This window comes from Hemicordylus capensis, chromosome 8 (genome assembly GCF_027244095.1).
Source record: "Hemicordylus capensis ecotype Gifberg chromosome 8, rHemCap1.1.pri, whole genome shotgun sequence".
NCBI lineage: Eukaryota > Metazoa > Chordata > Lepidosauria > Squamata > Cordylidae > Hemicordylus > Hemicordylus capensis.
The window spans coordinates 14,516,815-14,660,637 of NC_069664.1; the positions used below are offsets into that span (position 1 = coordinate 14,516,815).

Here is a 143,823-nt window from a genome sequence, read left to right on the forward strand (position 1 = left end):
TTGGATAGGAGGTTACATATGAGTGCCGCAAGACTCATCCTTAGGGGGTGGGACCGTAGCTCAGTGGCAGACCATCTGCTTTGCATGCAGAAAATTCCAAGTTCAATCCCTGGCAACATCTTCAGGTAGGGCTGGGGAAGACTCCGGCCTGAAACTTTAGAGCGCTGCTGCCAACCAGTATAGACAATACACACTTAAATAGATTGGTCTGATTTGGTATGAGACAGTTTCTATGTAAGAAGTGTGCTTAAATCTGAAATGTATTTTCTTTAACAAAATGTCGCTTGAGAGGGGATCTACACTGGTACTGTGGTGCATGTTTAACCCTTTCTCCCCACACCTTCCCCCCGCCAAATATCCCCCCCCAAAAAAACTCACTAGTATTTTCTCTCCAAAGGACAGTTTGCTGTACTTTTGAGGACAAACCCATACAGAAATCTGCAAGTGGGGGGTTGGAGGGCTTTCCCAGGGAAAATGGCACAAAGGGAAAGAGTTAAACCTCCTCTACCCAGCACGGTGGTTTTGATGTGGATCAGGTCTCCTGTGAGTTATTATTGTGAAACAAGGGGCGTTTCTTAAGCATGCCTCTTCATAACTTGTTCCATGCAATATATAGTTAAGTTTAATTTTTGACCACACTGGCGAGGGCAGCCACTCTGTTGCCTTCTGGGATGCGGGAGGACCTCCTGATCCCACTTTGGACACCCAACACCACGCTGATCATATGGGCACACAAGCGGTGGACGCCTCAAGCTCCCCCTACCACACTTGGTCATATGAATGGCCTCTATAAGTATTTCTTCTTGTTGTTGTTTATATTTTTATACTAAGGAAATTGAAAAGCTATTTTATTTATTATTATATCTATGTATATGGCTTTGGGAACTTTGGTTGAAAAGTGGTGTGTAAATATTTGTCGTATTCATATGATATTCTTGATCTACATTTTCTGCTTGTAAGTCCAAATTGGCTTCAAGGTAGCTGCTGTGAAGGAAGAGTAGAACTGGGTGAGGAAGGATTCTGGGATGGAATTGCAGTGCAAGACAGATGCCTGCTTCATACGCTCATTTGAAACTAGGTTTAATGCAGATAATTGACATTTGTGTGATTGTGTGAACCCCCACATAGGTGAGAACCTCAGATTCTTCTTAGACCATGTATTAACCTTGCTGTGGGTTCATACAATCACACCCATGCTGGTAACCCAAATTAAACCTAGATTCAAATCATTGTGTGAACCAGGCCAGAGAGTGCTGGGTGAGGCACATGAACTAAGGAGGCTAGAGGAAAGTGTGGAAAACATCACAAAGGGCTTAGGGGTGGTGTGTGTGTGAGTGATGCACTTCAGAAGGCCTGGAAGTCAGAGAAGTTGGGTGGCAAGTGGATTGTTGGAGTGAAGGGTTAAAGGAATAAGGCCCCAAACAGGGCAACCTCACTCAGCTCCTGGAGACAGGACAGAGGACGAAATGAAGAACAGAGCCAGTGAATACCAAAGGATCTGTTGGGGAAGAGTTATGTTAAGGATTCTGCTAACAGAGAGAGAGAGGATTAGATACGGTGGAAAGGAATGTGGCTTCATTATTAAAAGCTGAAGGAGAAGAAAAGGTTGCTCCTCATAGTGTATGTTTTAAAAAGCCAGTGCAATAAAAGAGGCTGGAAAATTGTACTTGGTGGAATGTTCTCTAAATCAAAAAAGCCGTGCTCACATATAGGAGCCACTAGGTTCACTCTCACTAACAAAATTAGGGCTGGAGGTGTGCCCAGCCAGGGAAGGAGAGCTCTGTGCACTCCTGATCAGTGGTCGGGTGTTTGCAAAATCCAGGGTAGGAGGAGGGCGGAGTGATCGTGTGGGAGCCGGGAGCTGGGTAGGATAGCTTTTCATCTACCCTCAACAAAATGCAGGGGACAGAGTGTAGGTTGCTCATAGGGGTGTGCACAGAACTGGTCTGGGTGGTTTGGTTCACATTCAAATGGAATTCAAACCGAACTGTCAGTCCACGAACCAACTGGCCAGCAGTTCCTAGATGTGTCGGTTCCTAAATGCTGTATTGAGAGGGGAATCAGGTATGATTAGAGATGCCAGAGTTTGGATGGCTGCTATTTTCTCCTGGCTTAGTCTCAGTTTTATCCCTGTAGGATAATTCAATTGATTTGTCAGAAGAAGGGTATAAAGTGCAAATTGCTCTTTTATGGCCTGATTTTCTACCCTCTCTGGGCCATGAAAAGTCTAAAGATATCATCCCACAGAGTATATTGGATACTGAACTGCAGAGTGATTTAAGCTTGCTGCCTAGTTCCTATAGGCAGCTGAGGGGACTTTTTAGAACTGTACCTGCATCGAACTTTTTAGAGCTGTACCAGCATCCTAAGCCACATAATGGCGCAGCGGGAAAATGACTTGATTAGCAACCTAGTGGTTGCTGCTTCAAATCCCTGCTGGAGTGTTTCCCAGACTATGGGAAACACCTATATCGGGCAGCAGTGATATAGGAGGATGCTGAAAGGCATCATCTCATACTGTGCGGGAAATGGCAATGGTAAACCCCTCCTGTATTCTACCAAAGCCAACCACAGGGCTCTGTGTTCACCAGGAGTCGACACGAACTTGACGGCACACTTTTCCTTTCCTTAACCAGCATCCTATCTATCAACTCTTATCTATCCAAAATATCGCTGGGCTTTTTCTAGGGCCCGTTTTAATGCCCTTTCCTCAGAATTATTAGAAGGTAGATTCCAGCATATACCTGTATTGCAACGCCAATGTCCTTGTGACTCTGGTGGGATTGAATCAACAACGCATGTGCTACAACACATGTTGCTTTTCTCGTCATCTGAGGCTAGATTTGGTTTTACCAATACTAGAGAAACTTCCAGGTTACCTGGATGACTTTTATGTTAATTTTCTTTTAGGTGATAGAGACGCATCTGTGACATATAAAGTAGCTAAATTCTGTTTTTTAGCTTCTAGGGCTCATTGTATTCTTATATGTTCTGCTCAGACAATATTGGTCGGAAATATACAAATACCTTGTGTAACTTTATCTTTTTCTTTTCTGTTCTGCTGCTGGTCATTGACCGTAATAAAGATCTACTCCTACTCCTCCACATTTATTCATCCGGGCTTTTAATTCGATTTATAGAATCTATCATTGTTTTAAAATTTCAACTTTGTTTTAATCTGTGTTGTTTTATTGTGAACCATCCAGAGACGTGAGTCTTGGGCAGCATACAAATATGCTGAACAATAAATAAACAAATAAATAAATTTGCCCTTCCTTCCTTCCTTCCTTCCTTCCTTCCTTCCTTCCTTCCTTCCTTCCTTCCTTCCTTCTTTCTTTCTTCTCTTGAGTTTCACCCTCAGTATTGCAGACATTGTGAAAATGGGTGGATGAGTGTACTTCTTGTACTCTGACGCACATGGAAGCTGAAATGTGATGAAACCAAACTCTGCATCACAATCTCAACATTGTTTTGTCCCTTAATGTACATTCTCAGTCTTCCTGGCTGCTGAATAAAGTTTCAGTATGGGTGGACATTCCCTGCTAAAACTCCAGAGGGAGATTTCAGCATGGTTTTAACAGCCAGCAGATAATTAGGATACATTGCCCAAAGTGGGGGGGGGGAATGTAATAGACTGAGCAGATGTGTGCGATTATGGATATTTCTGGCGGCTACTGGAAGTGCTCCCTTCCCAGAGCCAAGCCCGAAGAAGCAATGGAAATCTCACATCCCAGCATGCTGTGCCACGTGCAGGTTTGGCTTGCTCTGGGTGGGAATTGGGACCTCATCTAAGCAGTCACGCCCTGTGCCTTGACATGGGTGCAGAAATGTTTCTTTTCAGACTTTTCCAGTTGAATGTCTTGGATTATACGTGTGCCAAATTTCAGCCATTCCAAGTGACATGAAAATGCCATAACCATTTGGAGGTGCAAATCTGGTCTACTCTTTGAGCGTGAGGCAGCCAGAGTCATATGTAGCACTGAACCTGAGATTGACATAGGTTGCTACAGCCCCGGGAACCCGCATGAGCGCTATTTCTGGCCTCAGTCACATTACGTTGAGATTTGGCATGTCGTATGAACCTCCCAGTCTTGATTTTTCCTTCCAAAGACAACCACAGGGCTCTGTGGTCGCCAGGAGTCGACACCGACACGACGGCACACTTTACTTTACTTGCAATATGGAAATGGACATCTGTCCTTTCCTGCAAATATAAGTGACAGATATCCGGTTCAAGTAGGACAGGAGATGCCAAGATTCAGTCGTGTAGTGATGATGTGGGCAGTGGTCCACAGTTTGGTTTTTTGGTGGTTCCTGTTCCCTGGCCTTGCTGCTACCCCTGCCACTGCTGGCCGCTGTGCTACCCATCCTTTGCTCATCAGGTTGGGATGGGATGCTACCCATGGATGGGATAGGATGCTATCCATCCTTTGCTCATCAGCATGGACAGAGAGCTGGTGAACATGGAGCCAGAGCCAGGGATCTGCCTACTGCTTACCTCTGAAGTTGCCCACCCACCTGCCTCTCTACCTCCACCCTGCACAGGCTAATGATGCCACTGCCCAGAAAGATACATCAGGCAGTGATGTCATCAGCCTTTGTTGGTTTTGCCCAACGAGGGAAGGAGGGAAGGAGAGGGACAGGCAACTGTGGAGTGCTTGGCCCCAGCCCCAGACCTATTGGGTGTCCCCCGTTCTTGCCCCCATTGGGTGACCCTTGTTTGCTGGACATGTTTGCCCAATAGTACTTCTGCCCCTGCGCTGCCCAGAGTCCTCAGGCAGGAGCAAGGGAGTACCCTTGGGTGGCCTCTGGGGTGGCCCAGGCATATCCCCCACCCCCCAATATGGTAGCTATGATACTGGTAAGATGATGTTAGGAGTTTCTGGCACAGAGTGCATTATATCTGTTTTGCTCCATTATTTGTTTGTTTAATTGTTTGTTCATTACATTTTTATCTTGCCCTATCCAAAAGGTTCTGGGCAGTGCACAACCATAAAACCAAACCCACACTGTTTTCCAGTTTTGTTACCATGTGCAATTTATAGCACTGGTCATCAATACCTGCCCTGCGCCTAGGGCATCTAAAGAACCATGTATTCCCATATTCAGATCAGCTGGAGAGGCTTAGCTCTGGGTATCACTGTCTGGAGAAGTCTACCAGGCAAGCAGGCAGGACAAGGTCTTCTCAGTGGTGGCCACTTGGGCCATCCTAGGCTGGGGTGGGAGTTCATACGAGGGAACCATTTACAGCGATGTCAGGACGGCAGCTGAAGGTGCAGTCCATACAGCAAATGGCATCGTTCAGCTCTGATCTTGATGATTCACGGTTACTGTGTATATGCATCCTTTAAAAAGTAGCACTTTGCTGCCCTGAACTGCTTAACTTCTGTGTCTTACCACAGTAAATCTGCCTGTCTGGGAAAACACTCTGTGGTTGTTTTTTTTAAATTGTGATGGATTATTTTGGATTTTAAAAAATGATTTAAGTATTTATACTGTATGCTGCTTTGGGGCTTCTAGTGAAAAGCTACTAAATAGCGCAATAAACCAGGGCTGAACAATTTTGGCCCTCCTGCTGTTCTTAGACTACAACTCCCATCATTCCCACCCACATTGACCACTACCCAGGAATGATGGGAGTTGTAGTCCAACATCTGCAGGAGGAATGATGTTGTGTAGCCCTGCAATAGACCAACAAACCCGGAGCCCTTCCTGCCTCCTAGCCCAACACATGTCCCGTTTTCAGACTGCTCTTATCAGGGTGACTTGAACAATATGGGTGCCAATTTCAGATGTCCCTTCAGTGTTGTGAGAAGGAATTGTTGTGAATGTTGCAGTCCATGAAGGCTGGCATGGACAGCTGTGGTTAGGCATGCATGTAATGAACCTGGGTATTACCATGTGAGAAACTCATTGACTCATGACTTATTGAAATTTGAATACTTTCAATGTGAAGGAGCAAATTTTTTCATGCTTGTCAGATAACAGCAAGAAATATTATCAGTGTCCATGCTCTGGGGAAAACCCATGTTTTCATAAGAAGTGTTATTTTCATTGCCTATGAATCAAATTATCAGTGACAGGCAATTTCCATATTTCTCACACCTCAATTTTTTTTAAGTGAAAGCAGCCGGGTGTGGTGGGGCGCTGATGTCAGGAGGGGAGGGGGGTGGCTGAGGGAGGGAGTGCCCGCTTAACCCTTTCCCTTCCTGTCATGTGTCTACTCAAAATCACACACTTACACACACTGCTGCTATGCCACCCATGGGAATAAGATATGGGCACCCTGAATCTTTTCCCCTGCAGGGAGAAAAGCAGTGTGTGGGGGTGGGGCAGAGGAGTGATTTTGAGCAGACAATAGACAGGAAAGGTTGAGCTCTCCCTTCCCCACTCCCCAGCCCTGCAGTCTGCCATTTATGGATTTGATTTGCCATGGCTGGGAAATCAAAATTTAAATTTTCACATTTAAAAAAAGTGTTCGGAGAACGAAACTGCCCATCCGTCTGGCCCCGCATCACATGACTGGCTGATACATGAGTCATATGACTGCTGTGTGTGGTATTGATGCAATCCTCTCCTTATCACACAAGCATGCAGTTCTGAGTTCCTAAAAATGTCCTTTAGTTTCCCACATTGCCGCTTCTGTTCCTTTTCTCTTTGATGATGCCGAGGCAGGGCCTGTTGGGTCATCTGATCCTGCTCACTGACACGGTGGGAAAATATGCACAGCGTGCCCTGTTTGTCCCTGTTTATAAACAGAGCTCTTGGGGACCCTACAATCCTTGCAGCCTTGCTTGGGAGTAAGCCCTGATGAGTTCAGGAGAGTTGATTTCCAAGTAAACATGGATGGAATTGAGCTCTAGGAAATTGAAGCCACTTTTCTGTTTCTTGGGGCAAAACTTGCATGGCAGTCTCACCTGGCTATTTCGGTCAACTCCTGCTTTTGTGTAGGGGTGAACTCCCTTCTCCCCATAAAGCAGGAGGGGCAGTAAACTTATTTAGTAAGTTTCTTGTGAATCACTACCTGCCTAGCAGGCTGTGTATTGTAATGTTTTAAGGACTTTCTTGGCTTTTCATTCAATGCATGCCTACTTAGAAGTGAGCACTGTTGGTTTCAATCAGATCTTCTCTCAAATAAGTGTGCACAGTATTGCAGCCTTAATTAAAAAGCTGTGCTTTTTTCCCCTTTTCCTTTTTTTTTTGTCTATTGTTGCTGTTAATATGTCAAGGAAAATGGTCAGGCAAAGATATCTTCCCCAACTATTGTTGGTAGATATCCAGAGCAAATGCAAGTCAACTGGAAAGTGCAGCTGCTAATTTGCATATGCAAATTATTTGCAAGACAATTTACATGATATGCAAATTAGGCACCTGGATTTGGAGCTCCAGAATATGGCAACCTTAGGCGGGGAGAACTTTGGCATCAGAACTCAGATGCTTTACTCTCTCAACCACCAGGACAGTTCATAGAGAGAAAGGCAGGCTGGTTTGAGCATTGCACTTCCACAGCGCCATCCCACAGTGGCAGGAAAAGGAACTGCAGCCAGCTAACTCAGGAAGGATCTAGCCCAGCGGTTCCCATGTGGAACTCCAAATGTTTCTGAACTACAACTCCAGTCATTCTCAGCTACAATTTGGCGATGCTGGAAGTCAACATCTGGAGTATTACAGGATGGGAACCTCTGATTTAGCCCAAGCAGTCCAAGAAGAATTAGAGTCCCTGATAGCCCTGCATAAGCACTCCTCTGGTCTTGACTTCTGAATCTGAGCTTCTCATCAAAGGAAAAAGGTGTTGAACAGCTTTCAACACCTGTGCTGAACCCTTGCCTGCTTACTCTGGAAACCTGATCCTCCCCAAGGCTCTCATCATAATGGTTAGTTCAACTTACCCCATGTCCTGATGTCATTACAGTGTAGGTTCTATACTACCTTTCAACATCATCAGTGGGGAAACCCATTCTGTAATTTCAGCACAAGGGGTAAACTGAACTAGATGTTACAAAAGGGGTTGTGCTGGTCTTGTGGTAGCAAGCATGAATTGTCCCCTTTGCTTAGTGGGGTCCACCTTGGTTTGTATTTGGATGGGTGACTGCATGTGGGTGCTGTAAGATATGGGGCCATAGCTCAGTGGAAGAGCATTTGCAGGTGTGCAGAAGGTCCCAAGTTCAATCCCTAGTATCATCTCCAGATAGGGCTGGGAGAGATGCTTGCCTGAAACCTTGGAGAAGCTGCTACCAGTCAGTGTAGACAAGACTGAGCTAGATGGACCAATGGTCTGGCTTGGTATAAGGTAGCTTCCTACGTACTTAAGACTGCTTCATCTACCGCCTCTGGAACCTGGCCATTCATTTATTTGACCACATCATTCACCTCTGCTCTAGTTTAACCCCAACACCTTATCACAGTGCCATCATGAGGTTATGTGGCAACTTCATGAAGATATTGATGTGCCACCCTATAAAACAGTAGGCTTGCTTAGGTGGTCTGCACTGGCTGTGGCTCAGTGCATCATGAGGTAGTCAGATGCATAAAGTGGACTATATTTTGCAGCTAGATACTAGCCATTTTGGGGGCAAATGGCCACTTCAGGTGGGTAACTTTCAGTGGTGAAATGGCACGGGGGAAAGTGTTAACTCTCCCTTTCCCTGAGTGCTGCAGTCCTGAACTGGATCTCTCTCTCTCTCTCTCTCTCTCTCTCTCTCTCTCTCTCTCTCTCTCTCTCTCTCTCTCTCTCTCTCTCTCACACACACACACACACACACACACACACACACACACACACACACACCTGTGGGCACTTGCAGTCCACTCAGGTTTTAAGCCTGGTGTCACCCCTCCCTGAGTGGTGATTCTGAGTCTGACCCCAAGGAGTCAAGACCAGCACTAGATCCAGTCCCAAGCTCCCCCTCAAAAAAGCAGTAAGACCCCCCCCACACACACACACAAAAGCCACCCTCAGAACCTGAGCCCTCTGAGTGCAATACCATTGCACTCCCTGCTATTATGGGAGGAGAGCAGGTCTTGTGGTAGCAAGCATGAATTGTTCCTTTTGCTAAGCAAGTTCTGTCCTGGCTTGCATTTGAATGGGAGACTACATTTGTGAGCACTGGAAGATATTCCCGTCAGGGGAAGAGGATCTGCATGTAGAAGGTTCCAAGTTCCCTCTCTGGCATCTCCGAGAAAGGGCTGAGAGAGACTCCTGCCTGGAGCCATAGAGAAGCTGCTGCCAGTCTTGGTGGACAATACTGAGCTAAAGAGACCAATGGCCTGACACAGTGTGAGTCAGCTTCCTATCTGCATGCCACCATCAGCAACAGGCTAGGCAGGATCAGATAGAGAGGAGGTGCCAGACTCTTCCACTCTCCAGGCAGGGAGGTTTAATCCACAGGTGGGGAGCCTGAGCTCAGAGGTATTTAACAGCTCAGTCTGCCTCTAATGTGCTCTCAGAGCAACTTGTCCCATGGAGCTGTCCGTGGTGCCACGCTGTCCATGGTGCTGCAACCCAATTGCCTTGCCTGCTGCCTCCCTGAACTCATGGGTTCTTGTCTACCGGATGGAACATGACAGCTGCCTGTCAATGAGAGGCATAATGTAATATGTCGTTTGGCTCTCAGACAGAAACTCACACCCATGATTCAGTATGCAAACCAGTATGGACTGTGTTCTTAAATGGAACACAGATGTGTTCTTAAATGGATTCTCTTTCTCCAGCTCTGAGTGGATACTTCCTTGGCCTCTTTCCACTTCATCTCTTCTTCCCAATGATGAATAATGAGCAAATGTCCCTTTGACTGGCTAGCAACTCAACCTGCAAGTGATTGCTACATCTGTGTCCCTTCCATGAATCTACATCTATTAAAGACTTATACGCAGACAATTTTTAGAAGAATACACATTGTCCTATAGCCAAAGCCAAAGGAATTCCTCTGACCTGTAGCTTAAATACACTTCCCCAGAGTTTCCCCACGGGTTTGTACGTGATCTAATGTCCTTTCTATCCCAGATTCTCTTGGATTCACTCTCGGGGTTTACTGCTTGTTTTGATTGTTTTAGGATCAGCAGTGAACAGAAGCATTATACTGGCCAGAGAGGTACTTCAAAAGATATCTAAATAACAACTGACTATGATTTAGTCTCAAATGCAAAAGCAAAGTTGCTTAAACTGATTCATCTGAATGCACCTAAAAAATGCATTGCTCTTTGATATCTAATTTACAGCAGCAGCCAAATTAGCTGGCTTAGTTGTCTTCCTGGTTTGTTACATTTGTTCTGTATGAGACTGGAATTCATGTGTCCCTCCAGGAATTGCCTGAGTCCCTCAGAATGAACATCTGCCTCTGTTTTCATCTCCTGATGTACACTGCACTGAACTTCAAGAGCCATCTTTTCTCTGCTATCTTTAATTTTTTTTCTGCCCAGGTGAACTCACAAAATTGTAAAGTGAGCCGAGGCACTGAAGGCCAATCAGTGCTCACTCTAGGGTTATTGCACATTTGCAAGACAATCTCAATAGGCCATCTTAACTGGCCCCAAGACAGGGCACGCAAATCAAGAATTGCTTCTTTCTTATTCTCTCTCTCTCTCTCTCTCTCTCTCTCTCTCTCTCTCTCTCTCTCTCTCTCTTTCTCTTCCTCCCTCACAGAATAAAAACAGTTAAAACAATTTCACAGAAGAAAAAGTTAAAACAATCTCATGGGAGAAAAACAAATTAAGTAGTTTAAAATTAATTTCCATTAAAAGCCTGGGAAATCAAGTGTGTCTTGAGGGTTTTCCTAAAAGCAATCAGAGATGGAGATGCTCATATTTTAACAGGGAGCATATTCCAAAGCCCTGGGGCAGCCACAGAGAAGGCCCGGTCCCAAGTTGCCACCAAACGAGCCAGCAGCAACTATAACCAGACTACTCAAGATTATCGTGCGGGCCAGCTCCCTTTCGAAACCAAGCTTTACAAGTTTTAAAAGTGGTGTGGAGATGGGAGGAAGGAAGGTTGGTAGCAGCCCCCTCTTCTCATCTTGTGTGAGGAAAGGGACATAGGAAGCTGTCATAGAGCCAGCGTGGTGTAGTGGTTAGAGTGCTGGACTAGGACCGGGGAGACCCGAGTTCAAATCCCCATTCAGCCATGAGACTAGCTGGGTGACTGTGGGCCGATCACTTCTCTCTCAGCCTAATCTACTTCATAGAGTTGTTGTGAGGAGAAAAGTATGTAGTACACTGCTCTGGGCTCCTTGGAGGAAGAGTGGGATATAAATGTAATAAATAAATACATAAATAAATAAAGCAAGTCAGATCATTGGTCTATCTAGCTCAGTACTGTCTACAGAGACTGATACACAGGGACCGATCAGACCCTGGCAAGCTTCTCCAGGGTTCTCCAGGGCTGCAGGTCGAAGTCTCTCTCACCCCTGTCTGGAGATGCCAGAGAAGGAATCTGGGACCCTCTGCATGCAAATGCTCTTCTCAGAATAGCCCCATCCCCTAAGATAGGACTGCTCAACACTGGCCCTCCTGCAGATGTTGCCTACAATTCCCATAATCCCTGGATATTGGCCACTGTTGCTGGGGATTATGGGAGTTGTAGTTCAAAAACAGCTGAGTGGCCTAAGTTGAGCAGGCCTGCCCTAAGGGGAATATCTTACAGTGCTCACACATATAGTCTCCCATTCAAATGCAAACCAGGGTGGACCCTGCTAGGCAAAGGGGACACGTTATGCTTGTTGGCACAAGACCAGCTCTCCTCCCATGGAGAGGGGACACTCCTAGCAAAGCTTGCCAGGGTCAGACAAAAGAGCGGCCCCAATGGCAGCAGCAGGGGGCGTTTTGTCACCCTGCTGGGGAGGCAGTAATCTGCTGCCTGAGGCGACAGCATCACCTGGCCTCATGATGAGCCAGCCATCTGACATTTTGGACTCCAGTGGCATGTGTATATATCAAGCCAGCATACAAGGAATTCGGAGTCCCACCACATGTCTGTCAATGCTGACTCTCACACGCCGACTCGGGGCTTTGATCTCCCAGGGCTAATTATAATTCTTTCCCTGATCCGATGGCAGATTGCTGAGTACAAAAATGCCCATTTTCAAAAATAGCAAAGGGGAATGTGTCCCAAGGCAGTCAGGGTTGACAGTACTGAGCTAGATGGACCAATGGTCTGATTCAGTATTAGCCAGCGTCCTATGCCAAGTATTTATTTACTGTTGTGAACCGCCGTGAGCCGTATCGGAAGGGCGGTATATAAATCTGATAGATAGATAGATAGATAGATTTATGATCTTTCTCAGATAATTCCTGGGGAATGCATGACTGTTTTCTAGGAGTTCTCTCCTGGCTTGTAAGGTCAGTGCATACACCCTGATGATGCTCTGTGCACGTGTAAGAGAGAGAGAGAGTGTGTGTGCATGCACCCCTCTGTTGGATGGGGAGTGAGTTTCATTATTTTTGGCCCTGGTGGGTTGGAGAGAGAGAGTGTCTGAGAGAGAGTGTCTGAGGGGAAACTGTGTGAAGACAAAGAAGATCTTGAGGTAAGAAAATAGACCAGGGGTTCCCAACCTGTGGTACTCCAGATGTTGATGAACTACAACTCTCATCAGTTATTGTTCAGCAACATCCAGAGTGCCACAGTTTGGGAACCCCTGGATTAGAGTAAGAAAAAGAAAGGATTTGAGGACATCTCGTGTGGGTTTCTCCAGTAGGTAGGGCTATGCTATTTAGGAAAAAAGCCCTAATAGCCCGGGAAGGAAAACCCCTCCCAGTTTGTAATAGCCAAGTCCAAGATACAGAGGAAAGCAAGAAAAAAGATAAAGGAAAGTACAGTAGACAAAGATGCCCAAACAGGTGAGTTGAGATGTCTTCAAATCTAGCAGCAAGAAGATGTCTTCAGGGCAAGTGACCAGTGTTCCTTTCTCTGCTGCTAGATGAAGACATCTCGCATGGAACATGCCATAGTTGAAAACCCTGGGTGGGAGCGTCAGCATCTACTGGGGCAGAAGAACCTATTGCAGAATTCGTCTACCAAAGGCTGTTGTGAAGACTAATGGAAGTCAAGTTTATACTGACACGTGAACATGGAAGGAGACGTCTAAGTGTCATCTCTGCAGATTTCATAAAGCGGAGCATTCATCACGAAGGCCGCCAATGAAGCCATTGATCAGAAGGGGCAAAGTGCATTTATGGGTGGTGGGCGAACTGTGTCCCCCACATATTCGATTTCTGAAACCGAAATGGCGCGCAGTTGCGGGGGAAGCCACTGGAGAAGGGCGCTTGGAGCCTCCTCTGGAGCCACACGCGTCCGTCCCCCACCTGTTGCCCAACCTTGGCAGGATTCAAGGGGTGGGGGGAGGCAGGATTTTGCGGGAGAAACTTTGCAAACCTTTTGGGAGGCGAGAAGTCCGAAGGGAATGGTCTTCTCTGCAAAGGGTGATCTTTCTTTGCACAGAGAAGGGGTTTTGGCAAAGGGGAGCTCTGCAGATTGCTGACCCCCCACCCCGCAACTGTCATCAATCCCGTCTCCATCTCCCGAGTCCCGCCGCCAGCCGGGGTGGGGGCAGGACCCAGGAGGAGGGCGAGGCCCACTGCCCAGGGCGTGCCCCGTCTCCATCCTGGCGGCGCCTTTAAGGGCTCCTCCTCCTCCTCCTCCTCTAAGCCATGCACGCCGAAGGGGAAGGAGTTGTTCTCGCCCGCGCCTTCAGTCTTCCCAGGAGCATGGGCCGGGACGCCGAGGCAGAAAGCCCCGAGCGGTGTCCGCCGCGCACGGCGCCCGCGCTGCCGACGCCAGCCTTGCGGGCCCGCTAAAGCCGTCGAGGGAGATCACAGGCCACCCGCGCGCCCCGTCTGCAGGGATGGCGTCCGCTTGGCCCCTTAACGGGACCTGCTGGGAACAGGACTGGCCGTCGGAAGATGGGCGCAATTCCTCCGGGGAGGCGGTCCGACTCAGCCGGCAGGGGGCGCTGGGGGCCGCCCTCAGCTTGGCCGTGCTGGTGACGGTGGGAGGCAACCTGCTGGTCATCCTGGCCATCGCCAAGACGCCTCGCCTGCAGACCATGACCAATGTCTTCATCACTTCCCTGGCCTGCGCCGACCTCATCATGGGCTTGCTGGTGGTGCCTCCGGGGGCCACGCTGGTGATGTGCGGCCGCTGGCCCTTTGGCACCACGGTGTGCGAGCTGTGGACCTCTCTGGACGTGCTGTGCGTGACGGCCAGCATCGAGACCTTGTGCGCCATCTCCGTGGACCGTTACCTGGCCATCACAGCGCCGCTGCAGTACGAAGCCCTGGTGACTAAGGGCCGCGCGCGGGGCGTGGTCTGCCTGGTGTGGGCCATCTCGGCCTTCATCTCCTTCCTCCCCATCATGAACCACTGGTGGCGCAACGAGGCGGACACGGAGGCACTGCGGTGCTACGCGGACCCCGGCTGCTGCGACTTCGTCACCAACATGCCCTACGCCATCCTCTCCTCCATCATCTCCTTCTACGTGCCCTTGCTGGTCATGATCTTTGTCTACGCGCGGGTCTTTGCCGTGGCCTCGCGGCAGCTTCAGCTGATCGAGAAGGACAAAGGGAGGTTCGCCCAAGAGGCCCCCAAGGGCCCTCGCCGCAGGAGGCCCTCCCGGCTGCTCTCGGCCATCAAGGAGCACAAGGCCCTCAAAACCTTGGGCATCATCATGGGCATCTTCACCCTCTGTTGGCTGCCCTTCTTTGTGGCCAACGTCATCAAGGTCTTTGCTAGGCCCCTCATCCCTGACCAGCTCTTCCTCTTCTTCAACTGGCTGGGATATGTCAACTCTGCCTTCAACCCCATCATCTACTGCCGCAGCCCTGACTTCAGGTGTGCCTTCAGGAAGCTCCTGTGTTGCCCTCGAAGTGCCGACCGCCGCCTCCATGCTGTCTCCAAGGACCTACAAAGGTGCCCGTGTGCCTTCAGCCCTCGGGCGCCCTCGGAGAAGGAGAGCAAGCTGATGGCGACAGCGGCCGGGGAGGAGGAAGAGGAAGAGGATGGGAGCTCCAGCAGTGCCAGCAGCCGCTCCAGCAGTAGGACTGGGGAGAGCAAGCTCTCGCCCCAGGCCAGCAATGGACTTGGCTGTGCCCAGAGGCCGCTTGGGGAAGCCCAGCTCCAAGGCACCCAGATCACGCTGTGCTCACAGCTGGACGAGTAGGTGTCAAGGTGGGGGTGTGGTGGAGGGCAGTGTCCCCTCTCTCTGTATATTTTTTTCATTTGTGTGCAAAATGAGTTTTGTTCTGGGTGGCAATACCAAGGCACTGTGCGCTCATGTGCATTCAGAATGGGGCCTTCCTGATTCAACCAGAGCAGGATCTGAAATGAACTGAGGGGGCATCCAAAAAACATGTGAGTGCACAGAAATGCACATGCCTTAAAGGGAACAGGGGTGGGTGGCGGGAGGAAGGGAGAGCAGACAGAAAACTGGTTGATGCTGATTGGATATTGCATAGCTAGGATCGTAAGATGTAAAGGTGGGAAGGGACCCCTGAGGTCTTCTCCAACCCGCTGCTCAAGGCAGGAAACTTCTAGAGCATCCCTAACAGATGGTGGTATACCTGTCTCTGTCTGAAAACCTCTAGTGAAGCAGAGCCCACCATTGGCACGAGGCAGACTAACTAACAGAATTCACCATCAGGAAATTCTTCTTAACATCGAGCCTAAATCTGCTTCCTGGTAATTTCGACCCATTGGTTCTAGACCAGCCCTCGAGCACAGCAGAGAAGAAGTCGGCTCCTTCTCTGTGACAGCTCTTCAAGTACTTGCAGACAGCTATAATATCTCCCCCTTAGTCTCCCTTTTAGTCTTCACTTCTCCAGGCTAAATGTGCCAACCTCCATCAACCGTTCCTCATAGGTATCCAGATCATTCACCATCTTGATGGCCCTCCTCTGAATCCCTTCCAGTTCATCCTTAAAACGCAGAGCCCAGAACTGAGCCCCATCTCTAGCAAACCTGAATATTGTTTCCCCTGAGTGCTCAAATTTCTTGTTGGCAATCAGTGAGCAGCAAGACAGTGAAGGGAGAAAGGAACCTAGGAAGCTGCCATATACTGAGTCAGACCGCTGGTCCATCTAGCGTCCCATTGCCAACACTGATCGGCAGCAGCCTTCAGACAGGAGTCATTCCCTGCCCTCCCTAGAGATGCTAGGAATTGTCGCTGGGACCTTACCACTGAGCTACAGTCCCAAGAAGGTTGCAGTGGAAGGGATACACTCCATCTGGGGTATGACAGTATCACAGTACACGGTCTGATGGCTGATCAGGTGTTATGGTAGCTCCATCATCCAGCACCATCACTCTACTCCAAAACCTAGAAAGCTACAAACTTGTTTTGTTTCTCAATCATTGATTCCTGCCCCGCCTGTCTTTTGGACTTGTGGGTTTTATGCATATTTGTTCCTTCCTTGACTATCTTGCTGATAGTTTCTTCATGTGTGTCTCTTTCTCTCTATGGAGATAAACTGCAGGAAGTACCCTGTTTTCAGAAACTGCAGGCTTTTTCTGCGACTTCTGAAAACAGTTTCCAAAAGTCTGTATTATGTATATTTATGTGCTGCTTTTCAACAAAAAGTTCACTAAGTGATTGATGCAGAAGAAGAAACAAAGATGATTTCTTGTTCCAAAAGGGCTCACAATGTTACACACAAACACACACATACTCCAGCCACTGGAAAAACACCATGTTCGGGTTGTATAGGGATGATTGCTCTTCCCCCAGCAAAATATAAGAGAGAAAGTCACTATTTAGGAACATAGGAAGCGGCTGTATACCGAGTCATTGGTCCATCTAGCTCAGTATTGTCTACACAGACTGGCAGCGGCTTCTCCAAGGTTGCAGGGAAGAGAAGCTAGGGAGGGAATTTGGAACTTTCTGCCTGCAAGCATGCCGATGCTCTTCCCAGAGTGGCCCCATCCCCTAAGGGGAATATCTTACAGTGCTCACACATGTAGTCTCCCATTGCAACCAGGGTGGACGCTGCTTAGCAAAGGGGAAATTCATGCTTGCTGCCAAAAGACCCACTCTTCTCCCCATAGCTGAGTTAGCAGGGAAATGTTCAGGACTCAAATGTTCCCAGCCAAAGAAGGCTGGAGCTCCATATTTCTCTCAGTAACTGTGGGAACTCTGCTGCCCAGTCGACTTGTTTTCTATGTTTGTGATGAAGGGACGTGAAGCCAGGATGGCCAGCGAAAATCGAACTTGGGGCATCTGTCCTGCTCTAGGGGTTCCTAACTGAGCAAAGAGGCACCTTTTAAAGTGGCGATTCTCTTATGTTTAGCAGGAGGAGAGCAACCTTTACCTTTACCTTTTTTACCTTTACCTTTAAAGCCCTATCTGTCCCCAGCACAGCATCCCTCCAGTGGCTACTGCTGGTATCTGCCTTCTGTTTCTTTTTAGACTGGAAGCCCTTTGGGAACAGAGGACCATCTTATTTATGCATTAATTATTTTTCTATGTAAACCACTTTGGGAACTTTGGTTGAGGAGCGGTGTATAAACATTCATAGTAGTAATCGTCGTCATTTGAGTGAATAACTGGGAGGGGTGTGTGTGTGCGCGAGTGATGTGCTAGGTGCTGTATACAGTATTTATTTATTTATTTGTTACATTTCTATACCGCCTCATACCAGCCTCTTGTGGCTGTTGACAAAACAGTCTATAGCAGAGACACAGTCCCTATTTCAAGGGTTTGTGATCGGCAGGAAAAGGGAATAGGACAGAAGTAAAGATGAACTTAATGGCACAGCTGGGAAATGGCTTGACTACTAAGCTAGAGGTTGCCGGTTCAAATCCCTGCTGGTATGTTTCCCAGACTAATGGGAAACACCTATATCGGGCAGCAGCGATATAGGAAGATTCTGAAAGGCATCATCTCACACTGCGCAGGAGATGGCAATGGTAAACCCCTCCTGTATTCTACCAAAGACAACCACAGGGCTCTGTGGTCACCAGGAGTTGACACCGACTCAATGGGACACTTTACCTTTACCTTTAAGGATTAACCACTTTTTTCTTGGGAGAGGGAAAAGAGTGAAGTGCTGGAAGCTGCCCAGCCAAAAGGAGTCCCCTCCCTTAGGGGTCCAGGGACCCCACCCCCACCCCAACGTGTTCAATTATAGCTACACCCCCGGGAGAAGATACACGGAGGCTAGGTGGGTTGCATGGATGGATTTCTCCTTGTTTTGACCTTGATTTTGCTGATTGGTTCTTCCTCTTCTCTAACAATCACTGTCTCTCAAATTCTTGTTTTCTTATAGACAAATGTGTCCATGAAATGAGTTTAGTGCATCTGAAATGTGGAATGCAAACAAAAAATGGTTACGTCTCCCAAGCAACAAAGCAAATGCATGCATCAGAGTTCCAGATGACGTTTTAAAAAAAGAAGCATAGTTTAAGGAGGGGACAGTTCAGACCAGAAGCCTGTGTGTGTGTGTGTGTGTGTGTGTGTGTGTGTGTGTGTGTGTGTGTGTGCATTTAACCCTTTCCCTGCCTGCCATTGCTCCATTCCAGATGCCTGCCCAGCAGGATTCCACAAGCATATTTGCAAATGTTCAGATGGGTTCTTGCTCTTGAAAGTCAAATATTCTGAGTTTAAGGAACTAGCTCCGTATTGCAGCTTTTCGCAATAGCAATAGCAATAGCACTTACATTTATATACCGCTCTATAGCCAGAGCTCTCTAAGCGGTTTACAATGATTTAGCATATTGCCCCCAACATTCTGGGTACTCATTTTACCGACCTCGGAAGGCTGGAAGGCTGAGTCAACCTTGAGCCCCTGGTCAGGATCGAACTTGCAACCTTCTGGTTACAGGGCGGCAGTTTTACCACTGCGCCACCAAGAGGATCAGCAACCCAGTGTGCAGGATTTGTGCCCAGCTTTGGGCAAAAAAGTGTCATTCTGAGTGATCCTGTTTCTTGACCATGTGATCCTATTTCTTCTGTGACGGCTGTGATATATAGACTTGCACCATCCAAAATAGAGCATGCCCCCCCGCCTTTCCCAGAATGATTGTTTTAGTAATATGCACATTTAATCAGTTGATTAGAACTCATTTGATTATCTACCAAGAAGTCCGTAATTGAATGACAGTCCTAGAAAATTGCGCACGGAAGGCTAACACTGAACTTGAGAATACAAATACGACAAATATCTATATACCACTTTTCAACAAAAGTTCCAAAGCGTTCAACAAAGTTCCATAGATATAAATAAATGAATAGGTTCCCTGTCCCCAAAGGGCTCACAATCTAAAAAAGAAACAGAAGATAGGCACCGGAAAGAATGGGCCAGTTCATATGATTTGGGGAAGGGACATGGCTCATTGGAAGAGCATCTGCTTTGTATGAAAAGGTCCCAGGTTCAATCCTGGTTTCTCCAAGTAAGGCTGGGAGAGACTCCTGCCTGTAACCAAGGTGAGCTGCTACCAGTCAGTGTGGACAATACTGAGCTAGATGGACCAGTGGTCTGACTCAGTATTTGGCAGCTTCCGATGATCAACAAACTATGGTTGGTTTGGATGAGGAATGTGGCTTAAAGCCTGTCGTGACTTTGCACTCCTCCCTTCCCTTACTTTCTCTGCTTGTGTGCTGTCGACATCCTGGGTTATTTCAAACTGAATTCATGCAAGTGTGAGAATTGTGTTTTAAGTCTGGTTCACAAAGCAGGATGTGAAACCAGCATTTAATCTTGGGTTTTGCATTTATTTGTGAACCAGAGTTAAAGTACAGTTTGCACAAGCAGAGAGGGCAGATTGTGGGAAGGGAACGTCTTGTCTCAGCAGTTCCTAATCAAAGCTAACCATGCTTTTTCAACTGGGTCTGCATCTGAGAGAAGATGGCCGTAGGCCCATCCACACATTCTGTTCAACACTGGTACAATGAGTGTACAGTGTACACAAGTACAGATCTATACACAGGTACAGTCACTCACATATTATGTTAAACGCAGGTCCAGATTCCAGAACTACACTTCCTATGTGTACAATGCATTTGAAGGGCCTGTATCCAGCTTCAATTTTAAAATGAACACAGGTACAGTCATTCACCCAAACACGAGTACGAGTGTGCAGCCATCTGTACACTTGTACAGCACAATGTCTGAATCAGGCTCATCTCTTCCTCTCCTACAGTCTGGTAGTATCATCTCTTACTGGCCTTCCCTTCTGACATCTCTGGATTCATCATCCAATTTAGAACACCCACCCCACTGAAAGCAGGTGCTGGGTGAACTCCAAGTCAGATTAACCCTTATCAATTCTTGAATTTTGCTTTTGGGGCTGTGGAATGCACTCCCGGCAGAAATCCACAATCTGAATTCTTTATTGGCCTTCAGGAGAACCCCCAGAAGCTATCTGTTTGGCCTGGCCTTCCAGGGTTTTTCAATTGTTGTAAATGGTTTTAAAGTTGTAACCTGGTTTTCCAGGGTTTTTAAACTGTTTTGAAAGTTTTAACTGTTATTGTTTCGTGGTGTTTTACAACCTCTGTTTTTAGCTGCTAACTGATTTTAAGTGTTCTGTTTTAATGCAAATCGCCCTGAGCCATTTTGGAAGGGTGGTATAGAAATCGAATAAATCATAAATAAATAATAATAATGTATATACTGCCCCAAACTCACATTTCTGGTGTACAGTAAAACACAGATTAAAACAAAAATTAAAACATTAAACCAATTTAAAACCATAACAAATTCTAGAAGTCTAATTAAAAGCCTGAATGAATAAATGCACCTGAATGAATAAATCAGCCTTTTCAAAAGCTGTCAGAGATGGGGAGGCTCTTATTTCGGCTGCTGGGAGCACATTCCAGAGTCTCAGGGTGGCAATGGAGAAGACCTGTCCCTGAGTAGCCACCAGATGAGCCGGTGGCAACTGCAGATGGAACTACCCGGATGAGCTCAATAGGCGGGGTTCATAATGTTCTCTTAAATACCGTTTTCTTGCACATTTTAGCACCAGGTGGAAAGCACCCTTTCCACGAGCAGAACACACCTTCCACATGCAGAAAGGTGCCAATCCTGTGCACATTTCCTCCCTGTGGAAGTGTGGGTTCAAGGGTTCATGGGTGGTTTTTTTAGTGGGGTTTTTTTTTAAGCACTGCTCTCATACTCTCTCCTGCTACCATCCTAAGTTGATCCATGACCCAACAAGCTTAGCTCCTGCAAAAAGGAATTAGCAGCTCAAATTAGAAGGGGGCCGATAATGCACGCAAAGTGCCAATACATGGGGCTTGTTCTCACAGTCAAGTAGGAGGAGCATCAAGCCACGGCCGGGGGAGGGAGGAGATGCCGATCCATGGTCGGTCGTGTGTTTGCAAAGATCAAGGTAAGAGGAGGGTATAGTGATTGTGTGGGAGCCGGGAGCTGGTTAGGGCGGCTTTTCATCCAACCTCAGTACAATACAATACAACGTTGGGAACAGAATGTGGATTGGAACATAGGAAGCTGCCATATACTGAGTCAGACCACTGGTCTATCTAGCTCAGTACTGTCTTCCCAGACTGGCAGCGGCTTCTCCAAGGTTGCAGGCAGGAATCCCTCTCAGCCCTATCTTGGAGATGCTGCCAGGGAGGGAACTTGGAACCTTCTGCTCTTCCCAGAGCAGTTCCATCCCCTAAGGGGAATACCTTACAGTGCTCACACATGTAGTCTCCCATTCATATGCAACCAGTGCGGACCCTGCTTAGCCAAGGAGACAAGTGGTACTTGCTACCACAAGACCAGCTTTCTTCTCTGGGCTGCTGTTACCTACCCAGATCCCCACATCCACTCTCCCCTCCCACCACCTTGATCTGGTCCCTTTGCTAAGCAACTCTGCCTTGGTTTGCTTCTGGATGGGTGACAATGTATGGACACTGCTGTAAATGTGCCCCTGCTAACTGCATCATTTTAAGCGGTGATTCTCATATTTAGCAGGGGGAGAGCAACTGGCCCTATCCATCCCCAGCACAGCATCCCTCCAGTGGCTGTTGCTGATGTCTTTCTCATGTTTCTTTTTCGATTGTGACCCATTTGGGGACAGGGAGCCATCTTTAGTTATTACTGTTTCAAAATGCTTTGAGAACTTTTGTCGAAATGTGGTATATAAATATTTGTAGTATCAGTGTAGCAGTAAGATATTCCTCTTGCCATCGTTCAGTGGTAGAGCATCTGCTTGGTTCCACTCCCTTGCACCCAGTCCAGGTAGGGCTGGGAAAGACTTCTCTCTGAAATCTTGGAGAGCTGCTGCCAGTCATTAGACAATACTGAGCTCGATGGACCAATGGTTGGACTCAGCACAGGGCAGCATCCTATGTGCCCATCTTTGCAAACACACAAAAGCCAATCGGGAGCATGTACGGCTCTCCTGCTCTGGTTTGGATCGTGAAGGAGCCCTCTTTTAAAAACAGATTAACGGAGGATGAAAGCAGGGACAGTCGTCCAACAGAAGAAAAGCATGGAATTGATTGCTCAAAAACCTAAGTTATCTCTTAACTTCATACAGCTTTTGTGTGGTGTGTGTGTAGGGGGAAATCCCTAAGAACTGCAGGGATTAGTAGTGACAGAACCCCGGAAATGTTACAGATTGTTTGGGTCTGGATTTATTTCAAAAGGCTTTTTTGCCTGGAGCAGAGGAAATGTGTCAATGGCAGATTAAACAACAGAGGATGAGAAAGAAAGACCTTTTCGGAGTTTACTACATAGAGTGATCTGTTCTGGCCAGCTTTAGCTCAGTTGCTTTGAAAACACACACCACCACCACCACCCCACACACACCAGGACACAGTTCTGGATGCTAAAAAAAACCAAAAAGACCCCCAGTTAAATGGTAAAACCTGACTGGGAATTTATGGCAACTTTTTTTCTGTCTAAAGATTTCCCTCCAAAGAAATAAGAGAAGGGCATGGAAAGTAATTAAAGAAGCATGGAAAGAGAAGCCTGTGAGTATCCTTTTTGAACTCTCTCTCTCTCTCTCTCTCTCTCTCTCTCTCTCTCTCTCTCTCTTATATTTATATAAAGGTAAAGGTAAAGTGGTCACCGTAAGTGGCACAGCAGGGAAATGCTTGACTAACAAGCAGAAGGTTGACAGTTTGAATCCCCACTAGTACTATTTCGGGCAGGGGTGATATAGGAAGATGCTGAAAGGCATCATCATCTCACACTGCGTGGGAGGAGGCAATGGTAAACCACTCCTGTATTCTACCAAAGAAAACCACAGGGCTCTGTGGCCGCCAGGAGTCGAAATCGACTTTACCTTTAAAGTAAAGTATGCTGTCAAGTCGATTTCAACGCCTGATGCCCCCACAGAGCCCTGTGGTTTTCTTTTGTAAAACACAGGAGGGGTTTATCATTGCCTCCTCCTGTGCAGTAGGAGGTGATGCCTTTTGCTGCTGCCCGATATAGTACCAGCGGGGATTCAAACCGGCAACCTTCTGCTTGTTAGTCAAGCGTTTCCCCACTGCGCCACTTAAGGTGGCCAGTATCATATTTATATACCGCCTGACATATCTAAGTAAATATAATCCTCGTTACAATATAAAATAAAACAATCAATTCACTTTCACGGAATAAAAACAATTTAAAACAATTCACAAAATAAAACAATTAAAACAATTTCACTCAGTGCTAAACCCAGGTAATCTTGGCACCCAGACCGACTCTGCTGCAAGGCCCACCCTCGTTAAATAAATAAAGAGACCTGCATTTCGGGGGGGGGGGGTGACCTCCAGAAGCCTTCCATGACGTCACAGGCTTGCGACAATCTATTCCAACTGCACAGGTGTGCTGGAGCACCTCGCAGTTCTCAAGGGCCGCTGGGCCAGACGGACAGGCCCAGAGGCCACTCTGCCTGCCGTCTCCATGGAGGCCTGCTCAGCTCACCCACCCCCACCCCCGGCCATGCACATGGTGGCTAAAATTATGGAAAAGATTGGAGGTTTGGCGGGGTGGCAGCAGGAGGTCCCCCGGACATTTGGAGCCCCCCCCCCACCAGACCTTGGAGGCTACAGACCAGGGCCCCAAGGTCTGGGGATAAGAGCGCTTCTGATTTCACTGCTTTCAGCCATGGCTGGCAGACGATTCTAAAAAGACGAGATTAAGGGCGCTCTCGTTTAACCTCGTTTTAAAGGGAGGCTTCATAGGCAGGTTTGGCACTGTGGTGCCACCAGGATCGGGCCCGATCCCGGCGGTTCTCACACACACGTGCAAAACCAGACTGGACTCCCTTATCCCGGCTTTGCACCTGTGTGTGAATAGCCTCAAGATCAGCTTTAACTAAAAGCCTGAGAAAACAGGTGTGTCTTAAGACCAAAAAAGCAATCAGAGATGGAGGAGCTCTTATTTTGACAGGGAGTGCATCACACAGCCCTGGGGCAGCCACAGAGAAGGCCCAGTCCTGAGTCGCCACCAGACAAGCTGGCAAGCAACTGTAACCGGATCTCCCCAGATTATCTTAATAGGCTGCAGGGTTCGTGATAAAGGAATCTTTAGCCAAGGATGCGAACTGTGGCTAACAAATGGCTAAGAATTCAGGTTTCGGGACTGGTTTGCACTTTAGGACTTAGCCCTGGAATTTGTTCTGAGTGCCAATTTGGACAGGTCTATTGATGGATCTTAGTTATGGGAACTAAATGGATAATGATACATAATAATACCCAGCATTTGATTAGTGCTGTTCTCTCTAACAGGAATTCCCAGATGTTGTTGACTACAACTCCCAAAATCCCTAGCCAAAGTCCATTGCAGCTGGGAATGCTAGGTGTTGTAGTCAACAACATCTGGGGATCCCTGTTAGAGGGAACACTGGGCCCCAGATGTTGTTGGACTACAACTCTCAACATCTCCAGCTCCCATCCCAACCCCATCTCAGTGCTGCTGTGAGACTGTGTTCTTCATCTGATGCAGCCCACAATGCAGGGAAAACACCGGAAGGGTTGTCTGTAGCTGAGTTTCTGCAGATAATTTTGTCTGGAATGCTTATCAATCTTGCTCATGCTCCCAGAATCCAGATGCCATATTGGGAGTTTGGAAGGAACAGAGGACTCTTGGTCACTCTTCTCTGCTTGCAGCCCACTGTTTTTAAAAATGTTTTGCATGATGCTTTTGCTACCGTATTTGGGATTGGGACGGAATCTCCCCACCCTCATGTTGCTGTTTGATGAGGCTACGGCAGCATGGAATGGAAGGAGTGGATATGTGGAATGCCCCTATATGGAGAGAGGGTTTGGTCAGGGTGAATACCTAGTCTTTGTAAGCCACATGAATGGAGAAATTAGTCTTCAGAATTGTCTTGGGGAGGGGTGGTAGCCAGTGGCAGAACATATTTATTTTATTTTATTTAATTTATTTAACATATTTTTATACCACCCAAAACTTACATCTCTGGGCAGTTTACAACAAATGTAAACCGCCAGTTAGTTAATATGCCAGTTAGTTTCCGGGCATAATACAAAGTGCTGGTTATTTATATATATATTTCTCTAAGGTGTACCCATCACTAATCCCATGTGTGGCAGCTCTTGTGAGAGTTCTTGCGAGAGTTCGCCGGCAGTGGGGGCGGGAAGCGGCAGCACCGACGGACAGGCTTGTGAGTGAGGGGGGGGGAGAAAATGGTGGCGGGGGGAAGAAAACAGTGGTGGATGAGGGGAGAAGGCGGCAGGCGGGGGGGAGGAAATAGTGGGTGGTGGGTGGGAGGAAATAAAATGGCAGCGGGTGGCTGGGGGAGATGCTGCCGGTGGGTGGGTGGGCAGGCGGGTGAGGAAAGAAAGTAGCAGCAGAGGATGGGCCAGGAATGAAAACGGCAGCCGGGGGGGGGGGGGTGCTGAGAAGAGAGGAAAAACCTAGAGAGAGTGGGGAAGAACTAGAGGTACAGATGTTCTGCGCCCAGCCCAGCTAGTTACCTATAAAGCCCTGAACAGCTTGGGCCCAGTGTTCCCTCCAACATGGATTCCCATATGTTGCTGACTACAACTCCCATAATCCCCAAGCAAGAGCCATTGCAAGAGGGGGTTCTAGGAGTTGTAGTCAACATCTGGGAATCCCTGTTAGAGGGAACTCTGCTTGGGCCCAGAGTATTTAAGAGAGTGCCTTCTTCTTCATGAACCCCCACTGGGTTCATTGGGGGAGTTCCAGTTGCAGTTGCCACCGGCTCGTTCTGTGGCAACCCCAAACTGGGGCTTCTCTAGGGTTGCCCCAGAGCTCTGGAATGCCCTCCCAAATGATATCAGAACCTCCCCCATGTCTGGCTGTTTTTAAGCAACCCCTGAAAATGCATCTATTATATCAGACATTTAGTTTATAATGTTTTAAGAGCCGGTTAGGGCTTTAAAGTTTTGTTGATGATTATCTTATCAATCATCATTGATATGATTTTAGGTTTAATAGTTGTTGGAGTTTAATAGTAAACCACCCAAATATTTTATATGTGGTGGTACAGGAGAACCTCGTTATACGCAGGTTCTACATCTGTGGTTTTGCGTATTCATGGGTGTCTGACACCTGGTTTCATTATCCGTATATACAAAAGGGTTAAAACCCACATATCTGTGCTTCCTAGAGGGCCGGAAGTGACTGCGGAGGGTTTTTCCGGGCACCATTTTGTCAGCGGGAGCCATTTTGTGGCTCACCCCCCCCATTTTAAAAAAGAATCCACTCTTTTGGGGGCCATTTGAGCTATTTGGGGGGCTCTTTGGGACACCAGGAGACCCATGGCGCACAGTAGGTCACTTTATTTAGTCCATTTGGGGTTTTTAAAAATGTTTTGGGGTGAGTCATTTTTGAGTCTGGGAACCTAAGCCCCATGTTCCCATAGACTCAATGACTCATTATCCGCAATTTCATTATCCACAGTAATATGTGGGAACCGAACCCTCATGGATAATGAGGTCCACCTGCATATAAATATGATAAATAAATACATAATATATGAGTGATAGATAGATAGATAGATAGATAGATAGATAGATAGATAGATAGATAGATAGATATGCTCTGCATGCATATTTTAGGTTTAATTGTTGGTTTTAATTGTAAACTGCTCAGAGATTTTATATGGGGTGGTATATAAATATGACAAATCAAGAAATAAAATACGATAAATAGATAAATATGTTTTGCATGCATGAAGCCTCAGGGTCCATCCCTGACATTTCCTGCCAAAGTAAGAGCTGCATCATTTCTGATGACCTTCAGAAGAGCACTGAAGGACACACTAGTCAGCCTTTTAGCTGACTGCTAAAAACTTGCTTTTAATTTTTGATTTTTTTTATCTTCTTGAACTGTTGATTTTAAAAATCTGTATCTGTTATAGTTGTGAATCATCATGAGCCCTGGTTATAGGTATAAAACTGTTAAATAAATGATAGATAGATAGATCAGATTGCAAAGCCCTGGACGTCTGATCTCCTTCAGGCTGAGACTCTGTTTACCCCTTATGGTGACTGCAGCAGCTTCCAAATCTCCAAGTAAGGAACCTAGGAACATAGGAAGCTGCCATGTACAGAGTCAGACCACTGGTCCATCTAGCTCAGTATTGTCTACACCAGGGCTGCTCAACTTTGACCCTCCTGCAGATATTGGCCTACAACTCCCATAATCCTTGTCTATTGGCCACTGCAGCTGAGGATTATGGGAATTGTAGTCCAAAAACAGCTGCGGAGCCTAAGTCGAGCAGGCCTGGTCTATACAGAGGGGCAGCAGCTTCTCCAAGGCTCTCCAGGCAGGACTCTCTTTCAGCCCTATCTTGGAGTTGCTGCCAGGGAGGGAACTTGGAACCTTCTGCTCTTCCCAGAGAGGCCCCATCCCCTAAGGGGAATATCTTACAGTGCTCACATGTCTCCCATTCAAATGCAAACCACAGCAGACTCTGCTTAGCAAAGGGGACAATTCATTCTTGCTACCACAAAGACCTGATCTCCTCCTAAAATTCTGGCCCCACACCACGAGGACCATTATCGACTTCTCTATCTACCAGAAGCACGTGAGAGGCTTTCTGTCTGAAGCAGACCTCGCCTCAGTTTCAGGATCTGCTTGCTACTTGTGCATTGGTTCTTGGGGGGCTAACACCTCCTGGATGCATGCTATTTAGCAACCTGGGACAGGTGGCCCCATATGTTGGCTAGAGGACAGAGCTATGCTTCACCCAGGCAGCTGAGCAGTCTGTAGGATCCACATTTCATACCGTCCACAAATCTTGGCCATCAGTAGCATCTCAGGGGGGAAATGCTCATAGTGATTTCTGGCAACGTTTATTATTTATTCATTCATTCATTCATTCATTCATTCGATTTCTATACCACCCTTCCAAAAATGGCTCAGGACGGTTCACACAGAGAAATAACAAATAAATCAGAAGGGAGGTTTACCCTCCCCCAGAGTTGGAAAATAGGTGATATTGCACTTACAGCTTTCTCTGTGTCATCACCCCTCCTTTATCCCTATCCCCAAATGACCACTGTAACATTGCGGTCATTTTGCACCAAAGAAAAGGAACAATGAACAAATTGTTCTACTCTCCCCACGGAGCAGTCTTTGGAGGGCATTCCTGCCAATTGTCATTTCCATTCCTCTGGCAACATCAGTAACATGTCATATAGTAGCTGTGTGTGTGTGTGTGTTAAAAACTTTATAAAGCTTTTAAAATACCACTGCAAAAACATGGTCACAGCAGGCATGGTCAGGACAATAAAAGCACAAGAACACAATGGAAGCTAAATGTCTTGCTATGCTGTCACCTCTTTTCCACCTCTAGGGGGGGAAAGTAAAGTTGAAGTAAAGTTGTGCCCTCGAGTCAGTGTCCTTGAGTCAGTGTCGATTCCTGGTGACCACAGAGCCCTGTGGTTGTCTTTGCTAGAATACAGGAGGGGTTTGCCATTGCCTCCTCCCACGCAGTATGAAATGATGCCTTTCAACATCTTCCTATATCACTGCTGCCTGGTATAGTAGCAGCAGGTATTTGAATTGGCAACCTTCTTCTTGTCTCTAGAGGTGTAGAACTTGTCAAAAATCGCAATGTGTATTCGTACCCCTCAGGTGGTACCCAACCACCCCAGCTGTCTTGTTTACTAATATTTTTAAGTGGTACTATAAACCAGTTGTTCCCATCCTGGGGGCCTCCAGATGTTGCAGAACTATAACTCCCATCAGCACCAGCTACCATGTATTGTAGCTGGGGATGATGGGAGTTGTAGTTCAGCAACGACTGGAGGCCCCCAGGTTGGGAACCACTGTTGTAGGCCATTGTGGTTAGGGTAGGGCTGCTGAACTCTGGCCCTCCTGCAGATGTTGGCCTACAACTCCCATAACCACTGGCTATGGGCCACTGTGGCTGGGGATTATGAGAGTTGCAGTCCAAAAACGGTTGTGGGGCCAAAGTGGAGCCGCCCTTGGCTAGGGTGGATCTGAGCTATAGTTCCAACAACATCTGGGAGCTCATCATTGGGAAACACACCTGCTATAGGTAGACCCTGGACCAGCTTTTTCCTGAAGCAAAGTGTGTATGAACTCTCAGAGTGCTTTTGTTAGCTCAGTATCTTGGATTGTAGGGTCAGGAAACCGGTTTAGTTCCCCCATGAGAGAAATCCACCCAGGAGCTCTGCAGAACCTGTTATGCCATCAGGTCACACACTTGCTTATTGATTCACGCTCAATGTGTTTATTTGCCTTTTCATGAAACTTAAGCTTGTGCAGATTAGTCAGTGACGGGCTAAATTGCGTTATTGGATTAAGGCCTGCTGGCTTTGATGAGAACTGTCGCTCCAAACCAAACTGTGATTTCCCTTTCAATTCATTTCTTTCTTCTTTCCTTTCAGGTCTCCAGTGACAACCCAGCTGTGAGGAAGCTGTTCCATCCGCTACTGTCTTCCCTCCCAAATAATTACCCCCAGTTCTATTTCAGTGTTAACAACTTGGACTCCAGCAGGGGAAATACAATTCCCCCTTTTATTCCAGTTTCTCCTCTTTCCCCCCAAATTGGGAATAGCTATTGTGTGCTTCCCATCAAGAGTAAAGGTGCTGCAATTTATCCAGATCTTCTAGAGATGGTTATTTTAGTTCAGGAGGGACAGAATCCCAGAATAACCCGCACTTATTTGTCATTTACTGTATTTACCTGGATCCAATACTAGGTTTCCCCCAAGTTCCTTAATGTTAGTAATGGGGGCGGGGGGGTCATCTTAAATTTAGTGTCTTCCTTCTTTTTTAGTAAATAGTATAAACCTTATATTTAACCCATATTTTAAAGGAGATTGTCTTAAATTCAAGGTGGTCTTCTATTCGGGTAAATACGGAATGTACAGCCAACTGTGTGCCAGGTACTGTACATAATGAGTACTTAAGAAGAACCTTGCTGGATCAGACCCAAGGCCTATTGAGTCCAGCAGGACATGGAGGCATGTCCCCTCTCACTCCTGCAAATGGTATTCAGAGGTATACTGCCTCTGGATCAAGTAGCCTATAGCCATCCTGACTAGTAGTGCTGTCTTCCTAGAATTTGCCTAAGCCCCTTTTAGAGCCATCCAAGCTGACGGCCATTACCACATCCTATAGCAAAGAGTTCCACAGATCTGGACACTGTGTAACACTGTGTAAAAAAAAGCCTACTTCCTTTTGTCTGTCCTAAATTTCCTGGCAGTCACATGGGAAATGACTTGCAGCAGGGAAATGACTTGACTCGCAAGCCAGAGGTTGCTGGTTCAAATCCCCACTGGTATGTTTCCCAGACTATGGGAAACTCCCATATCGGGCAGCAGTGATATAGGAAGATGCTAAAAGGCATCATCTCATACTGTGCGGGAGGAGGCAATGGTAAAGCCCTCCTGTATTCTACCAAGACAATCACAAGGCTCTGTGGTCGCCAGGAGTCGGCTCGACACCGACTCGACGGCACACTTTACTTTACTTAAATTTCCTGGCAATCAGTTTCATGAGATGACCCTTAATTCTAGTGTTGTGAGAGAGGGAGAAAAACTTCTTTCTGCCCACTCCCTCTGTACAAATCCTAGAAGTGAAGCTGTCCCTTTAAGTAAGTGTGTGTGTGTGTGTGTGTGTGTGTGTGTGTGTGTGTGTGTGTGTGTTTCAGAACTACTGCTGGGTCTGTGTTGGGACAGAACTAACTGTAGGTATTGGAGTCTGGTGGTAAAGCACAGGTGTGAATGCATGACGTTCATGGATGTGGACCTTTTTTGATGCTGACTCAGGTATTTTGGAGTGCACACACCTTCATTTCCTCTTCCTCCAGGGGTGATGCATTGTGAAGATGGACTGGCAACATTAAGGCAGCTGAAATGGTTACAGCTAGATCCAGCTGTACCTTGATGCGGTTGCGTCTGTCTATCAAGGGTCCAGCAAGACTGAATCTGAAAGCTTAATATTGTCCCATCCTGCTCACAATGAAGACCCACAGACTACTTCCTGTGGTCCATCTGTTTATAGAGATACTTCCCGTCCGTGCTTTTAGCACTGTCAGCAAAATGGGAGGTGCTCTATTGTGAGGAGAGCAGGGCTCCTGGGTCTTTCACAGCTGGGTGGCTGGCAGAAATTCAATGGGTGCCGTGCGGCTGGCAGAATTTTGACTGGCGCAAGTTTTCCTATTATTGCTACTCCATGTTTGGAAGAACTGCATCTGTTAGATGTCAGTTATTCATTGTTTGAAAATTGGCAGCCGTAGCTACAATGAGATTTTCTATCACAAACCTTCATGTCTGCCAGATCAATAAATATGATAACTCAATAATTTCCCAATAAATAAATAATTTCAGTAATTTTAATAAATCAGTAATTTCCTGCAACAAATCCCATAATTTCCCTGGTGCACAGTGGGCAGGTTTGGACCATACTTTCTGAACAGCTCCAGTCCTGTGCAAGACACACATCTTCACCACCACCACCACCACCACCACCACCACCACCACCACCACATATATGCCATTCCTTAATCGTCTGGAGATGTAGCTCATCCAAACCAAATACCCCCTTGGAGTGCATGTAGAGAGGTGTTTCAGATTAGCTCTGTCCCCACATCATTAAGGCACCGTATTCCTGAGGAGACATCTGCACTCATAGTTCACTCACATCTTCATCATGTGGGAGCAGGGTCAGTTGGAAAGTGTCCATCAAACCAGCACCATGAGGACTAGTAGTACTATTTCCCTGGTCCACTATGAGGACCAACAGTGTACAACCCCCGAACTGGCCTAGCTGCAGAAGGTCTGTTTGGGGGGCAAAACCGAACATGCCCGTTTCAGTTCGAGCCCAGTTTGGACTCACACCAAACTGGGCAAACTGGTTTTGTGCACACCCCTACCCAAATAGAAGAATGCTGCTGAGCATGTGCAAAGTGCTCTGCTCTACTTACAGCCAATTGCCTTATTTCCATGTGTAAGTGGGAGGGCTACCCGAATTCAGTAGCCCTGCCACCTACACGTGATGGACACTGGGAAAGATAATGGGGTTTCTACACATGGAAGATAATATAGACCAGGGGTTCCTAATCTCAGGTTTCCAGCTGTTTGGCCACTGGGGCTGGGAATTATGGGAGCTGTAGTTCAACATCTGGTGAGCCATGTTTGGGAACTTCCGTGTGAACTCACAGAGTCTGCCTGTCCCTTTAAATGAAATACAAAGTGCTGGTTATTACCTATAAAGCCCTTAATGGCTATTTGAGAGAGTGCCTTCTTTGTCATGAACCCTGCGCAGAGGTGTATCTAGGGAAAATAGCGCCTAGGGCAAGCATTGAAATTGCGCCCCCTGTCCAAACATCTGACACCCATCTTTCAGATAACTTTAGCATAATATCAGCTGAAAAATACAAGTCTGAAGGTCACATACAAGTCACATATCTGAATATGTGTACAGTGATTTATATTATATATAGTTTAAAAAAATTACCTGTAGCCCCTTCAGGGAGCTTCCTAAAGGCCATGGCTGGGGGTCTGCAAAAGTCCCCCCTCCCCCCTGCTGGCCTCTAGGGCCTCACAGGGACCATTTGAGCATGTGCAATGGCCATTTTTAAAAATTATTATTTTTTTAAAAAATGGCAGCTGAAAACAAAATGGCCACCATGCATGCTCAAGTGGCCTCTGTGAGGCCTGGTATGGCCTAGGGCCTCACAGAGGCCATTTGAGCATGTGCGGTGGCCATTTTGTTTTTGGCAGGCTTTTTTTTTTTTTAAATTAATTTTAAGAAATGGCGCCCCCTTCAAGTGGCGCCTGGGGCATGTGCCCTGCCTGCCCCACCCTAGATACGCCCCTGCCCCTGTGGCCTGTTACTATCTTCTGGAGAGGTCTGGTTACAGTTGCCACCAGCTCATTTGATGGCAACCTAGGACCAGGCTTTCTCTGTGGCTTCGGAATAAGCTTCTTGCTGAAGTAAGAGCATCTCCTTCTCTGTTTGTTTTCAGGAAGAACCTCAAGACCCTCCTGTTCTCTCAGGCTTTTAATTAGAATTAATTTTAATATATATATTTTAAAAAACTTGTTTTCATAATTTTAGTCTATTGTTTTTATTGTCATGTATTTTAATGTGTGACTTTTAAATATTTTCAATTTTGTACACCGCCGAGAGAGATACATATCAGGCAGTATAAAAATATGATAAATAAATACAATGTTTGTGGGACGTACGTAGCTGCTGAGCCTCCCTCCTGATCAATCCCTTAGCACACTGTTCTCTCATTCTTGCTAAAGCATGCAAGGGGATAAACGGGGAAAGGGAAATGGCATGGAAAGGAGTGTGAGGAAGATTCTCTGCCTCTGAAGACGTACCAAACTTGAACCTGGGAAACATTGCTGTTAAAACATGGAGAATCGTGGACCTGTATTTGGAAGAGTGTTAAGAGTTGGTCTTGTGGTAAGGTAAAGTATCCACAGAGCCCTGTGGTTATCTTTACAGGAGGAGTTTACCACTGCCATCTCCCACGCAGTGTGAGATGATGCCTTTTGACATCTTCCTATATCGCTGCTGCCCGATAGAGGTGTGTGTGAACACTCTATAGGGGAATGGAGCTGCTTTAGGAAGAGCATCTGCATGCTATCATGCAGAAGGCTCCAAGTTCCCTCCCTGGCGGCATCTCCAAGATAGGGCTGAGAGAGATTCCTGCCTGCAACCTTGGAGAAGCCGCTGCCAGCCTGTGTAGACAATATTGAGCTAGATGGACCAATGGTCTGACTCCGTATATGGCAGCTACCTATGTTCCTATGCTCATCCATTCCTTAAAGACTCCAGATTCAGGGGAGCCAAGCTCCCCCACCCACCCATCCAGTAATAAGGTTCCTGTACTTTTGTCAGATTCCAGAGTAGCTGTGATAGTGTGTCACAGCAAATGCAAAAAAGAGCCTTGTGGCTCCTTAAATGGATATCTATGGGGCACTGTGGTTTTGTAGATTGGAGCCTAATTGGCCAGATGCCCAAACTCCCTTTATTCACTGTGCCGCCTTTGTTTATGTGTGTGTTTTTATTCATGTTGTGGGTCCTTTGGGGACAAGGGATCATTTTCTGATAGCATTTGTGATGTAAACATCTCTGAGAACACTGTTTTTGAAAAGCAATATATAAATACTTTTAATGATAATAGCCTGTTGACACATGTGTATGGAGGGAGAAATGGGAAACTAAGGAAAATCTGATGCAAGTCACATTCACAGCACATGAGGGGCACTCCAATGATGATGCTGACGATGGTGATGATGATGATAGCAGGGATAATACACTGGAACATCTGCAAAAAATACAAGCTACCTGTAGCCAAAAATTGGTGGGACGATACAATTGAAAAAGTTGTAGAAAATGCAAAAAATCTCTGTAAAAATATTATGGGACTTCCGACTACAGACAGACAAACATCTGCCACACAATACATCTGATATCACTGTAGTCAAGAAGAAAGAAAAACAAGTTAAAATAATCGACATAGCAATACCAGGGGATAGCAGAAGAGAAGAAAAAGATATAAAAAAAATAACAAAATACAAAGATCTACAAATTGATATTGGAAGGCTGTGGCAGAAGACCAAAATCATCCCAGTGGTAACTGGCATCCTAGGTGCAATTCCAAAACAACTTGAAGAGCACCTCAGCACCATAGGGGCCACAGAAATCACCATCAGCCAATTACAAAAAGCAACTTTACTGGGAACAGCCTATATTCTGCGACGATATCTATAACAACAGCAACAACATTGACAATAAAATTCAGCCATCCCAGGTCCACTCGATGTCTGTATAAAACAAACCAGTCAATAACACCTGTCTGACTGTGTAAACAAGAAATAATAATAACTACTACTACAATAACAACAACAACAACAATAAATAAATAATGATGGTAATCATAAATAAACTTTGTTAGCTGCTTCATAACAAATTGTTCTCTGAGTGGCTCACAACACAGGATTAAAACATACAATAAAAATACATTAAATCATAACAGACAAAAAGAGAGAGAAGAAAACACAAAATACAGCACAAAGCTGTTTAAAGAACTCATTTTAAACATGAGTTAAAAATGAAATCAGATCTGAAAATCAGAATTTAAATGACCTGGGTGAACAAAAAGATCTTCACCTGTCATCTCAAAGAACAAAGCAATGAAGCCAGGAGAACCTCATTGGGGAGGCTATTCCATAAATGGGGTGATACCACCGAAGAGGTCCATTCCCTAGTAGCCACCATTCTCACCTTGTTTGGCAGGGGCACCCAGAGAAGGAGGGAAGCCTCCTAAGAAGAGCTTAAGGTCTGGGTTGGCATATATGGGGCAAGGCACTCTCCCTAAGCCATTTAGGGCTTGAATGGTTAAAACCAGCACTTTGAATCCAGCACTCTAGGAGTGCCCAATAGGGGTTTGTTTTTAATGCCCTGCCAGGTTGGTGCAAGATGGCAGTCACTCAAGGTAAACTCCACACCCCTTAGCCCATGTGCTGACAATCGGATGCAAAATAAATTCACAATACGTGAGAAAAGGTCGTATATAAGATTTACCATAGTTAAAGCAGTACACAAACAGGCTCCGTTAGTTCTGATGAAAACCACTTGTTTTTCTACACCCGTGTGTGTATTTGCCAATCGAGGCTAAACTTTCCCTGCATGTGATGAAATGTGTGCACTAGTCCACCAATGTGTATGCCATGATACATCGGTAGGTCTTTAAGGTGAGAATGAAGCTGTAGCTCAGTGGTGGAGCGTCTGCTTTGCATGCAGAAGATCTCAGGTTCAAGCCCTGGCAGCATGTCCAGGTAGGGCTGGGAAAGACTCCTGCCTGAAACCTTGAAGAAGACTCTGCGAGTCAGAGCAGACCACACTGAACTAGATGGGCCGTGGACTGATTTTGTATAAACTGGAAATGCCAAGGATTCAACCTGGGACCTTCTGCATGCAAGCAGATGCTCTACCATTGAGCTATGGACCCAGCCTCTAAGCGGAATATCTTACTATTGGAGAGCCTAGCCCAATTTTTGTTAATCGTCAGAACCACCAGGCTCGGCTGCGAGCCCGGTGGTTCTAGAGCAGGTAACCCGGTCTGGAACCCCTGGAAAAAAGCAGTTTTGCGAAGTGAGCGCTCCACAAACCTGCTTTTTACAATCGTGAGTAGCTGCGGTGTGCCTTCGTGCTGTGCCTACTCATGAGTAGATTCTCCCCATCTGGGAGGCGAAAAGCCACCTCCCGGCTCGGGGGTCTCCCCAGTATGTCCTGCGCACTCACACAGGGCATACTGGAGCTTGCAGGGGGCGTGCAGCCCCCGAGCTCCCCAGCCCCCACCGGCTCCATCTTGGAGCTGGCAATCATGTGGGCGGCCAGTCTGGCCGCCCAGGGCTCCCTCTCTGCTCGTGAGTGGGGAGAGCGGGCTTAGCCCGCTCTCCCCGTTCACCTGAAGAAACTGGGTCTCACGGATCGTGAGACCCGGCTCATTGTCTGTCCAGGTTTCCCTCCTACCTCGCGTCCACGCAACCGAGAATTGAGAGCACACACAGCTCCCAAACCTGGGTAGAACACAGGTTTTGATTGTGTGAATGACCTCACTGTGATCCTTTTTGGTGCCTCAGAGAGGGATTAAAGAATGATTTGGAGGGGGAAGGCATGTCAATTTGACCAGAGTTTGATCTGGTTTATGGTGAAACAATATTGAGCGGGAAATGGTCAATTTCACTGACCCTGCCCCCTTCCCCCCCCCCTTTCCTTTTCTTAAACGAATGCCCCTTCAAAGCTCTGAGCGAGATACTAGTGAAACTGGCACAGCTTTCCCTTCACTTTTCCAGTTTTAGCCAGGGGCGTAACTACTATTAGGCAAGGTGAGGCGGCTGCCTGGGGGCCCCCACGCCTCAAGGGGCTCCCCAGAGGCAAGTCACATGACTATATATTGTGAAATGTGTGTGTGTATCAGCAAGGGGCCCATTTTAAAATTTTGTCTCTGGGCCCACTCCAGCCTTGTTACGCCCCTGGATTTCAGCAAAGCTCAGGGTGGTGGTGAAATAAATGTCTATACCATAATCACAAGCCAGACACAGGGTCCCCACCACACCTGTTAAGAGGGTCTAAGCAAAGACTTCTATACAAGGCAGAGAAGCTTAAATGTGAAGCTTCATTCCCCCAACCTATGCAATTTTTTTGGGGGGTAAGCATAAGACTACAAGCCAGCTTCCGAAAGAGCACATCTGTTCACAGGTGATACAAAAGGAAGTTAAAGTAAGATTGCACATCCAGCTTACTTCAAAAGCACTCTAAACTCCACATTTGAAATTGATTGGTTGCAGAGTCAGCATAGCATAGTGGTTAGAGTGTTGGACTAGGACCAGGAAGACCCGAGTTTGAATTCCCATTCAACCATGAAACTCACTGGGTGACTCTGGGCCAGCCATGTATCTCTCAGCCCAACCTACCTCACAGGGTTGTTATGAGGATAAACATAACCATGTATGCCACTCTGAGCTCCTCGGAGGAAAAGCAAGGAGTTCAGAGTACATTTTGTAAATGTATAGAGTACATTTACATTTTAAATGTAAAAAAAATTAAAAAGAAAAAAGAATCTCCCTGCTCTTTGAAAAAGCTGCTCACCCTGTTACAAATGATCTCTTGCTGCCATCTAGTGGATACAAATATCTCTCCATGCAAACCAGTAGAACTGGCTGGGTTATGTTATATGGTGTTCAGTCATTTTTTTCCTCTTTTAAGTACTTTCCCATGTCACAAAATAGGCTGTAGTCTAAACGCCAGGGGATTCAAATTATGTATATAGCAGCAGATTTGAGACAAAATGGGATCTACATTTTCTCTCCCTAAAAGTCAGTTCACAGATGCAAAGGAGCGGCAAGGAAACACTGATAATCACAGACCTATTCTTACTCAAGAACAGCTCTCCTCCCAAGGCTTTGACCGTGAGTATTTATATACTGCTTTTCAACAAAAATTCTCAAAGCAGTTTACATAGAAAAACAAACAAACAAAATGTTTCCTGTCCCAAAAGGGCCCATGAGCAAAAGTGAAATATAAGGTAGACCCCATCCACAACTCCCAGAGGGATATCGTGCTGAAGATGGATAGGGCCAGTTGCTCTCCCTCTGCTAAACACAAAAAAATAACCGCTTTAAAAGGTGCTTCTTTGCTCGGTTCACAGGGGATCTGTATGAAGATCATGAGAATAGAGCAGGGATTCTCAATGCTGGGTCCCCAGATGTCATTGGACTTCAACTCCCATAATCCCCAGTCAAAGCCCACTGCAGCTGGGGATTATAGGAGTTGGAGTCCAATAACATCTGGGGACCCACAATTGAGAATCCCTGGTCCAGGCCTGCTCAACTCTGGCCCTCCTGCAGATGTTGGCCTACACCTCCCATAATCCCTGGCTATTGGCCATTGTGTCTGGGGATTATGGGAGTTGTAGTCCAAAAACAGCTGGGGGGCCAAAGTTGAGCAGGTCTGGTTCATACGGTAGAAGGCAGTCCTTCAGGTAGCCAGGTCTCAAGCCATTTAGGCTAGGTAACATGAAACCATACCTCAGGGGTAGAACATCTTCTGTGTGGGCAGAAGGTCCCAGTTTCAGCTCCCAGCATCTCCAGTGAGGGCTAGGAAAGAATCCTGCTTGGAATCAGTCTGTTAGAGTGTTCCCTCTAACAGGGATTCCCAGATGTTCTCAACTACAACTCCCAGAATCCCCAGCTGCAATGGCTTTTGCTTGGGGATTCTGGGAGTTGTAGTCGGGAACATCTGGGAATCCCTGTTAGAGGGAACGCTGCTCTCGAAGAGCTGCTGCCAGTCAGTTAATCCAGACCAGGGATTCTCAACATTGGGTCCCCAGGTGTTATTGGACTCCAACTCCCATAATCCCTAGCTCCAGTGACCTTTGGTTGGGGACTATGGGAGTTGAAGTCCAAAAACATCTGGGGACCCAACATTGAGAATCCTTGATCCAGACAACAATGAGCAAGATGGACCAATGGTCTGATGCAGTATAAGGTATGTGTTTGAGTTGTATCTGGAAATACAGGAGTAGAGTCACCATGCCACTAGACTGGTATGGTCTGCAGTTATTACGTTAGCTTCAAAGAGGCTTTAACACTCCAGTCCTAAGCATACTCACTAAAGAGGAAGTTCTCTTGGGCTTACTATGTTTTACTTATTTTTAAATCATTAATTATTATTATTATTTCTTGTTTATACAGTCAGACAGGTGTTATTGACTGGTTTGTTTTATCCAGACATCGAGTCCTTCCCAAGGACCTAGGATGGCTGAATTTTATTGTCAATGTTGTTGTTGTTGTTGTTATATTTACACACAGTCTACCAGATGTTATTGACTGGATTTGGTACTTTAATTATCGGGCCCTTTCCAAGGATCTAGGATAACTAAAGGGAAATTAAAGATAGCGTTGTAGTATCCGTGCTGTCCAAAGCAGTGTGGCCTTTTGTAGTTTATGTGTTGTAATTTTATCAATGCCCAAGGTGTCAAGATGGTGTTCAAGTCCATTATCATCATCATCATCATCATCATCCAGGGGCATTGCAAGGTTGTGGTGGGCCCAGAGACAAGATTTTAAAATTGGCCTCCCACCCACCCCCACTGAAGATACACACACACACACACACAAGAACATCATCCTAAATTATTTTTTAAAAGGTTGTACATTGTGGATGATACAAGTCATTTAATGGTACTAGAGAGAGACATGCTGTTCTGGTAGCTCCAAGTCTTAACACTCACATCAGTTTCGGAGGATGAATACAACTGAAGGAAGCCCGGGCGGGTGCGCGGCTGGGGGGGGTCAGTCATGTGACTTGCCTCTGGGGGGCCCCCCAAGGCAGTGGGCCCGCAGACAACTGTCTCTCTCCCCTTGCCCTATTATAGTTACGCCCCTGTCATCATCATCATCATCTATACCAGGACAGCCCTTCTGCAGATGTTGGCCTACAATTCCCATAATCCCTGGCTATTGGCCACTGTGGCTGGGGACTATGGGAGTTGTACTTCAAAAACAGTTGGTGGAGGCTAAGTTAAGCAGTGCTTTTCAAGAAAAAAAAGTTCTCAAAGCAGTTACATTTAAAAAGGGAATAAGAGGATATGATGTCCCAAATGGGCTCATAATCTCAAAAGTACGCCAAGTAAGTCAACAGCCCTGCTAACTGAGCAAAGAGGCACCTAATACTTTATTGGGCAGAGGGAGAGCAACTGGCCCTATCCATCCCCAGCACAGCATCCCTCCAGTGGCTGTTGCTGGAGTCTTATGTTTCTTTTTCAGATTGTGAGCCCTTTGGGGACCGGGACCCACCTTGATTGATAGATATCTATGTAAACCACTTTGGGAACTTTGATTGAAAAGCAGTATATAAATATCCTTCATATTTATTTGTATATAAGTTAGACACCAGCATCAGCCACTGGAGGGATGCTGTGCTGGGGTTGGATAGGGCCAGTTGCTCTCCCCCCTGCTAAAAATAAGGCAGCCACCACTTTTAAAGGTGCCCCTTTGCCCAATGAGCAAGGGTCAATTTACTTCTAGGTAAAGGTGCTTAGGCTCACACTACAAATCAGCTTCATTTCAATGTAAAGAAATGCCCTTACATTGTACCCTGCTAACTGAGCAAAGAGGCCCCCTTTTAAAGTGGCGATTCTCTTATATTTAGCAGGGGGAGAGCAACTGGCCCTATCCATCCCCAGCACAGTATTCCTCCAGTGGCTGTTGCTGGTGTCTATATTTCTTGTCTTTTCTTTTTAGATTTCGAGCCCATTGGGACAGGGATCCATCTTTATTTATTGCTTGCTATCTATGTCTCCCGCTTTGGGAACTTTAGTTGAAAAGCGGTTTCTAAATATTCATCATATTCGTAATTTCTCATGTGAACGTTAAGCCTGCTCAACTTACAATAAGCACGTGATTTTTCTCCAGGCCAGAGACAGATTAAGGCCTTTGCCTTCCACTATCAAATAGGCTTTTGCCACCCTTTAACCTTAAACAAAAGAGGTTTGCCCCCCCCCCTTTAATAAGGTAAAAGGGGAGGGGACTTTCTCCTCACCCACTCCACCCTTGCTGCAGCCACCGTTGCTCACAGAGAGTGGTGGCAAAATTTGAGGAGGGGCAAAATTTGCTGCTCCTCAAATTTTGCCGCCCTAGGCAAATGTCTACTCTGCCTTTCCATTAATCCTCCACTGCTCTCATTAACCCAAATCAGTCACACGTGGCAGCACAGATAGCAGGAAGGAGTTCAAAATGAGCTTTTTAGCTCCACAGGTGAAAAGGGGCTAGGGCCATCATGCCATGCATGCTTACTCAGGAGTAAGTCCAATTGAACCCAGTAGGACAGCCTCCCAAGTAAATTTGCATAGGATCACCTATAAGAATGATAGGCTGGCTTCAAAGCTTATGCTGTTGGTGTTGTGTTTGATGTGTCAGGAAGAAGGTTGTTCTTGATTCTGGGTATGTTTTTGCTAAGGTTATTTTTTCTGTTCATGTTGTATAGCCTAAGTAAAAATGGTTTTAAGCCACACCTATGAAAAAACACTTTCCTGGTGGGGAATGGGAAGCTGCATCTAGGAGCTGAAAAAGATGTAAGCGTAGAGTCTTGATTGAGTCTCAGGGGATTTGAACTTGGGTCTTCCTGGTCCTAGTCCCACAAGCTAACCACTATGCTATCCTGGCTCATAGCTCGAAGAAGGGTGGTCAAATACTTTCCCAGTCAAATGCTTGCAGTCATTCACAAGGGATTTGTGACTCTTTGTTGTACACAGGCTTAAATGTGCACAGTCCTGAGTGATGATACAAAAATCCACAAATTGACTTCATTGCTGGGGTTGGATAACTCCTGGGATTAAAAAGCAGTTTCTTTTTGAAGTTAAAAATGTGCAAAGTAACATGTTGAAACTAGTGTATCTTATTTTTAAAATGCATTGAAGTCATTTTGGTTCAAAGCCTTTACTATTCTCTTTGCCTCTTGTTCTTTTCCTCGTTCTACTCTCAGGTTGTTGCTAACCAGAATGAACTCCTCTCTCTCTTATTCAAGCATGTCTTCTGTTTCAAGCTTGTCTTCCTCAGAAAACCAGCGGACGGCTATCCTTTGGGGTAAGGAAGTGCTGCTTGCCATATTCCTTAAATGTCACCCAGGACCTTGTAAAGAAAGCCAATTCCCTATAGTGGCCACACCAATGGCCAAGATGTTCAGTAGAGATTAAATTAATGAGATCTAGTAATGAAGCCAAGTCACATCTGGTGTGTGGGGTCTGTAAGTTCTGTGGGCATCAGAAACATTGATTTCATTCATTCATTCATTCATTCATTTAGTATGTCTGAACCAGGGAGCCATGCATGAATTGGGCTAGTGTCTAGCTAGCCCAAATAGCATATGGGAGGCTAGTGAGTTAAGCTCAGGTGACACAGCCCTAATAATGCTATATGAGTTGTAGGCCCAATTCACAATCATCTTTCCTGAGTGGACAGCTTTTGGCTTGGCAATGCAAATGAATTGCAGGGATATTCCTGCCCATCAAAACCTTAGAGATTGCCAGTGAAGCCGTAATGAGTGTGTGAAAGAGCGAGCGAGCTCTGGAACTTCAGATCATAGGTCAAAGCATCTGTAGCGATTGGACTGGAAATGTACATGTTCTGAAGGTGGACTTCTCCCTTTGGGATGGTGATCAAATATTGGTGGACAAATCTGATGCTTCTGGAGATACGAGTCCCATGTCCCTGATTTTTTTTTTCTAAAACACTTTCAGAAAGAAAGTTTGCATAACATTTCAGTTTCTTTCTGATAATGAGTAGAGCAGCACTCGCCTTATGGGATGGGGATGGCCACAATAATAATCTCGTTTGGATTTGAAGGGGAGATTTTCATTTTGGTGTGGCTTTGGGCTATTTACATGTAGCTGGGATGCTTGCTCTAACATAAGAACTCTGCTGGAGGTCCCCCCTAGGCATTTGAGCCCCACTCATTTTATTCCATGCCCCAGCCAGACCTAACAACCCATATCTTCAGTTCCCCAAACAGATATCTCTCCTACCACAAAGTATTTCCTCTCCCTTGCAAAAAAATTAAATGAGGGTTGCTCTTCAACCTTTTTCTCGGTCTACCCCTTTCAGGCCAAGGCCTATCTAGCGTAGCATCCTGTTTCTCACAGTAGCCCACCAGATGCCTCTGGGAATCCCACAGGCAAGAGGTGAGGGCAGTTGCTCACTGCCCATGGATTGAGCCAGTATTGATTTCGACTTTGTATGTATCTATTTTGCTGCCAGCCCCCATGGAAAATATCCTGTGGACTCTCATTATGGCACCTCTCCTGCTATTGCACCACTGCATTAAAAAAAAATTCTAGGCTAACAGCAATTGCCATATCATGTGGCAGTGAATTCCACAGGTTAGTCATGTACTGTGTGAAGTACATCCTCCAGTTCAAACTTAAATCTCCTGCAGTCAGGTTCATGGGATGATCCCTGGTTCTAGTGTTGGGGTGTGTTTGTGTGGGAGAACTGCTCCTTATGTTCTCTGCACCATGCATACTTTTATAAGCCACAGCCATGTTCCTCCTTGGTTGCCTTTTTAAAACTAAAATGCCCCCAAACTGTAGGCTTTCCTCGTAGGAAAGGTGCTCCAGCCCTTTGGTTCTGTTCTAGATGGGAAATAGTCTACATCTTCTTGCTCACAAGGCAATCCAAAGGCTAAACTGAGACTGATGTAGGCACATCCACAGAACCTCACTGGGATATCTGATGAAATGGCAGAGAAGGTCATTCACACAAGCATTTGGAAGAGGGAGGAGATCCTACAGAGCTTCCACTTGTCTGTTAACTCACTCTGCAGACAACCAAGGAGCTGGGTGCTCCTGTATAGGAAAACAAAGCTGGGTTCTCCAAAGATATCCCAGCATGCATTGCACATAGAGGCAGCCCTCAGTATAGCAGCAGGTCTCACGTGACTGGCACCTCTAGCCATAGAACTGTGAGAAAGATTTTTCTACAGCAATCTCCACCCACAAGTGGCAATTAGAGATGCAAGGGCTTTTCTTTCCTGCAAACCTCAGTAAAGACCTGGGTAGAGAAATGAGACTACCCAGATCAGGATGGGCTGGTTTGGAGGCAGTCCTGTGGGTTCTTGTGTCCTGAAACAGTTGGATTTACTGCCTCTGCCCTCCCTTTTGCCGATCAAGTTTTGATCATGATGACCTTATTAAGTGTCAATATTTCTAGCATGCTGATTCGCATAACTCCTTATACCAAGTGGAGAGCAATCTTTCTTCAGGCTTCGTCAACACAGTTAAAAACTTCTACCACTGAAGAACTGTCATTTGGGGGTCAGAGGTGGCATCTCTAACATAGAGGAGTCCATGAGCTCTTGGACCTCCATAAGAATATCTTCTGCAGCTCAGGTTTGTCTTTGCAATTGGTGAAACTTTTGGGCCACACAGACATGAGTCCTCTTACCTAATAGTGTCCAGTGCGAGTGTGTCTGAAGTGGAAATTGCAACCCTACCGTCTTGGTGTCCCCACAGGTTGTGAATTGAACAGCAGGGTCAAGAGTCTAGTGAAGGCCAAAGATGGCATCTGGGAACAAATTGTGTGTTTGAGAACGGTAAGAGTGTTTGGGAACTTGTAGTTCAGCATCTGCGGGAGGGCCAAAGGTGGGCCCTTTAATCCAAATGTGAGGACACAAAAACCTGAGCTTGCATGGGAAGAGAGCTGGTCTTGGGGCAGCAAGCATGCATTGTCCCCCTTTGCTAAGCAGGGTCCACCCTGGTTTGCATTTGAATGGGAGACTATGAGGCTATTCTCACGATCAGCCAAAAGCAGGCTAAGGGAGTCTAGCCCGCTTTGGGGCAAGCATGAGAACCACCGAGCTTGCAGGCGAGCCCAGTCTCCTCAAAGCGGGGAACCCGCTTAGGTAGCCCTCCCCTTAGACAAGGTTAGCGGAGCGAGTGCTCTGCTAATCCCATCTATTTGATTGTGCATGCTGCAGCGCAGCTCTGCGGTGCGGCAACACATGAGGAGACCCCCGCCGGGAGGCTGAAACAAGCCTCCCGGCCCTGGGGTCTCTCCAGGATGCCCCACATGCTCACGCAGGGCATTTTGGAACTTCCGGGGGCCACGAGGCCCCCGATCCCCACAGCCCCTGCCGGCTCCGTGATGGAGCCAGCAGTCATGTGGGCGGCTGATCCGGCCACCCAGGGCTGCTGGCATGCTCGTCTGTGGGGAGAGAGGGCTAAACCCGCTCTCTAGGGATGTGCAGAACCGGTCCGCAGGTTCGTGATTGAACCGAAACCGCCCCCCACCCCGCCTCCCGCTTCCGTCTGGAACCGGACCACCGGGTCTGGTCTGGCAAGTCCGCAAACTTTATTTTTAAAATGTAAAAAGGAACTACCTGTAGCCCCTTCGGGGGGGCTTGCTGTAGCTGCGGGGCGGGGGGTTCTGCATGGGTTCCCTCTCCCCCCGCAGGCCTCCCTCATCACCGCCATGACCGGGTAAACTTAGTCTTTTTGGCCCTTTCGGGCCTCCGTAAAAACGAGGAGGCCCGAAAGGGCCAAAAAGACAACATTTACCCGGTCATGGCGGTGATGAGGGAGGCCAGCGGGGGGAGAGGGAACCCATGCAGAACCCCCCGCCCCGCAGCTACAGCAAGCCCCCCCGAAGGGGCTACAGGTAGTTCCTTTTTGCATTTTAATTTTTTTTTAAGTTCATGAACCGGACTGGAGGCGGGGTTCGATGGGGGCCGGACCGAACTGGCCCGGTTCCATTTGAGGCCGATCCGGCCTCAAACCAGGCCAGACGGTTCCGTGCACACCCCTACCACTCTCCCCACTAACCCCATTCAGGCAAGTTTCACTGGTTGTGAGACTCCCCTCTACATGTGAGGACTGCAAGATGTTCCCCTTAGGGCAGCGGTTCCCAGACTGGGAGCCTCCAGATGTTGCTGAACTACAACTCCCATCAGCCCCAGCTACAACTTATTGTGGCTGGGGATAATGGGAAGTGTAGTTCAGCAACATCTGGAAGCTTCCCAGTTTGGGAACCGCTGCCCTAAGGGGATGGAGCCGCTCAGGGGAGAGCAGAAGGTTCCAAGTTCCCTCCCCGGCAGCATCTCCAAGATAGGGCTGAGAGAGACTCCTGCCTGCAACATGAAGAAGCCGCTGCCAGCCTGGGTAGACAATACCGAGCTAGATGGACCAGAGGTCTGACTCTGTATATAGCAGCTTCCTTTGCTCTTTGCGTCTCTGCAGGTGTCTTTGGGAGAAGAGGCTTCGGATGAGCTGCATGTGGTGGCCATAGAGTCCCAAAACATGGCTGCAGCCCTGAAGCCAATGCCAATCGTGTCGCTGAGACATTCTGTCCTACCAATGGTAAATCGCGGGGAAATCGGAAGGCAAGGGGATGGGGCTGTAGCTAAACCACACCCATACAGCTTAAAGGACAGTCCTGAAAGCAGGATTGGGTAACAGGCTCATGTAAATGTAAACACTGCCCAGAGATGTGCAAATCGGGCAGTATACTGAGATTATCAATGAGCCACCAGGTATGGAGGCTAAACAGAAAAGCTCGGCTGGAGGTTATTCACACATGGCTTTATGCCTCAGGGTATCTGAAGAGTGAATGTGCTTTGCAGCAGATTTGCAAGATGTTTTATTTGGGGCATTAAACGGACAGTTCACATAGTGCCGGCTCCTCTCCGCAATCCCTGGCAGATCTTCTTCCTTTGCATTCCCACCAGCTGGTTCTGGGCTTTTCCTCCAACCAATCCTCGCAGAGCAGGAGATGAGAGAAGGGTGTAGTTATTTTGGTTGGTTGGTTTGACAGCGTTGCAGAAAAACAGCATTAAGTTGCCCAGGGATCAAACAGCAGAACACTTAACCCGAACTTGCCGAATCTGACCCAGATCTTTCCTGATTTTTAGAATGAACTTGCCTTCATGAGTGAATGCCTTCATCACACCATGTGTGTACACACACACACACACACACACACACACACACACACACACCCCAACCAGAAGCAGGGAAGTTTAAAGTAGAAACCATTGCTTTCTCTGTCATTAAGAAAAATGCAGGCGAATCAGCTAAAAAAAAATAAGGGCTCGGGTTACATCAGGCTGTGGTCTCCATTCTGCATATCTAAAGCCTATGTTTGTTTGCATTTCTGTACTGCCTAGTATAGAAATCTCTAGGTGGTGTACAGATTAAAACAAAACATTAAAAATTCATAAAAACGGGGGGGGGATCACAATAGATAAAAACACATTAGAATTTAAATTTCAGTTAAAAGTCTGGGAAAACAGGTATGTCTTCAAGGTCTTCCTGAAAACAAACTGAGAAGGCGATGCTCTTATTTCAGCAGGGAGCACATTCCAAAGCCCTGGGGCAGCCACAGAGAAGGCCTGGTCCCACGTTGCCACCAAACAGGTTGGCAGCAACCATAACGGGACAGGGTTCACGACAGAGAAGGCGCTCTCTTACGTACCCTGGACCTAAACCGTTAAGGGCCTTATAGGTAATAACCAGCACTTTGTATAAACGTATCAGCAGCCAGTGCCGTTCTTTTAGAACTGGGGTCATATGGTCCCTTCGTGTTGTCCCAGAGACCAACCTGGCTGCCGCATTCTATACCAATTGTAGTTTCCAAACTACGTACAAAGGCAGCCCCACATAGAGTGCACTATAGTAGTCAAGCCTAGAGTTTACCAGCATATGAACCACCGTTTTAAGGACATTTGTCTCCAGAACTGGATGTATCTGGCGTATCAGCTGAAGCTGATAAAGAGCACTCCTGGCCACGGCCTCAACCTGAGAAACCAGGGAGAGTTTGTGATCTGGGAGCACTCCCAGACTACAGACCTGATATTTTAGGAGGAGTGTAACCCCATCCAAAACAGGCAGATCTAAACCATCTCTCAGATCTCAACCCCCTACAGACAGTACCTCCTCCATCTTGTTAGGATTCAACTTCATCTTGTTAAGACCCACATTTTGCAGTTTGTGCTTGCATTTAACTCAGGAATTTCTCCCCCCCCCACCCCCTGGCAACCATTTGCTCCTTAGGCAAGCTACTTCCCTGCTGTGCAATCAGGTGGCTGTTTCAATAATAGATGGAAAGAATTAAACAGGAATGCAAGCCGTTCCTGCATTGAACTGTAGCCTGTGTTGTGCTTTCCTTTTCTACAAGGGGTGGAAAGTTCTCGGCAGGTGTGGTGTTGAAGGAATGAATACTAGAGATTTATGGTGTGTTGGTAACAAGTTTGTTCACAGCTGCACCAGTTGAACAAATATTTCGGGTGTAGCAGCAAGCACACAGGTTGGCACGCAGTACTAAATTCAAATTAACCTATAACTGGCTAGGCTCCCACCAATTGATTCTATCCCCAGGTTTCTCTGATTGGCTCTTGAAGCCAAAAATCCAACTGTTCCTTCCAGCTTTTCCCATTCCCATAAGATGGAACATCGATTGCTTTTTACTTCTACCTTGTAGAAGTGTGTCTTTAGTGTCAAGCCTCCAGATGTACCTCAAGTGTCCTATTAAGGACCCACCTACAGGAGCAGGACTCTGAACAGTCTGCTGAATCCATCCAATGGTTTGGGCTTCCTTCCCTGAAGAAAGATGAGCCACATGGTTATCTGAGCCAAAATCCTAGTTCGGAGTGGCTCTCTATCTACTTCTAGGGAGACGTATGATGGGAGAGTAGTAGTAAGTTTATTATGGTCCTTAGACCAGCTTAACAACATTAAAATACATTTATATAATCTACAAAATTAAGTTGCTAATACAAGCTCTACAAAGTTTGGATGCTACAAAACAAAACTTGGCCACATTAATAAAGGTAACAGATTTAAAATCTGACAGCAAAAAATCCAAGTAAAATTGATCTGTATGGCCAGGATGATTCTTTGAGAGGAGCAATGAACTTAATACGAGCATCCCTATAAAACTGACAATACAGAATAACATGAACAACTGACTCTATATATCCCCTGAGCCACAAGGGCAACGACGCAATGCATACGGAACTCATTATATTTCCCATCTAAGAGTGCAGAAGGAAGGGCATTCAAGCGTGCAAGAGTCACTGCTCTCCTAAACTTAGGTAAAAACATTTGATCTAAATATTCAGCTGGTTTGTGACTGAAATTTTGGGAGCCTATATCCATTCCCCTTAATAGTCGTGCATGCACACTCCTCCTGCAGATCTGTATCCAATAGTCGTTGCCTGACAAAACATATCGCCTGATCTAAACCCCTCTTGGGACGTGCCCAGATGATGCAATTTTGTTTTCAGAGCTATTTCCCATTTAGATATAAAGCTGTCAATTAACACTAAAGCCACTAGACCGACTGATGGTGGGAGATGTATTCCAGCGACTCTGAAAGCTGACCACCCCTGTCCTCGTTGATCTATGGGGAAATGACTTTCCACCTCCCATTCCAGCCGTTTAACAGATCTATGTTGGAAAGCCTTCAGCCAGGCAATAGACCAAATTCTTTGGGCAAACTTTAGCCTTTACCCTTTGCAGAATATATCTGATAAACATTTTCAAACCTGACGGAGGTGTGTATGTGTGTCTTTAACAGGTCAATATGGAGAGCTTTGAGTTCATCCCTCCTGTTGCCTTTATCCTGAAGTCTGGTACTGGGCCTGTCTACCTCAGTGGGAAAAACCTGACCCCTTTCGGTAAGTGAACAGAAACTTGAATTGGAGGCGCAGAGAAAGCCATGTAGTCTCTTAGCCAGTTCGAAAGCCTCAGGGCAGGGAGAGGAGCACGGACTCTTGATCTCTGAGCAGATCTGCGTATTTGGATACATGTGTCTATTGATGGGGACATCTCTTAAATATGTGGGAGATGATGCCCACATTTTCAGGAAACACACTTGGTAACTTTAGGTGATGCTAATTGTTCCTGCTTTTTAGTGACATGGTAGTACTGATCGGGGTGGTCTTTTCATGAGATGAGGTGAAGCAGTTTTCGAGTTGCAGATTATAGGTTCAGCAGAATTCCTGCAACAAAGTGTTTTCTGCTGTCTCTGGTACTGATAAATGACTTGCCAGCAAGTAGCTGCAAATGACCTCTACAGACCTGCTCCTGTATATGTATCAGAGAGCAATGTGCAGAACAACTACAATAAATATTTATATATCGCTTTTCAACAAATGTTTCCAAAGCAGTTTACGTAGAGAAACAACAAATAAATTGTTGGCAATTCTCTCTGGTAAGAGATACCCTTCTAATATAGCAGAGTGCACAGAGGCACAACACAGCGCAGTCTGCCCAGGCATGCGTGTATGCTGAGGGTAAAATAACTTGGAGCCAGTTAATAGTTTCAAATCAATAAGAGTCTTTATTGGTGAACTCCATTCTAGATAGTAAAGTGGAGAGATAGGATCTCTAATCTAGCTAGCTACCTGGATGTGTGGTGAGGCATTCCTGAAACATTTGGAAGGAAATCTTATTTGGTAGTTGGTGAGATTGAGAATATTGGGAAATGTCTCCCCATCTTAACCTGAACTTCATAGGGTACCCTGATGACAAGAACTCTTGTGCATTTATTACACATGGGCCACAATCCCAACTGTTGTCCTGGTGGTTGCACTACAACCATTGGTTTGCATAGAGAGAAAGAACAAGGTTCTTATCCTCGCCTTCCCTCCCTTTCTTTGTGTCTGTCCTTTCTTCCATTTGTCTTTCCTTTTTTCTCCTTTCTTTCTCCTAACACATTGAGTCCAGACCCTGGAATAACCCTGCTGCACTACTGAATTTAGTGCAAACTCTGAGCGCACTGCATTTGGTAAACAAGCTTGGGATCATGCAGTTCAGTCTTGCAGCATCTAAAGAACAAATAATCTTTGTACAAGGCTTAATCAGAGCTTGACTTAAGGAAAAATTAGATGCCAGGTTGCGGGGTCTCTTCAGCTACAGGAGGACTGGACTGAAGAGGTTTGTGGCTCTTCTCCATCACAGGCTGGCTGTCTTATTAAAAGCAGCCAGCTGGTTTTCTCCCCCTGGGTGTTTTTCACACAGCAGGTTTTACTGTTCAAAGTTGCCCCCCAAAAACCAATGCAAAAAATCGATTTATTTTTTTTTTTACCCTGGATATAAATTGGGCTACACTCTAACTCGCAGTGGGAAAATCCCGAATTGTGTGTGAACTGCTCCCCGATAACTTGCAGAGACTTTGGGATAAATCTGCCCTATATGTAAATGCACACCCTCCGTTCCCATACATTTTTGTGTATATTTTAACTTGTTTTATGTTGTTAACTGCCCAGAGACAAAATTTTGGGGTGGTGTACAAATTTGACATTTTTTTAAAAAAATAATAAAAAGCCCTGTGTGAAAAGTTATGAGGAGGCGAAAAGCTATGTATAAGAATCCTTAAACCTTTCCCAGGAGTGGAAAAGCAGCTTGGGCGAGGATTTTGATCAGATCGGGAAGGGTTCGGGACAGGGCTGTACCTCAGCAGCAGAACGTCTGTTTTATAGGGTTGCCATGTTCTGGCTTTCCAATCCAGGTGCCTAATTTGCATATTATGTAAATTGGCTTGAAAACATTTGAGTAGAATAGTGGCTGCACATCTTGCTCCATAACTCGGCTTCTACAAGGGCTAGAGCTTTCCATTTTTATTTTTTATTTTTTTAATGATAGCTAAAATCTGAGTGAGCTGCTCAAAATCGGGTTGAAAGAAACCCAAAATTCTGGGGGGGGGATGGCAATTCTGCAGAAGGCCCCAGGTTCACACCTTGGCATCCAATCCAGGTAGGGCTGGGAAAGACTCCTGCCTGAAACCTAGAAGAATTCACTGCCAATCTGTCTAGACAATCCTGAGCTAGATGGACCAATGGTCTGACTCGGTATAAGGCAGCTTCCTATAAGAGTGAGCATTAAGCATGCATGACCCTTCCAGGTGCATTTCAGTTAACAAAAAACTAATAGATGGTTCATGGCTCTCTCACATCTTGTCCCAGTTTGATCTTCAGGCATCGGGCTGCTTGACTGTCACTTCTCGTATCTGGCTGCTACTCTTTCCGCCGAGGACAGTGTATGTGAGCACTGATCTCCTCCAGCAAAGACTAATTTCCTTTAGAAATCATTAAACACAGTTCCACACCTGAAATTATTTCATCAGGCACTTTCAGTCTTCCAGCAAGGTCCTCGGTGTACCTCCAGGTTGCCATGAACTGAACTGTGTCAACTCTATCTTGACTACCCAAAGCCTAGAGGCACCTGACAATGTGTATCAAAGGCCCACTACTGAGATGTTGGTTCTCAGCATCATGTGTCTAAAAACGCTTGAGCCTTTGTTTTCATTGTGACATCAGATCCTCCCATCCCTTCCGTTCTGCTGCCATCCACCTGACTGGCACAGAACTCTCTGTGCAGCTGGGTGCCTTGGCTGGGCTCGCCTGGCAACGGAAGCCAAGCGTGGCCTTATCTGTGTGATCAGGGGCTGCTTTCTGCTCCAGTGAAGGATCAGGGGAGGTGATGCTCTTCAAAAAAGTACCGTGGTGGTGGTGGGCTGTCTATTTAGTACTGCCATGCAATCCTCTCTTGCAAGGGGAAAACTATCCCAGTTATGATACATCAGACGAGGATGCAGTTGAGGCTGGAGAAGAGGAGCCCGATGAAGTTCTGGATGATCCCGACTATGAAAATGAGAATAATATTGCACCAGAAATGGAAGCAGTAAGTGGATTAAAAATAAATAAATAGTGAGTGTGACCCAGGATCCTTCCTTTCAGTAGAGAAAGAAAGCATCTGGATACAGAGCCCCCCTGATCTCCAGGATTCCAACCCCAGCCTGTGCTTATGACATACAAGAGAGAGCTTGAAAATGCAAATAGGGGTGTGTGTGTGTGTGTGTGTGTTGTGGCAAAAGTATCTTGGAGCCATTGAGGGTTGTGCTTGGCCATTCTCTGAAATGGGGCTGGACAATTTTAATCCTCCTGCAGATATCGAACTACAACTCCCATTGGCCCTGTCTATTGGCTGTTGTGGCTGTGGATGTTGTAGTCCAAGGGCAGCTGGGGGTTGGAAGTTGTGTAGCCCTGCTCTAGAATGTCTGGTGTTGACCACTTCCTCTGGGTCATCGTTCCCACTGGGCTCTGGCTGACCTGGTTATGGTGGCTGGCAGATCCTCCTCCCCAGCATTGGTGCCATGCTAAATTGTTTGTTGATCTTCTGGGAAATGTAAAATGGAGCCACTGCTAAGAGTGTTGAGGACTGAGGAGAGACTAGTGCGAAGCTTAATAGATTGCTTGGTTGGTTGGATGTTGGATCAATAATCAGTTGGCACACTTGGAGTTGTGTCGGATATTTGCTCTTGGAATCCTGAGGGAAAATTGGTAAGAGTTCACTTCGGTTTCAGGCATGGAGTGTAGAGTAGAGCCAGCTCTTAAGCAAATCTTCAAAATAGTACAATAGCTGGAGTGGTCGGTACCATCTGTGGGAGGAGAATGTAAAATTATCATCATCACCGACATTTTATATCCCGCTCTTCCTCCAAGGAGCCCAGAGTGGTGTACTACATACTTAGGTTTCTCCTCACAACAACCCTGTGAAGTAGGTTAGGCTGAGAGAGAAGTGACTGGCCCAGAGTCACCCAGCAAGTATCATGGCTGGATGGGGATTTGAACTCATTCCCGGTCTCCGGTCCTCGTCCAGCACTCTAACCACTACACCACCCCTAGAGATGGATAATAGGTGATAGCATTGCGATGCTTCCAGCTTTTGGTGAATTGTGTTCTTATTGTCCTGACCATCAGGCCTATAGCAACCAAATTTGCAATGGTGTGGTGTAAGCTTTTTAAGTTAAGCACAATCTGCTATCATATTTCATTGTCAGAGGAATGAAAACTGGCAGGGAGATTCTCCAAAGATTACTCCATGGAGAGAGTATAGCAATTTGTTGGTTGTTAGCCTGACCCTTTCCTCTGTGCAGAAATGATTGTCATTTTTTGTTGGGGGTTGTTAATTTTTACCCCCAGTAGGTAAAACAGCAGAGCCCTAAGGAATAAGCACACACTCCAGTTACAAAGTAGGTAGCAGAGGATGGTTTAGTTGTTACAGCTATTTAAAGAAAACACATGGAGACTTTTATAGAACTAAATACTAAGTATTTATCGGTTAAGTACACTTGGATAGGAAAGACTTAATCCTAATCGAAAGGACTACATTGTTATGCTATTTACACAGTCTACCAGATGTTGTTGACTGGATTTTGTACTTTAATTATCGGGCCCTTTCCAAGGGTCTAGGATAACTAAAGAAAAAATAAAGATAGCGTCGTAGTATTCGTGCTGTCCTGAGTAGTGCGGCCTTCTAATAGCTGATGTGTTGTAATTTTATCGATGCTCAAGGTGTCAAGATGGTGTTCAAGTTCTTTTGGTACTTCACCAAGGGCACCAACAACTATTGGCACCACTACTGTTTTCTTTTTCCAGAGCCGCTCAGTTTCAATCTGAAGGTCCTTGTATGTAGTAGTAGTTGTTGGTGGTTACATTTCTAAACCTCCCCATCCAGAGGCTCTGGGTGGTGTACAATGAATAGGTAAGGAGGGAGGCCGATGTTTCCATCTTCTCTCTCTAGGAGGAAAGGAAGGATTGTGACTCAGCACAGAAAGTGCGGAAGTGTCAGATCAGGGGTCATAGAGTAGAGACAGGTAGAACAGTTAGGGAGACCCTTACTCACTATCTCTACTCCCAATGCCCCTAGTGGTCATTATGATCGTTGATGCAAAAGGTTTGATGCACTGGAACTCCATCTCCAATGACTTTACCCTAATCATTTGCAGGTGGGGATAAAGGAATGATAATGCACAGAGGAGAGGAGAGCTGGTCTTGTGGTAGCAAGCATAACCTGTCCCCTTAGCTAAGCAGGGTCTGCCCTGGTTGCATGTGAATGGGAGACTAGAAGTGTGAGCACTGTAAGATATTCCCCTCAGGGGATGGAGCTGCTCTGGGAAGAGCATCTAGGCTCCAAGTTCCCTCCCTGGCTTCTCCAAGATAGGACAAGATTTTTTTTATTGAACCAACAAACTACCAAAGCATACAGTAGGGCTGAGAGAGATTCCTGCCTGCAACCTTGAAGCTGCTGCCAGTCTGTGAAGACAATACTGAGCTAGATAGACCAATGGTCTGACTCAGTATATGGCAGCTTCCTATGTTCCTAACTGTTAATAGCAGCAATGCTATTGCTAACTTTCCCTCATCTCCAGTGGGGTAGACGTTGCCAACAATCACTGTGGGCATTCAGCCCCTGAACTCGTGGGTGTGGCTCAAAGACTAAAGCTGCTCCTATAAATCCATCGCGGAATATTCTGTGCCACATGTTCTGCTGTACTCCAAGACACCACCCAGGATTCATGTGCTAAGCAGGCATAGCAACCTCTCAGTCCAACACTTGAGTATCTGAACACTTGGTTTATGTTGGCTGCTTGAGTTTGCATTGGCTTTCATCCTTGTGTGTCTCCCCAGGTAGGGCCTTCTAAAGCAACATGATTTGCAGATTCCGACCTGCCTGTGAGGATCAAATGGAGATCTGCCAGAGGGACAACTTCAGATGGAACCATGTGCTGCTGATGGACTGATGATTAAAAACTTGTGTTGGAAAAGTCTGTTTTTGTTGCTTACATGGCAGAGTTTTTTTTTCATTTTATATGGAAACCTACTTATGTGACAGGGAGGAGAACTGGCCTTGCGGTAGAAGGTAAAGTGTGCCAACAAGTTGATTTCGACTCCTGGTGCCCACAGAGCCCTGTGGTTGTCTTTGGTAGAATACAGGAGGGGTTTACCATTGCCGCCTCCTGTGCAGTATGAGATTATGCCTTTCAGCATAAATAAAGCTCCTTTTTTTGGTCGTGCACATGCAACGTTATAGCATTATAATGCAAAGATAAAACCTGAAAGAAGGCATCGGAAATGTGAATGGCACCCTTCTATCAGCTCAGGGACTGCAGTGTCACAACACAGGAAGTACAGAAGTACACTTAGCAGATCCATAGTGACACTGTTGTAGGGTTTAATCTGGAAAACGCCAAGGATGGGAGGGAGAGAGATTTCTGCCTGCATCCTTGGAGAACCCGCTGTCAGTCAGTGTAGACAGGGCTGCACAAGTTCCGACCTTGTTGGGATGATGGGAGTTGTAGTCCAACAGCTGGAGCCTTGCAGTAGTGTGGACAACATTGAGCTAGATGGACCAATGTTCTGATTGAGGGGAAGGCACTACCTTATTCCACAATGCCAAATAGGACAGAAAGGTAAAGCATCTAGGCAAGACGGATTGCTTATTTGCTTTTACCACTCTAGTAATCTTTAATACCCTATCTTTACAGCAGGGGAATATGGGCTGTACTGGACCTATGGGATGGGTCTGGGACTGAAGGCACCAATTTGTACTCCTGCAATATGTAGCTAGCCCATCCTGAGGAGTGGTATCCAGGCTGGATTCTAAGCAAAAAGACAGCTGACATGCTTTCTTCCAGTGGTGGAAGGCCATTTCAGCTGGGGAGCTGTAGTCAAACACCACTTCAGCACCCAAATTCAAGAACCCCTGCCCTTGTAGATACAATATTCCAAATCTTTCTGCATCTTTTCTCTGGAAATGACAATCTTTGTTCACTTGCTTTAATAATGCATCCATATGCTCTTTGCAAAATACAGTCCAAGTGCAGTATTTTCTATATGCCACTCATGTCCTTTTCAGGCTTACTTTGCGGTGACATTTTTGTAATGAAACACATTTGCAGCTCCAATATTGACAAAGCACTATTGAGGCTCTTGGGGCCTCTTGTAACTTTTAAAATAGTACACTTCCCATTTCAGCTGGTTGTATCCTGTATCCCTATCTTAGGTGGGGAAAGTGGTGCAGAATAACCTCTTACTAAAGGGAAGAGAGCTGGTCTTGTGGTAGTGAGCATAATTGTCCTCTTTGCTAAGCAGGGTACACCCTGGTTTGCATTTGAATGGGAGACTATATGTGAGCACTGTAAGATATTCCCTTTAGGGGATGGGGCCACTCTGGGAAAAGCATCTGCCCACTCTCAATTTCCTTCCCTGGCGTCTCCAAGATAGGGCTGAGAGAGACTTCTGTCTGCAACCTTGGAGAAGCCACTGCCAGTCTGTCGACAGTACTGAGCAAGATGGACCAATGGTCTGACTTGGTAGAGGACAGCTTCTGATGTTCCTCCTTAAGAACATAGGAACAGCCCTGCTGGATCAGGCCCAAGAATGCCCATCTAGTCCAGCATCCTGTTTCACAAAGTAGCCCATCTGATGCTGCTGGAAGCCTAAAAACAGGAGTTGAATAACCAAACATCACCCTGATGTCGGGGTTTCCTAGGGGGAAACCTCTGGCCCTTACATCAGGGCTGTACAACTTTGGCCATCCTGCAGGTGTTGGACTACAACTCCCATAACTCCTGCCTATTAGCCTTGGTGACTGGGAATGATGGGAGCTGTAGGCCATGAACAGCTGGGGGGCTGAGGTGATGCAGCTGTGTATCAGAGTAACTTTTTTAAAAAAACAGACACAAGAGTGGTGGGAGAGGGCAAGTAAGTGCCCTCTCTGAGAAATGGTCCCCCACTCCATTTCTTTTTCAGAAATCGAACAGATGGGGCTGAGCTTGCTCATCCACCCAGAAATACACATTGCCCTTTTTATCCCCCCACTCAATTTTTTTTAGTGCTGCTGCACAATAGATTTTTATTCAAGAGGAAAGCTAGAGGGTATTCAGAATGGGCCCTTCTGTGAATTGCCAGGAGACTATTGTTTTTGTTGGTATAGAAATGTAATAGAATAAGCCCTCTAGCCACACTCAGCAAAGAAGCCATCAAACCCGAGCTGCAGACAGGAGCTTTTCAATTAATATTGGGACAGAATCTTGCTGAAAGGGACATTTCTGAGTAAGCAGGATCATGGTGAGAAGAGAAAGGCATTGCTGGATAAGATTTTGCTTCTTTGAGTTCTAAAGTGTGCCGTCAAGTCGATTTCAACTCCTGGCACCCACAGAGCCCTGTGGTTTTCTTTTGGTAGAATACAGGAAGGGTTTGCCATTGCCTCCTCCCTCAAAGTGTGAGATGATGCCTTTCAGTATCTTCCTATATCGCTGCTGCCCGATATAGCTGTTTCCCATAATCCGGGAAACATACCAGTGGGATATCGAACCGGCAACCTTCTGCTTGTTAGTCAAGCATTTCCCCGCTGCACCACTTAAGGTGCCCTTTGCTTCTTTAATTTGTGGGAAAGTAATACCTCAATAATCCTAAAGGCCTCTAGTGTGGAAAAACCCTTAATAGCATAGATCAAGCAGTTGGCTAATTTTTAGCTTTACCAAGGGGGTGCTGGTCTCCTTCCTGCCTTGTACAACTCTAATTCACATCTTCTTGAGCAAATGGGCCACCTTTTGCAATCCTGCAAACATGTTGGGGGGTTGTTAATTTTACCCCCAGTAGGCAAACAGCAGAGCACTAAGGAAGAGAGCACACACTCCAGTTACAGAGGGAGACCCCTTTACTCACTATCTCTACTTCCAATGCCCCTAGTGGTCATTAGGATCATTGGTGCAAAAGGTCAATGCACTGGAACTCCATCTCCAACAAAAACAGTGTGTGAGCTGCACTATAAAATGAAGACCTAAAGCAGCAATAGTTTTGCAGAATATTCTATCCCCCTCCACACACAGAGATGCTGGTCCCATTTCTTTTCTGGTAGCACTGGCAGCAAGAATTAATAACAAACAAATGTGGATTGTAGGTTCCTGTTTGCAAATTGCTTATTTCAGAGAGTTCAGGGAGATTAACACTATTTCAGAACAGATGCATGTCTACTCTGCAGTAAATCCTGCTAAATTCAATGGGGCTTGCTTCCAGGAAAGGATGCATAAGATTTCAACCAAGACTTTAAAGGGAATGGTGTGTGAATTTATTTATTTATTTATTTATTTATTTGATTTTTAGCTTCCAAGCTGGCTCAGGGCGGTTTACAATTTACAATGGAAACTATTTCAGGAAGTTAGTAATTAAGAAGCAACAAGAGGCCCATTCATTTGTTAGGTTCAACACTTGTTCAATGAGTGTATATTGTACACAGGTACAGTCATTCACATGTTATGTTGAACACAGGTATAGAAGTATATTTCATGTCTGTAACAATATGCAGACAATATGCATTTGAAGGGCCTGTATTGAAGTTCACTTCTAAAATGAACACAGACAGTCATTCACACAAATGTGTATGAGTGTGTGGACATATCTGTACACTTGGATACACTTCAAGGATTAGTTGTTTTTGCTTTGAGAGACTTAGGAAAAAAGGAGGAGGGGGATCCACAGTGGGATCCCCCCACCCGGCATACAAGATTAAGAATACTATCAATAGGCACTGGCATATTGTGGCGGAGTTACCGGGGTGTGAGGTTGCACCCTTGGTTGCCTTTCGGAAGACCTCTAGTATTTGGGACATGCTAATTAGGACTGATCTTTTATCTATGGATAAGCCTGATCCTGAGCTGGTTGTTTTTTTCCCTTGTAGCCACTGTTCTGTGTGCAAGTTAGCCATGCCATCTAAGGTTATATAGCATCCTTTTACTAATAAACCATTTTTTTCTTAAGTTTTTTTGCCAATTGTAGCTCTAAGGCTATAGTTTAGGTCATCTAGTGCCCTTGCAACCTTTGGTATATTGGAAAAGCAACATTCTGCGGATGATATATGGGTGTTTCCCCCCCCTGTACAAATATAGGGGGCCTTCTTTTGCTTTAGAAGATGTCCATCGCATTCTCCTTCAAAAAGAGACTTCTTCATACACTTGTTTTCCACGGAGACACCTCGAGGTCTCAACTCTTATAATGATCCATTGTGCTTCCTGTAACTCTTTGGAGCACATGGATATTGTTCTGATATGTTTTTGTGCCCTGTGTATGAATTCTAGTCTCTCCCTTGTGGACCTTTTTAGTTCCTGGGTTTGGTTGAGTTTGTGCGGGTTGGCTGTCCTTTTTCTCCTCTCATGGGTTTTGCCAGCTTGTGGGTTATGCGGCTCCCTGGCTGGGGACTGGAGGACCCTCCTGGATATATGGTCTCCTCTTGGGGTGATACGGCTTCTTGAGTTTTGATGTTGCTTTACAGTGGTCACTTTCTGAGTTATTAAAGTATTGTTTATTATGATTGTGGCTATTACCACCATGTGTGTGTTTTTTCTGTGTTCCTCCGGAGCAGTTTACAGGCTTCACGGCATTTGAGTAATGCCTCTGATTAGCTTTTTGAACTAGTGATTGGTTATCTGGTTTGGCCAAACAATTACTGTTATTTTGGGATACAGCTGCAGAGGCCTTTCTGCTAACTAGCGTTCTGTTATAAGTTGTGGAGTCTTGTGGAGAGTTAACATGCTTTTAGGCTTTTATCTGCCTGGAGGAACTTTATTGAGTGTTACTATGTTCTGAGCCTGCATATGTGAGTATATTTACAAATTAATTTTGATATTGACCAGCTTTTCTCTTCCTGTATAGTAATTATTTTTATGTGATACTTTTGATTGCAGTATTGTTAATATAGCAATGGAGACTGATGAAATATGCTCCTGAAGAAGCATTTAGCAAAACAGCTATTTATCCTGGGGCAGCTGTAATGCCTTTTCCAGTCTCTTCAGTCAGCACTGAGCAGACTACACAGCATGTACTGTTTTCCTGTTATCAACTTTTGAAACCTTGAGTACAACTGATTACATCCCTATCATCGCTCCCTACTATCAGACTACAGGATAACTACAAGAGCTGTTATTGTGAATGTGAGCGAATTTGGAGCCACATATTGAGGCCAACTTCTGTATGTTAGGTTCTTTTGCTTCCACCAGACTTGAGGCTCCTAGTGGGAGTTTGCTATTTACTATCTGTTTATGTGTATTGTATTCATTCATTTATATATGCTGTTTGTAGATGTTAACCTGGCTGGTTTTGTGTATAGTATATTTCAGTCATATGCTGTTTGCATATATACTGGTTTTGGGCATATCCTATATCATGTTTAGTATGTTTATTGATTAAATCTTATTTCTGTTTAATTGCCTATTAGATCTTTCAGTTCACGGTTTGTTTTTGTTTTTCTCGGTTTGGGAGACTTGGCAGTCAAGGTGAAATTGACCAACTCAATACAAATTGACAGGTTTGCAGGGGATTTCCAAACACAGGTGAAATTGACCAGCAGTTATCTCCTTTTTATTTTAGTATTTCAGTGTTTGCTCTAGTGAAAAAATGTGGTTCCTCTAGTTTAGCAGACTTTCAAAGCACAACATTAGTTTTCTTGCAGAGATTGATGGGGGGGGGGGATGAAATCAATCAGCTTGGTTGAAACGAGTAAGCTCATTTAGCTTTTTTTAAAATTGTGAACCACCCTGAGCTGTGTTAGGATGGACACTATACTAATGAACTAAACAAACAAATACCTTGAAACAGGGGTTCTCAAACATGGGTCCCCAGATGCTGTTGGACAATAACTCCCATCATCCCCAGCCACAATGGCCTTTGGTCATTGTCACTGGGGATGATGGGGGTTGTAGTCTAACATCATCTGGAGACCCATGTTTGAGAAACCTGGCCTTAGAATGTTTGAGTGCAAGCATGTATGGTATCCCAGGAAACCGTTGTCTTAGAGCTAGAGCATGAACAGAAGAAGATCCATGCAAAAGCTTCCTTGGTGATAGCCAAGCTGGGCAATGGGGACCCTTTCAGTCTTCCTCGATGTCCCATTAATCAAAGGAACAGGCATTCCCCTGGATGTCTACCGAGTGGACCCATCTCCCCAAAAGGTGTGCCTTGGCCATGCAGGTAAATCTTCCAGACAGGTGTAGTTGACCCTGCTAGGAGGAGGTAGGATTGCCAACTATGTTTTCAAAAGCATTTCCACTATTCCCCACCCCCATAATATCAAATCATCACATCTCCAGGATTGCTTTCATTAGTCAAAACCAGGTCTCCTCTAGAGTTGCCCCGAGGCTCTGGATCATACTCCCAAATGAAATTAGAGTCTCCCCATCTCTGCCTGTTCTAAAAGGACTTTTGAAAGCACATTAGCTGTTTGTCTGGATTGTAAACTGCCCTGAGATTTTATATAGGAAAGTATATAAGTGCATAAAATAACATAAAAAGATAAAATGAAATAAATTGTGAATTTGTTTTTAAACTGGGTTTGGGGTTTTTTTTGGCCTTTATAGCCAGCGTGGTGTAGTGGTTAGAATAATTTGTTGTAAACTGCCAAGAAGAGTGAGTTTGAGGCAGTAGAACATCTTATTTGTTGGTTATTTATTATTTTTCTGTTTAAACTGCTTTGAGAACTGAAGAGTGGTATATAGGTAGGAGTAGTAGAAGAAATAAACAAATAAACAGATAAACAAATAAATCAGTAAATATTCTGTTAGGTGTAGCAGCAGGGAAAGATGTATGCCAATGCTCTTTGGAAGACCCCACCACATGGGGCAAGTGGTGCCCCCTACAGAGCCTAAATGCAGCTCCCTGACTAAATGTGAAGTAGAATACTCAGTACAGCCCACTGCATGGAGTTGACTATTCCCACTGCAGGGCTGTGCTTTTCACAGCCTGGCTCTGGTGGGCTTCTTTAAGAGAAACAGAGCCCTTTTGAGCTCTAGCATCATCTTGGACGATATGCATGGAACACTGGGTCCCCAGATGTTATTGGACTTCAGCTCCCTTAATCCCCAACCCCAGTGGCCTTTGGTTGGGGATTATTGGAGTTGAAGCGTGGTGTAGTGGTTAGAGTGCTGGACTAGGACCGGGGAGACCAGAGTTCAAATCCCCATTCAGCCATGATACTAGCTGGGTGACTCTGGGCCAGTCACTTCTCTCTCAGCCTGACCTACTTCACAGGGTTGTTGTGAAAGAGAAACTCAAGTATGTAGTACATCGCTCTGGGCTCCTTGGAGGAAGAGAGGGATATAAATGTAATTAATAAATAAATTAAAGTCTAGTAACATCTGGGGACCCAATGCTGAGAATCCCTGCTCTAGATTATTAAGCCCCTAAGGGCAGGAACCTGCCCTCTGTGATATGCCATGCATATATATGGTATAATAACAATGATAATGGCTGTTAAACATGTCTTAGGTTGCAGTTAAGTTCACGAGCAGATTTAATTTGAGACTTAACTTCCTATGCAACAGCCTCATGTTTTCAAAAGACAATTGTGTTATGGCCCATTTTCTCCCAAACCCTGTTTCAGAAAGCAATAAATGGATGGAGTAAATGAAGCGTCACAAGTTGTAGGCTCTAGCAGCCATCTTTGGTCTGCGAATAGAGAGAGTGTCCCTGATTTCATCATCATCTCCTGCTCTGATCTTGGGATTGCACTAGAACAGAGATTCTCAACGTTGGGTCCCCGGATGTTACTGGACTTCATCTCCCGTCATCCCCAGCCCCAATGGCCTTTGGTTGGGGATTATGGGAGTTGAAGTCCAGTAACATCTGGGGACCCCCAATGTTGGAGAATCCTTGCACTAGAAGCCCTCTAAGCCCCCTTCCAGTTCTTAAACTCTATCACGCCATCTGCCGGATGATAGAGGGCATGTTTGAGATCCACCTTGCTCCTCTTCCCAGGCTGCCAGACTGAATCAGATGAAGCTTGGATCCCACCAGTTGTGAGGCGGACTCTGCTTCAAATCCCCCAAGACCCAACCCTGACCCACGAATACCTCCCAGAACTTGGGGTTCCCGAGTTCAACAGAGCAGCCACGGAACTAGTGCTGGGCAAGTACAGTCGTGCTCTCCTAGATAACAGGGTATGCCTTCTCTGCGCTGGTGTTGCCACTTTCAAAGCAGTATTGCCTTAATAAGATATAGTCATTCAGTACTGCACACAGGACATAATGATGTCTTTTAAATTCTCTTACTGTGACCCTCATTCTCCCTTATATATTCCTTGTATGTCTACCTTGTTTACCTGAATCCAAGAGTAGGTTCCTCCCCCAGATTCTTTGGTGTTAGAAATTGGGGAGACATCTTAAATTCAGAGTTCTCTTCCTTTGGGGACAATACAGGTATAACTTGGGTTTACTGTATTTTTAAAGAGGGTCATCGTAAATCCAGAGTCATCTGTTCAGGTAAATATGGTATTGCCTGAATATATTGTCTTTGCCTGAATATATTGCCTTTATGGGCCTTCCTCTCTGCAAACATTCTGGTCCACTATCTCAGGGGCTCACAACTGTTGGTCCCAGATGCTGGACTACATCTCCCATCATCCCCAGGGACAGTGGCATCCCCGAATGTTCAGTTCTCATTTTGGAAAACTATCCCTTTTTCTTGTGGAGATATGAGGAATTGCATGCAGGCAGTTTTCTACCCAGTTGCTCAATAACAAATAAGTATGAACCTGCCACAAAATGTTGCGGTATATCTCTGGTGTGTGTGTCCGTGTCCACACATGCATGCATTCATTCAGCAGATTAACAGATTCAGTGTAGAACTTTCCCCTCTATTCCTCAAGAGAGTTTATAAACATTGCTTTTATGTTATTTGGTCACCACATCATAGTATGTCAAAATGTGTCAAAACCCTCCCCGTCTGAAACACAGAAGTGTGGAAGTGGCTGGTGAGAAAATTTCCCCTTCAGAAGCAGAAGGGTTTACGACTGTCTTGAGGGACTATTCTTCAAACTGTGAAACTTCCTGCTCCTTTAGTTCAAGCCCTCCTTCCCGCACTCCTCACCACCATGGTGTTCCATTAGCTCTGCTCACTTTGTTGTCTGTTAAGCACCCTCTGAGTTAGTGAACATTCTGCTCCTTTGAGTTACATTGGGGCAGTTGGAGTCCCCCCTGCCCAACACTTAGATTTTTCCCCCTCCCAGATTTTTGTGAAACCAATATATTTGCAATGTACCCCAAATCTGCCAGAACCTCCCTCTCACCTGGGTGACACCTGCAGGTGCTTTGCTTATGTATCCATAAGGTTCATTACATTTCCAACTCTTTCAGAAATAGATATGCTTAAAGTTAGTTAATCATATCTTATATCAGATTTCCTGTATTTCTGTTCTGACTGTTCTGCAATGATTCATTTCCCCGGAGATCCCCTTAGCACAAGGTTTCTGCCTATGCCTCCTTCATAGGGTTGCCATTTAACAAAAATGCTTTTCTTCTAAATCAGACAATTGGTTAAAGTTAATATCAGGCCATTTGGGGGCTGCTGCTGGACTCTGCCCCTTTACCACTGGACCCTAATATGGTCTTTTTGCCCCCTGTATTTAGGAGCACTACAGGTCTGAAATGCTGATCTGTCATTCTTAAACAAGCGATTGAAACATGACCATAGCCTCTTTGTTCTTTGTTAACAGGCTGGGGGTGTTCAGACCATTGGTGGGACAGGCGCTGTGTTTATTGGTGCTGAATTTTTGCGCCGCTGGTACAAGCCCAACTCCTCAACATCAACTGCCGTCTACATTGCCATCCCGCAATTGGGTAAAATGCTCAAAGGGGAAAAGAGCTGGGGGGAAGAGAGCTGGTCTTGTGGTAGCAAACATGACTTGTCGCCTGTGCTAAGCCAGGTCCACCCTGGTTGCTTGCTTGCTTGCTTGCTTATTTATTTATTTATTTATTTAATATACTGCCTGACTCCAAAGGCTCTAGGCATTTAACAAAAATAAACACAACAGAATAAAACCAACTATTAAACAATTAAGATTTAAAACACTCAGAGATGGGAGATGAAAGGAAGCATTGTAAGATATTCACGTCAGAGGATGGAGCTGCTCTGGGAAGAGCAGAAGGTTCCAAGTTCCCTCCCTGGCAGCATCTCCAAGAGAGGGATGAGAGAGAGATTCCTGCCTGCAGCCTTGGAGAAGTCAGTGCAGGTAGTACTGAGCGAGATTGACCCAAGAGAAGGCTATGTTCCTTTCTTTCCATCCCAGGTCTTAGACTAATCTTACAGGAGCATTTCCAGACTGCCAGCTTTACTGCAGGAGGAACTGGCTTAAGCTAGGATGAGAGTATATAGAGCGTGTATACCCGCATATGAATGTAAATAAGCATAGACTGGAGTAAACTGGACCATGCCCCTGCTAACTTCGCAAAGAGGGACTTTTGTGGTGATTCGCTTTATTTAACAGGGGGAGAGTAACTGGCCCTATCTACCCCCAACATAGTACCTCCTGTGACTGCTGCTGGTGTCTATCTTTATGTTTCTTTTAGATTGTGAGCCCTTTGGGGACAGGGAGCCAGCTAATTTATTTATTATTAAATAAATCAGAGTGTAAACCACCCTGAGCCATTTTTGGGAGCACAGTATAGAAATCGAATAAATAATAATAATTTTAGAAAATTGCAAAAGAAGAAAAGTAAAGCTAAGTGTTGCATGGATTGACTTCGACTCATTGCCTCACACATGGATACTAACATGTTTAGAAACAACTGGTGTCAGCAAAAACATTCAGATATTTTTTTAAAAAGCAATGAGCATGTGGAGTACACAGTTAACAATCAATGGTGAGACACTTGGACAGGTTAGCATTAGAAGAGGTATTTTCCAAGGGGACTTAAAATCCCCTCTGTTGTTCGTAATCGCCATGACCCCACTTTCACAAATACTAAACAAAACAGGCCTCGGATACCAAACATCTAAAACATCAAGTAAAATAAACCATCTGCTCTACACGGACAATTTGAAGTTGTATGGAAAGTCCCAGTCAAAAATCGAATCACTGCTAAATACTGTCCGTATATTCAGTAGCGATATAGCAATGGAGTCTGGACTAGACAAGAGTGCTGCATTAATAATGAACAGAGGGGAAAAAAAAAAAACAGAAGGAATAGAACTGCCCAATGGAAGCAAGATCAAGAACCTGGAAGAGGAAGAACCTTACAAATACTTGGGCATTCTCCAGGCTAATAACATTGCACACACTGAAGTTAAAAGAAAAATAGGAAGTGAATACATCAGGAGAGTTCGAAAAATCCTCAAGTCCAAACTCAATGGCAGGAACACCATACACGCCATAAACACCTGGGCTATACCTATTATCAGATACACTGTAGAATGGACCCAGGCAGAGCTTGAGGCAACAAGACAAGGAAAATCATGACCATCAATCATGCTCTGCACCCCCGCAGTGATGTAGATAGGCTATACCTCTCTCGCAGCTCAGGCGGAAGAGGATTGCTGCAAGTCCATCAAACAGTAGAGGAGGAGAAAAGAGGCCTTGAAGAATATATCAAGGACAGTGAAGAAGATGCACTTAATGTATGTAGTATACCACTCTGGGCTCCTTGGAGGAAGAGCGGGATATAAAATGTAAAAAATCTATATATATAATTCTCCTGGGTGTGCCAGGGAAAATGCGTCCTGGCAGCCCAGCTGATTGGCTGGGCTGCGGAGGTGCCTAATTGGCTGGCACACCCAGGAGAAGGAGAATTGGCCGGCTGTGAGCCATGGCTGCTGGCGGGCCTGGCCTGGCAACAGGTAGTGGCTGCGGGCCAGGCCCGGCCGTGGCGGGCCCAGCCGAGGTCCGAGGTGGTGAGGCGCCGGCCAGCCTGCCCCAATACCAGGGCAGAAGGTGGGGGTAGAGGTGGCTGGCCTGCCGCTGGCTGCAAAGACTGGCAAGTGGCGGCAGCAGGCACGGCAGGCCGCGGAGGTGGCACTTGGTATGGCGGGCCCGCCAGCAGGACAGGCCGCGGAGGCAGCTCTTGGCCAGGCCAGGAGGAGCCCGTGGGGGACTGGGGTGGGAGGGAACCGGGCGGCGGGACTTTCCTGTTCGCCACCCGGAAGGAGGAGCGGTGGCAGCGGCCCAGTAAGTAGAACTTTTTAAAATGCAGGGAGAGGGGCAGGTCAAGAGGGAGGGGGGCAGGGGGAGGAGGGCAAGAGGGAGTGGGGGAGAGCAGGGAGGGCAGGAGAGATGGGCAGGAGGATGAGAGAGAGGGGTGGGATGGGGAGGTAGGGCGAGAGAGTGGGATGGGAGGGGAGGAGGACAAGAGACAGTGGGGCGGAAGGGAGGGGGAGGGAGGGCAAGAGAGAGTGGGGTGGGAGGGAGGGGAAGAGAGGCAAGAGTGTGAGGCAGGAGGGAGAAGGGAACAGCCAGCCCCAAAGAGCGCACAGATGCTCTGTGCGGGTTGGCTAGTAAAATAATAATGCCACTGGCTGTATGAATGGCCCCTTGCCGTGACTGTATTGACGGCACTGTTAATCCTTCTTTTGTATAAACACCACCACAGCAACCTAAGGATAGCACAGGAGTAAAATGCCCTTTGGGAAACCTCCAGCAATCTTAGACACACTTACCTGGGAGTAAGGCTCATTCAACACAGTGGGACTTGCTTCCAAGGAAACATGTGCAGAATTGTGTGGGTAGGTGGGTGGGGGGAGGTCTTGGCTAACACAAATGTTGATGTGGCTGCTAAGACTGACCCCAATCTGTTGATGCCTGGTTGCAGCAGAATCTTTAATAATATCTCCGTCTTTGGCAGTGCAGGCGGCATGGATAATGTGCAGAACTGTGAGTTGCAGAACTAGAAGGCACCCAGCCAGCGTTCCCTCTAACAGGGATTCCCAGATGTTGTTGATTACAACTCCCAGGATCCTCAGCAGCAACGGCTCTTTTGCTTGGGGTTATAGTCAACATCTGGGACTCCCTCTTAGAGGGAACACTGCACCCAACTGCAGTGTTCCAAGCCTCACATGCTGTTCCACATTAAGGACGATTCACTCCTGAACTGGACCACATTCTAACATTACCACCACCCTTCTCATGAAGCTGCTTAAACTGAGTCAGACCATTGATCCATTTAGGCCCACATGCTCTGCTCTGGCTGGCAGCTGCTCTCCTCCAGCGTCTCAAGTAGGGGAGTTGCCCAGCTATTTGAGATCCTTTATCTGGAGGTTGAAACTAGTACCTTCGGCATGCAAAACTGGACTCTGCCCCCCACACCCTTCTCTTATGTATAAATGTGCCCCTCAGTCCCATCACAAACAGTGGCGATTGGCATTTTCTATCTTTTTAGGTAGTCTTGGCTGTATTTTCCAAACTGCTGGTTTTAACGACATTCGTCCATACCAATACTGGGACCCCGTCAAGCTGACTGTCAACATACAACAGTTCCTGCTGGACTTGCAGGTATGTTCTTAAAACTGTAATGATTGGCATCCGTGTTCCCTCTAACAAGGATTCCCCAATGTTGTTCACTACAACTCCTAGCATCCCTAGATGCAGTGGCCTTTGGGTGGGGATTCTAGGAGTTGTTGACTACAACATCTGGGCCATCCCTGTTAGATGGAACACTGATTGGCATACTAGGGCAAAGGTGCCTCTAGCCCAGTGTCCCCTCTAACAGGGATGCCCAGATGTTGTTGACTACAACTCCCAGAAATCCCAGCTGCAATGGCTTTTAGAGGGGACACTGCTCTAGCCAACCCTGGTGCAGTGGTTGTCATGTTGGGTTTGGATGCAGGAGATACACATCAAATCCTTACTCAGCTATGAAGCTTATTGGGTGCTCATGGGTAAGATGGGGCTGTAGCTCAATGGAAGAGCTACAGCCTGGTATGCTTGGTATGTGGAGAGTCACCCCTTCAAACCTGGGCATCGCCAAGTAGGGCTGGGGAAGGCCTGGGTCTGAAACTCTGGAGAGCCATTGCCAATCAGTGTAGGCCCGCTGTTGTGGCACTACACCTTCCCATCATCCCCATCCACACTGGCCAATAGAGTTGTGGCCCAATGTCTGCAGAAGGGTCAAAGTTGTGCAGCCCTGGTGTAGACAATGCTGAGCGAGATGGGCCAGTGGTTGAACCTGGTAGCGGTCGGCTTCTGGTAGCGGTCAGCTTCTTATGTTCCAAAGAGCCCTGGAAAATCAGACCAAAGGTCCATCTAGTCCTTTACCGTGGGTTCTGCAGAATGCCTCAAGGAGGCCCACAAGCAGAAAGCAACATCCTGTTGTATGCAGGACCATCTAAGGCACACAGAGACATTGCTTCTGAACCTGACATTTCTGCCACAATTTCTGCTACCTCACAGGGTTGTTCTCACAACATGCCACTTTAAATTCTGTGGAGTTGGTCCAAAAATAATATATTAAATCAGGGGTTCCCAACTATAGTGGTGCTCCAGAAATCGCTGAACTACAACTCCCATCATCCCCAGCTACAATTTAGTGTGGCTGGGGATGATGGGATTTGTAATCAGCAACATCTGGAGTACCACTGGTTGGGAATCCCTCCATCTTAAATACATACAAGCTTATTTTTCCAGCATTATCCAGTCACCTGTTACCAGGATCAAAGTTCCTTCTCACAGGGATTCTCAGAAGTTGTTGACTATGACTCCCAGAATCCCCAAGCAAAAGCCATTGCAGCTGGGGATTCTGGGAATTGTAGTCAACAACATCTGGGAATCCCTGTTAGAAGGAACACTGACCAGGATGTGCACACATAGGGTTTGATGGAGACAAGCACCCGAGGTTTTTGTCCCTGGCATCTTGTCATCAAAGATATACTGCCTCTTAATAGGAAGGCTTTGTCCTCAGCAATCATGTCAAAGGGCTATCAATAAGCCATGAATACACTTGAGGCGTCCGCAGTTTTCTTCCAGGCTCTCACACCAACTACGCCCAATATTGCTAATCCACATAACACAGGAGCTGTCAAACTTGGTCCCCAGAGCAGCAGTGGCTTTTCATGGGGGGAGCTGAGGAACAAATTCTTGGGCACCAGCTGGGTGGGAAGATGCCCCCCACTGCTGCCATCTAGGGGGGGTCTCTTCATGAGTGTACCCAGGTATTGTTGACCACAACTCACAGCATCCTCTGCTGGAATGGCCTTTGGCTGGGGTTTATGGGAGTTGTAGTCAACACCATCTGGTAATCAGGGAACCTGGTGCTTCTCCTCGCACTCCTTTCAACGCTTGCAAGAAGCTCGCCTGCTGGCAAGTTTCCCTCTGCACTGCGTGGAAGGGACAGTTCTGAAAGGAAGCTCACCTTCATCAGGGATGTGGGGCTAGGTGGGGTTAGACAGCATTTGGCATCTCACCTCAGGTGCTGCAATGCCTTCTGCTTCTGCGGTCCCCAATATTGTTGGATTAAAGGTGCCGTCGAGTCAGTGTCAATTCCTGGTGACCACAGAGCCCTATGGCTGTCTTTGGTAGAATCGGGAGGAGTTTACCATTGCCTCCTCCCGCACAGTAAGATATGATGCCTTTCAGCATCTTCCTATATTGCTGCTGCCCAATATAGAAGTTTCCCATAATCTGGGAAACATACCAGCAGGGATTCGAACCAGCAACCTCTGGGCATTATGGGAAATGTAGTCCAACGACATCTGAGGACCCATGTTTGAGAACCCCTGACATAAGCGGATGTCACATGTGGATGTCTCCAGGACTTTTCCAGGGGGTGGAGAAGGCTGGAATCCTATACTCGCTCACCTGGAAGTAAGCCCCATTGGAAATGCTTCCTGCCCCATGCTCTGGACACCCATGGTCTGAGGCATTGCTTTGCTTTCAGAGTGCACCAGAAAGATCCATTGTTTTCCTTCATGCTCCTGAAGAAACTGGCCTGTCGCCCAAGCAGTGGGGGAAAGTGGCAACCGTGATGGAGGTAAAGCTAGGGAAAAGTTGGCGAATTCAGTTACCCAATGACTGGAGCTCGTCTCCTAGTGCAAACTGAGCGTGCATTCAGAGGCGGAGCTATAATGGGGGGAATGGGTTTGAAGAACCTGAGTCACCCAGCTCCTGGGGGCTGTCTGTGTCACCCCTCCCCGCTCCCCCAAACTCCAGCCAGTTCTCATTTCCCAGCTGTGTTCATTGTTGGGTGTGCATCATGTTAGGTGAACAAAATGTTCAGCAGTGACCATGGCTGGGAAATGAGCTCTAGAGACATCCTGTGGCTCTCCAGGCTCTGGCCAGTTCCCCTTTTGTGTGACATTACATAAACCCGAGGGTTCAGATTGGAGTTTAAAAATTCAAACCTCAGGTCAGTTGCCTTGTGAAACTGGAATTGCACAAATCTGGATGTCACAGTGAGAAAACCTCTGTCCCCTTAAACCCCAGTTCTGCATTATGTATGAATGTGGCCTTCATCTGTTTGTTCTCTCTCAGCTTTGTTTTAGCTAACAATAAATATCAAACTCTTGTTTCTCCATCCAAGGTGCTTCCTGTACAATTACTTATAGAGGATATGTAATTTCTCTGAACAGATTCCAACCTTGTGTTACATAATTGAATATTGGACTATAGATTATTTTATTGCCACTCCTCCTGTTCTGTCTCCCTTTGTGGCTGTCAGGAAGTTCAAGCTCTTTAAGATTAGGAAGCTGTCCTTGATTTCTTCTAACAGAACCTACCCAATTATTGCATCGATTGCAATAAGACAAAAGATCCTGCAGATCTGAAGGTATGCAGCCCTGCATCCAAATTTGAAACTAACTTTCAGCTAGACCCAGGGGAGGGGTGTAGCAAGGGGAGTCAGAGATGCTCTACTGTTCTTATCCCTGGACTTCTGGGCAGAGGTCCAGGGCCTCCACACCTTCTGGGGCCCCCAAACCCTCTTTTGTCTGTCCAAGGTGGTGCAGTCACCGTGCAGCTCACCTCCTCCACACCGGATGGCCAAGAGTGATTGTGACCTGCGCTGGGCGGGCGAGAGAGGCCCCACTCCCCACTCTGCTTTACAAACTCAGGCAGGAGTGGGGAAAGAACTGTGTGGAATGGGACCATGTTAAGTTGTGTGCTGAAATGTTTCTGTGAATGTATATTGGCACCAATACACCTGTTTTTTATTCTTATGTTCTTGTGAGTTCAGTTGCTGTTTGTTTGTGCCCTCAAGAACCCACGTATTAAAAATACACTCTGTGTGTGTGTGTGTGTGTGTGTGTGTGTGTGTGTGTGTGTAGGGAGATGATGCTTAACTTGCAGAAGGGGGTGGCAGCACTCTAAATGCCTTTAGATCCAGACTCCAAAAGTACCTAGATGCACCTCTGTCCCCACTCATTAGTTTTGTTTATTTAACATATTTTGTATACCACCCGAAACTCAAGTCTCTGGGCGCTTTATAACGGAACAATAACAACAACAACAACTAAAGGCTAAAACATTACAACAATTTAAAACTGAAAACATTATTAAAACTATTAAAAAATCATCAAACGATTAAAACAGTAAAGGTAAAGTGACACCGTCAAGTCAGTGTCGACTCCTGGCGACCACAGAGCCCTGTGGTTGTCTTTGGTAGAATACAGGAGGGGTTGACCATTGCCATATCTTGTGCAGTCTGAGATGATGCCTTTTGGCACTTTCCTATATCGCTGCTGCCCGATATAGGTATACCAGCATATTAGAACCAGCAACCCCTGGCTTGCTAATCAAGTAATTTCCCTGCTGCGCCATTATCTAATTATAAGCCTGGGTGAACAAATGTGCCTTGACTGCCTTTTTAAAAGTTGTATGAGATGGGGAGGTTCTTATTTCAGCAGGGACCATGTTCCAAAGCCTCGGGGTAGCAATGGAGAAGGCCCGTGCCCAAGTAGCCACCAGAAGAGCCGATGGCAACTGCCGATGAACCTCCCCTGATGATCTCAATGGGCGGTATGGTTCATAGCAAAGAAGACAGTCTCTTAAATACCCAGGGCCCAAGTTGTGATAGTCCCCCACATAGGGAAGATGGCCCCACTCAGGACATCACATCTGATTTTCTCCCCTATTATTGCTTCCTCAGAAAAAGCACCTCTTCCCCTTTTTCGACGTGGCAGCTCAGGGGCTGGCTTCTGGGAATCTGGACCGAGATGCCTGGGCACTGCGGCATTTTGTGGCAAGAGGCTTTGAACTTCTGTGTGCCCAATCCTTTTCCAAAACATTTGGCTTATATGGTGAGTCTCTGCATGCTCATTTGGCCCCCACCCTTTATGAGAGCTGGAGGAGGCGCCACGTGTCAGTGAGAGCGAGCTGATGGCATCGAGGTGGGCTCAGGGTTGAGCACATGTCTTACACACACAAGGTCCCAGGTTCAGTTCCGGGCAGCATCTCCAGGTAGGGAGATGTACAAAACCAGCTGGCCTGGCCATGCAGAGCCAATGTGCACAGGCACCCAGCCCCCAACATGGCCACCTGGCCGCCTGGTGAAGACCAAAAACCGGCCAAAGAGTACCCAAATGGGGCAAAGGGGTGATTTAGAAGGCCAGCGGTGGGAGGGGGAACCTCCGTGTCCCCTCTGCCACCATCTCCAGGAACCTCCCCCCCAGGGGAGTACAAGGTTACTTGGAACCGGGGGGGGAGGGTTCGGTTCGGCCCTCAAACCATCGAACCCCCAAACCAAAAGCATGAACCACAAACCCCCGAACTTGTTTGCATATCCCTATCTCCAGGTAGGGTTGGGAGATACTGTCAGTCAGTGTAGACAATAAAGGTAAAGTTGCGCCGTCGAGTTGGTGTTGACTCCTGGTGACCACAGAGCCCTGTGGTTGTCTTTGGTAGAATACAGGAGGGGTTTCCCATTGCCGCCTCCTCCCACGCAATATGAGATGATGCCTTTCAGCATCTTCCTATATCACTACTGCCCAATATAGGTGTTTCCCATAGTCTGAGAAACATTTGAAAAACTCATACCAGCGGGGATTCGAACAGGCAACATCTGGTTCACTAAGCCAGTTACTTCCCCACTGCGCCATTAGGTGGCACAGTGTAGACAAAACTGCCAGTCAATGTAGACAATACTGAGTAGATGGACCAAGAGTCTGACTCTGTAAAAGACAGCTTCCTGTGTTGCTAGATTTTGAGGATGGGCCCTTAGCTCTGTGGTAGAACATCTGCCTTGCACGCAGAAGAGCCCAGCTTCAGTCCCTGCCATCTCCAAGTAGGGCTGGGAGAGACTCATTAGTCTCTCCCAGCCCTACCTGGGTTTCCCCCCCGGAAGTGAAAATGAAAATAGTTGGCCCACCACAAGGGCCAACTATTTCACCCCCGGAAGTGAAAATGAATGCTAGTGGTCAAGGAAAACAAGGAAGCATGTGTGATTCTCCTTATTCTCAAAGTAGTCCTGTGAGGTAGCTTAGGCCAAGAGAAAATGACCAGCCCAAAGTCACACCCAGTGAGATTCATAATCGCCCGAATCTCCCAATCCCAGAAGCACCCGAGATCACACTTACAGCCTTCACCATTTCAGATGAAGACTGTATGAGCACTAGATGCAAATGGGATGCAGAACTGGGTTCAAATTGAACCACGTTTGATTTGCACTGACCTGTTTTGACCGGTTCGAACTTGCACTGAACTGGCCTAAAAAAAAATAAAATGGCGGCCGGTTCGAGTTTGAACTGAACTAGGCCCAGTCTGTCACTGACCGGTTCAACCTGTTTTCATCTTGCCTTTTAAAATTTTCTGTTGCTGTGCTCACGCAAATGGCTTCCACGCATCTGTGAAGGCCAGAACTGTGCCGTCTTCACGAGGGCCATGCATCTGGGAGTGCCAGTTTATAGGAGCCTCTGGTGCTCCCTTCTCAACCCCCACCCCGGTCGCCCTTAGAAACCTTTTAAAGGCAGGATTCCCCTTTACAAGCATTTCCCTTCGAACCAGATCAAACCAGTTTGACCCAGTTTGATTGAATGGGCCAGACTCGACCAAACTGGTTTCTGGATTGGCAGTTTGGTTTGAATTCGGTTCAAATTCAAACAAAACCATCAAAACCAGCACACTGCTAGTGAGCACTTCAGGAGGAGGAGTAAGCACATTTATGGAGGCAGGGTGGGACTCCTGTTCCCGCTTTGGACGGTGTACCTGAGTACACCACCCTTTATCAATAATATCTGAATGAGGCTTTAGATAATTAACCCCTTTTCATGTAGATGTAAATTCTTTCACCAATCCTGAAGTTTGAGGAACAGAGAGCAATGAAGATAGCAAAGTACTTCAGAAAAACACCCTTTGATTGTACATTGTATTATTTTGGATGCTAAATTATGGAGATGTATGTTTAATAAATTGTTAGTAACAGAAAGAAAAAGAAAAGAAAAATATCCTGAAAAAACACAGACGGGTTCCTTTTGCTACTTCACGCAGAGGAGCGGGTGGGGAACCTGATTGTGGTGACAAAAGACAACGAGACGCTGATCCGAATCCAGTCTCAACTTGCCAAGCAGGTCACCATGATATGGTATGGCCCCACCAGTTTGGGAGCACGACTCATCACAATGGTGCTGAACAGCCCTGCCCTGCTGTACGAATGGTAAGGAGGAAGACAGGTGACTCCATGGCCTGACCTTGTATTAGCCAAGAGAGTTGCTCACGCATGTGCTAGCATCTTTCCAACACTGCAGTACATCTTTAATAGTGAAGTATCCAAAGCAGTGTTCCCTGTAAGAAGGAATATCCCAGATGTTGTTGACTACAACTCCCAGCCAAATGCCATTGCAGCTGAGGATCCTGAGAGTAGTAGACAACAATAGCTGGGATTTCCCGTTACAGGGAACAATGATCCCAAGGAACTTTGCCAAACCACACCCATCGGTCCTGGGTGGAATAAGGTAGGAGAAAAAGGAAGGGACGACCGTCGATGAAGTGCTCTGCAATGAAGCTCCCTCTGCTAGGGAGGCGAGCTGGTCCTGTGGTAGTGAGCATGAATTGTCCTCTTTGCTAGACAGGGTCCATTTGGATATGAGGACTGTAAGATATTCCCTTTATGGCTATCATAAAGGGGCCATAACTCCCTTTATGGCCCAACAGAGGGAAGCATCTGTTTTGCATGCGGGAGGTCCCAGATGCAATCCCTGGTCCAGGGGCATTGCTATAATTGAGCAGAAGGGTTCAGAGAACCCAGGTCCCCTAGCTCCAGAGGGCCCCCCAGCTCAACACCTGAAAAGTGTCCTATTCCAGTCCATTTTAATTTACTGATGCCCAAGATGTCAAGCTGATGTCAGTTCGCTGATGCCCAAGATGTCAAGCTAAGTAGTCTGAGTAGTGGGCTATTGAAGGGTAATTTTTTCTGGATATCAACCAATCAGCCCAAAGGGTCATGAAATACAAGGGATATTAGCCCAACTCTGACGTTATGCTGTATGAGTGTGCAGATGTCTGTACACTTGTATACGTGTTTGTGTGAATGTCTGTACCTTGATTCATTTAAAAGTGAACCTGGATACAGGCTCTTCAAATGCATGGCACAGATAGGAAGTGTACTTCTGTACCACGTAACATGTGAATGACTATACCTTTTTACAGATCTGGACTTGTGTGCACTGTACACTCGTTGGATGAGTGCTGAATGTAAAATGTGAATGGGCCTACTGTCTGGGACTTTTCTATGCAATGCTGAAATATATACGAGTGAACCACAGTTACTATTTGCAACAGCAATAATTGGTGATGACAGCTTTCCAATTACAATTTAAACACCTGTAGTGCGGGAGAAAACCCTGGTCTTGACTGAGTAATCAAGCAAATGAACAGAATCAGATAAAGAGAGCCAAAGAAACCTTGTCCCATGTATTTTCTCCTTCTGTTCTCAGGAAAGAGAATCTCCTGACACTGGTAAAGAGGATTATGCTGATGAGGGAGAAACTGAAAGAGAAGCTACGGATTCTAGGGACTCCAGGCTCATGGGAGCACCTTACAGCTCAAGCAGGAACAAACAGCTTCATTGGTCTCCTCCGTACGTATCCATTTTTCTGCTGCTAAGCCTGGGACAGATCTGCATCCAGACGGCTAAAATATTTTTGAAGGGAGAGGTTTAGTTCACCCCAATTAAGTGGGTTTGGGTTTGGGAGCTGAGCTCCTTCAGAAGTGTGTGTGTTCACACACTAGCCAAACTTACCCCAAAGAGATCCTTGGACCCACTCCACACACAAATCAGGCATTGTCTTGTGAATTCTAGCTTATCTCAGTGTAGTTCCAGATTTTTAAAATACTGGTTTTAAAGCTCTTTTTACTGAAAAAGAAAATAGGGAGAGGCATTATGATGTAGAATCATAAGAGCATAGGAAACTGCCATGTACTGAGTCAGACCATTGGTCTATCTAGCGAGGGAGGCTGTCCTATTACTCGTGGAGAGCGGGGGTGGGGAGTCATCTTCCAACAGAAGCATTCTAAATTATCCATCAAATTTGAAAACATGCAGTTTAAGTAAATATAGATATGATTTGCATATAAGCTCCCTTTTGCATCATAGGTTGTATAGGGTTAAAAAAAACAAATAACCCACCCATTTTAAATGCCTTCTATTCTTACTGATTGCATGCCGTGATGCATAAGATTATTTGTTTCTTGCCAGCTTCCCAGGTGGAATTCCTAGAAAAGCAGAAGCACATCTACCTCCTTCCAAACAACCAGATTAACATCTGCAGTATTAACTCCAAAAACCTGGACTACATAGCACAGAGCATCCATGAGGCAGTGATGTCAGGGTGAGGATCAGATTGTGACTGTGCCTAGCTAAAAGCCAAATGGATCTAGGCAGTGTCTTTGATTATTTTGGAAAGCCTTTATCAGATCCGACAGAATTTTTTTTGTTTGGACTGTAGGTTATAGCAAGAAATCATAATCTGAGGTGCAGAATATCAAATGCAAAAATCATAATCTGCATTAAAAATAATAATCTGATTCGCTGAATATCAAATTTCAAAATTTATTTATTGTTTATTAAAATAAACCATCACATGAGTAGATAAAAATCCTTACTGAAAATGTTCCACTGCAGAGAACTATGAAAACTTCACTCTTTCAGTTATTTATCAATTGCTGTCAGCTAATTGTAAAAAAACCACAATTATCCGTTGAGACAACTATCAAAGAATGCATATTTTGGAACCATAAGAGACTCGAGGCTGTCCTGAAATCATAAAGTCTATTAAGCAGCTCTTGGCTAAAATGATCAAATTTTATCATGTTCCAAAAAAGATTTGCCTTTTGAGAGCATAGATAGGTCCATTTAGTCTGCTTATGAACATCTTTTTTAGCCGCTGCTGGTTTGACTTAAAATTTTTTTTAAAGGCTAATTATAAGTCATACAACTGCACTAACTATTCAGTCTTAAACTATCATAGCGGAACATAGGAAGCTGCCATATTCTGAGTCACACCCTTGGTCCATCTAGTTCAGTATTGTCTGTACAGACTGGCAATGACTTCTCCAAGATTGCGGGCTCAGGTTCTCTCAGCCCAATCTTGGAGAAACCAGGGAGGGAACTTGGAACAGATGGTGAACTGGCTCGAGGTTCACACATCCCTACTGAGTGTGTCTGTGTCCCCCTATCAACTTCGCAATGCCTGGAATAATATGAAACAAATCAGGTACAATTTTAGGGATACATAGGGACACCTCATTGGTGTAGTAATTGATGTTATCCACCCTGATTTAAGATAGCAGACACATGGACGTATAAGTCCCGTTGTAGGTTGAGTTAAAGGAAAGAAAGCCAATTAGTTCTTACTCGAACAACTTGTTCTTACTGAAATTATTCTCCCAAAGCTGTTATGATTTAGATCCCTGTTTTCCAATTCCTAGATTTTATGGTCTAGGGTTTCTTTGTGGTTGTTCTTTTTCTCTCTTTTTTTCTGCCAGTGTCTGATAACCTCACAAAACCTTCTTCTCTTACTGGAAGTTAAATTTCAAGCAGGCCTGTACAGGCCAAAGCACTTCAGCTCTGCTCTGCATGACTACCAGACGTCACTGTGTGAAATGTTCTTTCTTCTTTCCAAGCCCCTCTGCTGAAGTGCTTGGGCAGTCTAATTGGTTTTTCAGCCAAAGCACCAGGAGTCAAGACTGGTTTTTGTTCCACAGGATTAGATGCACACAAGGAAGAGATCTTAGCAGTAATGAATGGGAAATCACACCCAGGGATTGAGTTTCGAATGGAAATTAATTAAGATGACATAGCATGACATTTTCACCATGGTGTTTTCCTGATTACGTGTTGTAACAGTTTCGTTACGTGTTCATGAAGTGACCGTCCATTTTGCCTGTGTTACGACATCGGTGCCTACATTGTTAGCAGGGTACCATTCATATTTCCCTGTTTCAGATTTAATGGTTCTGTTATTGCCCTATAACGTGGCAAGTGTTGCTGGGAAGTAGCTGTATTTTTCCCTTGTAGGGAGGCTTGTCACGTTATTTTTGCTTGCATAAATAACGTGATTATGCTTGACAGTTATTTTCTTATTCTCATTGTCATAGGGAGAGAGAGGGAAGAAGCTTCAGAACAGTCCGTGAGGCTTGGGAGAACTGGAGCTAGACACCGGCAGCCAAGTAGCAAATTATGGAGAGGGCAGTCTAGGCCCTTTTCATGGGCATTGCTGCAAGAATCTGGGGATAGCTGTAAGAGCTGTTACACCACTCATAGGAACATAGCATGCGTCCATATACTGAGACAGACCATTGGTCTACCTAGCTCAGTATTGTCTTCACAGACTGGCAGTGGCTTCTCCAAGGTTGCAGGCAAGAATCTCTCTCAGCCCTGTCTTGGAGATGCTGCCAGGGAGGGAACTTGAAACCTTCTGCTCTTCTCCATCCCCTGATGGGAATACCTTACAGGGCTCACACTGCTAGTCTCCCATTCATATGCAACCAGGTTAGCTAAGGGGACAAGTCATGCTTGCTGTCACAAGACCAGCTCTTGGCTTCACAGTCCTGTACAAGCCATAGATCTTGGCAACACTGATGAACTAGCCATGTTGGTGGCAGGGATGTGTTTGGGTTAATTAGTTATACAGCAGAGTATTTCAGGAGCTAACTCACTCCCATCACAGCAGAAATTAACAAGGTCTCAGGACCTTGTAAATGAGGAGTAGGTTGTAAATGAGAAGCAGGGAGAATCATGCACGGTTAAACTAATTTACTTTATTCCGAAATACATGATGATAGAAAAGAACGATATCTAACAGCTGGCTACATGGTGGCCAGAGAGAGAAAGATCTATAGAAGCATGGTGCTCAGAGAGAAAGAGCTAGAAGCATTCTGGCATTTGGAGAAGAAGAAAGAAGTCATCTCGCTCAGGAATTTCCTATCAACTAAAGGGTCATAGTGGCAGAGATAAACAGGAAAGAGGAGGAGACCCAAATTGTTTAATGTTTACTGTTTAATTGTGTGTTACTCTCACCCTGCTAAATAAAGAGAATCGCCACGTTAAAAGGTGCCTCTTTGCCAAGTTAACAGGGGTATTTGGGTGGGGATTTTTTGGTAAATGCTTTTGATGAGGAGATGTCTGTGCCTGCTAAGAACGTATATCTTATTTCGAGTTAGGCTTTTCCTCTCCCAGCAGAATGAATGCCTGTGGTATTAAATTTTACGTTCTAGAACCTCTGCTTCCAGCTTCCTGTGGGAAAACAATGCTATATTTTATAATACTTAAGGCTAAATTCAGACAACAATCAAAACTTATTGGTAGGCTTACTAGGGATGTGCAGAAAACCGGTTTGTCCTGTTCAGTTCAAATCCGAACTGATTCCAACCGAACCAGGCATATTATGTTTTGGAACCCTCTAATTGGGGGCCTCTAATTGGGGCCATAGGAGGCCTCAAATGTGAACTGGTTCAGGCCCGCTTCAGGGGTGTTGGGTGCCAATAAATTGGGTTGTGTAGCTGTGGCCATGTGGCGGGGGGGGGGGGGGGCAGAGGCTTGCCTCCTCTGTTTCCTCATGGGCCATTTTGGCACAAAGAAAGCCCCAAAGGCCCTGAAATTGGCCGATACTGCCCATGGTGGGCGGGGGGAGGCCAGTGGGCAGGAGGAGTGGGAGCCTCCATTGACCCCCTGTGGCCACAACCCCCAAGGCCACAGAAGCCCTCTGTGGCAGTAACCCAAGTTTTAAAAAATAATTTATTGGCACCCGGCAGCCCCAAACCAGCCCCGAACCAGCCGGCAGTGCGGGGGCAGGGGGGGATTGGCTAAACTTTTTGAGCCAGACCAGGTATATTTCAGTTTGTAATTGAGCCTTCAAATTGTACCAGCTCAAGCTTAAATCGGCTCAAGATCGAGCCAGTTCACACATCCCTAAGGCTTCCCAGAGGTTAATCTTGGAAACCAAGAAACATGCCTCAGATGATCCAGGAGCTCCAGTTTCATTGCCTCATCAAGCAATCTTACACTCTCTTCCTCTTCCACTGAGCACATCATTTGACCACCAACCACTGGTTGTGAAATGAGGGAGTGGAAGGTGCTTGTGACAGAAGCTTCAGCACAAACCCCTGGCGGTTGCATATGGACAGCACAATGGGGTCAGCGGAGCTCTGGTTCTAGCAACCTACCCAACACCAAGCTGAAGGTTCAGCCTGTGGCTTGGAGGCAGCAGTGGAACCGTGGTTATGGGATTTTCCTGCGACCCCAGGTAAGTGTAACTGAGATTTGGTGTGCCATGGAATTAGGCCTAAGAGTTGCTGCTGGGCACATTTGCTTCTTTCCCAAGGATCTGCTTTGTTAGTTCTCAGCCTTCTGTCTCTGTCTTCTCTGTTCCTTTCATCATACCACTTATTTCCCCTTCCCTATAGCGCTTTTTTTTTGGGGGGGGGTATGCATTTCATTCCTTGTAATCTCTCTTTTTGGTATTTCGCTTCACTTGAAAAACAAATGCTATCATATTAGAATAGCAGCAAATTAGATAACATAGCTAATTTGCATCTGTTATTCACAATGCTCTCACTTTAAATTATGTATAATTTGTTATGATGCACAGAATTAAATTCGTATCAAGCATGGAATAAAAGATGAGAAGTAGCAAAGGTATGAAGAGATTTACATCCAAATCCCTTAGCAGTGCTAGAGAGAGGAGCAACGATTCAGATGTTCATCGGAACACTGACTGAAGAGAGAGCAGGGTCGTGCCTGCACACGCTCCTTGGACCCGCTTCCATCCCTACTCATTGTCAGCATTCCAGCGTTTTTAGTGCATGTGTTTACAAGACCATATGTGCAGAAGCTGTTGGCGTCATGGGAGTAATTGTCCCCAAGCCCCAAGTGTCTGTGGGCCCCACAAGGCTCCACCTCACCTTCAGCCAGCGCACACTCCTTGCCTCTTCCTGGCAAAGCGGTCATCAGTTGGGATTGAGGCATGCTCCTCTCCTCTCCTTTCCAGCCAGCATTGAAATGCTGGCTGGGGAGGGATGGACACCCCACCCCCGGGCATTGACCATCTAACATCAAGTGGGGGTGGGGGCAGTGCCGAGAATGGAGCTGTGACCAAGGATGTGCTCAAAATGCCAATCGGCTTCCGAAACATGGCACCATCCTTTAAAATCAAGAACTTAGCAAGCCACTTTAACATGGAGGAGAGCAGGTCCATCCCTGTTCCCCATCCACTCCACCGCCACTTCCATAGTGGTGACCCCTCCCCGCTATCAACGCACGCTGGTGGTGCTCTCCCCCAGTAGCCTACATATGCTGGCGATGTCACACACACGGCCGCCATGCATGTGGCAAGCAGAGGAGGAGCGGGGAGTGACCTGCTCTCCTATGCATTAAAGGGGCTGGCTAAGTTGTGCCACGATTTGGTTGTGCCACGATTTGGAATCTGAATCGCATTTCAAGCACAACTCTAGCTGTGACAGATGGGCTGCTGCATCCTGGACCAACTGAAGCTTCCAGGTCATCTTCAAAGGCAATTCCCAGGTAGAGCGCATTACAGTAATCCAGACAAGGGCATGAGTTACCATTGCCAGGGCCTGCCTGCCGAGATAGGGCCGCAACTGGTAGACCAGCTGAAGCTGGGCAAAGGTACCTCCGGCCATGGCCACCACCTGCTGCTTGAGATGGTCCCCTGTCCCCAAAGGGCTCGTAATCTAAAAAGAAACATGATGGATACCGGTAAAAGCTACCAAGCCAGGGTTGGATAGGGCCAGTTGCTCTCCCCTGTTAAATACATTAAGAGAGGAAATATACCAGGAAATTAATTTATGGTTAAGAAGCAAGGGCCTTGAGAACTCAGCACCTAGACAGAGGGGTATTTATGACTGAGCAGAAATATAGCTCACCGGCTCATCAGCTTCACAATGGCGAGTTGCATTTATTCTCAAATTATCCAATTTTTATCAAATACGCATTTATAATACCAATAAAGCTATGCAGATTTTATGCAAAGTGGAGACCTTTTTGGTGAAAAGGTCCTCTATTTCCACTTCTTTGACCAAAAAAAGAGAGGCTGTTTTCACCATCTGAACCTGGCAACCCTTTTCCCCAAGGGAGAAGCAGAAGCTTGTTTGTTGTTCTCATCATGCATTTAGCAGAGACCATCATAATCCATTAACAGCGGATGTCATTGTAAGAAGAAGGGAGCGAAGCTTTGGACATTCGGAAAAAGAGGTTTGTTAATGCAACACAAATTGGTTGTATAACATCCATTATGTTCACAATGGGATTAATTAATCAGCTGCGGCTGCATTTTGCATATCTGGGGAGTTTCCGTCTCTTTCTCACACAGTTTATAGTACAGTATTATGCACAGCCTCTCTAGAATCATGTTTCAGGAGACGGACTCAACTCAAGAGGCAATATGGTGCAGTGGCTGGCTGGCATGCAGAATGGGACGTTCTGTGCTCAAATCCCCATTCAGCCAAGAAGATCACGGAGTGACATTGGGCGTGTCACTCTTGCACATTGGCCTGAGCTGTTTCAAGGAAAGGTGGGAAAAACATCACGTAAATAATACATCCAAAGCCCTCAGGGTGTTTTGCTGGGTTGATAAACGGGGGCAGGAAAACATTTTCCATACAAGTCGCTTGACCCATGTGCCACCAGCCTCCTGCACTAACTCGAAGGAAAGGGATTTCTCAGATAAAGTACTTTATCTATGGCTGGCATCCATTTAAAATGTATTTATTTTAAAAAGAGCCTCTTGCATCATGAACCCTGCCACCTGCTGAGATCAGGAGCCTACAAACTCTCTTTTATCTTACAACTTATTGCTTCTCGACTGGACCAATAATCTAATGTTGTAGAGAAACTATTATTTATTTACACATATCCCGCTCTTTCTCCAAGGAGCACAGAACGGTGTACAACATACTTAAATTTCTCCTTACAACCACCCTGTGAAGTAGGTTAGGCTGAGAATCACCCAGCAAGTATCATGGCTGAATGAATATTTGAACTCGGGTTTCCCCGGTCCTAGTCCAGCACTCTGACCACTACACCATGCTGGCTGTCCCTACTTATCCTTTATTAAACAGGAGGCCAACTAACTGAGAAACAAGAGTTTAATATTTATTCCTTAAACATAGGCTAAAAAACAAAAACAAAACCAGGCTGAAAGTCTCTTATTCAGCGAGAGGGAAAACGTCAACATTTAAATTAAGTCAGCAAGGAGGAGACAAGTGACTCCACCCATAAGCCAGACACATTCAAACATAGGCAAGCATGCCCCACACAAATAACTGTGACAATGTCCATGGCAAAACTTTCTGCATGTGCTCTTCCCAGAGCGGCCCCATCCACAAAGGGGAATTTTTACAGTGTTCACATGTAGTCTCCCATTCAAATGCAAACCAGCATGAGCTCTGCTTTGCAAAGGGTACAATTCATGATTGCTACCACAAGACCAGCTCAATCAAGGCATAATGTGACTAAGGCATGGGTAACTGTAGTCACATCTGCCCGCTTGAGAAAGTGGTGCATCTGGCACACTAGCTGGAGCTGTCCACTTGTGCTTCCAGAAGTACAGCTGGGTAACCCCAAACTTCACACCTGCTCATTCAGGGAAAGTGCAAGCCCATTCATTGCTGTCTGAATCCCTTCATCTTTTGTCTGGATTCAATCTCAGCTGCTTAGCCCACATCCAGCCCATCACTGCCTCCAGTCCCTGGTTCAGAGTATCTATCACCTCCCCAAGCTCACACTTTGACGAGAGAGAGAAAGAGAGTGAGAGAGAGAGAAGTGAATGCTCTCTGCTTCTTGATCCTATCTTATTTTGAGCTATGCATAAGTGTCAGCATTTTCTCGGTGGGTTACATTTCAGGGGAGGGGTGTTTCCGAACTTCCCTGATTGTTTGATTGGACACTTTCAGGTCTTTTTGTTTGTGGAATGTACACTGGATACATTTATTTATACATCTGAATATATAGCCAGCATGTTAAATCCCTCTCCCTCCTTTTCTAATTCAGAAAAGTGAATTGCAGAGGAGATCTGGTCTTACGGTAGCAAGCATGAATTTTCATATTTGCTAAGCATGAATTATCCCATTTGCTAAGCACAGTTCTGGTTTATCTTCGAATGGGCGACTACATGTAGGCACTCTAAGAAGGTATTCCCCTTAGGGGATGGGGCCACTCTGGGAAGAGCACCTGACAGCTTGCATGCAGAAGGTTCCAAGTTCCTCCAGAGAGGGCTGAGAGAGACTCCTGCCTGTACCTTTGGAGAAGCCGCTGCCATTCTGTGTGGATGATACTGAACTATAAGGTCCAGTGGTCTGACTTGTTGGCAACTTGTTGCTATGGGATAAATATTCCAAACTTTGTATTAAAGCTATGAGATTGGCAATTTATGCAAGGCCTCTAGGTGAACAGTGGAGTACAAAGAAATTTTGACACACATCTATAAATTGTATCCTATTTTGATATACCTATAAGTGTCACCATTTTCTTAGGTGTGTTGCATTTCAGGGCCAGGGGAGGGCTCTTTCAGAATTTAGCTGAACCCTTTCAAGTCTTTTTTTGTTGCGGATCTGCCTATTTATTTATTTGTTTATCATATTGCTATACTGCCTGATAGTATAGATACTATACTAGTATCTATATAGTATCTAGTGATACTATACTGCCTGATCTCTAGGCGGTGTACAAAACTTAAAAGATACTGATTAAAACACATGACAATAAAATCAATAGATTTTAAAACAAGATTTTAAAATATTCATTCATTCATTCACTCCTTATTTACTGGCTGTCTTGTTACTGCAAATAAAGAACTAAGGAAATGCAGGAAATAGACTAGCATTTGTTCTCTCCTTGATGAAAAGCTCAGCATGTTAATAGCCCTTCTGACTGAAAGATGAACTATTTTGCCAGTACATGTTGCCGATGGAGCTAAGCTTTGTGAAAGAGCACATGCTGGGTTCAGTCCCTGCAGGGGTGGAGCTATAATAATAGGATGGACAGGTTCACAGAACCCATGTCACCCTATGTCTAGGAGCTGCTCAGCATCTGGGAGCAACTGAGCTCCCCTTCCCCTTCCATCTGGCCAAGGCTCCCACCACAGCCACCATTAGCCACCTGCTGCATCAATCACCTCCTTCGGATGCTCGCCCAGCTCCTAAGCTGGGGCTGCTCAACTTTGGCACTTCTGCAGCTGTCGGCCTGCAACTCCCATAATCCCTGGGTATAGGCCACTGTGACTGGGGATTATGGGAGTTGTCGTCCAAAAACAGCTGGAGGGGCCAAAGTTGAGCAGCCCATTGGCTGAGCTCCTGATGAGCCAGTGAAAGGATGGTACACACACACACTCCCATCAAGTTAGAGCATGAAATGGAAGGAGGCCATGCATGCCCTCCCAATGGTCATCTGTTTTATTTGTTTATTTGTTTGTTTGTTTATTACATTTTATATCCCATTCCTCCAAGGAGCCCAGAGAGATTTCTCTTCACAACAACCCTGTGAAGTAGGTTAGGCTGAGAGAGAGAAGTGACTGGGCAGTGCCAAGCTTCCAAACTTTAAAGCAGGTCACTCCCCAGCCCCATAAACCTGTGTTCAAATTTCACAATACTTGGCAGCTTCTCAGTAATGCCAACCCCTAACACCAGCCCTGCTGTGAGGATTTAACTGGGTGCCGATTCAGTTCCTGCTGCTCCTCGGCCCCTCAATTGAGAAGAAAAGCACTATGTATACTTCATAGGAGTGCTGTGTGTACTTCACAGGAAATTTGGAAAATTTCTGAAAATACCATATGAAGAAAACACTTGTCCCCATATGTCACATGAAATTGAGACAACTGAGCCCATGTTATTAAACTGCAAATTATATCAAAGAAATAAGTGTAGATTTATAACTGCTCTGTTGTCACCTTTGCGATGGCATTCAAAACATGTTTCTGTTTGTAAAACAAGATGTAATCTATCTAACAAGGAGTAGAGTGTAAGGTAGTTTGTCATATTGTATTTGTGGATTATGGTTTGAACATATGTATATTATAATTGTTTATAGATTGAATAGAATTCATTCACCTCATGGGAGTAAGAGGGTATAAAGTTTGCCAACTCTGGAAAGGCCTATTTCTGCCTATGATGGCCTCAGTAGTTACAAACAACAAAACACAAGTAAACCTGAGGTAAAATATTGAGCAGGCAAATATCCAAAAACAAAAAGCCAAAGCCACATAGAACACAAGAAAAGACCTGCTAGTCAAATCGAACATCTGCTGTTCATGTTGTTATGTTTTTCTTCTTTTGTACATGGTCTTATAAAAACAGTGGTATATACATATATTACACAAATGGAAAATATTTTTTTTCTAGTCCTGTGTTTGATTTCCAACAATGCAAGGCCTCTGAACATGGAGGTTCCATCTAGTCAATGTGTATAATAGAGATTGATAGACCTTTCCTCCGTTAATTTGCCTAATCCCCTTGTCTGACTCAGTAGGCAACTTTATACAGCCTCTGCCACATCTTGTGGCAATGAATCCCACAAGTTAAATAAGTATTAGGTACTTCCTTTAGTCAGTCAAGGTTGTTTAGTCATAAAATGACTGAATTGTGCTTTTGGGGCCAGTCAGCTAATCTGTCCTTTTTATTACTGTGATGTTATTGAGGTGTTTTCCCTCCCTTTTAAAAATTCAGTTGTAATTTGCTTTGAGAATAGTTGTGAAAGACGGCTATATAGTACTAACTAAGGCAATTCTCCAGAATTTGTTTAATGCTTTTTTAATTCTCTCATAAGCATTTCAGGTGATTCTTAGTATTTGATTGAAACAGCTGACAAGAAAGTATGGATGACTTTCAAGCCTTCTCTGGAAGAAGGAAAAGATGAACTTTTTGCCTGCTCACTGGCAAAGGGGTGCCTTTTAAAAGTGGTAACTCTCCTGTTTAGCAGGGGGGAAGCAACTGTTTTTCTCAGGGGTGCAGGTCCCCCTCTCAGTTTATTGAACTTCCCTCATGGAACTTTAAAAAAACCCATATTCCCCACCCCCAGAGTCTTTCCTCTCCTCCTAAAAATTTAAGTGAAGAGTTGCTCCTAAAGCTTTCCCTTTAGAGGGGAAAGCATGTCTGTTTAGCCCAGCACAATGTGTCTCCAGTCCAGTGGCTGCTGTGGATGTTGTGTGTGTGTGTGTGTGTGTGTGTGTGTGTGTGTGTGTGTGTGTGTAAGATTGTGAGCTATTTTGAGGCAGGGAACCATTTTTTATATTCTTTCTGCTATATAAACTGCTTTGAGTACGTGTGTGTGGAAGAATGGTATATAAGTATAAAACCAGTAATGTCCTAAACTTTCCAGAAATGGAAACTGCAACTTGGACATCTCCTCATGAGAGAGACTCGTGCGTTCCCTTTGTGTGGTATGACCCTAATGGGCAAAAGAGTCCTTCTGTATATGTGGCAGCTCCTTATCTCTTCAGCTGCACAAATATCCTGGCAATGTGTGCTTTAAAGCTGTGAACTCTTCAGGGCGGGTAAGCCTGCCTGGAGTCTGTGAGATCTAGAAACCAAAAGGTCTGTTCTACTAAATCTCTCAACCTCTTGGTTTCAAAGTGCTGGACGAGGAATGAAATGCAGATGTTAAACATGAGAAGCTGGTCCATTGCCTCCCTCTGACAAGCAAAAAAGGGAGAAGCCATTATTGGGGCTACCCCTCCCCCCTCTTTCTCTCCCTCCCTCAGCCCGAGCTTTGGTCTTGTCAGTTGATTGGCTGGTTGATGGCCCCCTCCTCCCCGACTTGACAGTTGAATCTTGCCGCCTCGCCGCAGATTGGCTGGCTGCTGGCCACTGGCCACGCCCAACCATGCCTGACAGCTGTGTCTTGCCTTCTGGCTTTTCAAATGTTAGGCGCCTGAGGGAAGAGGAGGGTGGCGTGAGGGTAGCTCCACTTCGCCTCAGAAAAAGCAGGGGCGCTAGGGAAGAAAAACCAGCCGGGGCTGCTAGTTTAAGGCTCAATTTCAATGCATTATCGCGTCCTTTCCTTCCTCAAAGGAACTTAACGCAGCATTATTTCATTTTCTCTCTCACACACGCTTATTTTAACCTCACAACAGCCCTGTAAGGATAAGAGATAGGAATGAGCCGAAGTGGCCCAGTGAACGTCATTCTGGCTGATTGGGGATTCTGAGACATATAGCAGCCCTATCAGCAGCCCCGTGAGGCAGCGTGAGCTGGAAGAAATTGGCTGTCTCAAAAGGGCTGGCATCTTTGGTGGCAACATTGTGGCATTTAAATATCTCTACAACTCTGTGAGGCAGGTTAGACTGGAAGACAGTGGCTGTCTGAAAAGGGCTTAAATCTTTAGTGGCAGTTTTGTGGCATTTAAATATCTCTACACACCCTGTGAAGCAGATTAGGCTGGAAGATGGTGGCTTTCTCAAAAAAAAAAAAAAAAAAAAAGCAACCCACCAAAAAAACCCAGTCCTTTCCTTCTTCAAAGGAACTCAAAGCAGCGTATTGTATTTTCTCTTTCACATAACGCTTATTTTATCCTCACAACAGCCCTGTAAGGTTGAGAAATACGACGGAGCCAAAGTGGCCCAGTGAACTTCATGCTTGAATGGGGATTATGAGACATATAGCAGCCCTCTGAGGCAGCTTGAGCTGGAAGAAAGCGGCTGTCTCAAAAGGGCTGAAATCTTTGGTGTGGTAACATTGTGGCATTTAAATATCTCTGCACTCCCTGTGAAGCAGATTAGGCAGGAAGATGCTGGCTTTCTCAAAAAAAAAAAGCTTCGTTCTTATTAAGTGGCTTTCCAGTGGGGAAAGTCATTATTTTAAGTGGAGAAGTCATTATTGGGGCTACCCCCTCCCCTCCCCCCCACCTCTCGCTCGCTTCTCTTTCTCTCCCGCCCTTTTGTCTTGTTAGTTGATGGGCTGGTTGATGCCCCCCCCCCTCTTCCCCGACTTGACAGCTGAATCTTGCCGCCGCGCCGCAGATTGGCTGGCTGCTGGCCACGCCCACCCATGCATGACAGCTTCGCCTGGTTTTTCAAATGTTAGGCGCCTGAGGGAAGAGGAGGGTGGCGTGAGGGTAGCTCCTCCACTTCGCCTCAGAAAAAGCAGGGGCGCTTTTTGGAAGGAAAGCCAGCAGGGGCGGGCTGCTACTTTAAGGCTCAATTTCAATGCATTATCGCGTCCTTTCCTTCCTCAAAGGAACTCAAAGCAGCGTATTTTATTTTCTCTTTCTCACAATGCTTGTTTTATCCTCACAACAGCCCTGTAAGGTTGAGAAATACGACGGAGCCAAAGTGAACTTAATGCTTGGATGGGGATTATGAGACATAGCAGCCCCCTGAGGCAGTTTGAGCTGGAAGAAAGTGGTTGTCTCAAAAGGGCTGAAATCTTTGGTGGTAACATTGTGGCATTTAAATATCTCTACACAACCTGTGAAGTAGATTAGGCTGGAAGATGGTGGTTTTCTCAAACAAGCATAATTCTTAAGTGGCTTATCCCTGACACTTCAATCTTTCCATAGCCCTGTGAGGCATTAGACTAGAAGATCTTGGCTATCTCAAAATGCCCGATTTGGCTTTCTTCATGCCTGAATCTGTGTTTCTCCCATTTTATACTCAGAGTAGCCTCAAGAAGACAGTTGGTCTCTGCCAGTGAATGCTCTGAGTAGCCACTGAGGGAGCTGAAGAATAAATAGCTTTGTGTGTTTTCAGACCTGTATTACTATTGACATATTTGTTTTCAGAATTTCTATATTCTTTTTTTTAATATTTCTTAGTACAAAAACTGGTTCATTTAGGTTTTAAATAATATAAAATATAAAATAATATTTAAAATAACATATAGACCAGTATAAAACAAAATAGTATAGAATATAAAATAGGAACACAATATTAAATATTAATATAAAATATAATGTATATAGTATAATATAATATAATATAGGGCCATTAATCTACTAGATAATGTAAAAAGAAAACTGTACAAAGCATTGTTAGATATATTAGATATTAGCTAGATTAGATATTTTAGGAAGGCCAATTTTTGTATTAAAATAATATTCAAAGAAATATATAGAAATAATGAAAAAACATATCAACAATAATACAAACCTGAAAACACTAAAGTCCATAAATTTTTTTCTCTGATCAGTCCAAATGCTCTGAGAGCATTTATTTTTTAGAGCAGATGTTGGGACATTGCAACATATTGCCATATGTTGTAGTAGTATACCCTAAGATAGTTGTACTGTGACTTTCTTCATGCATGACTGTATGTCTCCATCATTTATTGCTCCGAGTGGTGAATAAGTGGCATTCCTCATGCTTCACTTTTTTGTCTTTGCCAATTATTGCTTTAACTGAGTAGCCTCTAAGATTTCAGTAGCATGAATGTGTTCATGGCAGAAATATTGCTCTGAATAGCCCATACGATATAGGATTGTGGCTTTCTTCATTCTTAACTTTATGTTTTTGCCAATTATTACTCTGAATAGCCCTTAAGAAAGTTGGAGTGCCTTTGCCACTTATTGTTCTGAGCGGTGGAGAAGCGACAATCTTATCCTGCTTAGCCTCCAGCCTTCATCTATATCTAAGTGACGTGTAGAGGAATGGAGAAGCAGTGGTAGTGTGCTATCTAGATATACACATGGCATACGGAGGAGTACTTGCTGTCTGACGATATATGAGATGACTCTGTTCAGGCAAGGAAACATGTTATATAACCTATAAAGTATTATTCATGCATATAAAGTGTTGGGTGAAAACTAATGTCCCCCCCAAAAGCCAATGTGCCCTGTCCATGTAGATGAGTGGATGAGGGGCTGAAAGAGAAGGAGTAAACATTACTCCTGTGACATTATTATTATTATTTAAAAGGAAATACATGAAAGAGAGAAGAAAAACTACAGAAGAAAGTGATGAAACAAAGAAATGAACATCAGGAGATCTGAAAACCAAAAAAAGGGGAGAGGAAGGTAAGGTCCCCCAAAATAGGGCAAAAGAATGGGACATGCTGACCAACCAGGAGTTTGCTAGATTGATCTTATGCCTAGTGATGCGTAATCCAGTATTAGCCATGGCATGACTTTCTACATGGCTGACTTGATTTGTCAGTCATTTGATGAACTGATTAGACATTAAATGTCTGGGGTGCAACTTTCTTGGTGGCAGAAAACATGTCTCCACCATGTATTACTGTGATCAACAAGTAAGATAATTCGAGTGGCTTTTGAACTTAATGTTCTGAGGGTTGATGAAGCAAAAGGCGGGAAGAGTCTGGTGTGGCACCTCTGACATCTGCCAAAGAACTGCAATGGGAGAGATCAGATGAAGTAAGCAAAGATGCTTTTGAATGAAGAAACATGTTGCTTTTAGGCCGTTTAGAGAACTTCTCAGACTCTTCATCTGGCATTTGGCACTGTGCACTAAAGAAGGGATGTGAGGTAGGGAGAGAAAAAGTAACAAAAGGGGGTAAGCTAAAGATACTGAAACTTATTATTTCTTCTGTATTTTTTGAAAACAGATCAAAAAGAAACCTAAAACAGAAGATGTGTGAAAAACATAAAGAAAGCAATGGATCGTCACGGAACCAGAGAACCAGAGAGGTCGGAGGGGAAGATCTGCCCCCAAAAAGTAGGAAAGAGGATTAGTGATGTGTTGAACAGATTGGGAACTAAATTTGAAGGACTGCCCATTTGTTGGGGACTGACCATATCTCTGACATGAACTGAACGGATAGGACACTAAATTTCCTGGAGGGCTTCTCCCTTGGTGGCAGACTTCATGTCTCTGCCATGAATTGAACTAACGGGACACTAAATTTCCTGGAGGACTCCTCCCTAGGTGGCTGACCTCATGATTCTGCCATGAACGGAATTATTGGATAGCAAATTTCGGGGGGGGGGGGTACCCTTCTTTGTGACTGACTTAATGTCTCTGCCATAAATTGAACTGAGGGAAAAGTAAATTTCCAGGAGGGCTTCACAGGACAGAATATTTCCTCGAGGCCACCTTGTTTGGTGGCTGACATCATGTCTCTGCCATGAACTGAACTGATAGGACACCAAATTTCAAGGAGGGCTCCTCCCTTGGTGACTGATCATGTTGCTGCCATGTATTATTGTAATAAACATGTTAGATAATTTGAGTGTGTTTGGCAGTTAATGTTATGAGCCTTGAAGAAGCAAAAGATGGGAAGACTCAGGTGTGACATGTCTGACATCGGCCAGTGTTGAAGTCTGATAGCGAATGACTGCTGACCGATAACTACAATGGGAGAGCTCTGTTGAGGTAAGGAATGATGATTTAAATGTAGAAGCATGTAGGTCCCCTTGATAATTGCCTTTAGGCGGTTTAGTCAACAAACACCCCCTGGGGCATTCTGCCCTGTGCGCTAAATTGGGCATGTGAGGTGGGGAGAGAAAAGCACCCAAAGGGGAAAAGCTAAAGATGCTGAAATTTATTGTTTTTTCATTATTTTTATACCAAAACACAGAGATCAGGAAGAAACCTAAAATCGAACTTGTGTGAAAGACAGAAAGGAAGAAAAAGGAACATAAAGGGACCACAAAATGGGATAAGAGGGAGAAGAAGATCTGCTCCAAAGAAGAGGGACAAAAGGACACTGATATAATCAATTGATTGGCGACTAAATTTCCTGGAGAGCTTCTGTCTTGGTGGCTGACTTCATGTCTCTGCCGTGTATTACTGTGAAATACATGTTAGATAATTTGAGTGTGTTTAGCATTTAATGTTCTGAGCCTTGAAGAAGCAAGGCTAAAGATGCTGAAATTTATTATTTTTAATTAATTTTAGACTAAAGCAAAGAGATCAGGAAGAAACCTAAAACCAAAATTGTGTGAAAAACAGAAAGGAAGGAAGAGGACCATCAGGGGACCAGAAAACAGGGGAAGATGGAGAAGAAGATCTGCTCCAAAGAAAAGGGACAAAAGGAGAGTGACATAGAGAATTGATTGGGTAACAAATTTCCTGGAGTGCTCAGTTCTTGGTGACTGACTTCATGTCTCTTCAATGACTTAAACTGATAGGACAGAATATTTCCTGGAGTGCTTCTCTCTTGGTGGCAGACTTCATGTCTCTGCCAAGAATTGTAGTGATAGGAAAGTATATTTCCAGGAGGGCATATCTTTTGGTGGATGACTACATGTCTCTGCCAGGATGTGAACTCATAGGAGAGAGTATTGCCTGGAGTGATTTTCTCTTGGTGGCAGACTTCATATCTCTGCCACGAATTGAACTGATAGGACAGAATAATTCCTGGAGGGCTTCTCTCTTTGTGGCTGACTTCATGTCTTTGCCATGAATTGCACTGTTAGGACAGAATATTTCCTGGACTATTTTTCTCTTGGTGGCTGACTTCATGTCTCTGCCATGACTTGTACTGATAGGAAAGAATATTTCCTGGATTGCTTCTCTCTTGATGGCTGACTTCATGTCTCTGCCATGAATTGTACTGATAGGACAGAGTATTGCCTGGAGGGATCGTCTCCTGGCGGCTGACTTCATGTCTCTGCCACGATCTGTACTGATAGGAAAGAATATTTCCTGGATTGCTTCTCTCTTGGTGGCTGACTTCATGTCTCTGCCATGAATTCTACTGATAGGACAGAGTATTGCCTGGAGGGATTGTCTCTTGGCGGCTGACTTCATGTCTCTGCCACGATCTGTACTGATAGGAAAGAATATTTCCTGGATTGCTTCTCTCTTGGTGGCTGACTTCATGTCTCTGCCATGAATTGTACTGATAGGACAGAGTATTGCCTGGAGGGCTTGACTCTTGGTGGCTGACTTCATGTCTCTCCCACGAATTGTACTGATAGCTGAGAATATTTCCTGGATTGCTTCTCTCTTGGTGGCTGACTTCATGTCTCTGCCACGATCTGTACTGATAGGAAAGAATATTTTCTGGATTGCTTCTCTCTTGGTGGCTGACTTCATGTCTCTGCCATGAATTGTATTGATAGGAAAGAATATTTCCTGGATTGTTTCTCTCTTGGTGGCTGACTTCATGTCTCTGCCACGATTTGTACTGATAGGATAGAATATTTCCTGGAATGCTTCTCCCTTGGCGGTTGACTTCATGTCTCTGCCATGAATTGTACTGATAGGACAGAGTATTGCCTGGAGGGCTTGACTCTTGGTGGCTGACTTCATGTCTCTGCCACGAATTGTACGGATAGGACAGATTATTGCCTGGAGGGATTATATCTTGGTGGCTGACTTCATGTCTCTGCCATGAATTGAACTGATAAGACACAATATTTCCTGGAGGGCTTATCTCTTGGTGGCTGACTTCATGTCTCTGCCACGATTTTTACTGATAGGAAAGAATATTTCCTGGATTGCTTCTCTCTTGATTACTGACTTCATGTCTCTACCATGAACTGTACTGATAGGACAGAGTATTGCCTGGAGGGCTTCTCTCTTGGTGGCTGACTTCATGTCTCTGCCACGATCTGTACTGATAGGAAAGAATATTTCCTGGATTGATTCGCTCTTGACGGCTGACTTCATGTCTCTGCCATGAATTGTACTGATAGGACAGAGTTTTGCCTTGAGTGCTTCTCTCTTGGTGGCTGACTTCATGTCTCTGCCATGTATTTCTGTGAAATACATGTTAGAAAATCGACTGTGTTTAGTACATACTTCTCCGAGACCTGACGAAGAAAAGACGGCAAGACACGGCTGTTACATCTCTGACATCTGCCAGCGTTGCAACCCGATTGCGAAGGCCTGCTGACCAAGAACTACAATGGGAGAGCTCTGTTCAGGTAAGGAAAGATGATTTAAATGTAGAAGCATATATTTCCTCTAGATATTGCCTTTAGGTAGTTCAGGTAAGTGACACCCCATGGGGCATTTTGCCCGGTGTGCTGAACTGGGGATGTGAGTGGGGGCGGGGAGGAGTAGCCAAAAGGGAAAAACTAAAGATACTGAAATTTCTTATTTTTTCAATATTTTTAGATTGAAGAAAAGAGATCAGGAAGAAACCTAATACTGGACACCTGTGGAAGACAGAGAGGAAAAAAAGGATCATCACGGGAGAAGAAAATGGAAGAAGATGAAGAAGAAGATCTGCTCCAAAGAGAAGGGGAAAAAGGAGAGTGACGTAAAGAAGTGATTGGGGACTAAGTTTTCTTGAAGTGCTCAGTTTCTGGTGGCTGACTTCATGTCTCTGCCATGAATAATACTGATAGGACAGAATATATCCTGGAGTATTTTTCTCTTGGTGGCTGACTTCATGTCTCTGCCATGAATTGTACTGATAGGTCAGAATATTTCCTGGGGACTAAGTTTTCTTGAAGTGCTCAGTTTATGGTGGCTGACTTCATGTCTCTGCCATGAATAATACTGATAGGACAGAATATATTCTGGATTGATTCTCTCTTGGTGGCTGACTTCATGTCTCTGCCATGAATTGTATTGATAGGAAAGAATATTTCCTGGATTGTTTCTCTCTTGGTGGCTGACTTCATGTCTCTGCCACGATCTGTACTGATAGGAAAGAATATTTTCTGGATTGCTTCTCTCTTGGTGGCTGACTTCATGTCTCTGCCATGAATTGTATTGAAAGGAAAGAATATTTCCTGGACTATTTTTCTCTTGGTGGCTGACTTCATGTCTCTGCCATGAATTGTACTGATAGGACAGAGTATTGCCTGGAGGGCTTGACTCTTGGTAGCTGACTTCATGTCTCTGCCACGAATTGTACGGATAGGACAGATTATTGCCTGGAGGGATTATATCTTGGTGGCTGACTTCATGTCTCTGCCATGAATTGAACTGATAAGACAGAATATTTCCTGGAGGGCTTATCTCTTGGTGGCTGACTTCATGTCTCTTCCACGATTTTTACTGATAGGAAAGAATATTTCCTGGATTGCTTCTCTCTTGATTACTGACTTCATGTCTCTACCATGAACTGTACTGATAGGACAGAGTATTGCCTGGAGGGCTTCTCTCTTGGTGGCTGACTTCATGTCTCTGCCACGATCTGTACTGATAGGAAAGAATATTTCCTGGATTGATTCGCTCTTGGCGGCTGACTTCATGTCTCTGCCATGAATTGTACTGATAGGACAGAGTTTTGCCTTGAGTGCTTCTCTCTTGGTGGCTGACTTCATGTCTCTGCCATGTGTTTCTGTGAAATACATGTTAGAAAATCGACTGTGTTTAGTACATACTTCTCCGAGACCTGACGAAGAAAAGACGGCAAGACACGGCTGTGACATCTCTGACATCTGCCAGCGTTGCAACCCGATTGCGAAGTCCTGCTGACCAAGAACTACAATGGGAGAGCTCCGTTCAGGTAAGGAAAGATGATTTAAATGTAGAAGCATATATTTCCTCTAGATATTGCCTTTAGGTAGTTCAGGTAACTGACACCCCATGGGGCATTTTGCCCGGTGTGCTGAACTAGGGATGTGAGTGGGGGCGGGGAGGAGTAGCCAAAAGGTGAAAAACTAAAGATACTGAAATTTCTTATTTTTTCAATATTTTTAGATTGAAGAAAAGAGATCAGGAAGAAACCTAATACTGGACACCTGTGGAAGACAGAGAGGGGAAAAAGGATCATCACGGGAGAAGAAAATGGAAGAAGATGAAGAAGAAGATCTGCTCCAAAGAGAAGGGGAAAAAGGAGAGTGACGTAAAGAAGTGATTGGGGACTAAGTTTTCTTGAAGTGCTCAGTTTCTGGTGGCTGACTTCATGTCTCTGCCATGAATAATACTGATAGGACAGAATATATCCTGGAGTATTTTTCTCTTGGTGGCTGACTTCATGTCTCTGCCATGAATTGTACTGATAGGTCAGAATATTTCCTGGGGACTAGGTTTTCTTGAAGTGCTCAGTTTATGGTGGCTGACTTCATGTCTATTCCATGAATAATACTGATAGGACAGTATATATTCTGGATTGTTTCTCTCTTGGTGGCTGACTTCATGTCTCTGCCACGATCTGTACTGATAGGAAAGAATATTTCCTGGATTGCTTCTCTCTTGGTGGCTGACTTCATGTCTCTGCCATGAATACTATGGATAGGACAGAATATTTCCTGGATTGTTTCTCTCTTGATGGCTGAATTCATGTCGCTGCCACGATTTGTACTGATAGGATAGAATATTTCCTGGATTGCTTCTCCCTTGGCGGCTGACGTTATGTCTCTGCCATGAATTGTATTGAAAGGAAAGAATATTTCCTGGTCTATTTTTCTCTTGGTGGCTGACTTCATGTCTCTGCCATGAATTGTACTGATAGCTCAGAATATTTCCTGAAGGTCTTGTCTCTTGGTGGCTGACTTCATGTCTCTGCCATGAATACTATGGATAGGAAAGAATATTTCCTGGATTGCTTCTCTCTTAGAGGCTGACTTCATGTCTATGCCATGAATAATAGTCATAGGACAGAATATATCCTGGAATATTTTTCTCTTGGTGGCTGACTTCATGTCACTGCCATGAATTGTACTGATAGGAAAGAATATTGCCTGGAGGGCTTATCTCTTGGTGGCTGACTTCATGTCTCTGCCACGATTTGTACTGATAAGACAGAATATTTCCTGGATTGCTTCTCTCTTGATGGCTGACTTCATGTCTCTGCCACGAATTGTACGGATAGGACAGAATATTTCCTGGAGGGCTTCTCTCTTGCTGGCTGACTTCATGTCTCTGCCATGAATTGTACTGATAGCTCAGATATTTTGCGGAGGTCTTGTCTCTTGGTGGCTGACTTCATGTTTCTGCCATGAATACTATGGATAGGACAGAATATTTCCTGGATGTCTTTTCTCTTGGTTGCTGACTTCATGTCTCTGCCATGAATTGTAGGGATAGGACAGAATATTTCCTGGAGGGCTTGTCTCTTGGTGGCTGACTTCATGTCTCTGCCACGATTTGTTGTGATAGGAAAGAATATTTCCTGGACTATTTTTCTCTTGGTGGCTGACTTCATGTCTCTGCCACGATTTGTACTGATAGGAAAGAATATTTCCTGGACTATTTTTCTCTTGGTGGCTGACTTCATGTCTCTGCCACGATCTGTACTGATAGGAAAGAATATTTCCTGGATTGATTCGCTCTTGGCGGCTGACTTCATGTCTCTGCCATGAATTGTACTGATAGGACAGAGTTTTGCCTTGAGTGCTTCTCTCTTGGTGGCTGACTTCATGTCTCTGCCATGTATTTCTGTGAAATACATGTTAGAAAATCGACTGTGTTTAGTACATACTTCTCCAAGACCTGACGAAGAAAAGACGGCAAGACACAGCTATGACATCTCTGACATCTGCCAGCGTTGTAACCCGATTGCGAAGTCCTGCTGACCAAGAACTACAATGGGAGAGCTCCGTTCAGGTAAGGAAAGATGATTTAAATGTAGAAGCATATATTTCCTCTAGATATTGCCTTTAGGTAGTTCAGGTAACTGACACCCCATGGGGCATTTTGCCCGGTGTGCTGAACTAGGGATGTGAGTGGGGGCGGGGAGGAGTAGCCAAAAGGTGAAAAACTAAAGATACTGAAATTTCTTATTTTTTCAATATTTTTAGATTGAAGAAAAGAGATCAGGAAGAAACCTAATACTGGACACCTGTGGAAGACAGAGAGGGGAAAAAGGATCATCACGGGAGAAGAAAATGGAAGAAGATGAATAAGAAGATGTGCTGCAAAGAGAAGGGGAAAAAGGAGAGTGACGTAAAGAAGTGATTGGGGACTAAGTTTTCTTGAAGTGCTCAGTTTCTGGTGGCTGACTTCATGTCTCTGCCATGAATAATACTGATAGGACAGAATATATCCTGGAGTATTTTTCTCTTGGTGGCTGACTTCATGTCTCTGCCATGAATTGTACTGATAGGTCAGAATATTTCCTGGGGACTAGGTTTTCTTGAAGTGCTCAGTTTATGGTGGCTGACTTCATGTCTATTCCATGAATAATACTGATAGGACAGTATATATTCTGGATTGTTTCTCTCTTGGTGGCTGACTTCATGTCTCTGCCACGATCTGTACTGATAGGAAAGAATATTTCCTGGATTGCTTCTCTCTTGGTGGCTGACTTCATGTCTCTGCCATGAATACTATGGATAGGACAGAATATTTCCTGGATTGTTTCTCTCTTGGTGGCTGACTTCATGTCTCTGCCACGATTTGTACTGATAGGATAGAATATTTCCTGGATTGCTTCTCCCTTGGCGGCTGACTTCATGTCTCTGCCATGAATTGTATTGAAAGGAAAGAATATTTCTTGGACTATTTTTCTCTTGGTGGCTGACTACAGGTCTCTGCCATGAATACTATGCATAGGACAGAATATTTCCTGGATGTCTTGTCTCTTGGTGGCTGACTTCATGTCTCTGCCATGTATTTCTGTGAAATACATGTTAGAAAATCGACTGTGTTTAGTACATACTGCTCCGAGACCTGACGAAGAAAAGACGGCAAGACACGGGTGTGACATCTCTGACATCTGCCAGTGTTGCAATCCGATTGCGAAGGCCTGCTGACCAAGAACTACAATGCGAGAGCCCTGTTCAGGTAAGGAAAGATGATTTAAATGTAGAAGCATATAGGTCCTCTAGATATTGCCTTTAGGCAGTTCAGGTAACTGACACCCCATGGAACATTTTGCCCGGTGTGCTGAACTGGGGATGTGAGTGGGGGGGGGGGGAGTAGTAGCCAAAAGGGGAAAAACTAAAGATACTGAAATTTATTCTTTTTTCAATATTTTTAGATCGAAGAAAAGAGATCAGGAAGAAACCTAATACAGGACATCTGTGGAAGACAGAGAGGGGAAAAAGGATCACCACGGGAGAAGAAAATGGAAGAAGATGAATAAGAAGATGTGCTCCAAAGAGAAGGGGAAAAAGGAGAGTGACGTAAAGAAGTGATTGGGGACTAAGTTTTCTTGAAGTGCTCATTTTCTGGTGGCTGACTTAATGTCTATGCCATGAATTGTATTGATAGGAAAGAATATTTCCTGGATTGTTTCTCTCTTGATGGCTGAATTCATGTCGCTGCCACGATTTGTACTGATAGGATAGAATATTTCCTGGATTGCTTCTCCCTTGGCGGCTGACGTTATGTCTCTGCCATGAATTGTATTGAAAGGAAAGAATATTTCCTGGTCTATTTTTCTCTTGGTGGCTGACTTCATGTCTCTGCCATGAATTGTACTGATAGCTCAGAATATTTCCTGAAGGTCTTGTCTCTTGGTGGCTGACTTCATGTCTCTGCCATGAATACTATGGATAGGAAAGAATATTTCCTGGATTGCTTCTCTCTTAGAGGCTGACTTCATGTCTATGCCATGAATAATAGTCATAGGACAGAATATATCCTGGAATATTTTTCTCTTGGTGGCTGACTTCATGTCACTGCCATGAATTGTACTGATAGGAAAGAATATTGCCTGGAGGGCTTATCTCTTGGTGGCTGACTTCATGTCTCTGCCACGATTTGTACTGATAAGACAGAATATTTCCTGGATTGCTTCTCTCTTGATGGCTGACTTCATGTCTCTGCCACGAATTGTACGGATAGGACAGAATATTTCCTGGAGGGCTTCTCTCTTGCTGGATGACTTCATGTCTCTGCCATGAATTGTACTGATAGCTCAGATATTTTGCGGAGGTCTTGTCTCTTGGTGGCTGACTTCATGTTTCTGCCATGAATACTATGGATAGGACAGAATATTTCCTGGATGTCTTTTCTCTTGGTTGCTGACTTCATGTCTCTGCCATGAATTGTAGGGATAGGACAGAATATTTCCTGGAGGGCTTGTCTCTTGGTGGCTGACTTCATGTCTCTGCCACGATTTGTTGTGATAGGAAAGAATATTTCCTGGACTATTTTTCTCTTGGTGGCTGACTTCATGTCTCTGCCACGATTTGTACTGATAGGAAAGAATATTTCCTGGACTATTTTTCTCTTGGTGGCTGACTTCATGTCTCTGCCACGATCTGTACTGATAGGAAAGAATATTTCCTGGATTGATTCGCTCTTGGCGGCTGACTTCATGTCTCTGCCATGAATTGTACTGATAGGACAGAGTTTTGCCTTGAGTGCTTCTCTCTTGGTGGCTGACTTCATGTCTCTGCCATGTATTTCTGTGAAATACATGTTAGAAAATCGACTGTGTTTAGTACATACTTCTCCAAGACCTGACGAAGAAAAGACGGCAAGACACAGCTATGACATCTCTGACATCTGCCAGCGTTGTAACCCGATTGCGAAGGCCTGCTGACCAAGAACTACAATGGGAGAGCTCTGTTCAGGTAAGGAAAGATGATTTAAATGTAGAAGCATATATTTCCTCTAGATATTGCCTTTAGGTAGTTCAGGTAAGTGACACCCCATGGGGCATTTTGCCCGGTGTGCTGAACTGGGGATGTGAGTGGGGGGGGGGGGAGTAGCCAAAAGGGGAAAAACTAAAGATACTGAAATTTCTTATTTTTTCAATATTTTTAGATTGAAGAAAAGAGATCAGGAAGAAACCTAATACAGGACATCTGTGGAAGACAGAGAGGAAAAAAAGGATGATCACGGGAGAAGAAAATGGAAGAAGATGAATAAGAAGATGTGCTGCAAAGAGAAGGGGGAAAAGGACAGTGACGTAAAGAAGTGATTGGGGACTAAGTTTTCTTGAAGTGCTCAGTTTCTGGTGGCTGACTTCATGTCTATGACATGAATAATAGTGATAGGACAGAATATATCCTGGAATATTTTTCTCTTGGTGGCTGACTTCATGTCTCTGCCATGAATTGTACTGATTGGAAAGAATATTTCGTGGATTGCTTCTCTCTTGGTGGCTGACTTCATGTCTCTGCCATGACTTGTACTGATAGGAAAGAATATTTCCTGGACTATTTTTCTCTTGGTGTCTGACTTCATGTCTCTGCCACGATTTGTACTGATTGGATAGAAGATTTCCTGAATTACTTCTCCCTTGGCGGCTGACTTCATGTCTCTGCCATGAATTGTATTGAAAGGAAAGAATATTTCCTGGACTATTTTTCTCTTGGTGGCTGACTTCATGTCTCTGCCATGAATTGTACTGATAGGAAAGAATATTGCCTGGAGGGATTATATCTTGGTGGCTGACTTCATGTCTCTGCCAAGAATTGAACTGATAAGACAGAATATTTCTTGGAGGGCTTATCTCTTGGTGGCTGACTTCATGTCTCTTCCACGATTTGTACTGATAGGAAAGAATATTTCCTGGATTGCTTCTCACTTGATGGCTGACTTCATGTCTCTGCCATGAATAGTAGGGATAGGACAGAATATTTCCTGGAGGGCTTGTCTCTTGGTGGCTGACTTCATGTCTCTGCCACGATTTGTACTGATAGGAAAGAATATTTCCTGGATTGCTTCTCTCTTGGTGGCTGACTTCATGTCTCTGCCCTGAATTGTACGGATAGGACAGAGTATTGAATGGAGGGCTTGACTCGTGGTGGCTGACTTCATGTCTCTGCCACGATTTGTACTGATAGGAAAGAATATTTCCTGGATTGCTTCTCACTTGATGGCTGACTTTATGTCTCTGCCATGAATTGTAGGGATAGGACAGAATATGTCCTGAATTGCTTCTCTCTAGGTGGTTGACTTCATGTCTCTGCCATGAATTGTACGGATAGGAAAGATTATTGCCTGGAGGGATTTTCTCTTGGTGGCTGACTTCATGTCTCTGCCACGATTTGTACTGATAGGAAAGAATAATTCCTGGATTGCTTCTCACTTGATGGCTGACTTCATGTCTCTGCCATGAATTGTACTGATAGGACAGGGTATTGCCTGGAGGGCTTGACTCTTGGTGGCTGACTTCATGTCTCTGCCACGATTTGTAATGATAGGAAAGAATATTTCCTGGATTGCTTCTCACTTGATGGCTGACTTTATGTCTCTGCCATGAATTGTAGGGATAGGACAGAATATTTCCTGGAGGGCTTGTCTCTTGGTGGCTGACTTCATGTCTCTGCCACGATTTGTACTGATAGGAAAGAATATTTCCTGGACTATTTTTCTCTTGGTGGCTGACTTCATGTCTCTGCCATGAATACTATGGATAGGACAGAATATTTCCTGGATGTCTTGTCTCTTGGTGGCTGACTTCATGTCTCTGCCACGATTTGTAGTGATAGGAAAGAATCTGTCCTGAATTGCTTCTCTCTTGGTGGCTGACTTCATGTCTCTGCCACGATTTGTAGTGATAGGAAAGAATATTGCCTGGATTGCTTCTCTCTTGATGGCTGACTTCATGTCTCTGCCATGAATTGTACTGAAAGGACAGAGTATTGCCTGGAGGGCTTGACTCTTTGTGGCTGACTTCATGTCTCTCCCACGAATTGTACTGATAGCTGAGAATATTTCCTGGATTGATTCTCTCTTGGTGGCTGACTTCATTTCTCTGCCATGAATTGTACGGATAGGACAGAATATTGCCTTGAGGGATTGTCTCTTGGCGGCTGACTTCATGTCTCTGCCACGATCTGTACTGATAGGAAAGAATATTTCCTGGATTGATTCGCTCTTGGCGGCTGACTTCATGTCTCTGCCACGTATTTCTGTGAAATAAATGTTAGAAAAATCGAGTGTGTTTAGTATATTCTTCTCCAAGACCTGACGAAGAAAAGATGGCAAGACACAGCTGTGAGATCTCTGACATCTGCCAGCGTTGCAACCCGATTGTGAAGGCCTGCTGACCAAGAACTACAATGGGAGAGCTTTGTTCAGGTAAGGAAAGATGATTTAAATGTAGAAGCATATATTTCCTCTAGATATTGCCTTTAGGTAGTTCAGGTAACTGACACCCCATGGGGCATTTTGCCCGGTGTGCTGAACTGGGGATGTTAGTGAGGGGGGGGGGAGGAGTAGCCAAAAGGGGAAAAACTAAAGATACTGAAATTTATTATTTTTTCAATATTTTTAGATTGAAGAAAAGAGATCAGGAAGAAACCTAATACAGAACATCTGTGGAAGACAGAGAGAAAAAATAGGATCATCACGGGAGAAGAAAATGGAAGAAGATGAATAAGAAGATGTGCTGCAAAGAGAAGGGGAAAAAGGACAGTGACGTAAAGAAGTGATTGGGGACTAAGTTTTCTTGATGTGCTCAGTTTCTGGTGGCTGACTTCATGTCTATGACATGAATAATAGTGATAGGACAGAATATATCCTGGAATATTTTTCTCTTGGTGGCTGACTTCATGTCTCTGCCATGAATTGTACTGATTGGAAAGAATATTTCGTGGATTGCTTCTCTCTTGGTGGCTGACTTCATGTCTCTGCCATGACTTGTACTGATAGGAAAGAATATTTCCTGGACTATTTTTCTCTTGGTGGCTGACTTCATGTCTCTGCCACGATTTGTACTGATTGGATAGAAGATTTCCTGAATTACTTCTCCCTTGGCGGCTGACTTCATGTCTCTGCCATGAATTGTATTGAAAGGAAAGAATATTTCCTGGACTATTTTTCTCTTGGTGGCTGACTTCATGTCTCTGCCATGAATTGTACTGATAGGAAAGAATATTGCCTGGAGGGATTATATCTTGGTGGCTGACTTCATGTCTCTGCCAAGAATTGAACTGATAAGACAGAATATTTCTTGGAGGGCTTATCTCTTGGTGGCTGACTTCATGTCTCTTCCACGATTTGTACTGATAGGAAAGAATATTTCCTGGATTGCTTCTCACTTGATGGCTGACTTCATGTCTCTGCCATGAATAGTAGGGATAGGACAGAATATTTCCTGGAGGGCTTGTCTCTTGGTGGCTGACTTCATGTCTCTGCCACGATTTGTACTGATAGGAAAGAATATTTCCTGGATTGCTTCTCTCTTGGTGGCTGACTTCATGTCTCTGCCCTGAATTGTACGGATAGGACAGAGTATTGAATGGAGGGCTTGACTCGTGGTGGCTGACTTCATGTCTCTGCCACGATTTGTACTGATAGGAAAGAATATTTCCTGGATTGCTTCTCACTTGATGGCTGACTTTATGTCTCTGCCATGAATTGTAGGGATAGGACAGAATATGTCCTGAATTGCTTCTCTCTAGGTGGTTGACTTCATGTCTCTGCCATGAATTGTACGGATAGGAAAGATTATTGCCTGGAGGGATTTTCTCTTGGTGGCTGACTTCATGTCTCTGCCACGATTTGTACTGATAGGAAAGAATAATTCCTGGATTGCTTCTCACTTGATGGCTGACTTCATGTCTCTGCCATGAATTGTACTGATAGGACAGGGTATTGCCTGGAGGGCTTGACTCTTGGTGGCTGACTTCATGTCTCTGCCACGATTTGTAATGATAGGAAAGAATATTTCCTGGATTGCTTCTCACTTGATGGCTGACTTTATGTCTCTGCCATGAATTGTAGGGATAGGACAGAATATTTCCTGGAGGGCTTGTCTCTTGGTGGCTGACTTCATGTCTCTGCCACGATTTGTACTGATAGGAAAGAATATTTCCTGGACTATTTTTCTCTTGGTGGCTGACTTCATGTCTCTGCCATGAATACTATGGATAGGACAGAATATTTCCTGGATGTCTTGTCTCTTGGTGGCTGACTTCATGTCTCTGCCACGATTTGTAGTGATAGGAAAGAATCTGTCCTGAATTGCTTCTCTCTTGGTGGCTGACTTCATGTCTCTGCCACGATTTGTAGTGATAGGAAAGAATATTGCCTGGATTGCTTCTCTCTTGATGGCTGACTTCATGTCTCTGCCATGAATTGTACTGAAAGGACAGAGTATTGCCTGGAGGGCTTGACTCTTTGTGGCTGACTTCATGTCTCTCCCACGAATTGTACTGATAGCTGAGAATATTTCCTGGATTGATTCTCTCTTGGTGGCTGACTTCATTTCTCTGCCATGAATTGTACGGATAGGACAGAATATTGCCTTGAGGGATTGTCTCTTGGCGGCTGACTTCATGTCTCTGCCACGATCTGTACTGATAGGAAAGAATATTTCCTGGATTGATTCGCTCTTGGCGGCTGACTTCATGTCTCTGCCACGTATTTCTGTGAAATAAATGTTAGAAAAATCGAGTGTGTTTAGTATATTCTTCTCCAAGACCTGACGAAGAAAAGATGGCAAGACACAGCTGTGAGATCTCTGACATCTGCCAGCGTTGCAACCCGATTGTGAAGGCCTGCTGACCAAGAACTACAATGGGAGAGCTTTGTTCAGGTAAGGAAAGATGATTTAAATGTAGAAGCATATATTTCCTCTAGATATTGCCTTTAGGTAGTTCAGGTAACTGACACCCCATGGGGCATTTTGCCCGGTGTGCTGAACTGGGGATGTTAGTGAGGGGGGGGGGAGGAGTAGCCAAAAGGGGAAAAACTAAAGATACTGAAATTTATTATTTTTTCAATATTTTTAGATTGAAGAAAAGAGATCAGGAAGAAACCTAATACAGAACATCTGTGGAAGACAGAGAGAAAAAATAGGATCATCACGGGAGAAGAAAATGGAAGAAGATGAATAAGAAGATGTGCTGCAAAGAGAAGGGGAAAAAGGACAGTGACGTAAAGAAGTGATTGGGGACTAAGTTTTCTTGATGTGCTCAGTTTCTGGTGGCTGACTTCATGTCTCTGCCATGAATTGTACTGATAGGAAAGAATATTTCCTGGACTATTTTTCTCTTGGTGGCTGACTTCATGTCTCTGCCACGATTTGTACTGATAGGATAGAATATTTCCTGGATTGCTTCTCCCTTGGCGGCTGACTTCATGTCTCTGCCATGAATTATATTGAAAGGAATGAATATTTCCTGTTCTATTTTTCTCTTGGTGGCTGACTTCATGTCTCTGCCATGAATTGTACTGATAGGAAAGAATATTTTCTGGATTGCTTCTCTCTTGGTGGTTGACTTCATGTCTCTGCCACGAATTGTATGTATTGGACAGAATATTTCCTGGAGGGCTTCTCTCTTGGTGGCTGACTTCATGTCTCTGCCATGAATTGTACTGATAGCTCAGATATTTTCTGGAGGTCTTGTCTCTTGGTGGCTGACTTCATGTCTCTGCCATGAATACTATGGATAGGACAGAATATTTCCTGGATGTCTTGTCTCTTGGTGGCTGACTTCATGTCTCTGCCACGATTTGTAGTGATAGGACAGAATATTTCCTGGAGGGCTTGTCTCTTGGTGGTTGACTTCATGTCTCTGCCACGATTTGTACTGATAGGAAAGAATATTTCCTGGACTATTTTTCTCTTGGTGGCTGACTTCATGTCTCTGCCACGATTTGTACTGATAGGAAAGAATATTTCCTGGACTATTTTTCTCTTGGTGGCAGACTTCATGTCTCTGCCATGAATACTATGGATAGGAAAGAATATTTCCTGGATGTCTTGTCTCTTGGTGGCTGACTTCATGTCTCTGCCACGATTTGTAGTGATAGGAAAGAATATTTCCTGGATTGCTTCTCTCTTGGTGGCTGGCTTCATGTCTCTGCCATGAATTGTAGGGATAGGACAGAATATTTCCTGGAGGGCTTGTCTCTTGGTGGCTGACTTCATGTCTCTGCCACGATTTGTACTGATAGGAAAGAATATTTCCTGGATTGCTTCTCTCTTTGTGGTTGACTTCATGTCTCTGTCCTGAATTGTGCGGATAGGACAGATTATTGCCTGGAGGGCTTGACTCTTGGTGGCTGACTTCATGTCTCTGCCACGATCTGTACTGATAGGAAAGAATATTTCCTGGATTGATTCGCTCTTGGCGGCTGACTTCATGTCTCTGCCATGAATTGTACTGATAGGACAGATTTTTGCCTTGAGTTCTTCTCTCTTGGTGGCTGACTTCATGTCTCTGCCATGTATTTCTGTGAAATACATGTTAGAAAATCGACTGTGTTTAGTACATACTGCTCCGAGACCTGACGAAGAAAAGATTGCAAGACACAGCTGTGACATCTCTGACATCTGCCAGCGTTGCAACCCGATTGCGAAGGCCTGCTGACCAAGAACTAAAATGGGAGAGCTCTGTTCAGGTAAGGAAAGATGATTTAAATGTAGAAGCATATATTTCCTCTAGATATTTCCTTTAGGTAGTTCAGGTAACTGACACCCCATGGGGCATTTTGCCCGGTGTTCTGAACTGGGGATGTGAGTGGGGGGGGGAGGAGTAGCCAAAAGGGGAAAAACTAAAGATACTGAAATTTCTTATTTTTTCAATATTTTTAGATTGAAGAAAAGAGATCAGGAAGAAACCTAATACAGGACATCTGTGGAAGACAGAGAGGAAAAAAAGGATGATCACGGGAGAAGAAAATGGAAGAAGATGAATAAGAAGATGTGCTGCAAAGAGAAGGGGAAAAAGGACAGTGATGTAAAAACGTGATTGGGGACTAAGTTTTCTTGAAGTGCTCAGTTTCTGGTGGCTGACTTCATGTCTATGCCATGAATAATACTGATAGGACAGAATATATCCTTGAGTATTTTTCTCTTGGTGGCTGACTTCATGTCTCTGCCACGATTTGTACTGATAGGAAAGAATATTTCCTGGATTGCTTCTCTCTTGGTGGTTGACTTCATGTCTCTGCCCTGAATTGTACGGATAGGAAAGAATATGTCCTGAATTGCTTCTCTCTTGGTGGTTGACTTCATGTCTCTGCCATGAATTGTACGGATAGGACAGATTATTGCCTGGAGGGATTATCTCTTGGTGGCTGACTTCATGTCTCTGCCATGAATTGAACTGATAAGACAGAATATTTCCTGGAGGGCTTATCTCTTGGTGGCTGACTTCATGTCTCTGCCACGATTTGTACTGATAGGAAAGAATATTTCCTGGATTGCTTCTCTCTTGATGGCTGACTTCATGTCTCTGCCATGAATTGTAATGATAGGAGAGAATATTTCCTGGAGGGCTTCTCTCTTGGTGGCTGACTTCATGTCACTGCCACGATTTGTACTGATAGGAAAGAATATTTCCTGGATTGCTTCTCTCTTGATGGCTGACTTCATGTCTCTGCCATGAATTGTACTGATAGGAAAGAATATTTCCTGGAGGGCTTATCTCTTGGTGGCTGACTTCATGTCACTGCCACGATTTGTACTGATAGGAAAGAATATTTCCTGGATTGCTTCTCTCTTGATGGCTGACTTCATGTCTCTGCCACGAATTGTACGGATTGGACAGAATATTTCCTGGAGGGCTTCTCTCTTGGTGGCTGACTTCATGTCTCTGCCATGAATTGTACTGATAGCTCAGAATATTTTCTGGAGGTCTTGTCTCTTGGTTGCTGACTTCATGTCTCTGCCACGATTTGTACTGATAGGAAAGAATATTTCCTGGAGGGCTTATCTCTTGGTGGCTGACGTCATGTCACTGCCACGATTTGTACTGATAGGAAAGAATATTTCCTGGATTGCTTCTCTCTTGATGGCTGACTTCATGTCTCTGCCATGAATTGTACTGATAGGAAAGAATATTTCCTGCACTATTTTTCTCTTGGTGGCTGACTTCATGTCTCTGCCATGAATTGTACTGATAGGACAGGGTATTCCCTGGAGGGCTTGACTCTTGGTGGCTGACTTCATGTCTCTGCCACGATTTGTACTGATAGGAAAGAATATTTCCTGGATTGCTTCTCACTTGATGGCTGACTTCATGTCTCTGCCATGAATTGTAGGGATAGGACACAATATTTCCTGGTGGGCTTGTCTCTTGGTGGCTGACTTCATGTCTCTGCCATGATTTGTACTGATAGGAAAGAATATTTCCTGGACTATTTTTCTCTTGGTGGCTGACTTCATGTCTCTGCCACGATTTGTACTGATAGGAAAGAATATTTCCTGGACTATTTTTCTCTTGGTGGCTGACTTCATGTCTCTGCCACGATTTGTACTGATAGGAAAGAATATTTCCTGGATTGCTTCTCTCTTGATGGCTGACTTCATGTCTCTGCCATGAATTGTACTGATAGGACAGAGTATTGCCTGGAGGGCTTGACTCTTGGTGGCTGACTTCATGTCTCTCCCACGAATTGTACTGATAGCTGAGAATATTTCCTGGATTGATTCTCTCTTGGTGGCTGACTTCATGTCTCTGCCATGAATTGTACGGATAGGACAGAATATTGCCTTGAGGGATTGTCTCTTGGCGGCTGACTTCATGTCTCTGCCAAGTATTTCTGTGAAATAAATGTTAGAAAAATCGAGTGTGTTTAGTACATTCTTCTCCGAGACCTGACGAAGAAAAGACGGCAAGACACGGCTGTGACATCTCTGACATCTGCCAGCGTTGCAACCCGATTGTGAAGGCCTGCTGACCAAGAACTACAATGGGAGAGCTTTGTTCAGGTAAGGAAAGATGATTTAAATGTAGAAGCATATATTTCCTCTAGATATTGCCTTTAGGTAGTTCAGGTAACTGACACCCCATGGGGCATTTTGCCCGGTTTGCTGAACTGGGGATGTGAGTGGGGGGGGGAGGAGTAGCCAAAAGGGGAAAAACTAAAGATACTGAAATTTATTATTTTTTCAATATTTTTAGATTGAAGAAAAGAGATCAGGAAGAAACCTAATACAGGACATCTGTGGAAGACAGAGAGGAAAAAAAGGATCATCACGGGAGAAGAAAATGGAAGAAGATGAATAAGAAGATGTGCTGCAAAGAGAAGGGGAAAAAGGACAGTGACGTAAAAACTTGATTGGGGACTAAGTTTTCTTGAAGTGCTCAGTTTCTGGTGGCGGACTTCATGTCTATGCCATGAATAATACTGATAGGGCAGAATATATCCTTGAGTATTTTTCTCTTGGTGGCTGACTTCATGTCTCTGCCATGAATTGTACTGATAGGACAGAATATTTCCTGGATTGCTTCTCTCTTGGTGGCTGGCTTCATGTCTCTGCCATGAATTGTAGGGATAGGACAGAATATTTCCTGGAGGGCTTGTCTCTTGGTGGCTGACTTCATGTCTCTGCCATGAATTGTACGGATAGGACAGATTATTGCCTGGAGGGATTATATCTTGGTGGCTGACTTCATGTCTCTGCCATGAATTGTACGGATAGGACAGATTATTGCCTGGAGGTATTATATCTTGGTGGCTGACTTCATGTCTCTGTCATGAATTGTACTGATAGCTCAGAATATTTTCTGGAGGTCTTGTCTCTTGGTTGCTGACTTCATGTCTCTGCCACGATTTGTACTGATAGGAAAGAATATTTCCTGGAGGGCTTATCTCTTGGTGGCTGACGTCATGTCACTGCCACGATTTGTACTGATAGGAAGGAATATTTCCTGGATTGCTTCTCTCTTGATGGCTGACTTCATGTCTCTGCCATGAAATGTACTGATAGCTCAGAATATTTTCTGGAGGTCTTGTCTCTTGGTTGCTGACTTCATGTCTCTGCCACGATTTGTACTGATAGGAAAGAATATTTCCTGGACTATTTTTCTCTTGGTGGCTGACTTCATGTCTCTGCCACGATTTGTATTGATAGGAAAGAATATTTCCTGCACTATTTTTCTCTTGGTGGTTGACTTCATGTCTCTGCCATGAATTGTACTGATAGGACAGGGTATTCCCTGGAGGGCTTGACTCTTGGTGGCTGACTTCATGTCTCTGCCACGATTTGTACTGATAGGAAAGAATATTTCCTGGATTGCTTCTCACTTGATGGCTGACTTCATGTCTCTGCCATGAATTGTAGGGATAGGACAGAATATTTCCTGGAGGGCTTCTCTCTTGGTGGCTGACTTCATGTCTCTGCCATGATTTGTACTGATAGGAAAGAATATTTCCTGGATTGCTTCTCTCTTGATGGCTGACTTCATGTCTCTGTCATGAATTGTACTGATAGGAAAGAATATTTCCTGGAGGGCTTATCTCTTGGTGGCTGACTTCATGTCACTGCCACGATTTGTACTGATAGGAAAGAATATTTCCTGGATTGCTTCTCTCTTGATGGCTGACTTCATGTCTCTGCCACGAATTGTACGGATTGGACAGAATATTTCCTGGAGGGCTTCTCTCTTGGTGGCTGACTTCATGTCTCTGCCATGAATTGTACTGATAGCTCAGAATATTTTCTGGAGGTCTTGTCTCTTGGTTGCTGACTTCATGTCTCTGCCACGATTTGTACTGATAGGAAAGAATATTTCCTGGAGGGCTTATCTCTTGGTGGCTGACGTCATGTCACTGCCACGATTTGTACTGATAGGAAAGAATATTTCCTGGATTGCTTCTCTCTTGATGGCTGACTTCATGTCTCTGCCATGAATTGTACTGATAGGAAAGAATATTTCCTGCACTATTTTTCTCTTGGTGGCTGACTTCATGTCTCTGCCATGAATTGTACTGATAGGACAGGGTATTCCCTGGAGGGCTTGACTCTTGGTGGCTGACTTCATGTCTCTGCCACGATTTGTACTGATAGGAAAGAATATTTCCTGGATTGCTTCTCACTTGATGGCTGACTTCATGTCTCTGCCATGAATTGTAGGGATAGGACAGAATATTTCCTGGAGGGCTTGTCTCTTGGTGGCTGACTTCATGTCTCTGCCATGATTTGTACTGATAGGAAAGAATATTTCCTGGACTATTTTTCTCTTGGTGGCTGACTTCATGTCTCTGCCACGATTTGTACTGATAGGAAAGAATATTTCCTGGACTATTTTTCTTTTGGTGGCTGACTTCATGTCTCTGCCACGATTTGTACTGATAGGAAAGAATATTTCCTGGACTATTTTTCTCTTGGTGGCTGACTTCATGTCTCTGCCACGATTTGTACTGATAGGAAAGAATATTTCCTGGATTGCTTCTCTCTTGATGGCTGACTTCATGTCTCTGCCATGAATTGTACTGATAGGACAGAGTATTGCCTGGAGGGCTTGACTCTTGGTGGCTGACTTCATGTCTCTCCCACGAATTGTACTGATAGCTGAGAATATTTCCTGGATTGATTCTCTCTTGGTGGCTGACTTCATGTCTCTGCCATGAATTGTACGGATAGGACAGAATATTGCCTTGAGGGATTGTCTCTTGGCGGCTGACTTCATGTCTCTGCCACGTATTTCTGTGAAATAAATGTTAGAAAAATCGAGTGTGTTTAGTACATTCTTCTCCGAGACCTGACGAAGAAAAGACGGCAAGACACGGCTGTGACATCTCTGACATCTGCCAGCGTTGCAACCCGATTGTGAAGGCCTGCTGACCAAGAACTACAATGGGAGAGCTTTGTTCAGGTAAGGAAAGATGATTTAAATGTAGAAGCATATATTTCCTCTAGATATTGCCTTTAGGTAGTTCAGGTAACTGACACCCCATGGGGCATTTTGCCCGGTTTGCTGAACTGGGGATGTGAGTGGGGGGGGGGGAGGAGTAGCCAAAAGGGGAAAAACTAAAGATACTGAAATTTATTATTTTTTCAATATTTTTAGATTGAAGAAAAGAGATCAGGAAGAAACCTAATACAGGACATCTGTGGAAGACAGAGAGGAAAAAAAGGATCATCACGGGAGAAGAAAATGGAAGAAGATGAATAAGAAGATGTGCTGCAAAGAGAAGGGGAAAAAGGACAGTGACGTAAAAACTTGATTGGGGACTAAGTTTTCTTGAAGTGCTCAGTTTCTGGTGGCGGACTTCATGTCTATGCCATGAATAATACTGATAGGACAGAATATATCCTTGAGTATTTTTCTCTTGGTGGCTGACTTCATGTCTCTGCCATGAATTGTACTGATAGGACAGAATATTTCCTGGATTGCTTCTCTCTTGGTGGCTGGCTTCATGTCTCTGCCATGAATTGTAGGGATAGGACAGAATATTTCCTGGAGGGCTTGTCTCTTGGTGGCTGACTTCATGTCTCTGCCATGAATTGTACGGATAGGACAGATTATTGCCTGGAGGGATTATCTCTTGGTGGCTGACTTCATGTCTCTGCCATGAATTGTACGGATAGGACAGATTATTGCCTGGAGGTATTATATCTTGGTGGCTGACTTCATGTCTCTGTCATGAATTGTACTGATAGCTCAGAATATTTTCTGGAGGTCTTGTCTCTTGGTTGCTGACTTCATGTCTCTGCCACGATTTGTACTGATAGGAAAGAATATTTCCTGGAGGGCTTATCTCTTGGTGGCTGACGTCATGTCACTGCCACGATTTGTACTGATAGGAAGGAATATTTCCTGGATTGCTTCTCTCTTGATGGCTGACTTCATGTCTCTGCCATGAATTGTACTGATAGCTCAGAATATTTTCTGGAGGTCTTGTCTCTTGGTTGCTGACTTCATGTCTCTGCCACGATTTGTACTGATAGGAAAGAATATTTCCTGGACTATTTTTCTCTTGGTGGCTGACTTCATGTCTCTGCCACGATTTGTATTGATAGGAAAGAATATTTCCTGCACTATTTTTCTCTTGGTGGTTGACTTCATGTCTCTGCCATGAATTGTACTGATAGGACAGGGTATTCCCTGGAGGGCTTGACTCTTGGTGGCTGACTTCATGTCTCTGCCACGATTTGTACTGATAGGAAAGAATATTTCCTGGATTGCTTCTCACTTGATGGCTGACTTCATGTCTCTGCCATGAATTGTAGGGATAGGACAGAATATTTCCTGGAGGGCTTGTCTCTTGGTGGCTGACTTCATGTCTCTGCCATGATTTGTACTGATAGGAAAGAATATTTCCTGGACTATTTTTCTCTTGGTGGCTGACTTCATGTCTCTGCCACGATTTGTACTGATAGGAAAGAATATTTCCTGGACTATTTTTCTTTTGGTGGCTGACTTCATGTCTCTGCCACGATTTGTACTGATAGGAAAGAATATTTCCTGGACTATTTTTCTCTTGGTGGCTGACTTCATGTCTCTGCCACGATTTGTACTGATAGGAAAGAATATTTCCTGGATTGCTTCTCTCTTGATGGCTGACTTCATGTCTCTGCCATGAATTGTACTGATAGGACAAAGTATTGCCTGGAGGGCTTGACTCTTGGTGGCTGACTTCATGTCTCTCCCACGAATTGTACTGATAGCTGAGAATATTTCCTGGATTGATTCTCTCTTGGTGGCTGACTTCATGTCTCTGCCATGAATTGTACGGATAGGACAGAATATTACCTTGAGGGATTGTCTCTTGGCGGCTGACTTCATGTCTCTGCCAAGTATTTCTGTGAAATAAATGTTAGAAAAATCGAGTGTGTTTAGTACATTCTTCTCCGAGACCTGACGAAGAAAAGACGGCAAGACACGGCTGTGACATCTCTGACATCTGCCAGCGTTGCAACCCGATTGTGAAGGCCTGCTGACCAAGAACTACAATGGGAGAGCTTTGTTCAGGTAAGGAAAGATGATTTAAATGTAGAAGCATATATTTCCTCTAGATATTGCCTTTAGGTAGTTCAGGTAACTGACACCCCATGGGGCATTTTGCCCGGTTTGCTGAACTGGGGATGTGAGTGGGGGGGGGGAGGAGTAGCCAAAAGGGGAAAAACTAAAGATACTGAAATTTATTATTTTTTCAATATTTTTAGATTGAAGAAAAGAGATCAGGAAGAAACCTAATACAGGACATCTGTGGAAGACAGAGAGGAAAAAAAGGATCATCACGGGAGAAGAAAATGGAAGAAGATGAATAAGAAGATGTGCTGCAAAGAGAAGGGGAAAAAGGACAGTGACGTAAAAACTTGATTGGGGACTAAGTTTTCTTGAAGTGCTCAGTTTCTGGTGGCGGACTTCATGTCTATGCCATGAATAATACTGATAGGACAGAATATATCCTTGAGTATTTTTCTCTTGGTGGCTGACTTCATGTCTCTGCCATGAATTGTACTGATAGGACAGAATATTTCCTGGATTGCTTCTCTCTTGGTGGCTGGCTTCATGTCTCTGCCATGAATTGTAGGGATAGGACAGAATATTTCCTGGAGGGCTTGTCTCTTGGTGGCTGACTTCATGTCTCTGCCATGAATTGTACGGATAGGACAGATTATTGCCTGGAGGGATTATCTCTTGGTGGCTGACTTCATGTCTCTGCCATGAATTGTACGGATAGGACAGATTATTGCCTGGAGGTATTATATCTTGGTGGCTGACTTCATGTCTCTGTCATGAATTGTACTGATAGCTCAGAATATTTTCTGGAGGTCTTGTCTCTTGGTTGCTGACTTCATGTCTCTGCCACGATTTGTACTGATAGGAAAGAATATTTCCTGGAGGGCTTATCTCTTGGTGGCTGACGTCATGTCACTGCCACGATTTGTACTGATAGGAAGGAAAATTTCCTGGATTGCTTCTCTCTTGATGGCTGACTTCATGTCTCTGCCATGAATTGTACTGATAGCTCAGAATATTTTCTGGAGGTCTTGTCTCTTGGTTGCTGACTTCATGTCTCTGCCACGATTTGTACTGATAGGAAAGAATATTTCCTGGACTATTTTTCTCTTGGTGGCTGACTTCATGTCTCTGCCACGATTTGTATTGATAGGAAAGAATATTTCCTGCACTATTTTTCTCTTGGTGGTTGACTTCATGTCTCTGCCATGAATTGTACTGATAGGAAAGAATATTTCCTGGATTGCTTCTCTCTTGATGGCTGACTTCATGTCTCTGCCATGAATTGTACTGATAGGACAGAGTATTGCCTGGAGGGCTTGACTCTTGGTGGCTGACTTCATGTCTCTCCCACGAATTGTACTGATAGCTGAGAATATTTCCTGGATTGATTCTCTCTTGGTGGCTGACTTCATTTCTCTGCCATGAATTGTACGGATAGGACAGAATATTGCCTTGAGGGATTGTCTCTTGGCGGCTGACTTCATGTCTCTGCCAAGTATTTCTGTGAAATAAATGTTAGAAAAATCGAGTGTGTTTAGTACATTCTTCTCAGAGACCTGACGAAGAAAAGACGGCAAGACACGGCTGTGACATCTCTGACATCTGCCAGCGTTGCAACCCTATTGCGAAGGCCTGCTGACCAAGAACTACAATGGGAGAGCTTTGTTCAGGTAAGGAAAGATGATTTAAATGTAGAAGCATATATTTCCTCTAGATATTGCCTTTAGGTAGTTCAGGTAACTGACACCCCATGGGGCATTTTGCCCGGTGTGCTGAACTGGGGATGTGAGGGGGGGGGGAGTAGCCAAAAGGGGAAAAACTAAAGATACTGAAATTTATTATTTTTTCAATATTTTTAGATTGAAGAAAAGAGATCAGGAAGAAACCTAATACAGGACATCTGTGGAAGACAGAGAGGAAAAAAAGGATCATAACGGGAGAAGAAAATGGAAGAAGATGAATAAGAAGATGTGCTGCAAAGAGAAGGGGAAAAAGGACAGTGACGTAAAAACTTGATTGGGGACTAAGTTTTCTTGAAGTGCTCAGTTTCTGGTGGCGGACTTCATGTCTATGCCATGAATAATACTGATAGGACAGAATATATCCTTGCGTATTTTTCTCTTGGTGGCTGACTTCATGTCTCTGCCATGAATTGTACTGATAGGACAGAATATTTCCTGGAGGGCTTGTCTCTTGGTGGCTGACTTCATGTCTCTGCCACAATTTGTACTGATAGGAAAGAATATTTCCTGGATTGCTTCTCTCTTGGTGGTTGACTTCATGTCTCTGCCCGGAATTGTACGGATGGGAAAGAATATGTCCTGAATTGCTTCTCTCTTGGTGGTTGACTTCATGTCTCTGCCATGAATTGTACGGATAGGACAGATTATTGCCTGTAGGGATTATCTCTTGGTGGCTGACTTCATGTCTCTGCCATGAATTGTACTGATAGGAAAGAATATTTCCTGGATTGCTTCTCTCTTGATGGCTGACTTCATGTCTCTGCCATGAATTGTACTGATAGGACAGAGTATTGCCTGGAGGGCTTGACTCTTGGTGGCTGACTTCATGTCTCTCCCACGAATTGTACTGATAGCTGAGAATATTTCCTGGATTGATTCTCTCTTGGTGGCTGACTTCATGTCTCTGCCATGAATTGTACGGATAGGACAGAATATTGCCTTGAGGGATTGTCTCTTGGCGGCTGACTTCATGTCTCTGCCAAGTATTTCTGTGAAATAAATGTTAGAAAAATAGAGTGTGTTTAGTACATTCTTCTCCGAGACCTGACGAAGAAAAGACGGCAAGACACGGCTGTGACATCTCTGACATCTGCCAGCGTTTCAACCCGATTGTGAAGGCCTGCTGACCAAGAACTACAATGGGAGAGCTTTGTTCAGGTAAGGAAAGATGATTTAAATGTAGAAGCATATATTTCCTCTAGATATTGCCTTTAGGTAGTTCAGGTAACTGACACCCCATGGGGCATTTTGCCCGGTGTGCTGAACTGGGGATGTTAATGGGGGGGGGAGGAGTAGCCAAAAGGGGAAAAACTAAAGATACTGAAATTTATTATTTTTTCAATATTTTTAGATTGAAGAAAAGAGATCAGGAAGAAACCTAATACAGGACATCTGTGGAAGACAGAGAGGAAAAAAAGGATCATCACGGGAGAAGAAAATGGAAGAAGATGAATAAGAAGATGTGCTGCAAAGAGAAGGGGAAAAAGGACAGTGACGTAAAGAAGTGATTGGGGACTAAGTTTTCTTGAAGTGCTCAGTTTCTGGTGGCTGACTTCATGTCTATGACATGAATAATAGTGATAGGACAGAATATATCCTGGAATATTTTTCTCTTGGTGGCTGACTTCATGTCTCTGCCACGATTTGTACTGATAGGATAGAATATTTCCTGGATTGCTTCTCTCTTGGTGGCTGACTTCATGTCTCTGCCATGAATTGTATTGATAGGAAAAAATATTGCCTGGAGGGATTATATCTTGGTGGCTGACTTCATGTCTCTGCCATGAATTGAACTGATAGGAAAGAATATTTCCTGGAGGACTTCTCTCTTGGTGGCTGACTTCATGTCTCTGCCATGAATACTATGGATAGGACAGAATATTTCCTGGATGTCTTGTCTCTTGGTGGCTGACTTCATGTCTCTGCCACGATTTGTAGTGATAGGACAGAATATTTCCTGGAGGGCTTGTCTCTTGGTGGCTGACTTCATGTCTCTGCCACGATTTGTACTGATAGGAAAGAATATTTCCTGGACTATTTTTCTCTTGGTGGCTGACTTCATGTCTCTGCCATGAATACTATGGATAGGAAAGAATATTTCCTGGATGTCTTGTCTCTTGGTGGCTGACTTCATGTCTCTGCCACGATTTGTAGTGATAGGAAAGAATATTTCCTGGATTGCTTCTCTCTTGGTGGCTTGCTTCATGGCTCTGCCATGAATTGTAGGGATAGGACAGAATATTTCCTGGAGGGCTTGTCTCTTGGTGGCTGACTTCATGTCTCTGCCACGAATTGTACGGATTGGACAGAATATTTCCTGGAGGGCTTCTCTCTTGGTGGCTGACTTCATGTCTCTGCCATGAATTGTACTGATAGCTCAGAATATTTTCTGGAGGTCTTGTCTCTTCGTTGCTGACTTCATGTCTCTGCCACGATTTGTAGTGATAGGACAGAATATTTCCTGGAGGGCTTGTCTCTTGGTGGCTGACTTCATGTCTCTGCCACGATTTGTACTGATAGGAAAGAATATTTCCTGGACTATTTTTCTCTTGGTGGCTGACTTCATGTCTCTGCCACGATTTGTACTGATAGGAAAGAATATTTTCTGGACTATTTTTCTCTTGGTGGCTGACTTCATGCCTCTGCCATGAATACTATGGATAGGAAAGAATATTTCCTGGATGTCTTGTCTCTTGGTGGCTGACTTCATGTCTCTGCCACGATTTTTATTGATAGGAAAGAATATGTCCTGAATTGCTTCTCTCTTGGTGGCTGACTTCATGTCTCTGCCATGAATTGTACGGATAGGACAGATTATTGCCTGGAGGGATTATCTCTTGGTGGCTGACTTCATGTCTCTGCCATGAATTGTACTGAAAGGAAAGAATATTTCCTGGATTGCTTCTCTCTTGATGGCTGACTTCATGTCTCTGCCATGAATTGTAGGGATAGGACAGAATATTGCCTTGAGGGATTGTCTCTTGGCGGCTGACTTCATGTCTCTGCCAAGTATTTCTGTGAAATAAATGTTAGAAAAATCGAGTGTGTTTAGTACATTCTTCTCCGAGACCTGACGAAGAAAAGACGGCAAGACACAGCTGTGACATCTCTGACATCTGCCAGCGTTGCAACCCGATTGCGAAGGCCTGCTGACCAAGAACTACAATGGGAGAGCTCTGTTCAGGTAAGGAAAGATGATTTAAATGTAGAAGCATATATTTCCTCTAGATATTGCCTTTAGGTAGTTCAGGTAACTGACACCCCATGGGGCATTTTGCCCAGTGTGCTGAACTGGGGATGTTAATGAGGGGCGGGGAGGAGTAGCCAAAAGGGGAAAAACTAAAGATACTGAAATTTATTATTTTTTCAATATTTTTAGATTGAAGAAAAGAGATCATGAAGAAACCTAATACAAGACATCCGTGCAAGACAGAGAGGAAAAAAAGGATCATCACGGGAGAAGAAAATGGAAGAAGATGAATAAGAAGATGTGCTGCAAAGAGAAGGGGGAAAAGGACAGTGACGTAAAGAAGTGATTGGGGACTAAGTTTTCTTGAAGTGCTCAGTTTCTGGTGGCTGACTTCATGTCTATGACATGAATAATAGTGATAGGACAGAATATATCCTGGAATATTTTTCTCTTGGTGGCTGACTTCATGTCTCTGCCACAAATTGTACTGATTGGAAAGAATATTTCCTGGAATGCTTCTCTCTTGGTGGCTGACTTCATGTCTCTGCCATGACTTGTACTGATAGGAAAGAATATTTCCTGGACTATTTTTCTCTTGGTGGCTGATTTCATGTCTCTGCCACGATTTGTAGTGATAGGAAAGAATATTTCCTGGATTGCTTCTCTCTTGGTAGTTGACTTCATGTCTCTGCCATGAATTGTACGGATTGGACAGATTATTGCCTGGAGGGATTATCTCATGGTGGCTGACTTCATGTCTCTGCCATGAATTGTACTGATAGGAAAGAATATTTCCTGGAGGGCTTCTCTCTTGGTGGCTGACTTCATGTCTCTGCCATGAATTGTACTGATAGCTCAGATATTTTCTGGATGTCTTGTCTCTTGGTGGCTGACTTCATGTCTCTGCCATGAATACTATGGATAGGACAAAATATTTCCTGGATGTCTTGTCTCTTGGTGGCTGACTTCATGTCTCTGCCATGATTTGTACTGATAGGAAAGAATATTTCCTGGACTATTTTTCTCTTGGTGGCTGACTTCATGTCTATGCCACGATTTGTACTGATAGGAAAGAATATTTCCTGGACTATTTTTCTCTTGGTGGCTGACTTCATGTCTCTGCCACGATTTGTAGTGATAGGAAAGAATATTTCCTGGATTGCTTCTCTCTTGTTAGTTGACTTCATGTCTCTGCCATGAATTGTACGGATTGGACAGATTATTGCCTGGAGGGATTATCTCTTGGTGGCTGACTTCATGTCTCTGCCATGAATTGTACTGATAGGAAAGAATATTTCCTGGATTGCTTCTCTCTTGATGGCTGACTTCATGTCTCTGCCATGAATTGTACTGATAGGACAGAGTATTGCCTGGAGGGCTTGACTCTTGGTGGCTGACTTCATGTCTCTCCCACGAATTGTACTGATAGCTGAGAATATTTCCTGGATTGATTCGCTCTTGGCGGCTGACTTCATGTCTCTGCCAAGTATTTCTGTGAAATAAATGTTAGAAAAATTGAGTGTGTTTAGTACATTCTTCTCCGATACCTGACGAAGAAAAGACGGCAAGACACAGCTGTGACATCTCTGACATCTGCCAGCGTTGCAACCCGATTGCGAAGGCCTGCTGACCAAGAACTACAATGGGAGAGCTTTGTTCAGGTAAGGAAAGATGATTTAAATGTAGAAGCATATATTTCCTCTAGATATTGCCTTTAGGTAGTTCAGGTAACTGACACCCCATGGGGCATTTTGCCTGGTGTGCTGAACTGGGGATGTTAATGGGGGGGGGGGAGGAGTAGCCAAAAGGGGAAAAACTAAAGTTACTGAAATTTATTATTTTTTCAATATTTTTAGATTGAAGAAAAGAGAACAGGAAGAAACCTAATACAGGACATCTGTGGAAGACAGAGAGGAAAAAAAGGATCATCACGGGAGAAGAAAATGGAAGAAGATGAATAAGAAGATGTGCTGCAAAGAGAAGGGGAAAAAGGAGAGTGACGTAAAAACTTGATTGGGGACTAAGTTTTCTTGAAGTGCTCAGTTTCTGGTGGCTGACTTCATGTCTATGACATGAATAATAGTGATAGGACAGAATATATCCTGGAATATTTTTCTCTTGGTGGCTGACTTCATGTCTCTGCCATGAATTGTAATGATAGGAAAGAATATTGCCTGGAGGGATTATATCTTGGTGGCTGACTTCATGTCTCTGCCATGAATTGAACTGATAAGACAGAATATTTCCTGGAGGGCTTATCTCTTGGTGGCTGACTTCATGTCTCTGCCACGATTTGTACTGATAGGAAAGAATATTTCCTGGACTATTTTTCTCTTGGTGGCTGACTTCATGTCTCTGCCATGAATACTATGGATAGGAAAGAATATTTCCTGGATGTCTTGTCTCTTGGTGGCTGATTTCATGTCTCTGCCACGATTTGTAGTGATAGGAAAGAATATTTCCTGGATTGCTTCTCTCTTGGTGGCTGGCTTCATGTCTCTGCCATGAATTGTAGGGATAGGACAGAATATTTCCTGGAGGGCTTGTCTCTTGGTGGCTGACTTCATGTCTCTTGCACGAATTGTACGGATTGTACAGAATATTTCCTGGAGGGCTTCTCTCTTGGTGGTTTACTTCATGTCTCTGTCATGAATTGTACTGATAGCTCAGAATATTTTCTGGAGGTCTTGTCTCTTGGTTCCTGACTTCATGTCTCTGCCACGATTTGTAGTGATAGGACAGAATATTTCCTGGAGGGCTTGTCTCTTGGTGGCTGACTTCATGTCTCTGCCACGATTTGTACTGATAGGAAAGAATATTTCCTGGACTATTTTTCTCTTGGTGGCTGACTTCATGTCTCTGCCATGATTTGTACTGAAAGGAAAGAATATTTCCTGGACTATTTTTCTCTTGGTGGCTGACTTCATGTCTCTGCCATGAATACTATGGATAGGAAAGAATATTTCCTGGATTTTTTTGTCTCTTGGTGGCTGACTTCATGTCTCTGCCACGATTTGTAGTGATAGGAAAGAATATGTCCTGGTTTGCTTCTCTCTTGATGGCTGACTTAATGTCTCTGCCATGAATTGTACTGATAGCTGAGAATATTTCCTGGATTGATTCGCTCTTGGCGGCTGACTTCATGTCTCTGCCATGAATACTATGGATAGGACAGAATATTTCCTGGATGTCTTGTCTCTTGGTTGCTGACTTCATGTCTCTGCCACGATTTGTAGTGATACGATAGAATATTTCCTGGATTGCTTCTCTCTTGGTGGCTGACTTCATGTCTCTGCCACGATTTGTACTGATAGGAAAGAATATTTCCTGGATTGCTTCTCTCTTGATGGCTGACTTCATGTCTCTGCCATGAATTGTACTGATAGGACAGAGTATTGCCTGGAGGGCTTGACTCTTGGTGGCTGACTTCATGTCTCTCCCACGAATTGTACTGATAGCTGAGAATATTTCCTGGATTGATTCTCTCTTGGTGGCTGACTTCATGTCTCTGCCATGAATTGTACGGATAGGACAGAATATTACCTTGAGGGATTGTCTCTTGGCGGCTGACTTCATGTCTCTGCCAAGTATTTCTGTGAAATACATGTTAGAAAAATCGAGTGTGTTTAGTACATTCTTCTCCGAGACCTGACGAAGAAAAGACGGCAAGACACAGCTGTGACATCTCTGACATCAGCCAGTGTTGCAACCCGATTGCGAAGGCCTGCTGACCAAGAACTACAATGGGAGAGCTCTGTTCAGGTAAGGAAAGAAGATTTAAATGTAGAAGCATATATTTCCTCTAGATATTGCCTTTAGGTAGTTCAGGTAACTGACACCCCATGGGGCATTTTGCCCGGTGTGCTGAACTGGGGATGTGAGTGGGGGGGGGGAGGAGTAGCCAAAAGGGGAAAAACTAAAGATACTGAAATTTCTTATTTTTTCAATATTTTTAGATTGAAGAAAAGAGATCAGGAAGAAACCTAATACTGGACACGTGTGGAAGACAGAGAGGAAAAAAAGGATCATCACGGGAGAAGAAAATGGAAGAAGATGAATAAGAAGATGTGCTGCAAAGAGAAGGGGAAAAAGGACAGTGAGGTAAAAAAGTGATTGGGGACTAAGTTTTCTTGAAGTGCTCAGTTTCTGGTGACTGACTTCATGTCTATGCCATGAATAATAGTGATAGGACAGAATATATCCTGGAGTATTTTTCTCTTGGTGGCTGACTTCATGTCTCTGCCATGAATTGTATTGATAGCTCAGAATATGTCCTGGATGTCTTGTCTCTTGGTGGCTGACTTCATGTCTCTGCCATGAATTGTAGGGATAGGACAGAATATTTCCTGGAGGGATTGTCTCTTGGTGGCTGACTTCATGTCTATGCCACGATTTGTACTTATAGGAAAGAATATTTCCTGGATTGCTTCTCTCTTGGTGGTTGACTTGATGTCTCTGCCATGAATTCTACTGATAGGAAAGAGTATTGCCTGGAGGGCTTGACTCGTTGTGGCTGACTTCATGTCTCTGCCACGAATTGTACTGATAGCTCAGAATATTTTCTGGAGGTCTTGTCTCTTGGTGGCTGACTTCATGTCTCTGCCATGAATACTATGGATAGGACAGAATATTTCCTGGATGTCTTGTCTCTTGGTTGCTGACTTCATGTCTCTGCCATGACTTGTACTGATAGGAAAGAATATTTCCTGGACTATTTTTCTCTTGGTGGCTGACTTCATGTCTCTGCCACGATTTGTACTGATAGGATAGAATATTTCCTGGATTGTTTCTCCCTTGGCGGCTGACTTCATGTCTCTGCCATGAATTGTATTGAAAGGAATGAATATTTCCTGTTCTATTTTTCTCTTGGTGGCTGACTTCATGTCTCTGCCATGAATTGTAGTGATAGGAAAGAATATTTCCTGGAGGGCTTCTCTCTTGGTGGCTGACTTCATGTCTCTGCCATGAATTGTACTGATAGCTCAGATATTTTCTGGAGGTCTTGTCTCTTGGTGGCTGACTTCATGTCTCTGCCACGATTTGTAGTGATAGGACAGAATATTTCCTGGAGGGCTTGTCTCTTGGTGGCTGACTTCATGTCTCTGCCACGATTTGTACTGATAGGAAAGAATATTTCCTGGACTATTTTTCTCTTGGTGGCTGACTTCATGTCTCTGCCACGATTTGTACTGATAGGAAACAATATTTCCTGGAATATTTTTCTCTTGGTGGCTGACTTCATGTCTCTGCCATGAATACTATGGATAGGAAAGAATATTTCCTGGATGTCTTGTCTCTTGGTGGCTGACTTCATGTCTCTGCCACGATTTGTAGTGATAGGAAAGAATATTTCCTGGATTGCTTCTCTCTTGATGGCTGACTTCATGTCTCTGCCATGAATTGTACTGATAGGACAGAGTATTGCCTGGAGGGCTTGACTCTTGGTGGCTGACTTCATGTCTCTCCCACGAATTGTACTGATAGCTGAGAATATTTCCTGGATTGATTCTCTCTTGGTGGCTGACTTCATGTCTCTGCCATGAATTGTACGGATAGGACAGAATATTGCCTTGAGGGATTGTCTCTTGGCGGCTGACTTCATGTCTCTGCCAAGTATTTCTGTGAAATAAATGTTAGAAAAATCGAGTGTGTTTAGTACATTCTTCTCCGAGACCTGACGAAGAAAAGACGGCAAGACACAGCTGTGACATCTCTGACATCTGCCAGCGTTGTAACCCGATTGCGAAGGCCTGCTGACCAAGAACTACAATGGGAGAGCTTTGTTCAGGTAAGGAAAGATGATTTAAATGTAGAAGCATATATTTCCTCTAGATATTGCCTTTAGGTAGTTCAGGTAACTGACACCCCATGGGGCATTTTGCCCGGTGTGCTGAACTGGGGATGTTAATGGGGGGGGGGGGGTGGAGGAGTAGCCAAAAGGGGAAAAACTAAAGTTACTGAAATTTATTATTTTTTCAATATTTTTAGATTGAAGAAAAGAGAACAGGAAGAAACCTAATACAGGACATCTGTGGAAGAAAGAGAGGAAAAAAAAAATCATCACGGGAGAAGAAAATGGAAGAAGATGAATAAGAAGATGTGCTGCAAAGAGAAGGGGAAAAAGGACAGTGACGTAAAGAAGTGATTGGGGACTAAGTTTTCTTGAAGTGCTCAGTTTCTGGTGGCTGACTTCATGTCTATGACATGAATAATAGTGATAGGACAGAATATATCCTGGAATATTTTTCTCTTGGTGGCTGACTTCATGTCTCTGCCATGAATTGTACTGATAGGAAAGAATATTGCCTGGAGGGATTATATCTTGGTGGCTGACTTCATGTCTCTGCCATGAATTGAACTGATAAGACAGAATATTTCCTGGAGGGCTTATCTCTTGGTGGCTGACTTCATGTCTCTGCCACGATTTGTACTTATAGGAAAGAATATTTCCTGGATTGCTTCTCTCTTGATGGCTGACTTCATGTCTCTGCCACGAATTGTACGGATTGGACAGAATATTTCCTGGAGGGCTTCTCTCTTGGTGGCTGAATTCATGTCTCTGCCATGAATTGTACTGATAGCTCAGATATTTTCTGGAGGTCTTGTCTCTTGGTGGCTGACTTCATGTCTCTGCCATGAATACTATGGATAGGACAGAATATTTCCTGGATGTCTTGTCTCTTGGTGGCTGACTTCATGTCTCTGCCACGATTTGTAGTGATAGGACAGAATATTTCCTGGAGGGCTTGTCTCTTGGTGGCTGACTTCATGTCTCTGCCACGATTTGTACTGATAGGAAAGAATATTTCCTGGACTATTTTTCTCTTGGTGGCTGACTTCATGTCACTGCCACGATTTGTACTGATAGGAAAGAATATTTCCTGGACTATTTTTCTCTTGGTGGCTGACTTCATGTCTCTGCCATGAATACTATGGATAGGAAAGAATATTTCCTGGATGTCTTGTCTCTTGGTGGCTGACTTCATGTCTCTGCCACGATTTGTAGTGATAGGAAAGAATATTTCCTGGATTGCTTCTCTCTTGGTGGCTGGCTTCATGTCTCTGCCATGAATTGTAGGGATAGGACAGAGTATTGCCTGGAGGGCTTGACTCTTGGTGGCTGACTTCATGTCTCTCCCACGAATTGTACTGATAGCTGAGAATATTTCCTGGATTGATTCTCTCTTGGTGGCTGACTTCATGTCTCTGCCATGAATTGTACGGATAGGACAGAATATTGCCTTGAGGGATTGTCTCTTGGCGGCTGACTTCATGTCTCTGCCAAGTATTTCTGTGAAATAAATGTTAGAAAAATCGAGTGTGTTTAGTACATTCTTCTCCGAGACCTGACGAAGAAAAGACGGCAAGACACAGCTGTGACATCTCTGACATCTGCCAGCATTGCAACCCGATTGCGAAGGCCTGCTGACCAAGAACTACAATGGGAGAGCTCTGTTCAGGTAAGGAAAGAAGATTTAAATGTAGAAGCATATATTTCCTCTAGATATTGCCTTTAGGTAGTTCAGGTAACTGACACCCCATGGGGCATTTTGCCCGGTGTGCTGAACTGGGGATGTGAGTGGGGGGGGGGAGGAGTAGCCAAAAGGGGAAAAACTAAAGATACTGAAATTTATTATTTTTTCAATATTTTTAGATTGAAGAAAAGAGATCATGAAGAAACCTAATACTGGACACCTGTGGAAGACAGAGAGGAAAAAAAGGATCATCACTGGAGAAGAAAATGGAAGAAGATCAATAAGAAGATGTGCTGCAAAGAGAAGGGGAAAAAGGACAGTGACGTAAAGAAGTGATTGGGGACTAAGTTTTCTTGAAGTGCTCAGTTTCTGGTGGCTGACTTAATGTCTATGCCATGAATAATACGGATAGGACAGAATATATCCTGGAGTATTTTTCTCTTGGTGGCTGACTTCATGTCTCTGCCATGAATTGTACTGATAGCTCAGAATATTTCCTGGATGTCTTGTCTCTTGGTGGCTGACTTCATGTCTCTGCCATGAATACTATGGATAGGAAAGAATATTTCCTGGATTGCTTCTCTCTTGGTGGTTGACTTCATGTTTCTGCCATGAATTGTACGGATAGGACAGATTATTGCCTGGAGGGATTGTCTCTTGGTGGCTGACTTCATGTCTCTGCCATGAATTGAACTGATAAAACAGAATATTTCCTGGAGGGCTTATCTCTTGGTGGCTGACTTCATGTCTCTTCCACGATTTGTACGGATAGGAAAGAATATTTCCTGGATTGCTTCTCTCTTGGTGGCTGGCTTCATGTCTCTGCCATGAATTGAACTGATAAAACAGAATATTTCCTGGAGGGCTTATCTCTTGGTGGCTGACTTCATGTCTCTGCCACGATTTGTACGGATAGGAAAAAATATTTCCTGGATTGCTTCTCTCTTGATGGCTGACTTTATGTCTCTGCCATGAATTGTACTGTTTGGACACAGTATTGCCTGGAGGGCTTGACTCTTGGTGGCTGACTTCATGTCTCTCCCACGAATTGTACGGATAGGACAGATTATTGCCATGAGAGATTGTCTCTTGGCGGCTGACTTCATGTCTCTGCCACGATCTGTACTGATAGGCAAGAATATTTCCTGGATTGATTCGCTCTTGGCGGCTGACTTCATGTCTCTGCCATGTATTTCTGTGAAATACATGTTAGAAAAATCGAGTGTGTTTAGTACATTCTTCTCCGAGACCTGACGAAGAAAAGACGGCAAGACACAGCTGAGACATCTCTGACATCTGCCAGCGTTGCAACCCGATTGCGAAGGCCTGCTGACCAAGAACTACAATGGGAGAGCTCTGTTCGGGTAAGGAAAGAAGATTTAAATGTAGAAGGATATATTTCCTCTAGATATTGCCTTTAGGTAGTTCAGGTAACTGACTCCCCATGGGGCATTTTGCCCGGTATGCTGAACTGGGGATGTTAGTGGGGGGGGGGGAGGAGGAGCCAAAAGGGTAAAAACTAAAGATACTGAAATTTATTATTAATTCAATATTTTTAGATTGAAGAAAAGAGATCAGGAAGAAACCTAATACAGGACATCTGTGGAAGACAGAGAGGAAAAAAAGGATCATCACGGGAGAAGAAAATGGAAGAAGATGAATAAGAAGATGTGCTGCAAAGAGAAGGGGAAAAAGGAGAGTGACGTAAAGAAGTGATTGGGGACTAAGTTTTCTTGAAGTGCTCAGTTTCTGGTGACTGACTTCATGTCTATGACATGAATAATAGTGATAGGACAGAATATATCCTGGAGTATTTTTCTCTTGGTGGCTGACTTCATGTCTCTGCCATGAATTGTACTGATAGCTCAGAATATTTCCTGGATGTCTTGTCTCTTGGTGGCCTACTTCATGTCTCTGCAATGAATTCAACTGAAGGGACCTTAAATTTCCTTGAGAGCTCCCTTTTTGGTGGCTGAGTTTATATCTTTACTATTTATTGAACTGTTTGGTCATGAAATCTGTTGAAGTGCTCCTTTTTTTATTCTTGACTTCATTTCTATTCCTTGTATTACTGTGATTAACATTTAACATTTTTAGAGACAGAAAGATCTTCTTTCAGGGACATTTGGAAGAAATTTCAGAAAGAAGATATATTAAAGACACAAAGAAAGAAAAGGATTATCATGGGCCTGATATCTGGAGACCTTGAGGAGAAGATCTGCTCCAAAGAATCAGAAGTGAAGCACAGTGATATAATCAATAGAATGTTTACTAAATTTGCTCAAATGTTCCTTTTTTGGTAGCTGACTTCATGTCTCTGCCATTTTTTGCACTGATTGGAGGGTAAGTTTTTGAATTGCTACTTTCTTGTTGGCTTTCTTCATGTCTCTTCCACGTATTGCTCTTTTTATCACCTAAGATATAGTAGATGTAGTGGACTTTCCACTTAATGTCATGACCAGTGTTGCTTCTAAGGCGGATCCCCAGGTTTTGTTGACTACAACTCCCAGAATCCCCAACTGCTACGGCTTTTGCTTAGAAATTATGGGAGTTGTGGTCAACAACATCTGGGAATCCCTCTTACAGGGAACACTGGCCGTGACTAGTTTTAAATCAGCTTCTCTGTTCTGCCTTGACCCCAGTCTTTGGTTCTCTTTCTGGTTCCTTCGTAGGAAAGGAGGTCTGATAGGTGAATGCCATTTCTGACAGCTGAATGACCTGATATGTTGTGAAGGTCCTCCGGCTGGGTGAGGATACCCCATGATATGACTCTGATCAGGCAAGAGACCATGTTTTGATGTCAAAAAGCTTTAAAGTCTGTTTTTCTTGTGTTTAGGATGTTATGACAACTCTGGTGGCCCTCTAAACCTCATTCTTTGCTGTCCAGTTAGCCATGGGGTAAGGGGAGTGATGATAGAAATTTTAAAGTGGGAACAGATTAAAGATGCTTCAACTTTTTTAAAAAAGGCACTGAAGACATATTTGTTTACCCAGGCTTTAAATTAGATTTATAGTTTTAATTCTTTTAATGCTGGGTTTTAAATGATTTTATTGTTGATATGATTTTAATTGTAAACTGCACAGTGATGCAAGTTTTGGGCAGTATAGAAATATGTTAATAAATAATTAATAAACATTCCCTCCTCCCAACAGAAAAAAACATAGTGGATCCTACTGCAGAACACGGGAGAAGATTGAAAGAGAAACAAGGAACAGGAATCTCAAAACTGGAGAAGGAGACTGATTCTAAAAGAGCAGGACAGAAGAACTGGGCAGGTTCTCCTCTCAAAAGTCAGCTGGATTCATTGCTCTCCCAATGCCTTGGCTATTTGATGCTCAGAGTTATCCACAAGCTAGCTGAAGCGTGGCCTTCTTCATTGCTGACTTAATGTCTGCCATGACTCGGAGCAGCCCCTAAGATAGCTGCAGCGTGACTTTGTTCTTGGCTGACCATGGCTCTCCAAGGATCTGCTCTGAGTAGATCCTAAGATAGCTGGCACCCCACTTCCTTTGTACCTCATTTTATTCTACCACATTTTGCTCAGAGGAGCCTCTAAAGTAGTGAGCAAGTGGATGGCCCGATGTGTCTCTGGGTTTTATCACTGACATGTTTGTTCTCATTATTTATATATGCTGCTTTCAACATTGTTTTAATACAAAACTTGTTTGTTCATGTTTTTAATAATATAAAATAATACAAAATAGTTTAAAATATATATAATATAATATAATATAATATATAAAATATAATAGAATATAATAAATAGGTAGGATCATAGATTTACTAGGGAAAATAAAATGAAGTTAAAATAGAATGAAGTTTTGTTAAACTAGATTAGATAGTCTAGGAAGGACAATTTTTGTATTAAAATAATCAATTATTTATATATAAATAATGAAAAAAGCATGGGAACAATAATAAAACCCTGGGAACATCAGTGGTCATTCAGCATATTGCTCAGATTATCTTCAAAACATTCTATGAGAGTTCACTTGTTTTCCCAGATTGGAAACTGCACAGATAGCAATGCAGAGAAAGTTCGATGGATAGGCCTCCCCTGATCTGAGAATTAGCACCATCTATTTGCAAGGGGGTTCATTACTTAATATAAACAATCTGCTTGGGCATGTGACTTGGGAAAGGTGACCCTGATGCCACAGAGGCAGTGCAGCCTTTCATGAAATGATCCTTCACTATAAGGTTCTTCAGTTGGTTAATTTTAGCTGGCCTTGGAAACACTTCTCAAATGATTCTTATGCATACTGACAAAAGTGGATTCTATGTTTTGCTGGTATTCTAAATTTAGTTATGCATGTATGTGGACTAAATGTTTTTCTGGAACTCCAGGATGTCTCTTTGGTACCTCCGGGCCCTTGCTCATATTTACTGGCTGCTACACAAATACTGGATCACAAATAGAATTTTAGGTTTAAGCTTCATAAAATATTCCACATTCTTAAAAGAAATGTGACCATCCTGGACTAGTATACTAGCAACATGTAAAACTGAGCAGTTTGTTACTCTGTTATCTGTTATATGATATGAAGGAAAGCTATTCCTGCTTATTTTCAGCAATTGCAGAGTTGAACATGCTTTATCTTGTATTATTATTATTGCTTTTTTGGTGTGTTGTGATTTCATGTTTTATGTGTTTTTTACTTGATGTTTTAATGCTGTGCTGTGAGTCGCCCAGAGAACAATTTGTTATGGAGTGGCTATCATCATAATCAAAGCCAAGACACAGAGGAATCTGTATACATCCCAAATAATTACTGTGGTGTTATAGTATTTGTATAATGTGTAGTATAATACAATTACAAGTGGGTATACTAAAGGGAAAATGTCTGGAAAACATTTCTGTAGAAATAGTTTTTTCTCTTGTTATGAAATAATTGGAAATAAGCGAATACATAAATTTCTGGCCCCTGGTGTCTCCATAAGACATAGTCCAATTTTGAACTGCGTCTGTGCATCATACTGTCTGTTTGTTTAAGATTGTTAACTTTATCCAGGGTGTAAAGTTTTCCACACCCGGCTTTTAGCCCGCTTCTCCTCCGGAATGGAGCAAGCGTGTTCACATATTGGGCTTATTTACCCTGAAGTTCCTGCGAGGTGTTGGGGAGCCAGTCTGTGAAGACGATACTGACTGAGCTAGATAGTCCAATGGTCTGACTCGGTATATGGCAGCTTCCTATGTCCCTATGAGCACTTTGCATACAATTTGGGTTTTTCACGGCTCGTTCGAGTGCAGCCCTGTTTATAGCTGGGGTTAAAAAAAAAATCCCCTTTCTGCTTCAGAGGTCTTTACAGACAGGGCTGTTACTGTGAATCTCCTCTGGAAGAGTGTGTGTAAGTTCACATATTGGCAAGACTTACCCTGAAGTCCATTCGAGATCTTTGGAAGCACCCCTCACACAAATTGCCAGAGCAAATGGGGTGAGGCACTGACATAGAGTCATTAACATTATAAGTGCTGTCATGTCGGTGTTGACTCTTACCAACCCATAGATAGATTCTCTCCAGGATGGTCTGTCTTCCACTTGGCCTTGAAGGTCTCTCAGTGGTGCATTCATTTCTGCCATAATGGAGCCCATCCACATTGCTGCTGGTCATCTTCTTCTCTTTCCTTCATCTTTTCCCAGCATTGTGGACTTCTCAAGGGAGCTGGGTCTTGGCATAATGTGTCCGAAGTATGCTAGTTTGAGCCTAGTCGTTTGTGCCTCGAGTGGAAATTCTAGATTGATCTGTTCTATGATCCATTTGTTTGTTTTCCTGGCTGCCCATGGTACCTTCAAAAATCTCCAGCACTAAAGTTCAAAAGCACCAATGCTTTAACATAAGAGTCATTAACTCTTTACAAAAACACATAGAGCTGCCTTGATGCAAGGAGTGGAAAAACCAGTTTTCAGTAGGAAGCCGACTTTGTGTATGCTTAAGCTGACTTTTTTGAACAATATTAGTCTGCATGCTTAAGGTTTTCGCTGGTTAAAAAAGGTTTCCCCAACAAACTGATGTAAAGCACACCAAGCATGTGTTTAAAAAAAAGGAAGACATCTGTTAGTGTATAGAAATGCTCCGAGGTTTTGAAGGAACATTGTTGTGTTCTTCCCCATGGAGCTTCCAAATGCAGAATCAAAGTTTCTAAGCAGTTTACAACAATAAAAACAAACCAAGAAATTTTAAAACAAAACATATTCAAAGTTCAAATTAAAATAACTGCTAAACAGCTCAAAAGCTTAGCTGAAAAAATAGTTGTTTCCTTAAAGCCATCAGAGATGTAGCAGCTCCAATCTCAGCAGGAAGAGTGTTCCACAGCTCTGGGGAAACTACAAAGAAGGCTCTCATTTGAGTTTTCACCAGAGAAACCAGCAGCACCCTCAGACAAACCTCCCCGACGGTCAATAGGCGTTCTTCTGAAGCTCTTAATCAATTTTCAGCTCTTGTTTGTCCAAAATCGGTGAAGAGGTGAGAATTTGTTCTTCCACCTCACATGGACTCAACAAAAAGAAAGGAAGGCAATTAATGACATGGTGTAAATTGACAATCAACATTCTCCCCATTGGCAGACATGACATTATTAAGCCTGTTCAAGTTTTATTCCACCGGAATAAAAGTAAAATTGGTTTCCAAGGTTGTTGTGGTTCAAACTACTTGTTATACTCAGGCAATGCAGATTGTAGGGGTGTGTGTGTTGGTACTTATAAACCCCCAAAGGGATTATGGGCCCATAACCCTGTTGGGGTTGTGATTATTTAAGCAAAGTCCAATTAAGCTATCACTCTGGAGTGGTAGCTTCCTTGGACAGTGCTAAATAATCACAAACCCCAACAGGGTTATGTGCCCAACAGGGAGAGAGAGAAATCTCAGTATGAGGACTCAGGATAAGGGAGGGTTGAATATAAATGCAATGAATGAGTTTCCTGGCAAGCATTCTCTCCACTGGGTAGTAAGACAAGATCAGTCCAGTTTCTCTGTGCCCAAGGTAGACAACCTTGACTCTCCAGCTCTTGAACTACAACTCCAGTCACCCCCAGCTACAGTTTATTTGTCCTGGGGATGATGGGCGTTCAACAACCGCTGGAGAGCCAAAGTAGCCTACCCCTGCTCCATAGCATTTTGCACCAATTGACAATTTCCAAGCCACTCTTGGAAAAGCACCTACGTGCTTGCATGCAGAAGGTCCTCAATTCTCTCCCTGATTTAGCTGAGAAAAACTCCTTCCTGGAACCTTGGAGAAGGTGCTGGCAGTCTGCATACTTAAGACTATTAAGGTACTTAAGACTATTGAAGTACCACAGCGGGGAAATGCTTGACTAACAAGCAGAAGGTTGCCGGTTCGAATCCCCGCTGGGGATATCGGGCAGCAGCGATATAGGAAAATGCTGAAAAGCATCATCTCATACTCTGCAGGGGAAAGCAATGGTAAACTCCACCTACCAAAGAAAACCACAGGGCTCTGTGGGCACCAGAAGTCAAAATCGACTCGAAGGCTCACTTTATCCTTACCTTTAAAGAGGCAAGCATAGCATGGAGAGGAGAGCTGGTCATGGAGAGGAGAGGTGGTCATGGAGAGGAGAGCTGATCTTGTGGTAGCAAGCATGATGTGTCCCTCACGCTAAGCAGGGTCTGCCCTGGTTGCATATGAATGGGAGACTCGAAGTGTGAGCACTGTAAGATATTCCCCTTAGGGGATGGAGCCACTCTGGGAAGAGCAGTTTCAAGTTCCCTCCCTGGCTTCCCAAAGATAGGACAAGGTTTTTTTATTGAACCAACAAACTACCAAAGCATACAGTACAATGCCAGCTGAGATTCCTGCCTGCAACCTTGGAGAAGCTGCTGCCAGTCTGTGAAGACTATACTGAGCTAGATGGACCAATAGTCTGACTCAGTATATGGCAGCTTCCTATGAGTAGACAATACTGTGCTAGATGGTCTGACCTGGTATAAGACAGCTTCTTGTGTTCCTAGGAATGATCCACTCTGACCAATTAATAGCTGAAGAAGCCTATATCTAAAAATGTTTACAGCATACTATAATTGGTGGAAAAACCTGATTGTCAATCTAGATACATGATGATCTGTCGGGATCTACTCTTTAATAAACCACTATTGCACTGTTCATATTCCTTCCTTCCACTTGAAGAATTTAATCATCATTATTCATGAGAGCTGTGTACATCCAATGAAGCCAGATGATCCATTTGAGGCCAGATGGATCCTTAGATCCATCAGTCCTTAGATCCAGCAGTCCTAATGAGGATCACTCTTAAAGCATCAATATAATTCTGTTATTGTAGTTATACCATTTTCTGTACGGTCAGCAAGGTATTGTTCTTGTGTTTACATTTACATTAGGTTTTTCCATTGACAGTCCATTGTATCTTAGTAATTAGTTGGATGGTATTTGGCAAACCTGCATTGTAAGGGTTATCAATGGCCCCATTTGTAAGTAATGGGAAACCAGAGTTGAATGGGGCTGAGGCTGAAATTTTAGTACATCCTGACATGTGCAACTATGGTTCGGATCCAACAGTGACCTAAGGTTTCCATTCCCAAAACTCCAATTTGAACTTTATAGTGGGTTTCACCGCTCTTACATGAGATTTTAAGCTGTCAGCATTAGTTTTAATTTTTCTTTACTTATCTGTTTGTCAAGGTTTTATTTTTCTGTTATATTATTCTGTTAGCAATACCCCATTTGTTTCATTCACCATAGTCTAGCTAATTTGACTACCTTTGTTACATTGTTTAAACTGGCCAGTTTGTAAGAAGCTATTTACTCTTATCTCTGGTTTAGTTTCTTTAAATACTTTTCTTTGAATTTGTTAGATTGTTTACAAAAAGCTATATATCTTTGATAGATAGATAGATAGATAGATAGATAGATAGATAGATAGATAGATAGATAGCTCTGGTTTAGTTAGTTTATATATCTTTGCTATACTGTTCTAACCTAATACTTGCAGGGGTTCTATTCCTCACCTACTATCGCGAGTAATGAGGCATTATTCCTATGGGGAAATGGGGGTTAGGTTCAAGGCTGGAGAGGAAATGGCAAAAAATGGTGAAAAAAACAGGGAAAAGACTTACTTCGGCATGCCCCATGGGGTCTCCATATCTCCAGGAATCTCCTCATGTGCCCAGGATTTGTTTTTAGAAGTTGGGGTTCTTTTGCCCAGAAGTCCGGGTTTTTAAAGAAATGAGCCTCCTTTCTCCTCCTGGGCTCCTGCAATCAAAATGGTGGGTAGAAGTGACCTCTGTGGTCACTTCTGGCCCTGTAGTAACCACAGATATGTGGGTTTTAACCTTTTTACATCTGCAGATACTGGAAATGGGTGTCTATTCGATGGATATCTTTGGATATGCGGAACCGTGAATAGTGGTTCTGCGAATAACGAGGTTCTCCTGTATGGAAAATATGTCAGTGCTACAATATTGTTCAAAAGTGTTTGCAAGACATCTCACTGGTTTTGGATGCAGTTTGACGGCTAGGGAGCACTTTCTGGCTATTTCAGGCTGTTCTGGTTGCGAGGTAAATGTAGTGTGCTGTCAAGGCGATTTCGACTCCTAGCACCCACAGAGCCCTGTGGTTGTCTTTGGTAGAATACAGGAGGAGTTTACCATTGCCTCCTCCCGCACAGTATGAGATGATGCCTTTCAGCATCTTCCTGTATCGCTGCTGCCCAATGTAGTACCAGCAGGGATTTGAACCAGCAACCTTCTGCTTGTTAGTCAAGCATTTCCCTGCTGCGCCACTTAAGGTGATTTCTGGTTGCAAAGGGGTTAATAAAAGTACCCAGGCTGTACCAAGCCATTGTGTTCCATTTTTGCCCTTGAAGTGGTTAATAACATTGTAATATTGGAAATATTTCAGTGCCAATATGTTGTCCTCCAGTGTTTCCACCACAGCCCACTAGTTGGGAATTCAGTTTGATTTTTAAGGGGTAATTCCAATGGCTGTTGCTGGTGTCTATCTTATTCCTTTTAGTTCCTTTTAGATTGTGAGCCCTTTGGGGATCTTTCTCATTTATTTGTTATTTATCTGTGTAAATTGCTGTGAGCCATTTTTGGAAGGACAGTATAGAAATCAAATAATAATAATAATAATAATAATAATAATAATAATAATTCCATTTCCTGCCCATTCCAGTCAGTTCCAGGTTTTAGCAATACCTGGAAGGGTGATGACAGCATGCTAGGAAAAGAGAGGAAGATGAAGTTGAAAGCAGTGTAGAATGATGTGTGTTATCCTGATTGCCCCGTGTCAAAAGAATATTACTAGAATATTATAGACCATTACCATTTGGACTCGTCATTATGTTGTTTGACTCTCAGTGGAAATGGCACAAGATTGTATGAGAGTGACCCAGCAGTCCCAAGCAGATAAAGGTGACATTATCAGAAGGTATTTTAGGCACTGTCAGAGCAAAAGAGACATGTAGTCTCTGGCAGCGAGATGTTAAGTTGTACATATAAAGAGCGTGCCATCCATTAGATATGAAAGGCGCCTGCATGCTTAAACTGCTGTTCCTTTGCTGTGCAAACTCTATGGAAGCAGCCATCACTTGGGACTGCAGCCCAGTGGGCAAGAACACATCCTAACTCAGTATTGTCTGCCCAGACTGGCAGTGGCTTCTCCAGGGTTGCAGACATGAATCTCTCTCAGCCCTATCTTGGAGCGGCTGCCAGGGAAGGAACTTGGAATATAGATGCTCTTCCCAGAGTGGCTCCATCCCCTGGGGGGAATATCTTATAGTGCTCACACATCTAATCTCCCATTCATATGCAACCAGGGTGGATCCTCCTTAGCTGAGGAGACAAGTCATGCTTGCTACCACTAGACCAGCTCTCCTCTTATGGGGGAAGCCATAGTTCAGTGGTAGAGCATCTGCAGGTTGGACCGTCAACAACATAGAATGCAAACCAGGGTGGACTTTGCTTAGCAAAGGGGACAATTCATGCCTGCTCCCACATGACCAGATCTCTTGACATACCAGCACAAAATGACTCATTCACCTCTGGGGTTTTTTGTATGTTTATTTGCACATTTGTTGCATGACAATGGATTGCTCCTGAGCTGCTCAAATTGTTTCTTAAACAGTCAAGTTTTTCACAGGGAAAGCAACAGGAAATAAAGAAACAAGTAAAGGAGGAAAGTCAAAAACAATGTCAAGATACGTTCCCAGAAATGCACCTAAAGAGTCATCATCTACATCAAGAGATGACCTAAAGAGTCATCATCATGTCAGGTCAGGTATCATCTGTCCTATATTGCAATAACTGAAGCTCCTCATGGAATATACAGATTTAACAGATTCAAGATTCAAGAAACTCAGCTCAAATTATCACACATATAGCAGAGGAACATAGCCAATGAGACTCCCTTATACAGTCTCAAACTTTGCTAGACCTGCATTTTTAGACCTGGAGAATATTGTTCTCCAGTATCTGCAGCACATCCCACTGTTTTGGGCATGCAATTTGAAAGTTAGGGTGCCATTCCGTGCTTTTGCTGGTCTGTGAAGGAGTTAACAGAAGTGAAATATGGGAAATATTTTATTGCTAAAATATTGGTCTCCAGTGTCTCCTCCACTGGTTTGGGGATCTAGTTTGATGTTTAAGGAGTTGATCCGGCCCGTTCCATTCCAGAGTTTACCAAGACCTTGCTCTTCCCCCCACTGTAAATGACTGAAATTGCTGTTTTTCCAAGAGTGCGTTCTGCTTCGACTCCAAATTCTATTTCCTATGCAGTCAATTCAGAACACATTAAGGTGTGAACACCAGATGTTACCAGAACAATGAAGCCCCACTTTGATAAAGACCCTTTAGAGGGCTCCAAAATAAGCATGTTTCAATTTATCACTGATTCACTGTCATGACACAATCAGAGATGTCAACTTTCAAGTTGTGTAGCAGGTACTGCCCATGTTTCAAAATATACTATGCCTTTCCTTAACCACTTAAGGCTGATGCAAGGAATCTCCTAGCCCAGTTTCATTAATCTCTCTGCGATGGTTGTAATGATTCAATAACCACAATTATATCCCACTATCTCATTTATTTCTGCTGCCCTCAAATACCCTTTTCCTTAAAGATCTACCTTTAAGATTTTCCTGATGTGCTGGGAAAGTGGTCTTTTAATAGTAAGCATGACTTGTCATTTTAGCTAAGCAGGGTCTGTCCTTGTTGCATATGAATGGGAGATGATGTGTGAGCACTTCAAGATATTCCCCTCAGGGATGGAGCCGCTCTGGGAAGAGCATCTAGGTTCCAAGTTCCCTCCCTGGTAGCATCTCCAAGATAGGGCCAAGAGAGATTCCTGCCTGCAACCTTGTAGAAGTGAAGGTTGGACAACCTTGGAGAAGCCACTGCCAGTCTGGGTAGACAATACTGAGCTAGATGGACCTATGGTCTGACTCAGTATATGGCAGCTTCCTATGTTCCTATGAGTTAGTGTTGACTCTTGGTGACCACAGAGTCCTGTGGTTGCCCTTGGTAGAATACAGGAGGGAGTTTACCATTGCCATCTCCCGTGCAGTATGAGATGATGCCTTTCAACATCTTCCTATGTCGCTGCTTCCCGATATAGGAGTTTCCCATACCAGTGGGGATTCAAACCGGCAACCTCTGGCTTGCTAATCAAGTAATTTCCCCGCTGCACCATTAGGTGGCTAAAACATTTTCCTGACACCAAGGTTAATTCTAACTTGGAACAGTAATAAAAACCATATTTGTATGTATCCCCCTAACAATTGTACTCTGGGTAGTTCACAAAGTAAAACAAGAAAGCAACAATTGAATAGAACAGAGCTAGGCCTGGTGTGGCACTCCCGATGTTGCTGAACTACGACTCCCATCATGTCTGTAAAAAATTGTGGCTGAGGGATGATGGGAGTTGTAATCCAGCAATGTTGGGGGAGTTGCACATTGCCTGCCCCGGCAATAGAATATACTGTTTAAAATCACATTTTTCCAAATCAAAACATTTTTAACCTACAAGCAAGTGCTAGCACATAACCTTCCCTTTGCACGATTTATATCCAAAAGAAGGAGAAAGGGACGAGACCATTGTATAGCTACATATGTGTCAGGATCTTCCCCAACACGGCTTCTGGGGAATCTTCGGAGGAGGAGGAGGAGGACCCCCCAAAGAGAATCTTAAGTGGAGGACTCTAACATGGTCCCTGAAGAGCCCCAGACCAGGGACGACCCCACCTTAAGGAGGAGGACCTCAATAGGACACCTGAGGAAGATGCCAGCACAGCCCCCATAGAGACCTGAGGACTCCAATAGTGCCCCAACTGAGACAGCCCCGCAGAGCCAAGAGACTGAGGATCCCCAGCCATCTACCTCCTGGGATATCTCACCGTCTCCAGCCCCCCAGGGGGACCCTGGAGCTAATCCGATCCCAGCAGCGCCATTGCTGCCAAACATGAGCCCACCTACAGGAGTGGCAGAGAAGTGCTTGCCTTGCAGCACGACATTCGCTAGTAAAGGTCCACTCAGAAGGAATCTCAAGACCAGCTCCAGCTGTCGTGCCTAATGAGCTAGAGGCCAGCTATCCCCTGGAACCCTTTATAAACCTCCTGGAGTTTCAAGCAGGCTGTATTCTCCTGCTCCCCTAACACCATTCCCCTGAACCCAGTGTCCAACATCGCTGCTGAATGACTCACCA

General features: G+C 44.6%; 3 protein-coding genes and 2 long non-coding RNA genes across 11 annotated transcripts; all 5 read left to right on the plus strand.

Annotated features, from left to right (window-relative positions):
* Positions 1–13,669: 13,669 nt before the first annotated feature.
* On the plus strand, positions 13,670–30,553 carry ADRB3 (adrenoceptor beta 3). Of its 2 annotated transcripts, XM_053270286.1 has the most exons (3): positions 13,670–15,145; positions 22,842–22,907; positions 29,775–30,553. In XM_053270286.1, exons 1-2 carry the CDS (start codon positions 13,836–13,838, stop codon positions 22,879–22,881), a joined length of 1,350 nt encoding a protein of 449 aa, XP_053126261.1. In that variant the 5' UTR covers positions 13,670–13,835; the 3' UTR covers positions 22,882–22,907; positions 29,775–30,553. The 2 variants fall into 2 exon arrangements, with proteins under 2 accessions (XP_053126261.1, XP_053126262.1); XM_053270287.1 differs by lacking the exon at positions 22,842–22,907.
* An 11,164-nt stretch (positions 30,554–41,717) lies between these two features.
* Positions 41,718–56,021, plus strand: LOC128334050 (nucleoplasmin-like). Of its 2 annotated transcripts, none has more exons than XM_053270288.1 (7): positions 41,718–41,861; positions 42,403–42,503; positions 44,927–45,006; positions 46,649–46,768; positions 49,986–50,085; positions 52,965–53,092; positions 55,882–56,021. In XM_053270288.1, the coding sequence occupies exons 2-7, from the start codon at positions 42,419–42,421 to the stop codon at positions 55,903–55,905; spliced, it is 537 nt and encodes a 178-aa protein (XP_053126263.1). In that variant the 5' UTR covers positions 41,718–41,861; positions 42,403–42,418; the 3' UTR covers positions 55,906–56,021. The 2 variants fall into 2 exon arrangements, with proteins under 2 accessions (XP_053126263.1, XP_053126265.1); XM_053270290.1 differs by having other exon boundaries at positions 41,774–41,861; positions 42,445–42,503.
* A 2,650-nt stretch (positions 56,022–58,671) lies between these two features.
* GOT1L1 (glutamic-oxaloacetic transaminase 1 like 1) lies at positions 58,672–78,970 on the plus strand. Of its 5 annotated transcripts, none has more exons than XM_053268988.1 (10): positions 58,672–60,850; positions 60,939–62,201; positions 64,003–64,184; positions 65,738–65,861; positions 69,393–69,505; positions 71,886–71,978; positions 74,091–74,241; positions 76,427–76,592; positions 77,872–78,014; positions 78,633–78,970. In XM_053268988.1, the coding sequence occupies exons 2-10, from the start codon at positions 62,018–62,020 to the stop codon at positions 78,767–78,769; spliced, it is 1,293 nt and encodes a 430-aa protein (XP_053124963.1). In that variant the 5' UTR covers positions 58,672–60,850; positions 60,939–62,017; the 3' UTR covers positions 78,770–78,970. The 5 variants fall into 5 exon arrangements, with proteins under 5 accessions (XP_053124963.1, XP_053124965.1, XP_053124964.1 ...); XM_053268989.1 differs by having other exon boundaries at positions 58,674–60,850; positions 60,939–62,220; XM_053268990.1 differs by lacking the exon at positions 71,886–71,978 and having other exon boundaries at positions 58,673–60,850.
* Positions 78,971–93,295: 14,325 nt separating this feature from the next.
* Positions 93,296–109,691, plus strand: LOC128334013 (uncharacterized). The gene is made up of 10 exons (XR_008311152.1): positions 93,296–93,395; positions 93,944–94,710; positions 94,916–97,211; positions 97,405–98,749; positions 98,944–100,791; positions 100,986–101,970; positions 102,167–103,709; positions 103,903–106,167; positions 106,364–108,628; positions 108,825–109,691. It is a non-coding gene; the product is annotated as an uncharacterized LOC128334013 (long non-coding RNA).
* A 7,659-nt stretch (positions 109,692–117,350) lies between these two features.
* Positions 117,351–132,926, plus strand: LOC128333904 (uncharacterized). The gene is made up of 11 exons (XR_008311111.1): positions 117,351–117,743; positions 117,938–119,410; positions 119,600–120,640; positions 120,834–122,666; positions 122,862–124,333; positions 124,529–126,434; positions 126,629–128,460; positions 128,661–130,132; positions 130,327–131,511; positions 131,707–132,490; positions 132,820–132,926. It is a non-coding gene; the product is annotated as an uncharacterized LOC128333904 (long non-coding RNA).
* Positions 132,927–143,823: the final 10,897 nt, after the last annotated feature.

Bases quoted from the DNA above. Each gene is read 5' to 3' on its own strand.
- ADRB3 (XM_053270286.1), top strand. From the start codon at position 13,836: ATGGCGTCCGCTTGGCCCCTTAACGGGACCTGCTGGGAACAGGACTGG. The intron at 15,146-22,841 runs GTAGGTGTCAAG...TTCTGTCTAAAG, and splicing joins CTGTGCTCACAGCTGGACGA to ATTTCCCTCCAAAGAAATAA.
- GOT1L1 (XM_053268988.1), top strand. From the start codon at position 62,018: ATGGTATCCCAGGAAACCGTTGTCTTAGAGCTAGAGCATGAACAGAAG. The intron at 64,185-65,737 runs GTATGCCTTCTC...CTTTGTTAACAG, and splicing joins GTGCTCTCCTAGATAACAGG to GCTGGGGGTGTTCAGACCAT. The intron at 78,015-78,632 runs GTACGTATCCAT...GTTTCTTGCCAG, and splicing joins CAGCTTCATTGGTCTCCTCC to CTTCCCAGGTGGAATTCCTA.
- LOC128334050 (XM_053270288.1), top strand. From the start codon at position 42,419: ATGAACTCCTCTCTCTCTTATTCAAGCATGTCTTCTGTTTCAAGCTTG. The intron at 45,007-46,648 runs GTAAGAGTGTTT...GCGTCTCTGCAG, and splicing joins AAATTGTGTGTTTGAGAACG to GTGTCTTTGGGAGAAGAGGC. The intron at 46,769-49,985 runs GTAAATCGCGGG...TGTCTTTAACAG, and splicing joins GACATTCTGTCCTACCAATG to GTCAATATGGAGAGCTTTGA.